Here is a 128,361-nt window from a genome sequence, read left to right as displayed (position 1 = left end):
GACCTTGCTCTGGGAACTGGAACTAGCACTTATTGATTTGAAAACCACCTACTACAGGTCTCTCCTTTGACCTAGGGAATGTTTACTAAAAGTTACACAAAGCAAACATATATGTTACTAGGACTCTTTTATCATGCAAAAACTGATTGTAGAAAGTTATCTGTTTCTTATAGATGTTCCAAGTTATCTGAATATAAGTATTTAAAGTGTTCCCTCATGGGTATTCCTCATGCACTTTCTGATTGTATTACTAGGGTGTCTCTCCTTTTTTTTTTTTTTTTTTTTGGCTAGTCCTGAGGCTTCAACTCAGGGCCTGAGCACTGTCCTTGGCTTCTTTTTGCTCAAGGCTAGCACTCTACCACTTGAGCCACAGCGCCACTTCTGGCCTTTTCTATATATGTGGTGCGGAGGAATCGAACTTAGGGCTTTGTGTATATAAGGCAAGCACTCTTGCCACTAGGCCATATTCCCAGCCCTCGCTCCTTCTTTTGGGTAGACTAAGGGCCTATTATCTTCACAAAGAACCAACTTACAAAATATTATTAAATAGTTGTGCCCAGCAGTTATAATTACATAGAACCAACTTTGGGGTTTTTGATTGATTCTTGGTAGTTTTGAGTGTCTATCTCATTAATTTCTTCCCTAATTTCCTAATTAATTTCTTCCCATTAATTTCTTCCCTTTGAAATTTACTATAAGATTATTTATTTCAGATCTTTATCTCCACCTCATCTGTCCCCCACCTGCACTGCCTCTGTATCTTTGCTGTTGCTAAATAAATTTGCTGTTGTCAGATAAATTCGAAAGTTTCTTTGCTGATTTTTTTTTTTTTTTTTGCCAGTCCTGGGCCTTGGACTCAGGGCCTGAGCACTGTCCCTGTCTTCTTTTTGCTCAAGGCTAGCACTCTGCCACTTGAGCCACAGCGCCACTTCTGGTCGTTTTCCATATATGTGGTGCTGGGGAATCGAACCCAGGGCTTCATGTATATGAGGCAAGCATTCTTGCCACTAGGCCATATCCCCAGCCCCTTTGCTGATTTTTGCTTGAATGACCTGGGAGTGAGGTTTAAAAATCTCCCATTATTATCATATTTGTTTGTATATATGTTGATACTTGTTATCTTTCCTAAACAGATTGTTCCACAGTTGTTGTCTTTATTACTACGAAGTGGCCTTTCCATTACAATGTATAATTTGATGCTAAGTCTGTTGACCTTGGGCAAGCAATCTCACTTCCCTAGTTGCTCCAGCTGCTATTTTCTAAGCCAGGAGTGATAATGATGATGACTAAGGTTTGGGAATTTTGTAAATTTTTCCCAGACCTGGGGCTTGAACTCGGGATATGGGCACTGTCCCTGAGCCACTTTGTGTTCAAGGTGAGCACTCTTCCACTTGAGCCACTGTTCCACTTCCAGATTTTTCTGTTTATGTGGTACTGAGGAATCCAACCCAGGACTTCATGGACTCCACCAATAAGCCACAACCCCGATCCAGAGTTTTTGTTTTGTTTTGTTTTAAGATTAGATTAGAATGAGGAAAGAAGCACTTAATTCATTCCCAGACAGACACGGAGATATCATTCAGTACTTTCTACAAAGGCTAGATTTATTTATTAATCTTAGATACTATTGACTTTAGTAGGTGACAGTTTCTGACCTTGTCATCCAATTGTGAAAGGCCATAACTTGCTGTAATCAAATGTTCATTTTGGTGTGGTGAAGGGCAGGGGTCTCTTTCATTTTCCAGAGACTCCCATGGTCCAGCCACCCATGCAGACTGGGCCCTTGACTGACCTTGAAGATCCCCTCTTTGCTCACTACCTTCAGCATGCATGGGGAATGTTAAGAAAATATTGCTTATAGTGTCCCTGAGGAAACTCATTTTGCATGTGCTGATGGCCTCAAATCATGTATTGATGAATCTCTGAAGAAAGGCCTCAGTGTGTGAGTATTTGTGCTGCCCCAGGCCCTAGTATATGGAGGGGAAGGAGTCCTCAACCTCATGGTGCCCCCTCTGACCCTGTGCCAAGAGAGCTGTGCTATACCAGCCCTGGCCAGTGAACAGACAGGAAAGGGAATGAAGACAGGCATCAAATTGATATGATTGCCATTTTAATTGGACCCCTTGGTTAACCCATGGTTAATTTGTGCAAATACTGATTCATTATTCTAGTCCTCTTCCTCACATGTGGCTCCTGTTCCCTAACTTTATAACCTGAATTATTCAGACTAGAATGAAAGGTATTCAGTTCTTACATTCCAATGATTTGAGTTGTGTGCTGAGGGAAGAATGAAGCAGGCATAATAACCCCTGCCTGGCAACTATGTTCAGGGTGGCTGGGGGAGGCTGTCCACTGAAATGTGGATTTCAGGCAAAATGGTGGAGCTATCTGGACTGATAACAGAAACCCCACAAGGTAATTGTTGAAACTGCATACTTGGCCTAGAGTTGATGTCACCCCAGCCTGACCTTTGCCTTTCCAATTAATTACCAGATTGTTCTGTGCGTGTAACCAGCTTGTATAAACCCAGAGTCTCTCCTTCCTGGGGATCCACACTGACTGTGGGGCTCACCTGGTTGAAGTCACTGGCAATAAACTCCTTCATCCTCCCTGAAAAGTGCTGTTGATCTTTGTCTGGTGAAGTTGCTGTAGCAGAAGGGTGGCGGTGTGAGGGTGGGAGCACTGCTTCTCATGCTTCTCAGAGAACAAAGCCAAGCATGGACCTAGGTGGTGAGCCCACGCTGCTATGCCCTGAGACAGGAAAGCGGGTGTCAGGTAGGGAGGGCCTAGGGCAACAAGGAAGACACAGTCCTGACCCTGGATTCACAGCCCAATGTGTGGCTCCTTCCAGTAATTTCTAACCTCCTCCAAAAGGCCCTCAGGCCCCTACCCGAATAGTCCAGACCATCTCATAGGCAGATGTTTGACTTCATGGGGGAGACAGTATTGCAGGCAATCTTTTCTGTGGAGAGACATAGATGAGATGCCAAACAAGTGATATGGTCCAGGCTGCCACTATCCCCTCCCAGAAGGCCTCAGCCTTCAAACACAGGAGAGGTAGGCCTTAAGGGGGGCAGAAGAGGAATGGAGATCTTCTTTTTTTTTTTTTTTCAAATTTTTATTATCAAACTAATGTACAGAGAGGTTACAGTTTCATATGTTGGGCATTGGATACATTTCTTGTACTGTTTGTTACCTTGTCCCTCATGCTCCCCTCCCTCCCCCCCTTTCCCTCCCCCCCCCCCAGGTGTTCAGTTCACTTACACCAAACAGTTTTGGAAGTATTGCTTTTGTAGTTATTTCTCCTTTTTTACCCTGTGTCTCTCAAATTTGGTATTCCCTTTGAATTTCCTACTTCCAATACCAGTAAACATGGTTTCCAATACACTCAGATAAGATTACAGAGATAGTGTAGGTACAACCATAGGAAGGTGATACAAGAACATCATCAATAATAGAAACTACACATACACATAGGACGTTGAAAGTAGTTACAACTGTGATATAACAATTGTTTCCATAACATGGAGTTCATTTCACTTAGCATCATCTTATGTGTTCCTAAGGGTATAGCTATTGGGCCTTGTGATGCTCTGCTATGGCTTGCCTTTACCGGACATTCAACAGACAAAGGCCTCATCTCTAAAATATATGCAGAACTAAAAAAATTACCTTCTTCCAAAACAAAACCGCAAAGAACCAATATCAAGTGGGCTAAAGACTTACAAAGAAACTTCTCTGATGAGGAAATGAGAATGGCCAATAGGAATATGAAAAAATGCTCTACATCACTGGCCATAAAGGAAATGCAAATCAAAACAACATTGAGATTCCATCTCACCCCAGCAAGAATGTCATATATCAAGAAAACTAATAATAACAATTGTTGGAGGGGATGTGGCCAAAAGGAAACCCTACTTCATTGTTGGTGGGAATGTAAACTGGTTCAGCCACTCTGGCAAGCAGTATGGAGATTCCTCAGAAGGCTCAATATAGAACTCCCCTTTGACGCAGCAGCCCCACTGTTGGGTATCTATCCAAAAGCCCACAAACAAAATCACAGTAATGCCACCAGCACAACAATGTTCATCGCAGCACAATTTGTCATAGCAAGAATCTGGAACCAACCCAGATGCCCCTCCATAGATGAATGGATCAGGAAAATGTGGTACATATACACAATGGAATTTTATGCCTCTATCAGAAAGAATGACATTGTTCCATTTGTAAGGAAATGGAAGGACTTGGAAAAAGTTATACTAAGTGAAGTGAGCCAGACCCAAAGAAACATGGACTCTATGGAGATCTTCTTAAGACAGTTCAACTACTCTCACCCACCACTGATTGCCCAGACCTGAGTGAACACTTGGCTGCTTGTGCCAGAGGAGCCACTAGGTGGCAGAAGAAGCCCAAACACTCAGAATCCACCGACTTCCACCCCCTGGAAAGCTTGGTTTGCCTGGAAGAGCTTCATCTCCCTTCCTCTCCACCTTCTCCAGCAAAGGCCTGGAGAGCACTGAAGAAGCCAGTGAGCACTGACCCCTGCTTCCCAGCTCCTTCTCTGTCTCTGACTCTCTGTCTCTGCCTGTCTGTTTCTATCTGACTCTCTGTCTCTGTCTGTCCCTGTGTCTCTGTGGCTGTCTCTCTGTTTCTCTGTCTCTGTCTCTCTCTCTGGCTCTCTCCTCATTTCTTCAGCTCCATTACTCCCTTCGTGCTGTTCCAGGTTGTAGATAGCAACAATGAAGGCTGTTGAATCTTATTTCTTCATATATTTATTAACTGTTTGTACTTCTGTGAGTCAATGTACTTCTATCTAGCCAATTAATTTACCTATTTTATATTTGCCCTGTTGTTTACATTTTTGAGCTCTTTTATATATTCTGAGTATTAAACCTTTGTCCAATGAATAGCTTGCAAACATTTTCTGTCATTCTGTAGAGAATCTCTTGATTCTGGACTCTTTTCCTTCAGATACAATCTCAATCTCATTTGTCAATTCTTACTCTTTATTCATGAGCAACTGGAGTCTTATTTAGAAAGCAGTGGTGTATACCTTTACAGAAGCCCTAATGTTGTTCAGAGGAGATTTGAAAAAAGTTCATATTGAAGAAAAAATGTTCATTACTGAGCAGTACTGCTGTTCCAGGCCCAGGAGTCCAAGTCCCCCTCCTGCCCCTCTAATGGTTCCTTTGTCCTGTGGGAGGGCCACATCTGCAGAGCAGCCCTCTGTGGACAGAGAGTGTCCTGTGCTATCCACAAGCTCACCAGATCAGCCCCCTGGAGGGCCCAGCTGCTGCTGCCCATTTAACCCAGGGCACCTGTGAGGGATGAGTAGAGGTCGCAAGTGTGCATTCGTGTTCCCTCAGCTCCCTCTTGCTCTAGACTGCCTCCTGCAAGGTGGCAGGAGGGTCCTCAGGCTGGGGCCTCCTTCCACCCACCCACCTTTCCAGTAGGTTCTGTCTAGGAGTAGGAGCCCACCCTGGGCCTTCAGAGAGGGAAGGTTTCTGTTTGGCGTGGTTCACATTGCATTGTGGGTCACATCGTGTTCATGACCTTGTAGCTCATGTTGAAAATTAGTTTTTGGCTTTTCTAAAACAAAGTTCAAATTTTACTACTTGATAACATAACAGAGATACAGTAGCAAATAGAACCAGTTGACCTGCCTTCAAGATGGTTGTAATTTTAGGATTCCTGGAACTGGCTCAAGGTGATAAAGTGCTTTTCTAGTGTACGCAGAGGCTTGAGTTCAATCCATAGTACTCTCCTCACCCAAATTGTTATAATTGTAGTGTAATGGAATAATAAGGCTTTGTTGGGTTTTGTTTTGTTTGACAAATGTTTGAGAAGACAGCTTTATAAATGTTCAGAAGTGACTGGATTGAAACATGGACCTACTGTGTGGAGTAACATTTAGGCATTTCCTTGTGGTAGGATAATCCTACCATACTGTCTTTCTGATTGAATCTTCTTACTCATTCACATATATTGCAACTCCATTAATATCTAAACAAAGGAAGAGTGGTAGGAGATATACTTGTTGCTCTTAGAAATTTTCAGCTTTATTTCCTGTTTGTCTTTATACTGTATATTCATATTGATACACATAACACACACACACACACACACACACACACACACACACACTCCTGTTGACCTTATCTATCTATCCTGACTCAGAGGAACTCAAAGTTCATTTTGCTATTCTGACGTTGCTGACAAAGTTTCCCTTAACATTGCTGAAATTAACAACTAGTAAAGTGTGAATGCTATGTTATTCTCGTTTCCTTAGTAACTTATATTGACAGTCTTTTCTATATTCTGTGTCCTTTCTTAGGTTTCTTTAATGACATTTATTTGGGGAGATAATATTGTTTCCTAGAACTTTATTTGAAACATGCCTAATATAACTTATTTTCCTCATTTGACCTACACGTGCTTTTGTACGATATTATTAAAATGTGACTAGCTAAAAATGTTAGTTTCTCATTCTTATACCATTCTTTTTCATTTTTGTGCCAGTCCTGAGGCTTGAAATCAGGGCTTGGACACTGTCCCTTGAGCTTTTTTTTTGCTCAAAGCTAGTACTCTACCACTCGAGCCACAGATCCACTTCCAGCTTTTTTGAGTACTTTATTGGACTCTCAATAATTGGGATGGATGCATGGTGCTACTTATCCAGTAATCAAAACATACCCAGCATTTTATATGCATGATTTCACTTGCTCATACAGAAGTCCAGTAATAATGTTCTCTTCCTGTTAACAAGGGGGAATAAGTAAAGGTCAACATTGCACAATCCATGGGTTGGAGAGTTTGGGCTCCCACTTGTGTTGGCTACACAGTGCTGGGCATCCCAGGAATGCTAGCAAGTAGGAGGCCATGGAAGCAAGAAATATGCCTGAGAAGTTCCCATTGTCCTTACCACCTGTCTCCCCTCTCCCCACTGAGATGTAGAGGGTGGTAGATGTGCAAGGGTTGATTCAGTGGTTCCAACCAAGAGCCTCAGCCTCAACCCTGATGAGAAACATAGTACCCAGTAGCCTTTCCTCAAACTCCACAATGCCTGCTGGATTCTACCCTCAACAGATGTGCTGAAAATAATGCCCAGGCCAATATGGTGGCCCCATTCAGGCCCCACAGTGATTCCAGCCCAGAGGACAATTCCCAACAGCCCTCTCCACAAACCCAACTCACTATAGTGTTGTAAGAGAATGGACTTACTCTGTCAGAGAATGGTTAATTTGGTTTTTCTGACAGTGGAGAGGTACCACTTGCCAGAAACAAGTTAAACCACAATTTCAAAAAAGTCTTACTATAACAAATGGCATTAGTTCACAGTTGGTGGGGGAGGGGTGATCTTCTGTTGCAAAGAGCTCTGAGTTAATACTAAATAATTTCTATTATAATCTGCCCACTTGACTCAACATTTTAATAAAGGAGCTGAGGTTCTTTCAAGGTAATAGGCAAGAAAAGGAAAACAAGTACTGGGTGGCAGTGGCTCACCCCTGTAATCCTAGCTACTCAGCAGGCTGAGATCTGAGGATCCTGGTTCAAAGCCAGCCCTGGCAGGAAAGTCCATGAGACTCTTTTCTCCAATTAGCTACCAGAAAACGGGAAGTGGCACTGTGGCACAAAATGGTAGAACACTAGCCTTGAGCAAGAGAGCCCAGGGATAGCGCCCATGCCCAGAGTTCAACAAAAAAAGAAAGACAAACAACCATAACAAAAAAAAATGTGTCTGAGTGGGAGCAGAAATGCATACAACTTTCATGTGGAATGATTTGAACATGTAAGGAACTATCTTACAATTTTCCTGCCATTAAAGACAGCTTGTTCTGTCACTAAGTAACAGAATGAAGTGGAATCCCGCTGGATTCTATGACCATGTGGCCTTGACATTAGGAGCACAGAGGGGAGGAGGCCTTGTTTTCTAACCTTTAGAGTAGCTCAGTCTTAAACAGTAGGCTTTATTCATCTCAAGATGCCACCAGTCACCATTCTTTTAGACAGGTGGGGTGAACAAACTATTTTCTACCCCAAAGCTGACTTTGCTCAACAGAGATTGACTCACCAAATCCCCACCAGGGGCTAAGTCTTGTGAAAGGTGTGAGATTGCTTTCCAGGTAGATAGCCAGTCTGTCACTGGAGCCACCTGCTATCAGCTTCCCCTCCTGCACCTAGAAACTCAATTGCAACTGTGGACTCTTTCTTGCTTTTCTCTGCTGTCACTGTACTCTTTCTCTCCTCAGAATACAGTCTCTCCTCTGTTACGTGATCCTTCTCATCTGTGGAGTAAGAACTACAGATGTCTCCAATCTTTCATCTTGTTCCAACCTACATAGAGGCATGCCTTTGAAGGAATTATTAGGTCTCCAGCCCCATCTCTCTCTCCCTTTGCTGGCTGCCTCAATAGAAACAAGCTTCCTCACCTCTACTCCCAATGCCCAAGGCGACAAAGCCTCACAAGCACAAAGTGAAACCTATGGAACCACTAGCTAATAGGAAGTTTCCTTTTTAGAAGCTAACTCAGGGCCTGGGACTGTGGTTTAGTGGTAGAGTGCTTGCCTAAGAGGTGCCTCATCTCAGATATTTGTTATAAGAACAGAAATACAACTTATACAATGAGTAATAAATTGTACAATGAGAAGGCTCAGGCCATGATTTCAAGCCCAACAACTGACAAAAGGAAGGAAGGAAGGAGGGAAGGAAGGAGGGAAGGAAGTGAGGAATGAAGGAAGGAAGGAAGGAAGGAAGGAAAGAAAGAAGGAAGGAAGGGAGGGAGGAAAGATGGGAAGGGAGGGAGGAAGGGAGGGAGGAAAGGAGGCAGGGAGTGAGGGAGAAAGAAAGAAGAGAGAAAGGAAGAAAGGAAGAAATAAAGAAAAGAAAGAAGGAGAAGGAAGGAAGGAATAAAGAGAGGCATATTTACAAATAAAGAGTCAAATGGTTAATTTAAAATTGTGGTAATTTTATTACAGAACTGGTAAACCTCCAGGAATGGTCCCCATAAGCATCAAGTTTCTAGCTTGGGTGTACTTGGCTTGTGATCTTATCACAAAAAAGAATTATTGGACATATCAAAGTAGAGATCATGAAATTTATTAGTAAGGTTCAGGCACATCTGAGAAGAGGCCCAATAAGTGCCCTAGCCTCAGAGGTATTTATCCTGATACAGTGAAAACATTAGCTGGAGGTTTGGTTCAAATTAGCCTACAGAAGTGTACTCCTTCCATTTTGCTGATTTTGCTGTTGCATTAGAATTTGGGTCTAGTGATAACAAATCTGATGAGCTTGTTCAATTTGCATCATTCTGATAGAGATGCCTATTTTCCCTGAGTATGTTCCTTTTAACCCAGACATCTATCCTCAAGATGGTTTTGTCCTTCTTTGTAAATACTTCTTTCCTCAAAGGATCACTTAACAAAAATATGTTTTAACTTTAGTTCCTACAGTGGTATAGAAATCATTTGGGCAGGAGGATAAAGTAAGAGGTTGATAGTCCATTTGTGTTGTTGTCAATTTATTGATTTTTACTATAGGTTGCAGGTTAGTAAAAGAGTGGGAAACTTAAACCAAAGAATAGAGTGCCTGAGTGTTTTTAATCTGCTATTCACTACAGAAATGTTTATCTCTGAATTCCTGGCTACTGTGTCTCATGCCTCATTTTCACTGTTCAAGGCTGCCTGCCTTTCACCATCCACACTCAAGCCCTAATGTACCTCGAGCCAATTTGACTATCCACTATGAGCTCAATGCATTTCATTTGAAACATCTCTCCTTTATTCACACATCTTATAGTTCTACTTGTAAGATTTCTTCCTGGACTCTTTATCTTTCTTATGATGTGCCATGTCCAGCGCTGCAGGGTGAGCAGGTGGCCAGCAGGGGCAGCACGGTATGAGAAGAGCAGGAAAGACAAAGGCAATCTCAGTAATCAAAGCAGTGCAACCAGGAGCACTCTGTCTCAGAGGACAAACGCCCTTAGCTCATCTCACAGGCAGGTTCTGTCATCTAGCACGATGTAGTAAGAAAGGCAATGCACATTGTGCATCACTAGTGATGTGTACATAAGTTTCTTCTCTAACACAAAGCAGACATTATTTTGGTTGAAATGTCACTCTAAACTCTTAAGCTAACATTCTTGTGTAAACTAGCTACTTTCTTATCTTGGTTTAGAAGGGTGGGGAATAAAGGCCAGGGGCATTGTTCTCCTGTGTAGGCCTCTGCACTCTGCCTAAGTGATGCTTCCCACTTAGGCATACCTGGTGTGGGGCCTTTGCACCTAGTCAAGAGTGTCTTCTACAGCCTTTCTTAGGGAGATTGATCAGTGGTCCTCGATAATGATGATGTTTCTCCTCCCTGTGCTCTTACTATGTTCTCTGCTATAAACTAAATAATAGTACTCACTCTCCCTCTAAAAAACATCCATGTGTTTCAACCTAGTATCAGTTGTAATGATATTTTGAGGTGAGCCTCTTGGGAAGGGATTAGGTCATGATAGTAGGACCTTCAGAAATGTGATTGGTGCCCTTATAAACAAGACCTCAGACATCTGCCTTCCCCTTTTAATCATATGAGGATATGGTGAGATGAAACTTCCTTGCCTTTGATAATGACTTCTGGCCTCCAGAACTATAAAAATTCATTTGTTCGTCTTAAGTAAAGCAGTCTATTATTCTTTCTTTCCCCAGCCAGTAGGTTTTAATGTCATCATTCAATCTCAAAGGAAATGCTCATTTAAAAATTCATGGCCTCTTCAATTTATTGTAGAAAAAGAAAGGGGAAATATGCCAGGAAGAATGTGTTGATTTCTAAACTGAGGCTGACATCAATAGAAAGGTCTTCACATCAACAAGGAGTCTAGCAATGTGCCACAGCTTTTCAATGCAGGCTGGATGGTGTCTGGGCTCACCCCTGTAATCCTAGCTACTCAGGAGTCTGCAGTCTGAGGACCATGATTGGAGGCCAGCAGAGCAGGAAAGTCCCAGGGACTCTTATCTCCAATTAACCACCCAAAAGCGTGAAGTGGAGCTGTGGCTCAAAGTTCAGGGACAGCACCCAGGCCCTGAGTTCAAGCCCTGGCTAGCACCCACATGGAAACACACACACACACACACACACACACACACACACACACACACACACACACACTTCCTGCTAGGAATCTGCTTTGTTCTCATAACTTACTAGTGCTCCCCTAGCTTGGCCCACTTACTACCCTTCCATCAAGGGGTCTTCCCCAAATTCTACAGGAGTCTCTAACTCCAAATTTTAATCTAAAATAAAATACCACTTCCCCAGACTCACCCCACCCTCAGGTGATAGAAGCCTAAAGTTCTAGAAGAAGGTAGGGCAGGAGACTTAAATACTAGCTTCCCTCACCTGCCAGATCTACACCAATAACTTTGAGATTCTTTGAACCCTCAGCTGCTGGCCACCTTGCCCCTACACTTGAGCTCTGGAGCTCCCTGTGACACTGACCCCTAACTATGACCCTACTCAAGCCCCGCCTCCGTGCTGCCACTAAGCCAAGCCTCCTGTCTCCTGACTCTCCTCAGGTCAGCAAGGCATCCCTCCTCAACCCTCCACTAAAGTTGCCTTGATCTGTTTAGTTCGTTTTCTGCTCTTTATTCTTATTCACTCTGGACTCAATTTCCTAATATCCCTAAACAAAATACTTGTGTCTGCGGCCATTCATCACCACCATGGGCCCCCATGATTAGGTGAGTGGGGTTACATCGGGGTACTCCACCCTCAGGCACCATGCAAAGAGGCAGCTTTATCTAACTAGAGACCTTTCTTTCCTTCTCCACATTCTCCTGGGACCCAGCATGGCTCTAGCCATGCAGGAGGGAAGAAACTGGGACTTGGCAGTACCCCAAGAGCCAGGAAAAGGGGGCAAGCTCATCAACAGTGCACCACGCAGAAGAGTTGCCAAAAAACACTGGGGCGGGGCTGCTGGTTGTGCCTTTGTCTGCACCAACTCAGTGTCTTGCCCAGACCTGTGCAGCCAAGTAGGTGCAGCAAGAACATCAGGGCATCAAAGCGCTGTAAGCACGGAGCCTGCTGCTGCCGCTGCCACCAGGCCACTCGCTGCCGCCACCATGGGGCACCCTGACTCCCAGAAAGACTTCCACTGGGTCTACACTGAGCAGCCTCACACCCGCAGGGGCAAAGACATCCTGGGTAAGGCTTTGTATATGCGACCTGGGGCGATTAGATCTTGGCTCCCCAAGATCTAAGATGAGAGGGACTAAAAAGCTATGTCTTCCTGATTTCCCCTTGGGCACCAACGGAAGCTGGAGGGGAGGCAGAGGGAGGGAGGCCTTGGGAGACAACCCAGACCTAGAGGCTGGCTCTCTGGTCCTCAGCAGGGGGGATTCTGCAGCATTCTGGGAGCACACTGGTGGCACTTGCATCTTAAGACCAGCATCTTAAGACCTGAGCATCTTAAGACCAGCCTGAGCCGAGGAACACATCTACCCATCTTAGTGGTAAGGAAGATGACTAAAATAAACAAGACTTGCCAAATGGGGAAGATATTCAGGTAGATTTCTAGCCTTCTGATTGCTAATTTAGGCCTTTTAAACCAGACTAACTAGGCCTAGCTTTGTAGAGTATTTGGAACATCCATGTAGTTGTGAGTTCATTCATTGTTCCCAGGCTGTTCTGAATGAAATGCTTGGCTTTGGGCGAGTGCTTTACAAACATCCAATTTCATCCTCCCTCCTCAGGACTGGGACCAGGTGGGCCTTTCAAATATGAGGTAGGGCTGTGCCAGTGGTTTCCACCTGTAATCCTAGCTACCTGGGATGGGGAAGGACATAGGATTGCAATCCCAGACAGGCAATACACAAAGGGAGACTCTATTGGAAAAATAAGAAAAGCAAAAAAGACTAGAGGTGGGGTCCTGAAGACCGAATGGAAAGTCCTGGGTTCAAATCCCAGAACCAAGACCAGAAAAAATGTAAGGAAGGAGTGAATGCTGAGAAGAGGGTGCTAATCTGTGAGTGATTGCTTCCAAAGAATATGATTTTAGTTTCTATGATTTCTTAAAAAGCAAGTAAGGGGCTGGGAATATGGTTTAGAAATACTTGCCTAGCATGCATGAAGCCCTGGGTTCAATTCCTCAGTACCACATAAACAGAAATAAAAGCCAAAGTAGTGCTGTACCTCAAGTAGTAGAGTGCTGACCTTTAGCCAAAAGAAGCCAGAGACAGTGCTCAGGCCCTGAGTTTAAGCCCCAGGACTGGTAATAAAAAATCAAGGAAACTATTGTGAAGTGGTGGCTCATGTCTATAATCCCAGGTACTCAGAAGGCTGAGATATGAAGATCATGGTTTGAGTCAAGCCTAGGTCAGAAAATCCTTGAGACTCTTATCTCCAATTAACCACCCAAAAGCTAGAAGACAGGGAGTGGGGGAGAAAAAAGGAGGGAAATAGAACAAAGGAAAGATTTTAGAAACCTAATCGTATTTCTAAACAAGACAAAAATCAAGAAGAAAGAGAAGCCAAAATCAAAAGAATAAAAGCACAGAGATCAGAGCAGATATAAATAAAATTGACACTAAAACAAAAGAATAAAGTTGAAAAGAGATGTATTACATATAATGCAAGAGCATTATAATGTATATGCAAGAGCATTATAGATATTTTTATGAAAAGACTAGGCATACAAAGTAGATAACCTAAAGAAAAAAATCTGAAACATTTCTGGTCACCTATGAGCTATCAAAATAAATTTCTTGGGGCTGAGGATATGGCCTAGTGGCAAGAGTGCTTGCCTCCTGTACACAAAGTCCTGGGTTCAATTCCCCAGCACCACGTATACAGAAAACAGCCAGAAGTGGCACTGTGGCTCAAATGGCAGAGTGCTAGCCTTGAGCAAAAGAAGCCAGGGACAGTGCTCAGGCCCTGAGTCCAAGGAAGGCCCAGGACTGGCAAAAAAAAAAAAAAGAAGAAGAAAATTACAAGACAAAAAAATAAATTCCTCAATTGTAGTCTCAATGTGTTTTATAACTTTATTATCAGAATATATTCCTTCCAGATACATAGTTGGTAAAGTGTTGAATAGAAAAAATACAAAGTATTGGTAGAGAAATTTCAAAGCCATGATTGAGGAAAACTAATATTGACAAACTATTCTTTCTCCATTCCTAATTTTTGTTTTTTCTTACAGCCAAGTATCCAGAGATAAAATCCTTGATGAAACCTGATTACAACTTGATACGGATTATAATAATGATGGTTCTCACCCAGTTTGTTTCATTTTATTTTGTAAAGGACTTGGACTGGAAATGGGTCATATTTTGGGCCTGTGTCTTTGGCAATTGCATAAATCACTCAACGATTCTGGCGATTCATGAACTGTGCCATAATTTTCCCTTTGGCCACCACAAGTCACGGTGGAGTTGCTGGTTCGGAATGTTTGCTAATCTCCCTATAGGGCTTCCACTTGCAATTGCCTTTAAAAGGTTTCACATGGATCATCACCAATACCTGGGAGTTGATGGCATGGATATAGCTCTTCCTTCTGATTTTGAGGGATGGTTCTTCTGTACCCCTTTCAGAAAGTTTATATGGGTCATTTTTCAGCATCTCATTTGGATTTTTCGATCTCAGCTTGTGAACCGCAAACCAGTTTCTTACCTAGAAATCATCAACATTATGTTTCAGATTTCTTTTGACATTATCGTTTACTACATGTTGGGAATCAAGTCTTTAGTCTACATGTTGGTGTCCCCCCTACTTTGTCTGGGTTTGAGCCCACTTTCTGGATATTTGATCACTAATCATCACATGTTCTTTAAAGGACAAGATACTTATTCCTATTATGGGCCTTTGAATTTACTCACCTTCAATGTGGGTTATCATAATGAACATCATGACTTCCCAAACATTCCTGGAAAAAATCTTCCATTGGTAAGTAAAAGATTTAAACTTCTGATGTTCATATAATCAAGATGTGTCTCTACTTGACGATATTATGTATTTGTTGGTTTGTTTGTTTTTATGTGTGGTTTGAACTCAGCGCCTGGGCACTGTCCTTATGCTTTTGTGCTCAAGGCTACCATGCCACTTGATCCACAGCTCCGGTTCTGGCTTTTTTTGTTAGTTTATTGTAGATAAGAGTCTCACAGACTTTGCAGCCTGGGCTGGCTTTGGACCATGATCTTCAGATCTCAGCTTCCTGAGTAGCTATGGTTACAGATGTGAGCCACTGGTGCTGATTTTAAAAAGCATCCATTATATTTGTTCAGCTAAGATGTACATCAACAGTTCTTAAAGGATGAACATATATATTCCATACCAACCAGCCTTATTATAATAAGGGGGTTGCTTTCTTCTCTTTACACTCCGTGGCTATACTAAGGGTTCAAATGTGTTGGGGGATGTGCATATTTAGTTATCTAGGAAAGTAATTTAGAAATTAAAAAAAACCCAAATCTGTCTATGAGGTAAGAGCCATTTCATGGAATGGCATCACTATTCATCTGGTGAGATGGGCTAAGATGTAAGCTTTCTTACTAGCAAATACAGATAACCTGTATAATTGATCTACAAATTAAATGAATGCCAATTACCGTTTCTATAATTTTCCCCAGGCCAGTTCTGATTCTTTTCCTTGACAACCACCCTTTTTTGCTGTTGTTGGTCCTGGGCACTGTCCCTGAGCACTTCAGCTCAAGGCAGTGCTCTACGACATTAGCCACAATGACACTTCTGGTTTTCTGATGGTCAATTGGAGACAAGAGTCTCCTGGACTTTCCTGCCAGGGCTGGCTTTGAACCATGATCCTCAGATCTCAGCCCCCTGAGTAGCTAAGATTACAGCATGAGCCCCCAGCTCCCAGGTGACAACCATAGTACATTGAGATAATGTACTATTACTGTAATGGTACTATGGTTTTGTGCCTGGTTTTTTTTTTTGGTTGTTTTTTTTTTGCCAGTCCTGGGCCTTGGACTCATGGCCTGAGCACTGTCCCTGGCTTCTTTATGCTCAAGGCTAGCACTCTGCCACTTGAGCTACAGTGCCACTTCTGGCCTTTTTCTATATATGTGGTGGTGAGGAATCAAACCCAGGGCTTCATGTATATGAGGCAAGCACCTTGCCACTAGGCCATATTCCCAGCCCTGGTACTATGGTTTCGAAGAAGAGTGTCCTTTGGAGATACAAGTTGAAATGCGTAGAATTGAAAAGTTAGGAGTAAGCTGTCACATAGTATCTGTTCCTACTCATGTTCAGCAAGGCGAACCAACTAAGTGAATGAACTTTAAAGGACAAGATACCTGTCCTTTAGGTGAATAAGTGGGTGTAAAGCAACTAAGGAACCATAGCCCAAGGCCAACTATCAGTAAGACCGGTGAAGGGCATATCATATTGATTTAACTATTCTTTTACCTTTTCAGTAGGCTGCACATTTTCTGAATGAAATCTATTACAATGAATCACTCACCACACACCTGTCCAAAGAAAACCTTGAACCTGCGGTACAATGCACTGGGAGCCTTCAGCTCCTCAATGCGCTTCAGTGTGCAGCATTCACTTTTGTTTGCCTCTTCTGTGATGGAGAAGTGAATTTTTATTATAGTATGAGGAATGTGGCTTAGAGAGAAGCCAGTAACTCTTTGAACAAAAGTTTTCTGAACTTGAGCCACATACTGCTACCTGGATTTCCCTAACCAATCTGATACTAAAAACAGTTTACCTTAGACATCACTTTACTTAAGGAGCACGCTACACCAGGGAACATTCAGTTCTCCATTTCCCATCATGGCTTCTTATTCCTTAGCCAAATTAACAAAGATTCTTGAAATTCCCTAGTCTTCACTTTCTCTGTTCATTCTAAGGTGTGTGTGGAAGAACATCTTGTCATTTTTCAATAACTACCTGTTATTTATTGCAGAAAGTAGTTACATTGTATGCGCCAATTTCATTATCAGTAGGTGTGGAATAATAAACAGGTTTTTGTTGTTTGGGACTTTCCACAGCCTCATTTGTACTAATCAAGTGCCCTACCACTAGACCATATCCCCAGTCCCTATAGAGTATTGTTTTTACAACTGCATTGAAACATGACTCATGTACAAAGCCACAACTTACAGTGCACAATTCAGTGCATTTTTGTATATTCAGAATGCTGTGTAGCTAAACAACTATGAAGTATTCTTATCGCAGAATGCTTTAAATTTAATAAGTTTGTTTCATATCTTCTTTTCCCTTATTCCTATTCATCATTGCTGTTCACAAAACACTTTTTTAGTGTGTGTGTGTGTGTGTGTGTGTATGTGTGTGTATTCTGGAGAATACAGAGAATACAGAATATGTGTTTTCCATTTGATCACAACATTGTAAAATCCATGGATGGACAACCATTCATGGTCAACATTTGGTCAACATTTGGGTTGAATTAGGCAGATAATAAAGAGTCCTTGAGATTTTGTAAATATTAAAGAATTCAATGATTTTTCCTTTTCTTTAAAACCTGTACAAATTATCACCTTTTCCATCCTTACCAAGACTATTAATGTATTTTTAGCCTTCAACAATGTCAAGTGCTTACTCTAGGATCTAAAACATGGTGTGTTACTTTATGTTTGTGGAAAGCTGATGTGTTTCTATCCTAGCTGCTAAAACTATAGCAGAGCTACTACTTTCAACATAGGCTCAATGGAGATAAGACTGAGATGTCTGTGCACGTGTGTGCGTGTGTGTGTGTGTGTGTGTGTGTGTGTGTGTGTGTGTGTTCTGGAGAACTGCTTTACTCATGAAAGATTTGTAGAACGATGGAAGATTGTGATCAAAAGTATGGGCTTTTGGGATGGCTTGGTGTTTTGTCCCTCTCTGTTGTCACCTTCGAGAGGCCTCAGTGACAGTCTTTACCTTGCTGTCTGTTCACTTCTAGGTGAGGAAGATCGCAGCTGAATACTATGACAGCCTTCCCCACTACCACTCCTGGCTGAAAGTCCTGTATGATTTTGTGATGGATGATACTCTAAGTCCCTACTCAAGGATTAAGAGGCCTCCAAAAGGCCATGAGTCTCTGGACTAAATGTCCTCCCAGACAAGAGATTCTCTTCAAAGCTTTAAAAATATAGTCTATAAAGTGAAGTGTTTTGCATTATTAAGCTTAAGACCACTGATGCTGTTTGGTGTAAGTGAACTGAACACCTGGGGGGGGGGAAGGGAAAGGGGGAGGCGGGAGGGGGTATGAGGGACAAGGTAACAAACAGTACAAGAAATGTATCCAATGCCTAATGTATGAAACTGTAACCTCTCTGTACATCAGTTTGATAATAAAAATTTGAAGAAAAAAAAAAGACCACTGATGCTTAGAAGTGGCTCTGTTTCAATTTCCAACTCTGATCTCAGTGGTGTGAAGAGGCAGGTCTGGCTTGAAATAGCAGCCTGAATTTCATGCTCACTTTCTTGCCCCTGTGTCATCCCCGAGGGGGTCCTCCCCATCTCTGTCATCTTGAAGCTCATCTGTTAAAGGAAAAGCCAACTTATTTCTACCTGATTATTTGCACTCCATAGTTTCACTGAATCCAGACAGCTAATAAACTGAGTTGTTAATCATGATATGTTTAGTATTCGTTGCAGTTTTGTATTTCACTGTTTGACACCATGTAATATGGTTACCTAGGTAGTGGGAAAAGATAGATTCAAAATTTCATTAAAAAAAAGAGTCGTTTTTGCAAAGCATTGGTCTGTATAGCATAAAAGTTTGAGATGGAGCTATCTCTCACTATGCCTGATGTCAACTCAATTGCAGAAACATCTCAGTAGATGATGAGAAGTATCCAGTGGACATCCTTGTGGGATTTATAGCTGTTCACCTGGCAGACCCTGCGTTAGGACTCTCAACAGTGAGCCTCTTACTTCTTCTTGGACCCTGTTTGCTTAACCTTTTTCAGAAGTTTCTCTTGAATAGGATAACAACCCTTGCTCAGGACACCACCTGGGAGCATGTCAAGGCCATCCGTTTACTGCAGGCAACCTGAGCTTTGCTTCTGCTACCCTGCCCTGCCCAGTGCAGACCCATACCCTGAAGACCTCATTCCAGTGACTTCTTGACACTCCCTCATCAGCAGGAAACATCCAGAAAAGACGTGACTTCTCTCAATTTCTATGCTCCTTCAGAGTCTCCAATGATGGGAATCTGCTTTGTTCTCATAACTCCATCTTGCTCCCATGGCCACTGGCTAACCTCCTGCAGGGATCCCTCCTAGTTCTCAGGAAAACTCACCCGACCTCATCTAAAAGGGCAGGACTATTCACCTCAGGATTCCCCTCCAACAAAACCCCAAACAGGACTGATTGCACAATCAGTTCCAAACAGGGCAGTTGAGACCATAAATTCCCAGCAGGAAAAGACAAAGAAATCCCAGAATCTCACCCTAGAATGTATAAAAACCTAACCCCCTTCCTCCCCACTTCTTGTCTATCTGACCCTGCTTGGTGTTGCAAGGAGTCCCTCTGCAGCCATGACTGGAGCATGCTCTGATCTGCTGGGATCTCTGCCTTTCTTCTCTCCTTTCAACTATGTGATCTTTCCTAACACTCAGGACTCAGTTTCCTAACATACCCCAACATAGAAACTGGGTTTTTATATGTCCAAGATCAAGATCCTGAAGCCCCAAATTAGTCCACCTACACACTATCACAGCCAAATAAAGAAGCACGGTGAAGATCAGAGAAAGGAGAGGTATTACACAACAGCCACAGGAAGGCAGCACTTAGGTGCATCCTCAGCTGTCTTCAGGGGTGCACACACTGGCTTCAGGTGAAATAGGGAGAGTTGGAAGCAGTTTGAGAAAGGCATGTAGAGTTAAAATAGTCCCTGGTCACAGCTGTGTGGCCTGGTTGATCCTTATCCCAGTCCTTGTCTCTGGAGGAATTTTGGAGCAGTTATCACTTTATTACTGAAACAGAACCAGAATAAGATGATTTCCTGAATTTTTGGCTACTTGCTTTAAGATGGACACTGCTTGTCTGAGCGCAGTTTGCCTTCCACACAGGATGCTGATGGATGAATCTTTTCTTTCTCCCTGGAAACAATTGCAGAGGACTGCAACAGAGAATAACTCAGAACAAAGGGTGCAGATTCAAAGTTGGAGAACGTTTAGTCAATTCACAGGGACCAGCAAAAGTCTCTTTAAAATTACCTCTATAACTCATCTCCTCTCAGACAGTTAATCTTACTAGTGAGTACTTAAGTACAGGTAAGAATTTATAATGACCTGGGACAATTCATTCTTTCTGCTATCCCACAAAGAAAAGCAAACTTACAAAGCACCAGACTAAGACATGCGCAGAACAGAAACACAGCAGTGTTGCGGTTAACCAGAACCTACTTCAAGGTAATGAATTTTTGTCTCAGCTTCTCTGGGGGAAAGAAAAAAGACAAAAAGTAATGGAGAAATTGGAAGAAGTGACTTAGAGGAATTACATGAACTTGAATTTAGAAGAGTTAAATTCTTTTCTTTTCCTTTCTCCTTTCCTTCCTTCCTTCCTTCCTTCCTTCCTTCCTTCCTTCCTTCCTTCCTTCCTTCCTTCCTTCCTTCCTTCCTTCCTTCCTTCCTTTCTCCTCCTCCTCCTCCTCCTCCTCCTCCTCCTCCTCCTCCTCCTCCTCCTCCTCCTCCTCCTCCTCCTCCTCCTCCTCCTCCTCCTCCTCCTCCTCCTCCTCCTCCTTCTTCTTCTTCTTCTTCTTTTTGTTGGTTAACTAGAGATAAGAGTCTTATGGACTTTCCTCCTGGGCTGGCTTTGAACTGCATCTGTCAGATCTCAGCCTCCTGCATACCTAGGTTATAGGCATGATCCACCAGTGCCTGGTAGAAATGTAAATTTTTGAATGTCTTTAGTCAATTTCCCCTTATACCTCAACATTTTTTTTATTTCTCAAGGCAGTGAGATGTAAAAAACTGCTTTTAAGGGTACACATAGGGATTCCCTATGACCCAGCAGCCCCACTTTTGGGCATCTACCCAAAGACTACAAGCAAGACCACACTAAAGCCACCAGCTCAACTACGTTCATCCCAGCACAATTTGTCATCACTAAAATATGGAACCAACCCAGGTGCCCCTCAGTAGATGAGTGGATAAGAAAATGTGGTACATATACACAATGGAATTCTATGCCTATATCAGAAAGAATGACATTGCCCCATTTGTAAGGAAATGGAAGGACTTGGAAAAAAATCATACTAAGAGAAGTGAGCCAGACCCAAAGAAACATGGACTCTATGGTTTCCCTCATCAGGAATAATTCATACACATCTAGGATTATCCTAGCAGAAGATCACAATAGCTCAATAGCTACGTACATATGAACACATAAGATGATGCTAAGTGAAATGAACTCCAAGTTATGGACACAAGTGGTTTATCATGGTTGTTATTTTCAACATACCATGTGAAATTATGCCCTTTTTCTTTTGCCTTTCTTTCCCATGGTTTAACCCCTTATGTCACTGTAACTGAATTTAGTACCCCGGATATTGTATATACGTGTATTGGAGCTAGGGAAGGGAAAGGGAATATAAAAATTGAGAGATAAAGGATAAAAAGCCAAGCCAAGGCAACAGCAATACTAACAAAAGTATATGGTGTAAACCAACTGTACAACTCATGGGGGGAGAGGGAAATGGGGAAGGGGAGGCGGGGAAAAATGAGGGAAAAGGTAACAAGTTGGATAAGAAATGTACTCACTGCCTTATGTATGAAACTGTAACCCCTCTGTACTTCACTGGGACAATAAAGAAATGAGAAAAAAAAAGAAACTGCTAAAAATTGACAATTACATATATACACACATACACATGGTATATTTAACACAGACACATATGTACACATCTCTATACTGCACATACACAAACATGTTGTGTACATAGAAACATTCAATATAATCAAACAAAGAATCTTAGGTAGCCAAATGAGGAAGGTATTTTTGTGAGTGTGAAGTATCTCTTTGTTGTTTGGTTTGGTTTGGTTTGAGACACAGACTTGCTATGCAAGCCAGGTTGATCTCAAACTTGTGATCCTTCTTGAGTGCTGGGATTACAGACATACTCCACTATGTCCAGCTCATGTTGAAATTATTCTTAAGGAGATGTGACAAGTTGTGTGCATATTTAGGTGAGCAAGTTGGATTTCAGTTTGCTGAAAAATCAAATACAAGAGCCAAAATTGTCATGACTTGTTCTTTTTAAGTCATTTTTTTATCTGTCATTAACTTTTTGCACATTTGCCTTGTCTCTTAGGTACTCATCCTCTTCTCTTGTTCTCTAAATGTGTTTGTGCAAATATGTTTTGCCCTAAATACTATTCTCTTCTATGTGGTGATATTTTACACAGTATCATCACTTCCAAGGGATTTAATATCATGCTTTGTTTTCACAGTTCTCAATGGGTTCCCTGCTGTCTTTGGAGCTCTATATGTAGGGGGCTTTGAATATAAAAGATCCAGCTCTAATCTAGAACATTCTCTGTGCCTTTGCATACTTTCCTGCCATTGCGCTTCCTAAGAATCTAGGACACATGGCTTGTGAAACTTCCTGAGGCACAATAGACTGGGGAAATTAGAACTGGGAATTCAGAAATAACATTGTTTTAATAGTTAACTTGATTAAAAGCACACAAGCACTACTTTCTTTTCTTTAAGCTCTATCTTCTCTTACTGAAACTATACATATGGGAGAAAATGAACCTTCTGCTGTGAGCTTGCTCTAGGAACAGGAGCTAGCACTTAATAGTTAGAAAATCACCTATTATAGACCTCTCCTTTTATCTAAGGAATGTTTATTAAAAGTTACAGAAAACAGACATCTGTGTTACTAGGACTCTATTAATATAACCAACCTAGACATTTATCTCTGGGCTCAACTGATAGTTGGAGACACTAACGAGAATGGTTCAGATGCTCCCGGTGCTGAGCACAGAAGATAGTGCTTACCTGTAGAAACATGCAAGCTAAACCTCCAATCTACTTTTTTAGCATAACTATACCTGAAGTAAAAGCAGGGATATTGTTCTTAATACCTACACTGTGCCTTTGGGAGGTGTCTTTCTCCTTCACTTTGCTGGAATCAATCATTATCTCTTACCTTCATGTCTTGGTTTGAAATTCTTTTCTGTGTCAAAGAATAAGAACTTCTGGTGGCCACAAGTTGAGGTTCATTCCCTCTAGGATGCCCTTAGGCACCCCATCTGTCTGCAGTGACACATCTATATATAGAAGTTTTTCTTAATTTTTTTCTTCCCCTTTATGGTTCATTCTACAATATTGAACTTTGGGAACATTGAAAAATTTTCTGATCTACCTCTATTATCTAACTTGTAGCACTTGCAGTGAGAACCTTTTTCTTTTCCAGTCCTGGGGCTTGAACTCAGAGCCTGAGCACTGTCCCTGTGCTTCTTTTGCTCAAGGCTAGCACTCTTACCAGTTGAGCCACAGCACCACGTCTGGCATTTTCTGTTTATGTTGTACTGAGGAATCAAACCCAGGGCTTCGTGCATGCTAGGCAAGCACTCTACTAAGCCACATTCATAGCCCAGACCTTCACTTTTTTTTTTTTTTAGGTTTATTACAGGCATTCTAATCATGGATGCATGTAATATTTTTTTTATTTTCCTTGAGTATTTGTCAATTAGTTAAATAACAGTCCCTAAACAAACATTCAGCATATTTTCCACATACATTAGAGAAGAAAATTGCCGCTTCACTTTTTGGCATAGTCTTGTAATTTCAATCTTTCATAAGTTTTAAGAAACACAAATCTGATTTAAAAAAATGCAGTAGCTAGAACCTGCACTTTTATCTTTTTTTTTTTTTTTTTTTTGCCAGTCCTGGGGCTTGGACTCAGGGCCTGAGCACTGTCCCTGGCTTCTTTTTGCTCAAGTCTAGCACTCTACCACTTGAGCCACAGCGCCACTTGTGGCTTTTTCTATGTATGTGGTGCTGAGGAATTGAATCCAGGGCTTCATGTATATGAGATGAGCACTTTACCACTAGGCCATATTCCCAGCCCTGCACTTTTATCTTTTAAACTCCTCATTGCTTCAAGAAGCCCTACCTTGAAGACTGGTGTGGAGAGTTTCTGTAGCAGCAGAGTATTGGTCAAAACTTTATTCAGCTATAAATAATTAGGACAATGATTTCAATGTACATAGTTGTGACCACACACTACAAATGTCAATTCTTTTCTTTCAAGTGTATCTGTTTTTATTTTGTTTTCTCTTCCCTCCCCTTTATGCCTTCCTTCCTTCCTTCCTCTTCCTTTTCCTCCTCTTCTTACTCCCCCTATCCCTCCTCCCTTCCAAGACAAAGTCATGAAGCCCAGGTGGCTTGAACTCTTGAACTCTAGATTTTTCAGCCTCCTCTTCTTAGTGATAGAAATAATGTATGTAGACACCATTCCCTACTGAGAGCTTAGATCCAATTTTGCCACTGAATATCTGGATATCTTGAACAAATCATGTAACTTCCCTGTTTGAACAAGTCATGTAACTTCCTTGTGTGTTTGTTTTGGAGAGGGATTAGGCATGCACTCTACCAGTGAGCTACATCCCCAGAACCTACATACTCTCTTTTATTCTTTACAATCTCTACCTTCCTTCCTTCCTTCCTTCCTTCCTTCCTTCCTTCCTTCCTTCCTTCCTTTCTTCCTTCCTTCCTCCAATGGAACTCTGTTCCACATGCATGCTGAATCAGCTCTCTTGTACTGAACTATACCCATAGACAACTATTACATAATTTCTTAAAACCCAAATTTCTCAGAATAAAAATAAAGTATAAGTTTTAGCATTTTCTTTCTTCACTTGAGGTTGCTGATCTGCCATTTGAGCCACATCTACACTTCTGACATTTTGCTGGTTAATACAGATAAGAATGTCTCCAGCTTGGTTTGCCCTGGCTGACTTCAAACTATGATCGCCTTTCTTACATTCATTGTATGCATTTATTCCTCCTCAGAGTCTACAAAGCCAGACTTACTTTCACCCCTAATTCAAGACTGAGATGTTCACACATAAGAGTGAATTATAACAGCTACTTAGAAACTGCTTTTGTTAAAGAGCACCGACTCCTTATTAAGGCCCACAAATAAACTAAAAGGACAAACTCTCTCTCTCTCTCTCTCTCTCTCTCTCTCTCTCTCTCTCTCTCTCTCTCTCTCTCTCTCTCTCTCTCTCTCTCCCCTGCAAACCCCTTGGGTTCTAGGAAGTCTAGGAGTGAACATGTTCATAATGAGGGACTGAAATTAGCCTGGAAGAAAGAACGAGCCATTTTCTCCACATGAAGCTAACTGATTATAATCGTGAGGCCACACTCTGGAGCAACAGCACTGATCTCATGCAACCTCTACAATATTCAAGGTCCACCTGAAATTATTTAAAGTGTTGCTGATCTGAATCTAACTAGTTCTTCAGTTTATATATCTTTTGTTAATCTTGAAACTCAACTATGTGTTCTGACTCATATGAGTGACTAGTGTTGGGAGATAAGGATTATGATATAAAGTCAAGTAAGGGAGACCTCACATGACAAAAGGAAGAGAGGGCAAGGACTGCAGAGCTGCAAGTGATGGTGCAGGCAGAAGTACAAAGTCTGGAATGAGCAACCAGAGGAAAACAAACACTAGAGCTAAGATAAGGGCTAAGAGATGAATTTTCCCATGCTTGGATTAAGGAAATCAGATAGTTATGATCACTTGTCTCTTGTTTTTGTTTGTTTGTTTGTTTTTATCATCTGCCTTTTGAAATATCTGGCACTGCAACAGTTGGTTTAGTTTGTTGTTTTTCTTGAGCACTTTGATAATATTAGGACTAACTATGTAGTCATGGAAGTTTATTAATGGTAGCTCAAATCAATGCATAAGATCATATCATTTACAGAGATAATTTGACTTCTTCCTGATTTGAATCTCTTATTTGATTCTCATGCTTACTGCTTTGGCATGCCAGTACTAAATAGAATAAGAATGGGGAGACTGGACACATTTGTCTATTCCTGACATTAGAGAAAATGATTCCCATTGTTCTTCCTTTTATATGATGCCAGCTTTGTCACCTACAGCCTGTTCTATTGATGTAAATTTCTTCTGTTCCCAGAGCTTCAATTTCTTCTATTCATATATTTATTCTTCATTCATTTATGTTTTCTATTCTTCTATCCCTCTATTTCTTCAGAGCTTTGGCCATCAAAGAACATTGAATTCTGTCAAAGGATTTTTCTTCATCATTTGAAATAATCATGTGAATTTTGTTCTTAATTCTGCTAACATTTCTGTTTTGTCCTTGATTTGGCTGATGTTTATTAACTTACATGTGTAGAAACCATTCTTGAAAATGTATCCCTGGAGTTAGGATCATGGTGTATTATCTTTTTAATATGTTGTTGAATTCACCTTGAAAGTATTTCATTGATAATTTTGCATCTGTATTCACCAAAGAGATTAGTCTATGATTCCCTTTTCTCTCTCTCTCTCTCTCTCTCTCTCTCTGTGTGTGTGTGTGTGTGTGTGTGTGTGTGCGTGTCCTTGTCCAGTTTCTGTATAAGTGCAATATTGTCTCTCTAGAATGAATTTGGTAGCATTTCTTTCCTTTCTATTTCATGGGAAAAGTTTTTAAGAGTATTGACGTAAATTCTACTTTTAAAGGTCTGATGACACCAATAAGAAATTTATCAGTTCTGGAGCTTCTTTTTATAGGGAGTCTCTTTATTACTACTTCAAACTCATTGCTTATTGTAGGCCTGTTAGGTGGTTTTTGTCCTCTTGCTTCCATTTATGTAGATACCAAATGCTTGTAGAAAGTTATCTATTTCGTCTAGATGTTTCAATTTATTCAAATATACATGTTCAAAGAGTTCCCTCATGCGTATTTGTTAGGATACCTATTTCCCCCCACATACACAGTTATGGGGCTTGAACTCGGGGCCTGGGCCCTGTCCTTGAGGTCTTTTTGCTCAAAGCTAGCTAGCACTCTTCCTTCTGCTTGAGCCACGGTGACACTTCCAGCTGTGTGTGTGTGTGTGTGTGTGTGTGTGTGTGTGTGTGTATGTGGTACCAAGGATTTGAACCCAGGGCTTCATGCATGCTAGGCAAGCACTCTACCAGTAGGCCAAACTCCTGGGCAGGACACCTACTTTTAATTATACTACTTTGGATCTTTTGTCTCCTTCTTTGGGTCAGATTAAGGGTCCCTTATTTTTTATTTATTTTTTATTTTTTGCCAGTCCTAGGGCTTGGACTCAGGGCCTAAGCACTGTCCCTGGCTTCTTTTTGCTCAGGGTTAGCACTCTGCCACTTGAGCCACAGTGCCACTTCTGGCCGTTTTCTGTATATGTGGTGCTGGGGAATTGAACCCAGGCCTTCATGTATACAAGGCAAGCACTCTTGCCACTAGGCCATATCCCCAGCCCTCAAGGGTCCCTTATCTTTACAAAGAACAAAGTTCAAAATATTATTATGTGGTTATACAGAGGTTAAAATTGCAGAGAACCAACTTTCTGGTTCATTGATTTAGTCTTTGTACTCTTTGGTCTCCATGTCATTAATTTCTTCCCTAAGCATTATGTTCTCTGAGATGGGAACCAACCTGACTGAGGCCTCTGGCAAAGAGAAGAGCAGAGAGCTGCCTGCCTGGGAGTGAATGGCCTGGGGGGAGGAGGGGCAGGATGCTTGGCTGAGAGCTCTGCAGTGGTGGACACTGATGTTTTTTGCAGGGACCTCAGACAAATAGGAATTGAGACAGCCTAGGCTTGATAAATGGAGTAGAGTTTTAAAATATGGCCCCTAGATCAATACAAGCAAGTACTTTGTAAGCTCTTCTTCAAGAAGCACTGCTCTTCTTCAACATTATATGTTTTGCCAAATTCCCTCTGAACTGGCAGATAACTCAGACAGCCAACACCTGGGATCCACCAAGGAGAATTGCTGAGGAATGAATGTGTAACTAGGACAGACTGGCCGTGTGAATTGACACAGGAGCCCTGGGGGTTTTCTGCGTGGGCACCAGAACAATCAGCATCTGGGAAGAAGAGTGGAGCCTGAGGTACTGGCAGCTTTTGTAGACAAGGGTGGAATTGCTTACTACACACACACCATAATACTTGAGATCCTTGTGGAAGGTTTAAATGGATGCATTGTGAAAAGGCCTGAGAAAGGCAAGTGCTGCTCTGTGTGGTTCTCACTGATTTCCAGTCCAAGGAAAGAGGCAGGATAGATGAGGTAAAATGAGGCATGGGAAGGCAACTCAGGCTAATGTCAACATATGTCTCAGTCATCAGGTACATTTTCAAAAGTATATTGCTGGGCATTGCTAGCTCATGCCTGTTATCCTAGCTACTCAGGAGGCTGAGATCTGAGGAGTGAAGTTCAAAGCCTGTCAAGAAAGGAAAGTCTGTGTCACTCTTTTTTTCTTGCAAATACTTTTTTTTTTTCAAATTTTTATTATCAAACTGATGTACAGAGAGGTTACAGTTTCATACGTTAGGCATTGGATACATTTCTTGTACTGTTTGTTCCCTTGTCCCTCATACCCCCCTCCCTCCTCCCCCTTTCCCTTTCCCCCCCTGAGGTGTTCAGTTCACTTACACCAAACAGTTTTGCAAGTATTGCTTTTGTAGTTGTTTGTCTTTTTTTACCCTGTGTCTCTCAATTTTGGTATTCCCTTTCAATTTCCTACTTCTAATACCAGTATACACGGTTTCCAATATACTCAGATAAGATTACAGAGATAGTGTAGGTACAACCACAGGAAGGTGATACAAGAATATCATCAATAATAGAAGCTACAGATACACATGGGACGTTGAAAGTAGTTACAACTGTAATATAACAATTGCTTCCATAACATGGAGTTCATTTCACTTAGCATCATCTTATGTGTTCCTAAGGGTATAGCTATTGGGCTCTTGTGATGCTCTGCTATGACTTGCCTAAACCTGTACTAATTATTCCCAATAAGGGAGACCATAGAGTCCATGTTTCTTTGGGTCTGGCTCACTTCACTTAGTATAATTTTTTCCAAGTCCTTCCATTTCCTTACAAATGGGACAATGTCATTCTTTCTGATAGAGGCATAAAATTCCATTATCTCCAGTTAACCACCAAAAACCCAGAAATGGACCTGTGGCTCACAGTGTTAGAGCACTAGCCTACTAACCTTGAGCAAAAAATCTCAGAGACAGTCCCCATGACCTGAGCTCAATTTCCATGTCTAACAGCAATTTAAAAAAAGTATATGACCTTGAGTATTTTGTGTCTTTTAGTTGTATTTTTATCATTCTTTTGAAGACTATGCATGATCTGAAAATATTTGGTATATTTCTAGTAACCTTTCTGGCTTTCTGAGGCAAGTTCTAGAGACACTTACAAGGGAGAAATAGAACTTATAGGGGAAAATTTTCCTTACCAAGTTGCCATTAAGTGATAGGCCTCTGTGACCTCACACTCCCACCAGCAACAACAAATTAAAAAGTGGAAAGAGTGGAATGTTGTTGATCATTTGTTAAGAAACTTGGATTCCTGAAAATAGAGAAGTTGCTTCCACAAACAAATCTTTACACACGTTAAAGACCAAACCAATGGCATTTTCTTCCAATCTCCCCAGAGCATTCCAGATATTACCAGTAGAAGGAAATGATATTTTATAAATGGAGAATGAAAGTGACAAGCCAGTAAACTCTGAAACAGAAAGAACACACACTAAAATGTCAAGGCTTCTTACTTTCTATAGAGTTATAAGGAATTGACATGCACAGAAGAGAGACACATGGACTGTCCCCTGACATGGAGCAAAACCTCAACTATAGGGGCTGGGGATATGGCCTAGTGGCTAGAGTGCTTGCCTCCTATACATGAAGCCCTGGGTTCGATTCCCCAGCACCACATATACAGAAAATGGCCAGAAGTGGCGCTGTGGCTCAAGTGGCAGAGTGTTAGCCTTGAGCAAAAAGAAGCCAGGGACAGCACTCAGACCCTGAGTCCAAGTCCCAGGACTGGCCAAAAAAAAAAAAAATTCAACTATCTGGACACTGCCACCACTGATGCTTGAACTCATGGCGTACTGTACTTTCTTACTTTTTGGCTCAAGGTTCAAGTGGAGCCATAGCTCAAGTTCTGGTGATTAATTGGGCAGAAGAATCACTTGAATCTGTCTTCCCAAGCTGGCTTTGAATGGGGATCTTCAGATCTTAAGTCTCCAAGTTAGCTCAGTTATAGGTGTGAGCCACCAGCATCTGGCTCAAAAACATTCTTTAAGAAAGCATCCATGGCTCTGGAGGGAGGAGGAAAAGTGAAGAGTCAGCATTTCTTCTTCAGAGGTGCAAGGTGGACAAATGTACTGAGGCACAAGGACAGGCTGTGTGGGGGCCCATTCCTTGTGACCAAGTCTGTAGAGGAGGCAGGTACAGTGAGGTTCTAGGTACAATAAGCTCCTAGTGACCAAGTCTGCACACCAGGCAGGTACAGTGAGGTCTTAGGTACACATAGTTCCCAAGTCTGAGAACAGAGACTCACAGAACTTAGTTGTCAAAGGCACACACAGTATACTTGGACAACTGATATTAATCTCAGCCCCAACCACACACAGTTCAATTTTCTTTGCCAGGCCTGGGACTAGAACTCAGAGCCTGAGCACTATCCTTGGCTTCTTTTTGCTCAAGGCTAGCACTCTACCACTTGACCACAGCGCCACATCTGGCTTTTGCTACATATGCGGTGCTGAGGAATCAAACTCTGGGCTTCATGTGTGGGAGGTGAGCACTTTCCCAGTAGGCCATATTCCCAGCCCCTCTTCAAAACGTGTAATTAGTAGGACACTGGACTAATCATAGAGGTGGAAAGTAAAGAAAAGCACAGGTGAATTCTTCAGCTTCAACTACAGAATACAGCGTGTTATCCACTAGGATAAAGAACCTGAGAGATGAGCTATTTCACTTTCAGCTGCATGGGCCTTATCCAAGTGGAGACTTCTAAGAGGAAGCCGAGGGAGCACAGGAGAGTCCTCTGGATGGATTATACCTTTGCCTGTCATCAGCACATACTGATATGAAAGCAGAGCCATGTTGCTTTACTGCAGTGATTTGGTGGAAGGCAATGTTACCACCATCCACTCCTACAGCAAGGAACATGTGGCAATGTCTAGAGACACTTGTTTGTCCTCAGGCAGGGGAGTGATGATGCTGTACCAGATGACAGAAATACGAGAACAAAAAAATGCCAAGGTAAAGAAACCCTGCTTTACTTGTACAATCTTGTTCTGTGTCAAGCAAGTTTGATGCAAGTAACGCGTCATGGCGCTCCCCATCCCACTTGCTTGGGTGTGTCTAGAGATGATGGTAAGCGGGGGCTGCAGGCTCAGATCTGTAATCTTAACTACTCAGCAGGCTGAGACCTGAGGATGAAGGTTCAAGCCAGATTGGACGGGAAGGTCAACGATTCGCTTCTCTTTAATTAACCCACCCAAACTGGAAATGGAGCTGTGGCTCAAATGGGAGAGTGTTAAGCTTGAGCAAAAAAAGTTCAGAGACTGTATCCAGGCCCTGTGTTGAAACCTCAGGACTGTCATACACACACACACACACACACACACACACACACACACACACACGAGTGGTTAACAGTAACTGAGCCCCCATTCCTGTCCCAAAGCTGTGAAATTGGGAAAGAGTTGTATTTAGCCAGGACTCAAATTGTCAAATTGTCAGAAGTGAGGGGTAGGAGAACTAGTCTCAGCAGAGTGAGGAGGAGGACATTCGAGAACTCATTCACACTATTTATTGGGACAAAGAGAAGATACGATGGAATATTCACAAGGATTAATGAGAGAGACAGAGAGAGAGGAGAGAGAGGAGAGAGAGAGAGAGGAGAGAGAGAGAGAGAGAGAGAGAGAGAGAGAGAGAGAGAGAGAGAGATCTAGGTATGAATGCCATGCCTAGAACTGCAGGTACTTGGAGGCGGAGGCAAGAAGATTCTCAGTTTGAGACCTGCCTGGGCTACCTGGCAAGATATAGCTGAGTAGTAGAGTCCTTGCCCAGCAGACATAGATCTTGCAAAAACAAATAAATAAGACAAAATACAGACAAGAAGGAGAAGAAAATGATGAAAACAATGAAGCATGGCAAGGGAAGGAAAAAAAAGATAGAAGAAAGAAGCAAATTCATCCCAGTGGGTTCAGGAGTAATAAAAATTTAAAGACATTACACAAATAGTCCAGAATGCTAAGGGGATCTAATATAAGAACAACTGGCAATTCCAGCTACTTGGGAAGTAGAGTTAGGAGAACTGTTGATCAAGGCCAGCTGAAAAGATACAGTTGGGACAGCAAAGCCCTCTCTTAATGAACAAGATGAACAGCTAAACTGGAGGTATAAATAGGAGGATTGTGGTCTAAGGCTGAGGTGTCTTGGTTTTGTTGGTCCTTTCTTGCCTCACCCTATACAACCTCAATCATAACACTTGTAAGCAGTCAGTATTTCATATTTTCAACAAGAAGAATTTTGCTCTAAGATGAAATAGCAACAGTACCAGCTGTTTGTGCAGATCAGTTGATAATAGTCTTTGCTGCCTATGACCTTGAAGAATTGAAATTTGATTCCAGTCCTGTGATTTCCAAGGGACAATCAGAATTCCTTAGTAAACTGTCTTTTTATTCCGTAATATTGTTCCAACATATAAATCCTCGTTTCACAGAAATAATTTTAAATCCTTAATTTCCCCAAAGCATTTTTTTGGCTAGATACAACTTTTGGAAGACAAACTAGGTAATTTGAGTTGTTATTTTAGTAAAACACAAGTTTGTGCTGATGTAGCATTGGTATGTCACCTGGGCCACATGACATGTTCACTTGAATCCAGTGGCAAAAGATAAGAAATTTTCCTTGGGAAACACATCAAAGCTGAGTTTGAACCTGTAACTTTATCTCTGAGGGGGAAGGGAGGAGGCTGTGAGTCAAATGAATTATATGCAAATTTTATGAACATGTTATTTGTTCACAACAGGAATTTGATTACAAGATAAATGAGAAATCTTGCTTAGTATTAGGAACAAATTGTTCCAGTCAGCAACGAAATATATGAAATCACACTTTGTTCTAAGGTATTTCTCCAGATTACTAAGTACTTAAACCTGCTCCCTGTTTACAGTTCCTTTCACATCTTTCCTTCCAGTTTGTTAGAAACTTTCAGTTGCAGAATGAGTGGATCCTAAGGAAATGTAAAGGAAGACTTACATTTTGTTTTGTTTGGAGCAAGCATCCACCTGCCTCCTTTCTCTCCCTCTGTAGCAGGTGGTCTCAATTCACTCCTCCCCCTCTCAGATCAGTTCTCCTCTTCAGTTATTGAAGACCTCAAGAACTTGCCTTAGAAAACTCTAGAAACTACCAGAACACACAACACCCATTCCAGTTAAGTAAACAATAATGTAAGCCCAATATTGTCATGGTGCTTCTAGAAAGTTCTGCAGGATATTTGTGAGAATACTTGAAAAAGTTATGAAAATGGTTGGATTTTGAAAACCTCCCAGAGGTACCCAGAGCACACTTTGGGAACTATTGCGGTGGGTGGGCTGGTCTTCTACCATGATGGGATTCTGCTTTGTTCTCTAACCGCCTCGGTGGACCCCTCCTGCTTGTCAGGAAAACTTTGCCTCTGACCACATATGGCAGTGCAGGATGTTGGTATCAGAGGATTTCCCTACCGTACATCCTCAGCCACAGGAAGGCAGCACTTAGGTGCATCCTCAGCTGTCTTCAGGGGTGCACACACTGGCTTCAGGTGAAATAGGGAGAGTTGGAGGCAGGTTGAGAAAGGCATGTGGAGTTAAAATAGTCCCTGGTCACAGCTGTGTGGCCTGGTTGATCCTTATCCCAGTCCTTGTCTCTGGAGGAATTCTGGAGCAGTTGTTATCGCTATATTACTGGAACAGAACCTGAATATGACTGGCTCCTGAATTGTTGGCTGGTGGCTTTAAGATGGACGCTGTTTGAGGCAAGTGTGTCTTCCACACAGATGCTGATGGGTGAATTTTTTCTTTCTCCCTGGAAACAAGGCTATTGCAGAGGGACTGCAACAGAGAATAGCTCAAAATGGAGCTGTGGCTTAAAGTGGTAGAGCAGTAGTCTTGAGCAGAAAAGCTTAGGGACAGTACCTAGACCCTGAGTTCAAGCCTCCTAATAGACAAAAAACAAAAGGAGAGAGAATTGCTCAGAACAAAGAAAGAGTGCAGATTCAAAGTTGGAGAACTTTTAATTCACAGGACCCATCACAGGACCAAGTCACTTTAAAGTTGCCTCTGACAACACATCTCCTCACAGATTGTTAATCTGTGAGGACTTAAGTACAGGTAAGAAATTATAATCACCTGGGGACAATTCATTCTTTCTGCTAAGCCACAAAGAAAAGCAGACTTTAAAGCACTGTTTTGTTCCCTCACCATGGGGCGAATAGTTTTGCTCTGACACACACTCCTACCTGATAAGCTTTCTCCCACTAAGAGACCTAAAGACAATAGGTCTCCTCAATTATAAACTCCAATCTCCAAACATGACCTGAAACTCATGGGAGCCAAAATAATATATTGCTTTCATCATCTCGAGTGTTTGTTCCAGTACCATAAAACTGGTTAGGAAACTCAGAGCAACACTAAGTGGTATAGAATCCTACAATATAGAAGGAGGCTTTACAGTAAAATGATGCCCTTGTGTAACTTTTGAGACTAGGAGCCAGTGAAAATTTAATAGACATACCTTCTTTTTTTTAAAATTTTTTTATTATTAATTGAACATAAAATTTTTTTACAAGGTGTTGTGCAAAGAGGGTGCAGTTACATAGTAGGGCAGTGTGTACATTTCTTGTGATATCTTACAACCTGTTTTCCCATCCCTTGTCTAGGTCAGGTAGACCCATATGCAATATACAATGTATCAAGCACATATACAGTGTTCACAGACTTGGTCTCTACTGTCTCTCCATCTCCCTTTGTTAACAGTCATATATCAGGGAGATCATGCCCCTTTGTTTTCTGTGTTCTAGGCTTGTCTCACTCAACATTATTTGTTCGAGTTCTGACCATTTCCCTGCGAATAACAATATTTCACCATTCCTAATCGCTATGTAGTATTCCATTGTGTATAAGTACCATATTTCTTGGATCCATTCATCTGTGGAGGGGCATCTGGGTTGTTTCCAAATTTTGGCTATTGTGAATTGTGCTGCGATAAACATGGAAGTACAAATGTCCTTTTGATATCTTGGGTTTTGCTGTTTAGGATAGATGCCTAGGAGTGGTATGGCTGGGTCATAGGGTAGGTCTATATTGAGCTTTTTGAGAAACCTCCATACTGTTCTCCAAAGTGGTTGTACTAATTTGCACTCCCACCAACAATGGAGAAGGGTTCCTCTTTCCCCACAGCCCCTCCAGCATTTGTTGTTTCCTGAGTTCAGAGTATAGGCCATTCTAACTGGGGTGAGGTGGTATCTCAGGGTTGTTTTTATTTGCATTTCCTTTACTAGCAGGGATGTTGAGCATTTCCTCATGTGTTTCTTTGCCATTTTTATATCTTCTCTTGTGAAGTCTCTCTTTAGCTCTTTTGCCCATTTCCTAATAGGTTTATTGGGCTTGGAGGGGCTTAGTTTTTTGAGTTCTCTGTAGATGACAGATATCAGGCCTTTGTCTGTTGCTGTGCTGGTAAATATCCTTTCCCATATCGTTGGCTGTCTTTCTATTTTGGTGGCTATGACCTTAGCTGTGCAGAAACTTTTTAATTTGTAGTAGTCCCATTTGTTGAGTCTTTCCCCTATTTGTTGTGCCCCTGGGACTCTATTCAGGAAGTTCCTTCCTGTGCCTATAAGTTCTAGTGTCTTTCCTACTCTGTCCTTCAGTAGTTTCAAGGATTCAGGTCTGATGTTGAGGTCCTTGATCCATTTTGAGTTGATCTTGGTGCATGGTGATAGGCTTGGGTCTACTTTGAGTTTTCTGCATATGGCTGCCCAGTTCTCCCAGCACCAGTAGTTGAAGAGGCTATGTTTATTCCATTGTATGTCTTTAGCTCCTTTGTCGAATATCAGTTGGCTGTAAGAGTGTGGTTTTATTTCTGGGTCTTCAATTCTAATCCACTGGAATAGACATACCTTCTAAGCACCTCCTTCTAGAATCTTGCAATACAATCTGAATTAAATACGCATCCAGATGTTTAGGCTCTCAAACATCTCAGGCCTATCTGAGCACAATTCAAGGTGTAACCCTCAGTAAAGGCTTTTATAAATCTCCTATGAAATTTACACACCTCGTATTTCTAAATTGCTTGCCCTGTACTTACTATATTGGGATTATTTTTGGCAAAGATACTTTCTACTTGGCTTAAGTTTCATGAAGCCACAGACATATGCCTTCATCATGAATTCTTAGGTCCTTATATAACCTGCCGTATACTCTGGGTGCTCAGGGTCTGTTGAATAAATGCAACAGTTCTTAAGGCATGGAACTGTTTCTCTTAAACCAGAGAAAATAAGTGCCATTGTAAAAATAAAGAGGTTTTCTGTATAAATTACAATAGAGCTGAATAGTGTTTACCTCCAACATAGATTAATTTTTTAATGTTCAGATTTTTAAGTCTGTGTGGTTAACACTTTCTGAGATCATTTTAAGGAAAAAGGAACAGAAGAAAAAAATTATGGGAATAAAAATTGATAAGGTTATCTGGTGGCATATAATGAACCAGTGGGCCATTTTCTTATCACATCAGGTATTCTGTTCCTTTCTTCCTTTGTTCCTTCTGTCTTTCCTTCCTTCATTGACCCACACTGCCACTTCCAGCTTTTTCTGTTTATGTGGTGCTGAGGAATCAAACCCAGGGCTTCATGCATGCTGGGCAAGAACTCTACCCCTAAGTCACATTCCCAGTCCCCACTCTTACCTCTTAATTCCTGTCTTTTCTTAAATAAAATGTCCAAGTCTGTCAGCATGATGTTTCTAATCATCTTTGTTGCACCTTCAACTTCCTGTACAGGGCGACAGACCAAGACTTAAAAACCTAGTTCTGCCGTGGAGAAGCCATGCTGTCTTTGGGCAAGTATTCTCACTTCTCTAGTGTTCCAGGTGCCGTTTTGTAAGCCAGGAGTGATAACGGTACTGACTACGGTTTGTTTGTTTTTTAAAATTATATCAGAATGAGGACAGAAAGCACTTAGTTCATTCCCAGACAGACACAGAGATATCATTCAGTACTTTCTACAAGGTCTGGATTTATTTATTCATCTCATGTTATTATTGACTTTAGTTCAGCAGGTGACAATTTCTGACCTCGTCACCCAATTGTGAAAGGCCATAACTTGCTGTAATCAAATGTTCATTTTGGTGTGGTGAAGGGCAGGGGTCTCTTTCATTTTCCAGAGACTCCCATGGTTCAACCACCCGTGCAGACTGGGCCCTTGACTGAAGATCCCCTCTTTGCTCACTACCTTCAGCATGCATGGGGAATGTTAAGAAAATATTGCTTATAGTGTCCCTGAGGAAACTCATTTTGCATGTGCTGATGGCCTCAAATCATGTATTGATGAGTCTCTGAAGAAAGGCCTCTGTGTGTGAGTATTTGTGCTGCCCCAGGCCCTAGTATATGGAGGGGAAGGAGTCCTCAACCTCATGGTGCCCCCTCTGACCCTGTGCCAAGAGAGCTGTGATATACCAGCCCTGGCCAGTGGACAGACAGGAAAGGGAATGAAGAGAAGCATCAAATTGGTATGAGTGCCATTTTTTAACCAGACGCCTCAGTTAACCTATGGTTAATTTGTGCACTCGGCTCATTATTCTACCCCTCCTCCTCACATGTGGCCTTTGTTTCTTACCTTTATAACCTGAATGATTGAGACCAGAACATGAGCTATCCAGCAATTCTTGCTATCCTGCATAGTAGTTCTTACATCCCAATGACTTGAGTTGTGTGCTAGAGGGAAGAATGAAGCAGACAAAGTAACCCCTGCCTGGTAACTATGTTCAGGGTGGCTGGGGGAGGCTGTCCACTGAAATGTGGATTTCAGGCAGAATGGTGGAGCTATCTGGACTGATAACAGAAACCCCACAAGGTAATTGTTGAAACTGCATACCTGGCCTAGAGTTGATGTCACCCCAACCTGCTCTTTGCCTTTCCAATTAGCGGATTGTTCTGTGCATGTAACCAGCTTGTATAAAACCCAGAGTCTCCCCTTCCTCGGGATCAAACTCATTGTGGGACTCGCCTGGTTGAAGTCACTGGCAATAAACTCCTTCATCCTCCCTGAAAAGTGCTGTTGATCTTTGTCTGGTGAAGTTGCTGTAGCAGAAGGGTGGCGGTGTGAGGGTGGGAGCACTGCTTCTCATGCTTCTCAGAGAACAAAGCCAAGCATGGAACCTAGGTGGTGAGCCCACGCTGCTATGCCCTGAGACAGGAAAGCGGGTGTCAGGTAGGGAGGGCCTAGGGCAACAAGGAAGACACAGTCCTGACCCTGGATTCACAGCCCAATGTGTGGCTCCTTCCAGTAATTTCTAACCTCCTCCAAAAGGCCCTCAGGCCCCTACCCGAATAGTCCAGACCATCTCATAGGCAGATGTTTGACTTCGTGGGGGAGACAGTATTGCAGGCAATCTTTTCTGTGGAGAGACATAGATGAGATGCCAGACAAGTGATATGGTCCAGTCTGACACTATCCCCTCCCAGAAGGCCTCAGCCTTCAAACACAGGAGAGGTAGGCATTAAGGGGGGCAGAAGAGGAATGGAGATCTTCTTAAGACAGTTCAACTAGTCTCACCCACCACTGACTGCCCAGACCTGAGTGAACACTTGGCTGTCTGTCCCAAGGTAGCCACTAGGTGGCAGAAGAAGCCCAAACGCTCAGAATCCACCGACTTCCACCCCCTGGAAAGCTTGGTTTGCCAGGGAGAGTTTCATCTCCCTTCCTCTCCACCTTCTCCAGCAAAGGCCTGGAGAGCACTGAAGAAGCCTGTGAGCACTGACCCCTGCTTCCCAGCTCCCTCTCTGTCTCTGTCTGTCTCTCTGTCTCTCTGTTTCTGTCTGTCTCAATCTCTCTCCCTCCCTCCCTCCCTCCCCCTCCCACCTCTCTCTCCCCTCATTTCTTCAGCTCCATTACTCTGTCATGCTGTTCCAGGTTGCAGGTAGCAGGTATCAGCAATGAAGGCTGTTGAATCTTATTTCTTCATGTATTTATTAACCGTTTGTACTTCTGTGAGAACTGTCTCATCCATTCATTTACCTGTTTGTATCTGTCCTTCTATTGTTTACTTTTTGAGCTCTTTATATAATCTAGATATTAATCCTTTATCTACTGAATAGCTTGGAACCATTTTCTATCATCTGTAGAGTATCTTTTGATTCTGGACTCTTTTCCCCCTGATACAATCTCATTTGTCAATTCTCACTCTCTTTTCATGAGCAACTGGAGTCTTATTTAGAAAGTAATAGCTTATACCTGTATAGAAACCCTGATATTCTTCAACAAAGACTTGTAAGAGTTCATATTCTAGAAAAACATTCATATTTTACTGCTGGGTAATATTGCAGAGATACAGTTTTGAACAAAACAGATTGACCTGCCTTCAAGATTGCTAGAATTTTAGGGTTCTTGGAACTGGCTCAAGGTGATAATTGTCTAGCAAGCACAGGGTCCTGAGTTCAGCTCATAGTATCACCCCCCAAAAAATTGTTATAATTATAGGATAATGGAAGACTAAGGCTATGCTGGGTTTTGTTTGACAAATGTTTGAGATGACAGCTTTATAAATTTTTATAATTCTCTTCAGAAGAATCACTACATAGTAATAACTTCAGGGCTAATGAATTCTCCCCTTTAACACAAAAATAAGTATAATGGAGCTGGGAGTGTAGCTCAATGGTAGACTATGTGCCTAGCATGCATAAGACATTTGTTTCAATCCCCAGTGCAAAAACAAAAGAGAAAAATAAGTTTATTGTGGCATATTTACATTAAAAGCTTTGGTATACTTGTGGGTATGGACAGTGGGGAAAATGAAGAAGTGACATCATCCATGAAACATTGTGTTTATAACCTGACTAATGGAATTCTAACCCTTTTGTATGACTCCTTAATAAAGACTATTAAAAAAACTTTTGTATTCAACATACTTAAACTTTTAGCACAGTCTAAGAGGCTAAGAACACGGACTTAGCATGCATAAGGCTACGTGCTTGATCATCAGTACCAAAAAATCCTAAAGCCCCAAACCTTCCAGAATGTCTCTCTTCCTGAATGCAGTGTACATTCAGATGAGATCTGGGAGCCCTGGAGATGTGTAACCAGAGAAAAGAGAGGAATGAGGAGAATATTCAATATGAGAAAAAAAGAGGCAAATCCTACATTCCCCTTTCCAATTGCCAGGCATTTCATAGGATCTTGAAACCCAGGACAAAAAACATTTCAAGGAGTTTCACACACAAAAAGGGAAACTCACAAAGTGGAATTACACATTGTTTCTTTAGCACAGTAGGGAGAAGGAGAAAAGGTAAAGAGGAGCACTTCCGGACACCCAGGAGGTGTGGGGTGGTGTGTGGTTCTTGTTTCGGCATTTATACCTACCCTTTACGCTGGAAGTTTCCACGGGAGCCCTTATCTAGACATATGATTACATTCCTGGTTTGCTATTACTCATACACAGAAAAAAATGGGGCTAGGATGAATCCTATTGTTGCTCAAAATATGGGGATAAGGGGCCAAGAATGGGACTGTTCTTCACCCAAGCATGGACTGGCCAAGCAGCTCCAACTTGCGCTCACATGTAGTCCTAACCATGCGTGGAGAAGGTAGAGTCCCTCTCTCCCATAGTCACACACACAAACTCACACATCCAGTGGCTCCTACCTTCCTTTACCGAAGTTCTATTTACCCTGGGGTCCTGTAGGTAAAGCAAAGGGGCATCCACCTGCTCATTCTGAGGACTAAGGGATCCAGAAGGGTTCCACAGAGAGGTTTCCTTTTTTACCCTTTGCCAAGATCACTTCAGTGGCTGATGTGCCCCATGGCTCAATCAGATGAGTCCTGAGTAGGGAGGTAAGAGAATCTGTGTACAGGAGTTGACTGCTCAAATCCATGTTCCAGGCTCCAGGCCGGCAAAGAGATGTCCTCATCGCTTCTCACCATGTCCTGTCCTCTCCACAGGCACTGGAGGTGAGGGAGAAGGGACAGCAAATGGAGACCTTTTTTCTACCTTATTGGACAAAAGACACAGAGGGCCGAAGAGCTCTAGTCCACACACATGTCCCCCTAATCTTGAGCTGGACTAACCTTGCCTTTTCCAATGTTCAATCTGGGCCATGTTTATAGAATCCAGGCTCTGTGTTTTTTTTTTTAATTTCTCATTGGTTTTACTCAGAATCTCTTTCAGTGCCCAGGAAGTGTCAACCAAGAGAATGAGATGTTGACCACTCTGTATTCTCAGTCTCTAGACTAGCTGCTGCGAAGTCAGGCTGATGATCTAGTGTTGTGTTGCAAGATTAGGGACTGTCCCAAAGATGCTGATCTGACTGTGAGGACTATACACTCCTGCTTCACAGTCTTAGGGGCTAGATTGCTAAAACTCAATGCTATTTATCAACACACCCTGAGCACCACAGGAGGACATAAGCACAGCCCCATACAGGAAAGGAATGGCATGAGCCACCATCTCTACCCCAGCCATTAGCATTGCTATAGCATCCCCCCAGGCCCCCTCTCCTGTGGAAGGCTGCAAAGCCAACGAGCCCTTTCTCTTCTCTATCCTGCAGAGGACTCTACTTTCAACAGCAGCACTGCCTCAGAGGTACAAAAGTGGGGACAGAGATGGAGTTCCACCGTGGTCATTTGATACCTTATTTTACTTCCTTGATAAAATTAAAAGAAATCAGTCTTATGTATCTTAATGACCATCTTAGGAAAACTTCTTGTAAGGGGGGCTGGGAATGTGGCCTAGGGGCAAGAGTGTTTGACTCATATACATGAAGCCCTGGGTTCAATTCCTCAGCACCACATATATAGAAAACGGCCAGAAGTGGTGCTGTGGCTCAAGTGGTAGAGTGCTAGCCTTGAGCAAAAAGAAGCCAGGGACAGTGCTCAGGCCCTGAGTCCAAGCCCCAGGACTGGCCAAAAAATAAATAAATAAAATAAAATAAAATAAAATGTCCACATCTGGTCAGCATTACAATTTCTAATCATCTTGGTGGATCTTGAAGTCCCCCTAGAAGGAGATAGAGCAAGATTGAAAGCCAAGGTGTGCCCTGGAGAAGCCATGTGGCTTTGGGCAAGTAGCCTCCCCTCTCTGGACTCCATCTTCCTCTCTGTAGCCCAGAAATGGTAAGAGCACCACTTACAGGGTGTTTGAAAGATTAGATTCTAACGTGAGTGGAACCTCAAGTGGGTACAGAACTCATCAGTAAAAGTTAATTAAGTACCGTAAACTAGGGCTGAATTCACTCATTGTATCTAGTTCAGCAGGTGACAAGATCTGACCTCATCACCCAATTATTGGAGGATGTAACTTGCTGCAACTCCATGTTCCTTTTGGGCAGAGCATTGCAGTGGAAGGGCAAGGCCCCCCTTTGGTCTCTGTCTCTGCCTCCTGGGCCCTTTTCCCTCCCCTGGGAGGGTCATGGGAAGACTGGATGCCATGGGTCTGAAAAAGGATGAGGGAGGAAGATTGCCCAGAAACCAGCCAAAGAGGATGAAAGGGAGGTAAGTGGGGCCTCGAAGAACAAAGCCAAGCACAAAGCTACTCTGGCCGGCGCAGCCGCAGGACTCGTGGGTGTCAGATCTGAGGTGAGCTACAGGCAACAGCATAGACACAGACGTCTCTGGATGCCTGATCCTGGTTTCAAAGCCCAACATGTGGCCTTGGGTCTCCTCCCACAGACCCCTCACGAGATGACAGCAACCACCTCACAGTCAGAGGTTTGACACTAATAAGGCACCAACAAGGCATGAAACTTCCTCATCTGTGGCAAAGGATAGATGAGAGACTAAAAAGAGAGGGACCAACCTCCCAGCCTCCCACTGGGCCTTCCCTAACTGCAGATCTCTGCCTGTCTATTGTCTTGTCCTAGAGACAAAGGACCTTCAATGTGGCAATGGAAAAGGACTAGACATGCTGTTAAAAAATAATAGTAGTAATAATTAACCTAGCCTCACTCACCAGAGCCCAGGCCAGACTGGACAGCTGAGTGTCAAACTCAAAAGAGCCACTAGGTGGCAGGAGAAGCCCAACGACTTCTTGGGCTCTCTTACTGTCTCCCCAGCGCCAGAGCTGGGCCTGCCTCAGAACTTCCTGTTATTTTCCTCTCTGTCCTGCGACCAATCCTCTGTAGCCCTCAACAAGGGGTTCCTGAAGTCTGTGTAATCTTCCTTCTGACTTTTAGGAGACAGAAAATTCTCAGTCCTTTTCTTCAACATACGGCTAATAAATGGGGTTCGTATGTGGAACTATTTATTAAGTGCTCAAGATACATACCTGGCATTTTGCATGCATTATTTCACTTGCTTACATAAGAGGCTAATAATAGTGCTCTATTCTGTAAAAGAGGAAATGGAGAAAGTGTCAATCACCTGTTCAAGATCATACAGCCAGCTAATCATGTAAGTGGGACTCCATTCACGTTTGGGGGACTGGTCTGGGCCCTCCCAAGAGAGTTAGCAAGCAGGCACCGGCATGAAGAAGAGGCTATAGGCCTAAGAAATTCCTCCACTGTCCTTACCACCCTCTCTCCTCCCCCATTGCTGAGATGCAAGAGGGTGTTAGGTGTGCGAAGTTTGGCTCAGTAATTTCAACTCAGAGCCCCCAGCACTTGTGAGAGACATAGTCCCGAACCTTGTTGCCTTTTCTCCAGACTTCACTATTCAGATTCTCCCTGCACCCTATTCTTCTTAGTGGTTTCTGAGAGTTCTTCATATGCTGTACGTAATTATGTGGGCCTAAGTGCATTCAGATCCTACTCAGCAATTTGTCTTCCTCTGGAAAAGGAGAAGCTTGTAGAAAGCATGTGATTCTTAGCAGCAAACATAGGCGCACACCATCATTCCTGATGGAAGACCTCAGTGCTTTCAGACCTAGTAGCTCACCGCCTTGTGAGAAATAGGAAGCTGCGGCTATGCCTGGTTTGTGGAAGGAGCAGGGTCCTTGGAACATCTAGCAGCCAATACAGGCATCCAGGAGGCCAGGGGCTAGGTGGGTCTGGAGCCACCCAAAAGTTTAGTGGTTTCTTTCCTCTGTGCCCTTTAGACAATAGGTTTATCTGGTTACAAGAGACGGTGAGGCTGACAACTGTGCCCTTACTATGAGAACTCCATGCTGCTTGAACTTGCCTGTGTTTCCATAGGAGATCTTCCTCATCTCTCTAGGACTAACTCCTGTGGCCAACTGGAACCTAGACTCTATTGCGGGGGGGGGGGGGGGGGAAGGTTGCCAAGTTTCACTGAGCTGTGATTGTTTCTTATTTTGAAGTCTTTAGATTATTGCAACCCCAAACATTAGGATCTATCTCGAGATGATAGCTAGCTAGCTGATAGATAAATAGATACTTCTTTGCTCCTCTCCTCTTGTCTTCTTCGCTCTTTTCTTTTATTTTTTTATTTTTTTATTTTTTTGGCCAGTCCTGGGCCTTGGACTCAGGGCCTGAGCACTGTCCCTGGCTTCTTCCCGCTCAAGGCTAGCACTCTGCCACCTGAGCCACAGCGCCCCTTCTGGCCATTTTCCATATATGGGGTGCTGGGGAATCGAACCGAGAGCTTCATGTATAGGAGGCAAGCACTCTTGCCACTAGGCCATATTCCCAGCCCGCTCTTTTCTATTTTTGTTTTTGGTCTTAGGCACTGAATGTAGGGTCTTGACATGGCTAGAAGGTAGTCTATCTCTGTGGTCAATCTGCAGTGAAAAATATATTTACATGATGATTTGTATCTTTTGCACTTTATCCTAGGAAATCTTCCACCCAACTTTCCTAAATCACGTCTCTTCTAAATTTAAAAATATCATAATTTTATTTCCAGAGGTCTCTAAAAGGAAGAAGTATGCAGCCTGGGTACTTGGTTGGTGAGTCCATCACAAAAAAAGAATGACCAGATACATCAAGATAGAGATCATAAGGTGATTATTAAGGCGAAGCAAAGGAAAAGACAGTACACACCAGGAAATGGTAAGAGGCACACTAAATGCCTAGCATCTAGGGCATTTTTCCTGAATAACTGAACTTGTAGGCTGGGGGGGTTGACACAAATTGGCCTGTGATGAGTATTCCCTAGTATACCCAGTCAAAATGCTGCTACATTGATTTGGGTCCAGTAAAAGCAAGTCTGATGAGTTTGCTCAGTTTGCATCGTTGTGACATAGATGTCCTATTTCCTTGAATATTCCCTTAAACAATGATGGGTTCTATCAAAGAAAGGTTACTTTAAGTGGAGTGGCCTTCTTCCAGATATACATCTTAGGGCTGGGAATGTGGCTTAGTGGTAGGGTGCTTGCCTAGCATGCATATCAAAAACTAAATTTAAAAAAATTTAAATATACATTGTAAACACTTCTTTCCTTAACTGAGCCATTTTACAAAAAAAAAAAAAAATCTTTTCAAGGTAAGTTCCCAGAGTGTAGCAGTCATCCGGGCAAGAGGACAGAGTCACAGGGAGAAAGTTACTATTTTTACAGGGTCACAAGGAGAAAGTTACTATTTCTTATTTTTACAAAAACCTAGTAACTTTTGTTTTCCACTAGTTATCCAGGAGCAGATCTCAATTTTTTAATCCATCCACACATTTATAATACTTTTCAATCACACTTTCTCTTACACACACACACACACACCACCACCACCACCACCACCACCACTCTCTCTATCTCTCCCAGGTTCCCCAAACAATTTCAATAGGCTTCACTGTTTTATTTCCTAGTTGTAAATAAAGTATTTGGGCCATTTTAGTCACCTTCTTCCTCCTCCTCACTAGACCAACCAGCTCCTGCTAAAACCCACTGTCCAACAGAATCTATTTCTCTTTGTTTCCCATATCCTTACTGATCAACAGCTTTCACTGAGCTACTTCCATATACACTTGCATTCAATTACAAGAATCAGTCACTCTCACCAAGTGCCAGTGGCTCATGCCTGTAATCCTAGCTACTCAGGAGATTCAGAACTGAGAATCGTGGTTTAGAGCTAAACTTATACAGAGAAATCCTATAGATGCTTCTCACCAATTAACCAGCAAACAAACTAGAGGTGGAAGTATGGCTCAAGTGGTAGAGCACCATCTGTGAATCAAAAAAGCCAAGCAAGAAGTCCTAAGTTCAAGCCTCAGTTCTACAAAAAGAAAACAACAACGACAACTCACCCTCTTTTCTCCCCTTCCCCTTTCCCTGTCTCCTAAATAGTCCTTTAGTTAGATTCATGTTCTATGTTTATCCATACATTTTAATTATGTGTAGATATAGAGATTTCTGTCCATGAATATGCACATCTTTTAAGGTTAGCCTCCATATATGACTGAAAACAAGACACAATAGTTTGGTTATTGAATTTGGTTTTTTTCCTTCAGTATACTGTCCTTTAGTTAAAACTATTTTCTTATAAATAATCCAATTTCATTTTTCTTTATGGCTGTGTAATATTCTATATGCAGGTATCTTTCTGGGACATAGATTTACTTTCCTTCAGATATATATGTAATAGTGGTATGGTGGAGACATATGTAGGTCTATTTTTTTGCAGAATGTCCATAGTGATTTCCAGAGTTGGCGGTACTAATTTACATTCCCACTGACAGGGCATAAGTGTTCCTTTCCCTGCATCTTTACCAGCATTTGTTTTGTCTTAGCAATTTGTGTTTTAGTATAACAGAGTTCAAGGAAGGAGAAAGAGAAAACAATTTCCCACAAGATTAATTTGTAAATATGCCTCACGTAATCTGGCTACTCTCTGAAGAATGACCGGAATCATTTGGGAGGAAGGACTGTAGAATCAGAAAATATCTTGGCATCCTATAGCTCCGTGATGCTGAGAACATGGCCGTGTCCAATGGGCCTTTTATTACTTATTCCCTTTGAGGGAAAAAAGAAAAATCAGGTTCTAGTGACAGAGCCATAATTCAGAAAAGGTCTTTTGAGCATTATTATCAAGGGTCACAGAATAGACAGCTTTCTTCTCTGAACAAGGAGCTGGGGAAATCCCCTCTTTCTCCTTCACCTAGCCAAGTTCCCTTAAAGCACACTATGAATCATTACCCACCAGGCCTCTCTCTCCTCCACCAGGTTAAAAATATCAGACTCTTGGTGGAGTTGATGACAGGCACACCTTGAATCTCACATGTCCAGATACTGGTTTACTAGACACTATCACTGCAGAATTATTGGGATGAGTCTATTTTGTGGTGAACAGAAAATAGAAGCCATGGCTGTTTGCCTCAAGAATTCCAGGATCAAAAGTATGTTAGCCATATTCAGGTTCCTAGTCTGAAAGATGGCATGGTTGTGTTGCATTTGCCCCCTGATTTCCAGAGCATGTCCTCAATCCAGGCTTGGCTCTGAATACCAGAGCAGTGTTCATTCAGTTGTAGCACACCTGGCACCTGTAATCTTAGCTACTCAGGTGGCTGAGACCTGAGCATCAAAGTTTGAAGCCAGCCCAGGCAGGAAAGTCTGTGAGACTCTTATCATCCATTAACCAGCAGTGGAGGTGTGGCTCAAGTGGTAGAGCACTACTAGCCTTAAGCAAGAAAAGGTCAGGGACAGTGCCCAGTTCCTGAGTTCAAGCCCCAGTGAGCATGTGCATGCCCCACAAACACACACACACACACACACACACACACACACACACACACACACACACACTATCCTACCACGAAAATGACAATCTCAAGTCTACTCATAATAATTTAAGTTCAGCCAATTCTAAAACCAAATACACTCTGCCGAGAAAAGATTACTAACATAGTCGCATTGCAGTTGAAGATCCTCAAGTCCTGAGACCACACAAGCAAAGTAACAGGAGCTCATCCCAAACATTGCCTGTTTCAAGGAATTTCCTTGCATGTCTCCCAACTCAAATTTCTCCCTAGCAGAGTTCCTGGGAGGATGAGAAGCCAACTAAGATAACACAGGTCTGCAAGTGAAAGATTTGCTCTTTTGGAACACAGCAGTTTGCTTTTTGTCATTGTAATGGAGAGTGAGCTCTCCCCGGGCTAGCCAGCTTCACTTGCCAGAACCAGAACCAGAACCAGATCCAAAGCCTCAGAGAGGCCCCAGGGCTGACTGTCAGGAAGCAAGTTGTGTACATTTGAAATCAGAGCATTTAGGGACTAAAGAAAGAAACCAAAGGAGCCCTCAGCGGCTCATGAGGTCCCACTTCCTTCCCCCTTCCCTCCTTATTCCCCATCTCTAGGTCTGCCATCCCTCACCACCCCATGGTTGAATCCTCAATTTGGATTTGTGGCATTAATACACTTGACAGACTCAATATATAAATGGACAATGGCTAGATGATGAATAAAAACAGAATTCTGGTCTGAAACCCACTGCCACCTGCTCAGGGAAACCAACCACTTAAACCACAAACCACCCAGGTCTGTTGTCAGACTTGTAGTGTGGGAGAATTAATTTCTCTGACCAAGTAGAAGACAGCCTAGGCACAGTTACTTCGATGCCTCATTAGCATATTAATAGGCCCTTGGGAACATATTCCCAGTAAGGAGTTTCTTTGTGTCTTCGGGCCAAAGGGTGCTGCTCCTTGTCAGGAGAATCTCCCCTACCCTCATACAAAGTCTGCCTGATGAGACTGGTTTGACCAGCTGCCTTTACTGGTAGATTCTCAATATGAGTAGGACAGCCTCTCTTTAGTAAGTAGCAGTCTCCTCCCAAGAATTTAGGGTAGTCTCTTCTAGATGAATGGAATCCTGGTCAAAGTCCTGAGCAAACAATAGCTAGGAAATAGCTCAGCCTTAGATATGTAAACTCTCTTTGAAGCAGCAAACTTTTGTAGTGGATAAACTTCTGTATTAGCTTCTTTCCTCCCAGTAATGGCATTCCTCAATTTTCATAATCATAATGGATCACATGCTGTACTAACCTTTACCCTTGAAATTTTAAGTTGATTTCTAACCATACTTAAACCCTGGCCCTCCTGAAATAAAGTATGCATTGGTTCACTCGCCTTGCATCCCCCGTGTCCTGACAATAGTTGCAGTTACCCGGGTCCAACATTGTAGGAAGTCAATTGATAGTTAATAGAAATTTCGGAAGCAAAGTGACTTCAGTAAACTGGCTCCACATGGCCGGAACTTCACATAAACTGACACAGTTTCCCCGATTATTGTCCCTATTGGCGATAAGATCATAGAAAGCCAAATCTGCATCTCTTAGAATACATATCAAACTCTGCCAGAAACCACGCAAGCATCCAGGTATGGAAGAACAAAGGAAAGGTTTATTGCCAGCAAAGGGGCCAGCAAGACCCCTTCTCACCGGGAGAAGGGAGAAGTGTGGTCTATTGTCTGGGGTGACATGTATAACCTAGGAGGTCTTGGAGGCGGGGACCTCGGTGTGGACGTGCAGACCAGGGGCTTCACCATGTCTGGCTAGGATTGATGGCTGCTGTCAAGGGGGTTCTGCAGCTTCCTTGACCCTGGAGGTCACTTGTAAGGGGATCTTGTTGTCTTACATGGTTGTAAATGTACTAAAGGAGTGCTGAAAAGGCCTTAGTGACTCCATCTTAAAAATCTAAGCTTGCTCTCCCCTAAATCAGGAAGTTACACAGAAAACCTGCACAACATTTTTTGAGAAAAACTGCTGAATGTCTCAAATAGAGGATGTATGTGTTAGATATAAACAGAGATTGAAGTTTAACTTTAAGAATGCAGTTTAGCCCTCTGCTAACAAAGTTTAACTATGGCCCTCTGCTAACAAACTATAGATAAGATTAGCCTATTTCCCTCTGCTTGCTTAGTGTGATATATTGTTAATCAAACATATGCCTGACTGTGTGGAAGTTTCCCCAGATCGCTTAAAAGTTGTTTCATGATATAAAAAAGACTGCTAGATTGTGACTCGGGACCTCTGGGTGTCATCAGCGGAGGTCCGAGCTCCTCGCAATAAACGCCTCTTTGCTGTTTACATAGGTCTTGGTCTCTGGTGGTCTTTTTGGGGGTCCTGAACACGAGCAAAACAGTGCCATCTCAAGGAAGAGGGGGTGGAGGCTAATTATTTACTGCCCTTACTAAGATGGGCCTAGTGTTGCTTAGGAAGGGAGCATGCTAAAAGTATGGGAGAGGGGGTTATCAGGCTTACACCATCCCTAACCAGTCACACAGGATGCCCTGCTTGTCATTTGCTCCTCTCTCCATCAGGGCTTTCCAGAAGCGTCCCCTTCTCTCACGCACAACCCCACGCATCCTGCCCCCACCCACATTCTGTCAAAACACTAGCGACAGGGGCTGATGTCCTTGCCATAGCAAGTCCTGAACAGATGCAGTTTTGTTTTGGTGTTGGTGTTTTGTTTTTTAATTTGTTTCGTCTTCTTCTATTTCCACACTTTCTCATCTTGAAGCTATAAGTCTCCTGAAGAATTCTGAGGAGAAAAATACCAGCGGTGACAGGTTTTTCAAAGAGGAAGTCTTTTGTTTTAAGACTTATTTTGAAGGCAGGTACCAGTGGCTCACGCCTGTAATCTTAGCTATTCTGGAGGCTGAGATCTGAGGATTGAGGTTAGAAGTCAGCCCAGGAAGGAGAGGTCATGAAACTCTTAACTTTAGCTACTAAAAAGCCAGGAGTGGAGCTGTGGCTCAAGTGGTAGAGCACCATCCTAGCCCCCAGTAAGAGTGCCTGTCCCCTCCCGTGAACCCCACCCTCGTTTATAAAGAACACCTCAGACCACATAGGGCCACGTGAGGGGCCCCTGGTCCGTGAGGGGACAAGCCTGGAGAGAGAGGCCCAGCAGAGAAAAACGCCAGCGAGGCCCAAAGCGGGGTCCCTGGACTCCAGTAAGAGGCAAAAGGGAGATGGAGTTGGTTGTGAGAGTCAGAGTCGGGGTCAGGATCTTCGAGCCTTCTTGTGTTTTCTACCCATGATGTCCCGGTTCCTGCCTTCTGGCTGCATCTTTTCTGATGTAGTGAAGTGCCAGACTTTGAAGTCAGGCCCCATGTTACCACGTGAACCCCATTTTACCACGTGAACCCCACTTTAGAATCGAAACCTGAGCCAATCAAATTTGTACCTGTGTCCTAATCTTGCTTGCTTGAACAGCTGATTGTTGTAACCTTGTTCTTTGCCTTTATAAGCCCTGTGTAATCACAGCTCGGGGCTCCCTCCTAACCTCCGCTGTGTCGGTGGGTAGGATGAGGCCGAGTTGCAGCTTGCTTAAATAAAGCCTTGCCTTGCTTTGGCATTTCGGAATGTCTGAGTCTCGGTGGCCTTCTTGGTGGTGGTCTCGCCACTTGGCATAACAGTAGGACACCTGAGGTTTCCAGATTTCGGTGTTCAGGCCTCTTCTCACTCTGGGTACCTTCCCGCCTCCTCCCCGCACCCTGACCCATCTTCCCGGGCTCTGCCTTGGCAGCCACCTTGCCAAGGCACTGCGCTGGGTCATTTATGAGGGGGCTCCAGGGTCCCAAGCCCCTCTGGGATTTGTGGCTCTGGAAGCCTCGCAGGAAGACACCCTCACCTCCTCCCCGGGAGGACAGGCAAAGCTTCCCAGAAGTCAGGGGGAAGGCCAGCTGGTTGTGGTCCCTTGGTGATCTAGGCTGGCAAGGCCTGAGTTTGATTCCTGATGGTCCATGGCAGGGTGTGTGTGTGTGTGTGTGTGTGTGTGTGTGTGTGTCTGTCTGTCTGTCTGTCTGTCTGTCTGTCTGTCTGCTGGCTGGGGCCATGTCTTGCTCTAGGTCTGTGGCTACCAACAGCTGCCAACCCATTTGTTTCCCATCCCGCAGCTAAAGTTGAAACTACTGCCCAGTGTTCATTGAACGAGAGTACATTCCAGGTCATTGGAACTGCTGGGAATATCTAATGTGAATTTTTAAAACTCGGATGTGCAAGCACTAAATAATTTACATGTGCAACACGGTATAAGACTGCACATCCTTACCCTACCTTTGCAGCCAAAGCTAGAAATGATCCATCTTTTAGAAATGACTGTAAGCTTTATTTGCAAACTCTTCATGGTCAGTTTCCCCTGAGATGATAATTCTACAAATACACAGCTGCCCAGAATTTCAGCCAACTTGCATTCAGGACTCTTTCTATCCTTTAGTTTTGGTGATTTCCCTTTTTCTTTCTTTTTTTTTTTTTTTTTTTTTTTTGGCCAGTCCTGGGGCTTGGATTCAGGGCCTGAGCACTGTCCCTGGCTTCTTTTTGCTCAAGGCTAGCACTCTGCCACTTGAGCCACAGCGCCACTTCTGGCCGTTTTCTGTATATGTGGTGTTGGGGAATTGAACCCAGGACCTCATGTATACGAGGCAAGCACTCTTGCCTCTAGGCCATATCCCCAGCCGATTTCCCTTTTTCTTTTCCAGGTAGAATTAGTCATATTAACAACTAATAACTAACTATAAATAATAACTAATGCATGCACTAAGCCTAGTCTTGTTCACTGGTTTTTGTGGAAGCCAAAGGCTATTTTGTTTTTGCTTCATTTTGGATTGTTTTGTTTTTTGGTGGGGGGAGTGGATTTTTTTTTTTTTTAAGACAGGCCTCACTATTTAGCCCAGGCTGACCTAGCCCTCGCCCGTTTCTTACTCAGAGGCTGTGATATTGGCAGAAGTAAATCAGCACCATTGATAAAGACAACAGTTTCTGGAGAACTAAGACTGGTTGGAACCAGGGGATAATTTTGAAAAATATCCCCTGGCTGTTTACATAATTTCATATTTATCTTATTTTGATTAGCACTTTGTTTTGACAAGGGCATTAAGGGAGGAACCTTCTTTTGAAGTGCCAGACTTGGTAGTCAGGCCCCACTTTACCACGTGAACCTGAGATAAGCAGGCCCTGTGAGCAGACCCAGGACAAGCTTATTAGGGCTGGTCAAGAACTCTAACTGCTGGTAATGCTTAACTCTAACCACCTCTAGAATGCCTGGAGCCCTGAGCCAATCAGATTTGTATTTGTGTCCTGGTCTTGGTTGCTTGAACACCTGATTGCTGTAACTTTGTTTTTTGGCCTTTATAAGCCCTGTGTAATCGCAGCTCAGGGCTTCCTCCTAACCTCCACTGTGTCGGTGGGTAGGACGAGACCCGAGTTGCAGCCTGCTTGAATAAAGCCTTGCCTTGCTTTTGCATTTCGGAACGTCTGAGTCTCGGTGGCCTTTTTTTTTTTTTTTTTGGCCGGTCCTGGGCCTTGGACTCAGGGCCTGAGCACTGTCCCTGGGCTTCTTCCAGCTCAAGGCTAGCACTCTGCCACTTGAGCCACAGCGCCACTTCTGGCCATTTTCTGTATACGTGGTGCTGGGGAATCGAACCTAGGGCTTCATGTATGGGAGGCAAGCACTCTTGCCACTAGACCATATCCCCAGCCCCCTCGGTGGCCTTCTTGGTGGTTGTTTCGTGACTTGGCACAACACTTTAATGTGGCATAAAATTCCTCTTTAAAGTCTTGTTTCCTTGAGGGAAATAATGAATTTCATAATATAGTAAATGGTAGTACAAATAATATTGCACATCTTATGTCACTCACAAGTATTGGGATACTTGTGAATAGAAAAGTGTTAAAACCAAGACATTGTGTAACATGTTGTAATTTTTATTCTAACAGATTTCCCAACAAATTTCCAACAATCACACAGAAGAGAAAACAACTGATGGTTTTTAACACAGTATTGTTGGTTGAAATTTGAAAGAAAAAAATAAGCGTCTGGCTGTTATGCCAAGTTGCGAAATGACCACCAAGAAGGCCATCGAGACTCAGGCATTCCGAAGTGCAAAAGCAAGGCAAGACTTTATTCAGGCGAGCTGCAACTCGGGCCTCGTCCTACCCACCGACACAGCAGAGGTTAGGAGGAAGCCCCGAGCTGCGATTACACAGGGCTTATAAAGGCAAAAACAAAGTTACAGCAATCAGGTGTTCAAACAAGACAAAAAACAAAGTTACAGCAATCAGGTGTTTAAGCAAGCAAGATTAGGACATGGGTACAAATCTGACTGGCTCAGGGCTCCAGGCATTCTGGGGGCAGTTAGAGTTAAGCATTCCCAGCGGTTAGAGTTCTTGACCGGCTGGGCCCTAATAAGCTTGTCCTGGGTTTTCTCACAGGGCCTGCTTATCTCAGGTTCACGTGGTAAAGTGGGGCCTGACTTCAAAGTCTGGCTCTTTACGGCTAGCTTAGTCAGTACAGCATGAGACTTTTTTTTTTCGCCATCTATTTTTTAAAAATTATTATTGTCAAACTGATACAAAGACAGTTACAGTTTCATACGTTAAGCACTGGATACATTTCTTGTACTGTTTGTTACCTCGTCCCTCATTCCCCCTCCCACCTCCCCATTTCCCTTTCCCCCCATGAGTTGTTCAGTAGATTTACACTAAACAGTTTTGCAAGTATTGCTTTTGTAGTCGTTTGTCTTTTTTACCCTGTGTCTCTCAATATTGGTATTCCCTTTCAGTTTCCTAGTTCTAATACCTGTATACATGGTTTCCAATGTACTCAGATAAGATAGATAGTGCAGGTACAACCACAGGAATGGGATACAAGAGGATCATCAATAATAGAAGCTACGGTTTCACATGGCATGTTGAAAGTAATTACAACAGTGATATAACAGTTGTTTCCCTAACACGGAGTTCATTTCACTTAGCATCATCTTTTGTGCTCATAGGGTCTAGCTATTGGGCTCCTGTGATCCGAGCATGAGACTCTTACAAGAAAAAATATCATTATAGAGAGAAAGCTCAAATGCCCCAAAAAGTCTTTTTTTCTTATTAGCATATGTGTGTGTGTACATGCACCTGTACTAGGGCTTAAACTCAGAGCCTGAGTACTGTCTCTTAGCTTTTTTTTTTTTTTTTAGCTTAGGGCTGGTGCTCTACTCCTTGAGACACAGCTCTACTTGGCTTTCTGATGGTTAATTGGAATAAGTGTCACAGACATTCCTATCTGGGCTGGCTTCAAACCATGATTCTCCCTTGGATTTGAGCCTCCTGAGTAAGCTATGCTAACAGGCATAAACCACTTGTGGAGGGCCAGCATATATTAATTTTGTACAAAGGGTGACTGTTGTCACATTTTCACACATGAATACTATGTATCCCAATCAACCTCACCCCCTCTGTGAGTCTCTTTACTCCCTTTGTTTAAACAACTTCAACAGTTTTCATTGTTCAATTTTCATACTCCTAACAAACTACTTTGATCATCCTCATTCATCCCCGTAATTAGTGCACTCCCCTCCTCTATTGACCCTCTAACAGCCTGTCTTATAGAAAAAAAAATCTTTAAAAGCAAATATTACAAAGAGACATTGTCACTGAAATATGTCATATTATCATTGAAATACGTTTTAACAGAAAATCTTATACTGCTGCTGTTCTTAAATAAGAATGTTGGGGGGAAAAAAAAACAATCACCTTTCTAGCACAATATATCTATGTTATTTTGAAATCATAACCTTCCTTTCCTAGGAGATTCCTAAGATGCCAAGAGATTTTTTTTTTTTTTTTTTTTTTTTTTTTTTTGGCCAGTCCTGGGTCTTGGACTCAGGGCCTGAGCACTGTCCCTGGCTTCTTCTTGCTCAAGGCTAGCACTCTGCCACTTGAGCCACAGCGCCACTTCTGGCCATTTTTTTCTGTATATGTGGTGCTGGGGAATTGAACCCAGGGCCTCATGTATACGAGGCAAGCACTCTTGCCGCTAGGCTATATCCCCAGCCCCGCCAAGAGATTTTATTTATTTATTTATTTATTTATTTATTTATTTATTTATTTATTTATTTATTTATTTATTTATTTTTAAGAAGGCTTAGGGGGGCTGGGGATATGGCCTAGTGGCAAGAGTGCCTGCCTCGGATACACGAGGCCCTAGGTTCGATTCCCCAGCACCACATATACAGAAAATGGCCAGAAGCGGCGCTGTGGCTCAAGTGGCAGAGTGCTAGCCTTGAGTGGGAAGAAGCCAGGGACAGTGCTCAGGCCCTGAGTCCAAGGCCCAGGACTGGCCAAAAAAAAAAAAAAAAAAAAGAAGGCTTAGGATCCCTTCCCCTGTTGTGGAGGGACACATAGTGTGTGGCACACATTGCCAGTCCTAAGCCTAGAAAGTGGGCTGGTGGACCACGCCGGGGTCCTGGTGGCTGCAGGTGTTCACGAAGGGGGCTCTCTGTGGCTGGGATTCAGACCTAGGGTGCTCTCCACCTCTGCAAGAGGCTCCCCTTCTCTTCAGTCTGGCTCTTCCCAAGGGGCCCAGCAGTTCCAGTCCTTTCTCATCCGCTCTGCAGGGAGGCATGGCCCAGGGCTCAGCCCAAGGTCAGCAAGCAAGCAAGGAGCCTCACCGATCTGCCAGCATCAAGTTCTAGGAACTAATAACCAAAATAGTGGCCTGTTAGCATTTCCCTAGCCTCAGGTCCTCAGCTCCTCCCACTAGCCCCCAGATCCGCCCATACCTAATGAGCCACTCCTACTCACAACCTATCTTCTTCCCTTTTAGCCCCAGAGAGAGAAGCTGCCACCTGGATAAGGTGCCGAGGTAGCTCCCTTGGGAACTATGGCCCCACTAATAAACCTCCTTATGAACCTTCTTCTCCTGGTGCTGATTATCTCCGCATGGTCCTCTGGGATGGCCGGGACATATCCTTTCATGGCCACTCACTAGAAACATCTGTGAATGAATTTTTGAAGGCAGGGCTACAAATTAAATGTATTTGTGTGCATTTGATCAAGCATGCAGGTATTACCCAAAGCCTTCCGTTTGCCCCAGCCCAAATCTCTCAATGCAGTACAGTACAATTTTTTCCTGCACAGTACAGTTTTTACAACGTAGAAGTATAAGAACATAGCAAGAGTAATAAAGGCACTGAAAAAGACACCACTGCATTGGCCGGGAATCGAACCCGGGTCTCCCGCGTGGGAGGCGAGAATTCTACCACTGAACCACCAATGCTGCCTGCTAGCAAAGTGTGGAAAGAAGAACTAGGTAACTGAAAACATACCCAGAGGGGAGGAAAAAAGGCTTTCATTGGATTTCGTTAGTTTGCACCAAAACCAGTCTTTTAGTACTTGGACTAGACAAAACTTTAAGTATCAAAATATCCTATTTGTCTGAGCCAAATGTTTAATTAAGAAAAACAACTTCTTCAGACTTAACAGTTCCTTGCCAAAAAAAAAAAAAAAAAAAAAAAGATGTATCAGAAAACCACCAGGTCTCTTCATTTCTGATTCTAAATCTTGAATTTTGAACCTCAAACTGCTGCCTTAGTGGTTCTGAGGAGGACACCTTAACCTGTGGGCTAGAGAAGAAAAATTCTAATCCAGGAAAGAAATAAGAGGCAGATGAAGAATTTACCGTCAAGGAAAGAGGAAACATATGGACAGGATCAAGACAGGGATAATAAACAAATTTTGGTTGATGGTGTTTGTTCACGTGTAGCTGGTAGTGTTTTCTGTTTTTTAAAAAAATTACAAATAATAATAACCAGAGCATAGATGGCCTGGAGTTGTGGCTCAAGCAGTAGAGTTCCTGCCTGGCAAGCACGAAGCCCTGAGTTGAACTTGCAGTTCTGAGACAGACAGAGCTCCAGATTTTACTTCCTGTTCTGAAGTAGCTCTTGGTGTACAATTGATCTATGTATGACTCCTTGTGATGCATGTATCGTATGTCCACAATGAACAGTGATGCTTCCAGGAACCCTCACATGACTGTTCGATGAATGACTTACTCATCATAGCTATTGAAAAGTTGGCTCCTTTGGTGGTTTGTTTTTTTGTTTTTTTAACGTAATGATTTCCTCCCAAAAGTAAATAAAAGAAGTATGCTAAAAGAAACTATATTTTGAGCCTGTTGCCAGTGGCTCATCTATCTCTTCAAGAGACTGACATCTGAAGAGTCCAGGTTGAGGCTGGTCAGGACAGAATGAGTTCACTAGTCTCCATCTTGAAAATAACCATCATGGAAGGCAGCTGGGGTTGTGGCTTCAATGGTAGAGAGCTAATCTAGTAAGGTAGAAGGCCTTGAGTTCAAATCGTGGTAGGAATAGGGGAAGAGCTGTACTTTGACATCTTGGTATTTTAGGCAGAGTCTCCTGCAACTCTGCCAACTAGTTTCTTTTTCTTTTTTTCTTTTTGGCTGGGGTGGGGGTGAGGCATGTGTGTGCCTGGTACTGGGGTTGGAACTCAGTTTCTTGCACTATCACTTGACCTTTTTGTTCAAGGCTGGAGATCCACTTCCAGCTTTTTGCTGGTTAGTTGGGGATAAGAGGAGCCATGAATAGTAAGACTTTTATGCTCTGGCTGGCTTCAAAACTAGATCCTCCGATCTCAGCCTCTTCTTGAGTAGCTAGGGTTACAGGTGTGAGCCATCAGAGCCTGGCTCTCCTTTTTTTGTTAAACTTGTTTCTTCCAACAAGGGACTGAGGATGGCTAAGGGACTTACTGTTTCTTGTTTATCTTCTTCTTCCTATCAGCAAATCATCCTAGCAATGAATTTTCACGCTAACAGTGACAGTTCCTCTTCTCTCCTCCTCTCCCCTCCCCTTCCTCCTTCCCTCCTCTCCTCTCCTCTGTTTAATATTCCGGAGGCAGCCTCAGAGACAACACCCTCCACCTCACCCCACCCCACCCCCGCCCCTCCCTCCCGGCCACCATCTTCACTGGGCTTCCTCTCTTGAGTTCCAGAGGCACCAACAATTTCCTCCTCAGAAGTCAAACGTCAGCTCTGTGGGATTCTTCACCTAAATAATCAAGTTCTCTCAACCTAGGCCTCATACCTGTGTTCCTCAACCCTAAACTGACCATTGCTTTCTACAGTTACTATGTAAGTTACCTCAGTGCCCTTGGCCTTTCTGACCTGTGATACCTGTTTAATTCCTTGTATCATTTTCTCTCTGGTATACTGATGGGAATCTACTTTGTTCTCATAACTCCATATTGCTCCCACCACCACTGACTAAACTCCCCCAGGGGCCCCTCCTGGTTCTCACCCTTGACCTTATCTGAAAGGGCGGGACTGTCAGTGTCAGAAGGATACCCCTACCACAAAACCCCAAACAGGACTGTTTGTACCATGAGTTCCAACAGGACAGTTGAGACCATAAATTCCCAACAGGAGAGGACAAAGAAATCCCAGTCCCACCCTAGACTATGAAAGCCTAACACACACACACACACACACACACACACACACACACACACACACACACACACACACACACACACCTTTGTCTCTCTGACCCTGATCTATGTTACATGGAGTCCCTCCGCAGTCATGACTGAACCCTATTCAGGTCTGCTGAGGTCTCTGCCGCCTTTCTCTCCTTCACTTTTGTTTTTCATTTGTTTGGGTTTTCTTTTGTTGTTGTTGTTGTTCCTGAATGACACAGTACTACACACCAATTTGCCTAGAATGATTGCCTCTAGTCAGACAATCTGTGAAACCACTTTTAATTGAAAATCATTGTGATTTAGAAGAGCCATGAAGAGCAAGCTATAGCAGGGTTCCTTCATCTATGACTCTCCAATCTGTGGGGCATATTTATCATTGCAATGTTTTATGAAGCCTTCCTGTGTTTAGCTTGTATATGGAGAAAGTCTTAAGAATTAAACATTCAAATCTGTGCTAGGCACTGAATCCTCCCCCTCCTGCTTTGGCAGACAATAAATCATAGGTAGAAATTGTACTCATTTCTTTCAGTTTTATTTGTTGATTATATTAATTTAGCTAATTGAATCTATGTTTTCTATTTCTATGTATTCTATTCTTATCTGTTTAATCTATACATTTTCTATCTATTCTGTCTACTTCTATCTAGTCTGTGTTTTCTACTCATCTATATGCTGTCTTTCTTCCTATCTTTGTTTCATTTCCCATTAAAATTTAAATAATTTAAAATTTAAATTAAAAAAGTTTAAATTTCAATTTAGTGGTAAGGTTTTCAAATACAAAGTTATTAAGTGAATGTTTGTATAAAAGACACATGATTCCAGAAACTTTTGAGAGGGATTAATAAGCCTTCTATTTCTGATTTTGAATATAACTGTCATCTGAATATACAAGTCTGAGAGGAGAGAAAATGCTAACCACTGTGGATCTGTTTATATATTAATTATCAAGCAAGAGTGCTTGCCTAGCATGCATGAAGCCCTAGGTTCAATTCCTCAGCACCACATATACAGAAAAAGCTGGAGGTGGCGCTGTGGCTCAAGTGGTAGAGTGCTAGCCTTGAGCAAAAAGAAGCCAGAGAGAGTGCTCAGGCCCTGAGTTCAAGCCCCAGGACTAGCAAAAAAAAAAAATAAAAAATCAAGAGGTCTCTTGAATAAGAGCTTGAAGAAATATGAAAATAATCTAAAGAATTGCGCAAGGAAATAGGAAATCATATGAGTAGATTACTCAACATTACCTCATCCTCACTCTCATCATCTCCCCCTTAAATTCCCCATTTCTCTTAAACAATCCACAGAGTTTTGTGTTGTTGTTTTTTTATGTTGAGGTTTTACATAACTGTTGGGAAATGGAGAGGAAGAGAATGGTTTCTCTTTCAGTTAGAATCCATCCGGTAGTGATCTTCTGAAACTTAATGGAAATAGTGCATTTGACTAGAGAACAAGCACTCAATCACTGAAACGTAAGCCCAGAATTCAGAAGACTACAACAGGAAGACTGTGAAGTTCTATACCAGCCTAGGAAAAAGGCCCTGACTCAAAATGGCATAAATAAACAAACTGAGCAGTAGACTGGGGGAAAATGAGGTTCTAATTTAGCAACGGCCTAAGGGTTAGCATTTGTTATTCTGCTGCTAATGAACAGGGATTAGATCAAGCCTTTGATATGGCTGTAGACACAGGCAACAGTTCGTTATAATCAGTTATTATTTTACATTAATTTCGTAGCATCTTCATGGAGTCAAAGTAGGAAAGACCGGAGGACTCTCAATCTGTAATGATTTGAGCAGAAAATCAGGGAATTTCAGTCTATAGAAATTACAGGGCTGGGGATATAGCCTAGTGGCAAGAGTGCCTGCTTCGGATACACGAGGCCCTAGGTTCGATTCCCCAGCACCACATATACAGAAAACGGCCAGAAGTGGCGCTGTGGCTCAAGTGGCAGAGTGCTAGCCTTGAGCGGGAAGAAGCCAGGGACAGTGCTCAGGCCCTGAGTCCAAGGCCCAGGACTGGCCAAAAAAAAAAAAAAAAAAAAAATTACAGATGTCAGGATAATCTGAAAAACCCAACCTTGCCTGATAGGCTGGGGTCAGGCCAGAAAAGAATGTCTAAACAAGGATAGGACACTAAATCTTTGGCATCACAACCTCACCGGTAACAGAAAGGAGACCCACCAATCAGAAAGCTATCCTCAAGAACTCCAAATGTCCCTATTCAACCCACGGCCAATCTCCTAACCAGGAAAGTGGGCAAGATGGTGGAAATGGGCTTGAGCATTGAAGTCTTGTCTTCCCTGTGGCATGTCTATTTCATGTCCTCTTTTTCTCTGCCATATTTTTTTTCTAATGAATATTCCTATCACCTTTACTTATTACCATTCTTTCCCTGAGTCCTTCGCTTGCCAGACACAAGGACCAAAGTTGCTTAGCTGTCCTAAGCTTTCTGGTAACATCTACCTTAATATCTTTTTTTTTTTTTTTTCAATCTTGGGGTTTGGACTCAGGCCCGGGGCACTGTCCCTGGCTTCTTTTTGCTCAAGGCTAGCACTCTACCACTTGAGCCACAGCACCACTTCCAACTTTTTCTGTGTATGTGATGCTGAGGAATTGAACCCAGGGCTTTGTGCATGCTTGGCAAGCATTCTACTGCTAAGCCACCTTCCCAAGCCCCTACCTTACATATCTTAAATAATACCTAAGAAGAGAAATATCACCTCCGCCTTTCGTGATCATGGTATCTCCCCTTTTGAGTACACAAAGCCTGTGTTCACCCTCTGAAGACTCAGAAGATACACAACATGTACTACTACTACTAAGTGCTACACTACCACAAAGATACAAATGGTTTGTTTTACTTTTTCCATACCCCTACTCCAAAGCATTAATTTTCCCCCAAGAAGACACAACTTTGATTCAACTTCATCCTCATTGGCTTCTACATAATACAGTTTGTTAACTGCCTGTGAAAAAGATTGTTGAAAGAAGCACGCTGGGGGTTGGTTAGCAATAATTTCGATCTGTTAAGGCTTTAATTTTTGTATCTCTGTGCACAAAACTAAATTTGGAGCTACTTTGTATCTTATTTACTGTGTGCATGTGTATGTGTGTGTTTGTCCCATTTTTTTGACCAAGAAGTTAATAAGTTGATTCCTTTTAGCTTTATCGCATGTGCAAAATTGAGGTAATAGTAACATATCCTTGACCACGTAAAATGTTGGACTTTTCCAGTTTTGTTTGGGTGGATGGTTGACTTTCAGTTCTGATACTTTGTCTTTCTAATGAGTTTTACTTTCACTTCCTTCTTAGAATCAACTTCCAAGCTACTACTGGAGGAAGAGAAACCATAGACTAGATAAAACCCTAAAATTAAAGTCACTGTGCAAAAATCTTCAAGGATTGGGACTTTCTTCTACCTTACCCCCAAGTACAATATTTTAATGAAAATGACCATTGTCAAGAAAGTCTTGCTGGGCTGGGAATGTGGCCTAGTGGCAAGAGCGCTTACCTCGTATACATGAAGCCCTGGGTTCAATTCCCCAGCACCACATATATGGAAAACGGCCAGAAGTGGCGCTGTGGCTCAAGTGGCAGAGTGCTAGCCTTGAGCAAAAAGAAGCCAGGGACAGTGCTCAGGTCCCGAGTCCAAGGCCCAGGACTGGCCAAAAAAAAAGAAAGTCTTGCTGAGCAGTCTTGCTGAGTATAAGCCCACACCTACCCTACATCTGGGTCTATAGGCTGAGAGCTTTTCAAAGTTTGGGAAAATCTGATGTGACTCCATTAAACAACAGTGGTCAGAGAGTGAAGGTTACTCTTTGCCTGGCTTGTGTGCTTGAGAGATTAGATAGATAGACAGATAGATTCTTGAGTACAAATCAAGTTGTTACATAGTAAGTTTTCCAAAAATCCACATATTGAAGGATCAAATCTTGGGGTTTTTATTAGAGCATTCGCAGTCTGCAGGCAGCCAGTTGTTACAGAGGCCTGCAGCCTACAAATACACTTAACACTAGCAGGAAATAGGCCAGAGAGGGAAGAAAGAACAAAAACCATACCAACAAACCAGTCTAGCTCCAATGGAGAGCTGACTTGGGACACCATGATGACAAGAGACAAGCCAGGAGACAGGACACAGGACATAGGACACAGGATGTGAACATGGATACATGTGGCTTGGCATGATGGCACCTGCACTGATCTGACCCTAAACAGGGTCAGGTCAGGGGGCAGGGTCACAGGAAGCTCCCAGACCCAGGCACTTGACTGACAGGTTCAGTAACCTATAAGCCAAGTGCCCACAGCTATCTCTAGGGATTCAGGAACACCCATCACCTGGGGATGGGACATGCCTTCTTCTAGGAATACAGGACACCCATCAAGATAGTACAACTCGCCACGTGGCGCTGGCCGGATCTGACCTCCACACTACAAAGTCCATGTCTAAAATATATATAATATAGCAATGAAATTAAAATTTGTAAGGGTTTTCTCCATAGAAAAAATCTATAAATCACAGTAAATTTAAAAATAAAAACATATTATCATCCAAACTTAAAGAGAAAAGGAACCCAATTGTAAGGCTCAACTGGAAAGGAAACCTGCCACATGGTTCAGGAAAAAGGAGTTTATTGGGAGGGGAGAGCAAACTGCCAGCCCACACAAGATGGAAGTACGGGGAGACAGGGGGGAAGGAAGAAGGGAAGAAGAGAGAAAGAGAGTAAGAGAAAAGGAAAGAGAGCATGGACTTGTGTTGAGCCGGATTATATAGGAAAGGCAGGAGGTTTGGCTAGGTGGATGGGATGTGAATTCAGAGAAGGGGCAGGTAACTGTCTCCAGATGTGCCAGTTACCTTAGTGACATAGGTACTGGGTACAGACTTAAACAGGTGCGGGGCATCTACATGGAGCCCTCCCAGGGGTGGACCTTACACCAATAAAATTTAACATTCATTTAGGAGACTGAGAAATGAGCATTTTCCTGAAAAAAGAAATCTACCTAAATCCTATACGAGAATAACTACATAAGGATTAGAAAGATAAAATAAGGGCTGGGAATATGGCCTAGTGGCAAGAGTGCTAGCCTCATATACATGAAGCCCTAGGTTCAATTCCTCAGCACCACATATATAGAAAAAGCCAGAAGTGGCACTATGCCTCAAGTGGTAGAGTGCTAACCTTGAGCAAAAAGAAGCCAGGGACAGTGCTCAGACCCTGAGTCCAAGGCCCAGGACTGGCAAAAAAACAAAACAAAACAAAAGATAAAATAAAGCTAAATATTTGTGGATAATATGAGTTGTTAGCACTCCCCCCCCCCTCAGGTACTCAGCTCCTCCCATTAGCCCCAGATCCACCCATACCTAAATTCCCTGACTTAGGCCACTCCCACTCACCATTCAGACCTACCTACTTCCCCTCTAGCCCCAGAGCTATATAAGCAAGCACCTGGATAAGGTGTGGACACCAGCTGCTGTATTTCTCCCTCTCCCATGGGAGATATGGCCCCAGTAATAAACCTCCTTATAAACCTTCACTTGTCAGTGACTTATCTCCACATAGCCCCCTGGGATGGCTGGGAATCTGTAAATAAATAATGTGATAAAGCATTACATTGTAGCAAAATACCAGAATATAAAAAATAACTTTTTTAAGTTAAATGCTTTTTTATTATGTCATTAATAATCATTTAAAAATGCAAATTATAAGTTGCCATGAATTAACAAAGAAGTGTTTATATATGTTTAATACACACACACATATATGTATACATATATGTAAGGTCCTCCTCTGGGAGGGCTCCATGCAGGGGCCCCCACCTGGCTAAGTCTCCACCCAGTTACCTGGGTAACCAGCCTACGGGGAGGCAGTCACCTCCCCCTTCCCAGAGGTCTCCTCCTAATCCACCTGGCCACTCCTCCCCACCTCAGCCCTAGATAAGGCATGGGGGGAGGTGACTCCCTCTCTCGCCCACTGCGCACCTTGAACTCAGTTCTCTCTTCTGCCTGAATACCGAGTGGCGTTATCGATCATGGGCTATATATTTTAATAACTCTTTATATATATATATATATATATATATATATATACACACACACACATATATAAGCACCTTATTGTGCTTCACAGAATAGTAATTTTTTGTTTGTTCATTCAAGGCTTTGTTTTGTTTTGTTACAAACTGAAGGTTTGTGCACCAAGCAAATCTATGCTTTTCTAGTACTTGATGTTTCTGTCACGTTTTGGTATTTCTTTGGGTATTTCAAACTTCATTACAGCTGTAACAGCGACCAGTGTTTTATGATCTTTGATCTTTGATGTTGGTTTGGGATCCATGAGTTGCACACATGTAAGATGCTGTGTGTAATCTGAGCTCCATTAGCTGGATTCTCTCACTTTAAATCAGAAGCTAGAAATGAGTAAGTTTAGTGAAGAAGGCTTGTTGGAGGCCTTGACAGGCTTAAAGCTAGGCCACCTGCATCAGTTAGCCACGCTGTAAATACAAAGGAAAAGTTCTTGAAGGAAATTTAAAGGGCTACTACTCCAGTAGACACACAAATGGTGAAAAGTGGAGGTGTGGCACAAGGGTAAAACACCAGCCTTACACGCAGGAAAAGCCAAGCGAAGCTTCAAGTCCCTGAGTTCAAGTCCTAGTACCATCACACACACACACACACACACACACACACACACACACACACACACACTGATGAGAAAGTGAAACAACCCTATTGTTGGTGTAGAGTATTTTAGTGGTCCGGAGAGAATATCAAATCAGCAATAATGTTTCTTTAAGCCCAAGATTAATCCAGAGCCAGGCCCTTCAGTTCTGTGAGGACTGTGAGAGTTGAGAATGCTGTAGAAGAAGTTTGCAGCCAGCAGAGGTTTTTGTTTTGTTTTGTTTTGTTTTGTTTTTTGCCAGTCCTGGGCCTTGGACTCAGGGCCTGAACACTGTCCCTGGCTTCTTTTTTGCTCAAGGCTAGCCCTCTGCCTCTCGAGCCACAGTGCCACTTCTGATCATTTTCTATACATGTGGTGCTGGGGAATCGAACCCAGGGCTTCACGTATACGAGGCAAGCACTCTTGCCACTAGGCCATATTCCCAGCAGCAGAGGTTGTTTTAACGTACATCACATGAAAGAGCGAGAGGAAGTAGCAAACTCAGATAGGAGTCTTTTAAGATTTGTCAGCCTGAGCTGGCTCTGATCTGTAATCCTCAGACCTTAGCCTCTTGAGTAGCTAGGATTACAGGCATGAACCACTTGTACTCTGCTTCTTCTCACTTTTAATAATAATATCTTCTGGTAACTTTTCATTTGTAAAACCATTTGTAGGAGCAATAATTTTTTTTTTTGCCAGTCCTGAGGCCTGAGCACTGTCCCTGTCTTCTTTTTGTTTAAGGCTAGCACTCTACCACTTGAGCCACAGCCCCCACTTCTGGATTTTTCTGTATATGTGGTGCTGAGAATCGAACCTAGGGCTTCATGTATGCGAGACAAGCATTCTACCACTAGGCTATATTCCCAGCCTGGAGCAGTAGTTTTTTTAACATACATTTTGAGGAATAATTTGAGGTTGGTGAAACTGTTCATGACTGCAGCTGATGACAGTTTTGGTTGTGCCACTGAAATAACATAATGGTCATCTGGTGACACAGATGAAGTATTGCTTATTTCTTGTTCTTTGGATACAAGATTGGCTTAATTATCCTTCAAAACTTGCCTTATTATAGTACCCTCTATAGTTGCTTTAAGAGCATTCTGAATATCATGTAAATAGCTACTTGGGGAGCTAGGAACCACCTTATATCACATCCTGGGAAGAATTGTTTTCCTGACATGGCCACCACTAAACTCCAACCCCAACTTTTTTGCCAGTCCTGGGGCTTGAACTCAGGGCCTGGGCACTGCCCCTTAGCTTCTTTTGCTCAAGGCTAGCACTCTACCACTTGAGCCATAGCACCACTTCTGGCCTTTTCTGTTTGTGTGGCACTGAGGAATCGACCCCAGGGCTTCATGCATGCTAGGCAAGCACTCTATCACTAAGCCATATTCCCAGCCCCCAAGCCCCCATTTTATATTGGGATTCCTAATGCAATCACTGAAAATTTGAACTTATAACCCACAGATGAAGCTTCAATTTAGTTTTCAGAAAGTTGTCTTTGAAGTGTTTAATTATATTTGCCATATCTATGATGGTGGTGGACTGCTTAGTGATGTCAGAAGAGATCATGGGGAGCACTGGAATGTCTTGAGACCTGTTCTTGGTCACCCATTCACTGGCATCAAGTTGCTTGTGTGTAAGTTATAGGAACCAGAAAGGGACAATCTGGACATTCATATGGCTTCTCTCCACTGTGAATTCTTACATGCTCTTTTGGATGGTGTTTGTATCTTGAAAGCTTTTCCTCAGTATACTTGAAGATTAGCTGGTCACCTGCCTTTGACCTCTTCATGTCTTCGGTGATGTCATGTGACATTCAAGTTGGGTTCTGTGTGGGCATGGAGTTCCATTTTCATCTTGACCACTGGCTTCTGGTGTATCCTGACTCTGGTCCTTGTCAGGTGACTCAGGCTAAATGACAGCACTGTCTTGTTAAAGGAACTCATGGTGTTGCTCACTTTCTGCATCTGAGGCACATCTGCCATCTTTTCCTGTGCTTCCTGTGTCACCTTCCTGAGCTTTAGGTCCCAGGAGCCTTTTTTCATTATCTTCCCAGCTGTTCTTCCCATTCACTTCTCTTTAGCTGCTTGCTTTCTGGTGTGCTATCTGGTCTGCAGGCAGGTCATCTTCTGACACATTGCCTCCAAAATCGGCTGCATCTGTGACACTTTCCTTCCACAGTATAGACTTTGTCTTCATCATAGGAATCTGAGTTGGTTTCTACAAGAGTATTTTCATTTGTAACCTTAATATGTTGTGGGTTCACCTGGGGTCATCCACCATGATTCTCTCCCAGTGTTTCCCCCTGCACCTAGCCATTTCTCTGCATAAACTCATTTCAGTGGTTTGTCTCCTCTTGGATTTCACTGAGCCCTTAAAGAATTGTTCTTTAGCATTTTATCCACTTTGACATCTTTTGAATCTTTACTATGGATTGTACGCTTTCCCAAGTGACATATTAATTGGTTGTTTTGATTGTTGTGTTTTTGTTTTCCATTCCTTGTGTTGATACTTGTGTGTCCACAGTGATTTCTTTGGTTGTGATTTGTAAGCTTGGGTACTACACAAATTGTTATTATAGTCAGAGTGGCCCAGTGTCTCTGGCAAGTGTTGGAAGAATGAGGACAACGGTATTTCCAGCCGTGGACCAACCCCCCACCCCCACCCCCGATCTGGAGTGGGGGATTTCCACAGGCACTGTTGATAGTAACTCTGTAGCTTGAACTAGATTTTGGTGCTGGTTTTACTAACAATGGAAGGTTGATCCTTCCTGAATCCCCCTACCCAGAGGAGCTGAGGATGGCTTGTGTTGGAAGGATCTCTTCATATGTAGCCTACAGGCTGATAGAGTCTACTGGATTCAGATGACCGAGCATTAGACAAGCCTTGAATTCATTATAAAAGTGGGATTTTCCCAGGCTTCCATGGCTCATGCCTATCATCCTAGCTACTCAGGAAGCTGAGATCTGAGGACCATGATTCAAAGCCAGCCTGGGCAGAAAAATCTATGAACCTCTCAACTCCAATTAATCTCCTAAAAGCTGGAAGTGGAGCTGTGGCTCAAGTAGTAGAGGGCTAGGCTAAGGCAGGGGAGGAGGGGAACAAAACTTGGAGCAACACCCAAGCCCTTATAAGGGTCAAGCCCCAGGACTGGCATACACATACCAAAAAAAGTGTAATTTTGCCATATTCCTGCCCGACAAAATAAAAATAGTAGGGCTAGGAGTGTGGCTTAGCGGTAGAGTGCTTGTCTAGCATGTGCAAAGCCCTGGGTTCAATTCCTCAGCACCACATACACAGAAAAAGCCAAAAGTGGTGCTGTGGTTCAAGTGGTAGAGTGCTAACCTTGAGCAAAAAGAAGCCAGGGACAGTGCTCAGGCCCTGAGTTCAAAAAAAAAAATATATATATATATATATGTATGAAGAATATAATCAGAGTAGAATGTCATGAAAACCTTATCCCTTCCCTTGGATTCTGGACATTCTTAATCCCCCAAACCAAAGGGGTGGGTACATAGGGATATGAGAACAGAGAATTAGGGATGTATTTCCCAGAAAAGGAACATGGTGAAAATATTCAGAAAGGGCAATTTCCTTCCTCTTTTCTAATCTTGGCTCTGACAGCCCCCAGCAGAACCTCTTCAATGTTTTTCCTGTTACAGATTTCACTGTTCCCATCAGTGTGAACAGAATGCGGCTCCTGACAGTTCTGCTCCTGTGTGGTAAGTCGGCTTCAGAGAGGGTGATGACAAGGGTATAGGTTCTGACTATGAGAATCAAGGTGTTTTTTTTTAATCTTTCTTTAATATGGTAGGCTAGAATTCTTGTATACAAAGTATCTGTGATCTGATGGCTTACTGGGGCTGATTTAACCAAAAAGATGGAAAAGGGTCCCTAAAGTAATAGTAAGCCTGGAAGCTTCATACCAAAATACAGGGTCAATATCAGGCGCTGGTGGCTCACACCTGTAACCCTAGCTTCTCAGGAGGCTGAGATCTGAGGTTTGAGATTCAAAATCAACCTGGGTAGAAAAGAGCATGAGATTCTTATCTCCAATTAACTACCAAAAAGCCAGAAATGGAATTGTGACTCAAGAGGTAGAATACTAGCCTTGAGAAGGAAAAAAAAAAAAAAAACCCTCAGGGATAGCAGTGGGCCTTATGTTCAAGCTGTGGTCCCAGCCCATAATTAATTAATTAATTAAAATAAAGCTTCAGCAATAATAACCATCAGGTCTGCTGGTATTTGCTTTTGAAGGGAAAAAAAAATGATATAGACTCTTGGGAGATCTAAGCCAGCTCTTAGTCTCCATGAATTCTGTCTCGCCAGTTTTCCTTTCCATCACTTCCCACTGGTGACTTATAGCTCTGTTCTCTGGTCTCTTGCAGTTCCAGTCTGTGGGCAAGCAGGTAAGTGACCTCTAACCCAACTTCTCCTCTTATGCCCCTCTACTTCCAAAAGAAGGGTCCCATTCACCTAAAGATGCAAGTGTAGGGAGAAGACAGACAGGAAAAATACTTATAGGTAAAAACCTCCCATATTTTAAGTGGAAATCTGTCAAAATGCTGATATTAGGGATTGGGGCTTGAGCTCAGGGCCATGAGCGCTCATTTGGCTCTTTTGCTCAAGGCAGGCGCTCTACTACTTGAGCCACACCTCCATTCATTTGTTGGTGCTGTTTCTCAGACTTTTTTGCCCAGGCTGGCTTTGAATATGATCCTCAAATCTCAGCCTCCTGAGTAGCTAGGCTTGCAGGTGTGAGCTACCAGCACCGGGCTATAAAACTTTGGTATTAAAACTTTCTTTGTAAAGTTTCTGAATGAACTCTGACTACTGAACCAAATGGCTTGGTATGCATAGAGGAGAGCAGACAAAAGCCAGAATCATAGAAACACAGAAGCCACTTAGTCCGATTTTCCATCATACCACAAACCAGTCCCCCTTACAGGAAATCTGGGTCCATTTGCTGTCAGAGCAGAGAGAGGCAGGCAGGATTTGAAAGGAAAGCATTAAAGCCACCATTTCCAATGCTTGAGGCCATAAAGTTCACAATTTACCCACAGACACAGTCTAGCATGGCGGCCACAGAAATGGACTCCAGTCCATGTGCTCTGGTTGAAAGTCCTGCCTTGTTACCCTAATCCCCAAGGCTCAGGTTATAATTTAAGGATATGGGTAGAACTCTCTGCAGCAGGGTCTGGACAGGCAGAAAGGCTGCCTTTTATAGGCTCCCATCAGCCTTGATCTCAAACGAGTCTAAATAGGCAATTTTTTCCTGTGCTACCACCCCTTCCAGTCCCACACAGCCCTTTCCTTTTACTCTAGTTGGGGTTTTTGTTGTTGTTGGATTTTTTTTTCTCTTTGCCTTTGTGTTTGCTTGTGTTGTTGTTTTATCCCAAGCAGATCCCACAAGGGCAGTGGTTACCTTGCAACCTCCATGGGTCAGCATGTTCCAAGAGGAAAGTGTCACCTTACAATGTGAGGGGCCCTGTGTGCCTGGGAACAGCTCCACCCAGTGGTTTCGCAATGGCACAGCCATTCAGACCTCAAATCCCAAATACAGCATCACAGGGGCCAGGGCCAGTGACAGTGGTGAATACAGGTGTCAGACACCTCTCTCAATACTAAGTGACCCGGTCCAGCTGGAAGTTCACAGAGGTAAGTAATGCATAGAGTAGAAAGGCTGAAGTCACAGAGTCTTCCGCCATGTGGATGGTAGGGGTGTGTGTGTGTGTGTGTGTGTGTGTGTGTGTGTGTGTTAGAAATGTCAACCAATTGAGCCATACCTCCATTTCTGGCTCATTGCTGATTAGTTAGAGATATGACTTATGGATATTTCTACCCAGGAGAGATTTGAACTATGATCCTCAGACCTCACCCTCCTGAGGAACTAGGATTATAAGTGTAAACCACCAACACCGGCTAAGATTTCCTTAAAATCCCATCATAGCTTATATCTTTTTCCTTTTCTTTCAGTAGTAGTAGTAGTAGCAGCAGCAGTAGTAGTAGTACTGGTCATGGTAATAGCAGTAGTATTGCCAGTCTTGGGACTCGAACTCTGGACCTGGGCTCTGTCCCTGAGCTTCATTTGCTCAAAGCTAGAGCCCTACCACTTGAGCTACAGCTCTACTTCTAGGTTTTTCTGAATAGTTTATTGGAGATAAGAGTCTCATGGACTTTCCTACATGGTCTGGCTTCAAACTGCAATCCTCAGATCTCAGCCTTCTGAGTAGCTAAGATTATAGGCATGACATATATAGGCACCTAGCTTCCTTTTTCCTTTTCTTTTTGTTGTTCTTGCTCATGAGAAAAACCTAAAAGCTTTTGAGTAATAGCTTATTGTGACTGATTTCTGCCGGATATGATGGTCACATGTTACCCAATCACTTGGTAGTTAGGTTAACATAGGATCACATTCTATAATTGTAACATATGTTTGGAAAATATCTAAATTTTCTCTAAGACAGAGAATGCCTCAAAATTAAGTTTATTAACTATGGTATTTAAATATTTTTTGTATTTTTGACAGTTTCTGATGGAGGTAACTTAAAATCTCCCACTATGTTTTGGATATATAACTCAAAGGTGCCTGTGTATGTGGACAGTGTCATCTGGGAGCACTTCTTGGTTGGGGACAGGAATAGAGACAAGAAGAGTCTTGATTGTATTTAGAGGCACTATGGCAGTACCAAGACCACAAAAAGTATGCTACACACAGCACTGGAACATCTGCCAATCTTAGATAAGTTCTTCTTTTTTTTTTTTTTTAACTGGTCCTGGGGCTTGAACTCAGGGCCTGGGCACTGTCCCTAAGCTTCTTTTGCTCAAGGCTAGCACTCTACCACTTGAGCCACAGCGCCACTTCTGGCTTTTTCTGTTTATGTGGTACTGAGGAATCGAACCCAGGGCTTCATGCATGCTAGGCAAGCACTCTACCGCTAAGCCACATTCCTAGCCCCTTAGATAAGTTCTGAAGGGTGAAATCCCCTACCATCTTCTTCTCATCCCTTCCTCCCAAACTTTCATCTTTATTTAGATAACCCTGCAGTCCCTGGGGAAGGAAAAAGTAAAGGTCCCATCTGGGGTTATGTCCATAAGTGTACATCGAAGGGCAGGCCCATTTGACTTGGACCTTCCTTCCATGCTCTGTGATATCACCAAACTCCTCATATGTGAATATTTCTATCAATTTGGCAGAATATACACATCTGCCATTCTGTGTCTCTAGCTTAGGGTTTGTGGTCCTATTAACAAATTATAGTGAATTATTTTCTATTGAAAAGTTAGCATCTTAAAGCTACATACATGTTAGGTCCCAGTTTCCAGGGGCCAGATGTTGCTATGCAGCTTAGCTGGCTGCTGTTTAGGCTCTTACAAAGCTGCAATTGGAGTGCTGACTGGGTTGTTGTCTTCCTTCTTGCCCTTCTTCCCAGGTTGCAGGATTATTAGTAGAGTGCCATTCCCTGTGGTGGTAGGACTGACCAGCCTGCATTCTTGCTGTCAGCTCCTAATGACCTCTGCCATGTAGCACTCATCAGCTCTTTCAATATGGAAGCTTACTGCTTCCTGTTCAGCTGGGAGAACTCATCTAGTCTGCTAAGGAAGAGTTTTCCTTAGCATGCTTTGTCATATCTGTGGGTTGGAAGCAAGTCATAGGTTCTACCCACACTGAAAGGGCTTATACAAGTGTGTGACTCGTTGTGGCCATCTTAGAATTCCGTCTTCTACACAGAACCAACTGTATTTGTCCCAACCAATTGATGAGATCTGGAAGGAAAAGATAACAAGGAGTCACAAACATAACTGCTGGCCAACATTCTTTTTTTCTTTCAACCAAAGCTAGATATCAGAGTTGCAGAAACAAGTCCTCAGATAAAGGAGCATTTTGAACATGGAATGTTGCCAGAAGAAAAGATGGAACCCCGAGGGACCAGCTTGCTTTCTTCCTATCTCCTCAAGGCTAAGTAAACATTTCTGGTCTGTCCTTTCCAGACTGGCTGCTGCTCCAGCCCACAGGCAGAGTCCTCACGGAAGGAGAACCTCTGACCTTGAGATGCCACGCCTGGAAGAACAAACTGGTGTACAAGATACTTTTCTACCAAAATGGCAAAACCTTTAAATTTTCTCGTCAAGATCCTGAACTCACAATTCTGAAAACCAATGTGAGCCACAGTGGCATCTATCACTGCTCGGGCTTGGGAAGACAGCGTTATACATCGGCCGGAACATCTATCACTGTGAACGGTATTGTACCTCAATAGTGAGAGAGCGCTCATCATTGTAAAGACCAGAAAAGCCATTCAAAGTATTCCAAATCCTCAAATGTTCAAGTGAAGAAACGGAGATCTAGAGAACCAAACTGCCTTCACTGAAGGCCACACAATGACTGTGGGCCAGGTTAGGACCAGAGGTCACTGCAATCACCAGATTCCAGTTCTTTGCTCTTCCCACTATACCAAATATCCTGCCCATAGCTCCAGAAGCTGTTGTCAAAAATCAGATTTAGGGGCTGGGAATGTGGCTTAGTGGTAGAATGCTTTCCTAGCATGAAGCTCTGAATTTGATTCCTCAGTACCACATACACAGAAAAAGCCAGGAGTGGGCTGTGGCTCAAGAGTTAGAACGCTAGCCCATTGAGCAAAAGAGGCTCAGGGACAGTGCTCAGGCCTAGAGTTCAAGCCCCAGGACTGGCAAAAAAAAAAAAAAAATCAGAGTCAGATGGGTGCTGGTAGCTCACACTTGTAATCCTAGCTACTCTGGAGGCTGAGATCTGAGGACTATGGTTTGAAACCAACCCAGGCAGACAAGTCAGTGAGACTCTTATCTCCAATAAACTACAAAAAAAAAAAAAAAGCCAGGAGTAGAGAGAGCTGTGGCTCAAGTGGTAGAGCACTAGCCTTGAGCAAAAGAAACTCAGGGACAGCATGTAGGTCCTGAGTTCAAACCTCAGGATTAGCACCAAGAAAAAAAGTCAGAGCGTTATCTCTAATAACAATATCCATTTCATCAATTTCATTTTATTGGCAAAGGTCAGAGACTCACTCAGTGTAATCAGGAGAGTTATTAGAAAATAATACAATCAGATTTCATGAAAGTTCCATTAAAAATAGAAAGTGGAAAAACACTAAGAATTGGTTTGGCCTGCTTTCCATTTCCACTTTCTCTCTCAGGGACACCATGGTCTCCCTGGTCTCACTTCTAAGCATTTACCGTCAGCGGCGTCGGTTGTTCCAGTGTGAACATGACTCTGGTCTGATGCTTTCATGTCTTTCCTCTTAGTATGCACAATCCCAGCTTTTTCTGTCAAAAGAGAAAAAGTGTTTTCCTCTGGGAAAGAAATTATTGTCCTGGATTTTGTTTTGTATCAGAGACACAAGTAATGAGTCACTGAACTGGCAAGTGTGTAAGTTAATGTGGATTCTGGGTAGATGCTATGGCTCTATCATAATTGGCAGGGCCCTTCAGGGAAGTGTGTACAGGGAAGGTCTTCCCTCAACAAGATGAGAGCAAGAAGGCAACCAGAGTTCTATTTGAAAACCCCAAGAGTATTGGAAGTGGAAACAAATATACCAAATGGAAGTATTCGCTTGGGGCAAATTTCCTAAATGGGGAGAGGGGATGGCTGTTGTGAAAAGACAGCTGGCACTGAAGTAGGCAACCCTAATATTTATCAACTCTCTCTTTAGAACTGTTTCCAGCTCCAGTCCTCACGGCATCCTTGTCATCACCCCTCCAAGAGGGGAGCCCAGTCAGCCTAAGCTGTGAAACGAAGTTGCTTGTACCAAGGCCTGGGCTGCAGCTTTATTTCTCCTTCTACCTGGGCAGCAAGAACTTGACAGACAGGAACACCTCCTCTGAGTACCAGATACTGAGTTTTAGAAGAGAAGATTCTGGGTTCTACTGGTGTGAGGCAGCCACAGAAGATGGGGCTGTCCTTAAGCGCAGCCCTGAGCTGAACCTTCAAGTGCTTGGTGAGTAAACATGAGGGGAAGCAACTGGCTCCCGAGAAAGTGTGTGTGTGTGTGGGGGGGGGGGGTGTCTCAGTGCTCCCATGGGGCTGGGCTGGGTTCCAAGGTTTCAGGGCCCAGCCAGGCAAAGGGAATCTCTTTAGGAAAAAGCCCTAGGTTCAGAAATGCATAATTCTTACCAGCTTTATCAAACTTCTCCTGCCATCATTCCTGCTTCTCCTGTTTCATCTCGTCCTTCTTTTTTCTTCTTATTCATCTTCTACGCTCACTCCTCTCAGTCTTCCCTTCCTGCTTCTCTTCTGTCCTCAACCCCCTCCCCCCCCCCCACAGTCTCATAGACAATATGCTGAGTTCCTCCCATTGACTGTCATGGGTCTGGAAATATAAAGTCATCAGGGTATAGCTTTTGACCCAATGGGCACAAATGGTGGATTTATGAGAGTGACTTTATAGATTTCCTGCCCAAGTGTTTATATCTAATTGTGAGCTCCCTTGGGGGTGGAGGGGAGAAACTCTTTGGGAAAACAAATTTGATCTTCAGAAGTCATACAAGCATTGGATAGAGTAGAGATAGCAGTATCTCTGACACTAAGGACTAAGTCCATGACACAACCCTAGCAGTTAATCTCGTCCAAGAAGAGTTCACTGCCCATCCCCACTGGCGCCACCGAGTTCCAATAGTTCGATTCTGTGCGTTGAACTCCCAGCAGCTCCTCCAGGAAGGGGCACCTTAGGCCTCCATCTCCCCTTGGAAACATCTGGTTTCTAAATAGTCTCTCTTCTCTTTTCTGTTTCAGGACTCCAGTCACTAATTCCTGCCTGGTTTCACATCCTTTTCTATCTGTCAGTGGGAATCATGTTTTTGGTGGACACTGTTCTCTGCGTGAAAACACAGAAAGAACTGCAAAGAAAGAAAGAGTGGAATTTAGATATCTCTCTGCCTTCTTATGACAGAAAGAAAATAAATTCTTACCTCCAAGAGGATAGACAATCAGAAGAGGAGGGGAAATGCTAAGAACAAGGAGAAAGGCCACAGCACAAGGAGCCCAGAGAACAGCAGTCCTAGCTCCAGGGGTAGCCACAGATCAGCCAGTCCTGACCCCTTGGCTCTCTGTGGGCGCTGTAGAACACAAACATTCAAAAGTGGACTGATACTAAAAATATGTGTAATATAACTATTTTTCCACAGTCATATAACTTTTATTACAGTATATCGCTACAATTCTGTTTTATTATTATTTTCGTCAATCCTTTACTATGCCTAATTTATTTGTTAAACATTGTCACACATTTATAGGTATAGAAAAAAAAACAGTATATATAGGGTTTGATACTGTTTCTGGCATTCACCAGGGAACCTTGAAATTTGTATAAGGGAGAATTACTGCATATAATTATTCCATTTTTATAGGTGGGAAAACTAATACCAAGGACAGTTAAATCACTTGCTTAACTGTGCACAGGTAGAAGTGGGGGAGCTAGGATTTTCACCTAGGCAGATTGGCTCGGCATTCACGTTTGATAACAAGGAAGAGTCAGTCTTAGTATGTTAAGGCTGCTATAACAGAGACACCGCAAACCGAATGGCTTATGAACAGTAAACATATACTCTCATAGATCCGGAAGCTGGGAATGCCAGCTCAGGGCAGCAGTAGACTTTGTGTCTAGTGCGATCATTTCCTCACAGGCAACACATTTTTATTTGTGTTCCCATGGCAAAAAGAGTTTCCTGGGCACCATTTTTTATTGCTGTTATAAAGGTGATGGACAAAGGGGTTACCGTTTCATAAGTCAGGTAGTGAGCATATTTCTTTTCGAACCATGTTGCCCCTTCCCTCACACTCTCACAGCGTTTCCCTCCCACCTGCCCCTGCCCACAAGTTGGATAGTTCATTTTCAACATATAGTCACCTATAACTTTCAAATGAAGCAAATACAGTGAGCTAAATTTGGAAATTTAGTAGTCAGACTTAAAAGTGGTCATGACTTGAAAGAAGACTCCTCTAAAGAAATCTTTACTATTTTGGAGGTGTGGCGATCATATTTGATTCTTTGAAAAATAAGATATTTCTGAGAACTAGGTTAAAGGTACACGTATGTGTGTCTAAGAACAGACCGAGAAAGAGACAGGGTGCGGGCTGGGAATATGGCCTAGTGGCAAGAGTGCTTGCTTCTTATACATGAAGCCCTGGGTTCGATTCCCCAGCACCACATATATAGAAAACAGCCAGAAGTGGCGCTGTGCCTCAAGTGGCAGAGTGCTAGCCCTGAGCCAAAAAAAACAAAAAACAAAAAACAAAAAAAAAACGCCAGAGACAGTGCTTAGGCCCTGAGTTCAAGGCCCAGGATTGGAGAGAGAGAGAGAGAGAGAGAGAGAGAGAGGGTAGGTGGAGGGAGACAGAAAGATAGACACATTTATGGAGTGGTTGAATTCCAGGAATACCACAAGGAATCATATAACTTAACAAGAAGGAAATGGAACTTATCAGCACTTCTGAGGGATGGTAAGAATAAGAGAGCTCACACCTCTCAGTGTTTGGGATAGTTGTGTAATGAATTTTATATGCTATTTAACAAAATACTTCCAATCATGTTACAGAAACACAGGAGTAGCTCCTGATTAGAAATGAGTGCGTCCTTTGTATCCTTTCATTTGGGGTGTTCTCATATCTTCCAAATACAGACACTAGAAGTCTGGACTGCCTGTCCATGCCAGTTCCCTGCCTATAGTAAAAGCAGAACCACCTTCATCTCCTTAATAAATAAAGCCAGCTCTCCCAGTATAGTACTGCAAGGAAAAACATCAGGAAGTTGTTTTGTTGGTGGTACATAAAGTTCAGCCTTACAGACTGAAAGCTCCAGGAAATGAGACTTACAGAAAGAGAGTCCTATAGGAAAGAGGCCCAATGACCATCTGTAGAAGAACTATCTGTAGAGGACCCTACCTGGAGAAACTGGGATCTGAAGCTGGAAGTGACCTGGACACTCAGAAAGCAGAGCTTTGCCTCATAGGGTGAATAGTATGCTGGGAAATGAAGGGCTCCTTGAGAACAGGTGTAGGTGGGGCAGTCCTGAAGGTACACAAAGCACAGAGAAACTACAGCAAGGCCAGGCACAGGGAAAGTACCTCAAATATTCTTCCCCATTCCCCTCTTCAGTGATTTCTCTTCAGATTTTTCCATGTGTATAGCTTTTCACAGTTCTTACCATATTTTAATGCCTAAGTAATTTGTTCAACTAAACCAATTTCCGCTCTATGACTATACCTGGAAGAGCTTGAAGCCTCCTTGTCCCCACTGAGGCCTACCTGCCAGGGCTTGTCTGGACAGGGCCTTGTCCCATGTCATCCTGTCTCTAGGTGGCTCCTAGTCCTCCAGTGTCCCTGCAGGGTTTGATGCCCTCTCCTGGCCCTCACTCCTATCTAAGGGCTTATTCCTCTTTATTTATATGTTTACTTCATCCAATGCTGGAAGTACACTTGTCAATTCTATTAGGGAAAGAAGCTGCAAGGGTCCGGAGTCTGTGTGTGTGTGTGTGTGTGTGTGTGTGTGTGTGTGTGTGTGTAGAGGTGGATATTGGGGATTGAACCCAGGGCCTCACACTTGTTAGGCAGGCACTACCACTGAGCCAGGCCCTAAGCCTGACTTTAGTTATTGTGGGAATTATTTTGGCTTTAGTTATTGTGGGAATAACTTCTCTTTGTTATTCCTGGGCCAGACTGAACTGAGATCTTCCTAGTTTTAGGCTTCCCAAATAACAGGATGGCAGGTATGAAAAGCTACTACATGGTGAGAGCCTATGAGAGTGAGAGTCCCTATCTCAGAGAAATCTCAAATGGGAAATCAGTGCTTGATCCCAGAAAGGACACACACGTCTTACTCATTGGTCAGTCAGTCCTAGTTACATGCTCCTGTCAATCAAAAGTCCAATGCCACCACAAGCACAATTCGAGAAGCACAATTCGAGTACTGTATGAGCCACATCATTGCCACCACCAAAGGTATTTAGGAGAGGTAGAAAGCAAGCATCGGCTGACTTCAAAGAGGGGTCACACTGCATGCCATTCGCAGCAAAGGGAAGCTAGTCCCTGTCACCTGGGCCTACTCAGTTTATTCTGTTACATTTTACACATCACTTCAGAAAGAGAGAGGAACCATTCTTGCTCTTCTGACAGCTAGCATTACATCTTTCAAGGAAAAGAAATACGTTGCAGGTAAGCCAGTGGTTTGTTTTTTTTAATACCTTACTGAATAAATTTAAAATGTGGTTTCATTCATTTTTTGCCAAAAAGAAATCCTGTCCTGAAAATCCATATTCATATTTGAACCTGTTGGCAAATCTGCTTGCTGCCTCAATTCTCTATCCTTCTCATACGTGTAGATTTTCTTATCCATACCCCGTTTAACCCAGACTGTTTTGAGCTGGACCCTGAATCCATGCTAGGAGCCGGCTCTAGAACAGGTTGACGGCTGATCCTAGCGGATTCCGTGGCAGGCACCTGGCGCCACCTTGTGGCGATCCATGCGCACTGCGGCCTTTGTCCTTCCCCCCCCCCCCCACCGCCCGCCCCGCGCGGGCCGCCAGCCCACGGGACTCTGCACGTCACCTCCAAAAATCTTGGGCGGCGGGGAGGCGGGGGGGGGGGGGTGACTCTTTGCTTTCAGAGCCGGCAGGACTGGAAAATGAGCTCTGGAGTGGAATGGCGGCAGCCGTAGCAGGTACAAGAGGGCAAAGGGTCGTGCGTGTCCGATACACCCCTGTACAAAAAGAGCATCCGACGCGTGGCACCACCGCCGAACCCCATCACGAAGTGGTCACTCCGGGGCCCGCAGGGCAAGCGCCCGCACAGGACGTCTGTGTGGCGGGAAGCCGGGATGCGCCTGCGCCCTGCCCTCTCACCGCTGCCTGGCGGTCAGGGCGCAGTCGCCCTGCGCAGCGACTCCAGGCGGCCACTGTGGAACTCGCAGCGCACGCCCCCGCGGAGGCCCCAGTAACCCACAGGCGGGGAGGGGGGGGGGGGGGGGGAGACCCAGCTGCTCTGCGGGGCTGGATAGACAGACCCAAAAGAAAGGCAGGCGGAGGAGGCACAGATGACCTTTTTGCGGGTTCCAGCACCATCAGAGCCAGGAAGGGGTTCTTAGGACGGTTGGATGGGCAAACTGGAGATCAGGGACCCCAGGCTCCTCAAGGGCTTCCTGCAAGTATAGCAGGATCGTGAAGCATTGGCCCCAAAGATCCAAGACTTCTCCTATCCTAAACGAGAAGTTTCCAGGACTAAGAAAAACCGGGCCTGGCAGGGGGCTAAGGCAGCTGGGTGGGAGGAAGGTGGTCACGGTTTGAGACGGGTCTAAGGGAGTCAGTCAGGGTTGTCTTTCTTCATTCCCAGACCTAAGCAGAGAAAACAACCAAGGACCCTTGGATTTATGGATGCTTCACCTGCGAGGATCTTCTTTGGTTCATCCTGTAATTCCCAGGCCATCAAGCCTAAGAACCACAATCTAGAGAGGACTGGTGTGGAACAGAACAGATAGGTTCATTAGCGGGTCATTTTTCAACTTCCAGACATCGTATAAAGAATCCCAAATTCATTTGGGAACTGCAATGACTTTTCCCTGCTAAGAGTCCAAACAGTATATTCATTGAGTAAAATAAAGTCCCACTGGCTTTAATCATGCTGCGTCTTGAGCTGCTCAAGTTTGGGACTAAGTCTTAAGAAATTCATTGCACATATTAGCTTAGGGCCTTTTGTGTAACTTAAATTCCTTCTCCAGTCATTGTTACATTGTTTCCATTCTCAAAAGCCTGCGACAAAAAGGCGCCCTCACCCCACAGGTCCATGAACATTTGGAGACCTAACGTGCAGGTACCAAATGCAAGTTTAATTCAAAACCCAAACACACCTCCAATCAGTCTGGATCAGGAAACTTCATAAGAGGCACCTGGAGATGTTTAACACTCAGGTGAATCCGACTATCAAGAATATTAACAGAAGGAAGGCAGGGTCCTGGCAGTGGATGAGATGGTCTGGTGGTGAATGACCCATAAGTGGGTACCCAGTCCATGGAGCGCTCAGCCTAAGGGCAGTAACAGGTTGGGCAGAGTTGAAAATGTGAATTACGTTTTGAAGGCTAGTTTCTCAACCTCTGCAAAACAAACAATAGTCTAGACCAAGTAATTCTTGTGGGGGGAGGGGGCTGTCCCGCGCATTGTAGGGTGCCAGCAGTGCCCCCTCCCACCTCATTCAACAAATGCATTCTATTTCCAAAAGCGATAGGAGGCCAGGAGGGGGGGAGGGGTGGGGGTGGACAGCGGGACGGTTTCTGAGTAAAGCCACAGGAATATAAACGACCATGGTGGGCTCAGAACTGCAGAGGCAAGCCAGACTATGGGTATGTACAGTCGTGACACCAAACACTACAACTAAGAGCAAAACCAGGCTGGGGTAAGTGGAGCTGTAGACGAGAGTCCAAGTGATGTGAGCGTGGGCCCTCCCAGCCCCCTAGCTCCCGCCCCAGTACCGCAGCTTTGCACCCCCATTTACATCAGAGACTCGGCAGGTGGCCCTGAAAATTAAGATATTTGTTGACAGCAGCGCCCGTTTGAGTAACCATCACAGCTACGTTTCATTATGAGACAACGCGAGACCAAGAGTTTACAGCTCTTTCTTTCGATAAGTGAAGTGGCTCTGAAAAGAGCCTTTGGGGTGATGTAGATGTGTCACGTCTCTGATGCGGCCTTACTTGGAGCTGGTGTACTTGGTGACGGCCTTGGTGCCCTCGGACACGGCGTGCTTGGCCAGCTCCCCGGGCAGCAGCAGGCGCACGGCCGTCTGGATCTCCCGCGACGTGATGGTCGAGCGCTTGTTGTAGTGCGCCAGGCGGGACGCCTCGCCCGCGATGCGCTCGAAGATGTCGTTCACGAACGAGTTCATGATGCCCATGGCCTTGGACGAGATGCCCGTGTCGGGGTGCACCTGCTTCAGCACCTTGTACACGTACACCGAGTAGCTCTCCTTGCGGCTGCGCTTGCGCTTCTTGCCGTCCTTCTTCTGCACCTTCGTCACGGCTTTCTTGGAGCCCTTCTTAGGAGCGGGAGCGGACTTCGCTGGATCCGGCATTTTTCCTCCTCAGAGAACGAAACACTCTCCAAATGAGGTAATCGCCAACGACGGCAGGAAGAGCTGATCACACGCTACTTATAGAGCCCGTATGCAAATTAAGGCTCCTAGAGTACCTTCAGTTTATTGGTTAGTTTACAACACTCGTCACCGGAGGGGTGGGGTCTATTTAAGTAGATCCCAGTGGTGCTTTCTTAGTAGCCATTAGCATTGAAGCCTTGCTGGCCAATCAGAACGTTCCGCTTCACAGTAACCAGAAACTCACTTTCTTCACCGTTTTTACTTTCAATTCTTAGATTTTTACACAGGCTAAGAAGGCAACTTCTCCCCCCCCTTATCTTTATATCATTCTACTCTGCCATTTTGTATATTTCCTTAGTTTCTTACCTACCACTGCCCACGCGTTAAGGGTCCCCAGGACCAAACTTCCCTCCCTTGTTATAATCTGGTTTGTGCCACCTGAGTAAAACAACCCCAGCTTCCTCCAATTCCTAAGCAAACCACAAATAGGGTTCGCAATTGGAGCTCGCCTCCCCCGGGGAAAAACCGGACATGATCGCACGAGCTAAGCTGCGCCTCCCCCTCCCCTCCCCTCCCCTCCCCCGACCTCACGGAACTGTGAAACTAAGCAGACGTGTCCGGATGTGGTGATATCCGACCATCGAACCTCACAATACAGGCTGTATGCAAGGTCTCCTTAGCTATCCAAATACCCAGGACCTTGTACGCAACGATTTAACACCGGTTTAGACTAGATGTTACAGCTGCCGTTAATGAAACTGTGGGTGGCTCTGAAAAGAGCCTTTACAGTGACTGCTTTGGGACAAGTGGCTTTACTTAGGCCCGTTCTCCGCGGATGCGGCGGGCCAGCTGGATGTCCTTGGGCATGATGGTGACGCGCTTGGCGTGGATGGCGCACAGGTTGGTGTCCTCGAACAGCCCCACCAGGTAGGCCTCGCTCGCCTCCTGCAGCGCCATCACCGCCGAGCTCTGGAAGCGCAGGTCCGTCTTGAAGTCCTGCGCGATCTCGCGCACCAGCCGCTGGAACGGCAGCTTGCGGATCAGCAGCTCCGTTGACTTCTGGTAGCGCCGGATCTCGCGCAGGGCCACGGTGCCCGGCCGGTAGCGATGCGGCTTCTTCACGCCGCCCGTGGCCGGCGCGCTCTTGCGGGCCGCCTTGGTGGCCAGCTGCTTGCGCGGGGCCTTGCCGCCGGTCGACTTGCGCGCCGTCTGCTTCGTGCGAGCCATGGCTTGACTAACTTACTCCCTTCGAGAGCGACTCCCGGGCAGTCGTACTTATAGACATAGCCTCATCTTGATTGGTCTAGAAAACAGGAACTTCTGGGTTTGCGATCTCATTGGATAGAACTCAATCCTACTTCAGGAGGCAGAAGATTCTTATTCCTTCTCTCTTCCTCCTTTTTCTATAATTTAATGATCACGATGTTTTGCTTTTTAAAGACTTTGGGAGGTAAGATCCTTTAAGTAGATGTAACTTTGATGCAAGCAATGCGTGGTATTTTGCAAGCTTTATATTTTACCAGGTTTCTTCTAAAAACACGTCCCAAGTACCACTGAAAATCCCCTTGGCCTTAGCCTCTAGCCAGATAGCACTTTACATGTTATATCCTTACTGAAGTATAACAAAATAACATGTAGTGAAACGAATGGAAAAGTAAACATATTTACCTGATTTCTGAACCTAAAGCCCCATTTTTATCTACAGTTTGATGATGATCTAGATTACTTAAAGCCTCTGCTTTCTTTTTCCTTTCTGGGATATGGGCTCATTCTCTCCCCTACACCAAAAGCCAACTCGATCCAACAGATGAAATGTTTCTAAGTCAAAGAAAGATACAACTAAATATACTAATTTTCCTTTGTGTTACTTTCTCCTTTACAATGAGGAATTGTTTCTAAACAATTCAAGTCTTTACCAACCAGATAAGTTGTTTTCCAAGCAAATAAATGAATGAGCGGCAAATAATTTTCTTCAAATTTAAATGTTTACTAATTCCTAAAAATTGACTTATCTTCTTCCAGGTGCCAGTAGCTCACACCTGTAATCCCAGCTACTCAAGAGGTGCAACCTGAGAATCAGGATTCAAAGCCAGCCTAGGCAAGAACACCAGACTTGTATCCTCAATTAGCCACCAAAAACATAGAAGTGAGGCTATGGTTCAAGTGGTAGAGTGCTAGCCTTGAGCAAAAAAGCTTAGCGACAGTACCTAAGTCGTGAGTTAAAGTCCCAGCATCAACAACAACAAAAAGAAGTCTCTCTAACTTCTCTATTGAGCTGTCCCATCACAAAGGGAAGATATCCCACAGGGTCTGCATGAAAGCCCACCCACGTGCCATAGTTTTTGCATCATTTTTTTGTGTGTGTGACATGCACTCAGGTATAATGTACACATGGTTCATTTACATCAGAAAAGCTTCTCAAGCTCTACAAATCCTCCCTTAGCTGAGGTTTCAATTTCTTTTGTTTGTTTTGTTTTGTTTTTGTTGCCATCCTGGGGCGTGGACTCAGGGCCTGAGCACTGTCCCTGGCTTGTTTTGCTCAAGGCTAGCACTCTACCTCTTAAGCTACAGCGCCACTTCCGGCGTTTTTCTATATATGTGGTGCTGAGGAATGGAACCCAAGGCTTCATGTCCACGAGGCAAGCACATTACCACTAGGCCATATTCCCAGCCCAGGTTTCAATTTCTGTATTCAACCATCCTTAGGAAATATTAAGTTGAAAATTCCAGAAATGTCATGAGATTCTAATTATGAGTAGTATGACATTGTGAGTAGTATGACAAATGATGAACTCTCATACTGTCCCACCCAAAAGATGAATCACCCCTTTTGTCCTGCATTTGCAGGCTGCCCACCCATTAGTCCCACATTCCTATGAAAGTTCTTATCTACCATTTTCTCACAAGCACGTTCACCATACAGAAGAACCACTTTCCTTCAGCTGTGATGGAGACAGAAGTTTCTTTTATCCAGTTGTAGGATGTGGATATTGAAAACTGACAACTAGGGTTTTATTAGCATGGGGGAATATGAGAAGCATAAATTATTTCATACAGGAAATAGCAAAAGAAATTTAAATCAATTGTTAGCCATGTAATGGTTTCCACGTACCTGTTTATTTTCTAATACAATGGTAAGGAAATAAGTTGAAATAGTTATTACAGGAAGATAGTTTTGTTTTTTGACTTCAAGTACCTCTCCCCCACAGAATTATAAGTAGGCCCATTGGAATTTGGGGCTGTTTGTCAGCAAGGTTTTATACCTGATTTGGTTTCATCTTGACTGATTAGCACTTGAGACCAAATTGAGAAACTTCAGGATTTTGAACTTCTTTTCTTCATCTGAGAATAAACACTCCACTAATATCTTGCCCATGAATAAAACCTAGCAAGAGTCTCCTTTCTATTAGTCTTGAATAGTTACTTTCTGTATTCCAAAACTTCAAATAGTTACAATGTAAAACATTCTTGTTCTCAAGAGATAGCTGCATATTGCAGAAATATTGAGTTATATAATTTTAAGGATTTTTTACATAACCCTCCTAAGTTCTTAGTTTGAACTGGCCCATCAAACAAAAGATACATCAAAATAGAAACTTGAAATGTTTTGTAATTGGGTTTTTTGTTGTTTGTGGGGCTTGAACTCAGGGCTATCCCTGAGCTCTTTTTGCTGAAGGCTAGTACTCTACTCTTTGAACCACAGCTCTACTTCTGGTTTTTGAGTGGGTAATTGAAAATAAGTCTCAGGAGGACTTTTCTGCCCAGGCTGGCTTCAAACCATGCTCTCAGCCTCCTGGGTAGCTAAGGTTACAAGAGTGAGCCACCAGCACCAAAGCTTAAGTGTTTGTTTTTGAATGCACATCTGTGGGCTCTCCCAAGGAAAGTGGTCCAAAGAGGTTGCTAGAATTTGGGGCCATGTACCTAACTTAGTAGGGGGAAAGAGAGCAGAAAGAAAGGACAACCACTGAAAAGCAAAGTATTTTAAAAAACAAACAGCTGTTGGGCTGGGAATGTAGCTTAGCAGTAGAGTGCTTACCTAGCACGCATGAAGCTCTGAGTTCAATTCCTCAGCACCACATACGCAAAAAAAGCCAAAAGTGGCGCTGTGCGCTGTGGCTCAAGTGGTAGAGTGCTAGCCTTGAGCAAAAGGAAGCCAGGGACAGTGCTCAGGCCCTGAGTTCAAGCCCCAGGACTGGCAAGCGGTTATATAGTAACTTATCCGAGAAGCCACATTTTGAAGGATGGAATCTTGAAGGCTGTATTAGAGCATTAGCAGTCTGCAGGCAGCCAGTTGTTACTGAAAAGCCAGAGCAACTCCATCTTGTAGAAAACCAACCCTACCCTCACCCCTCGCTTTCCAGTAAAGAAACATGAGATGCCCTGGGACAGAGTGACCGGATGGCTGAAATTGATTAAGGGTTGGTCAGAGAAGAAAAACAAGTTCTGGAGTTTCTCCAGAACTCCCCCCACCCAGGTGTGGTTCCCAGTATCTAATTAAAACCCTGCAGCTGTGCACTATCCCTCTTGCTACACCCCTATGGCTTAAACCAATCAATTTTAAACGCGCCGGTCCCTTGATCTGAACAATGACCCTTTCTAGATTCCTTCCCGCCACCAAATGCACCAAACATGCTTTAGAATTATTTTATAATTTTCCCGCGGTGTGTGTTGATTTGTTAAAAGATGCTAATGATGTATATTAAGTCCCTGCCTTCCCCAAAGAATGTATATAAAACAGCTGGAAGCCCTAGGCTCAAGGCCTCTTAGGGTCACCAGAGTGCTGAGCGCGCAGAGGACTGAGCTAGCTCGCAGTAAAGGCCCTTTTTGCTACTTGCATTGGTCTTGGTCTCTGGTGGTATCTTGGGGGGTCCCGAACTAGAGCATTTCAGTTACAAAGACCTGCAGCCCACAAATACACTTAATACTATCAGGAAACAGGCCAGAGAGGGAAGATAGAACAAAAACCATACCAACAAACCAATTCAGCTCCAATGGAGAACTGACTTGGGACACCTTGGTGACCAGAGACGAGCCAGGACACAGGACGTAAAGACGGAGACATGGCATGATGGCACTGTAATGGCACCCGAGGGAGGGGCAATCCCCCATCCCTCCAAAAGTCTACCACTCAGAGTCTCAAGTAAAATGATGAATTTATTGGGGAAGTTCTGGATGGACCGGTCCCAGGTTTCAGAAAAACACATAACACAGAACAGGACAGTGGCACAGAGACTTCTGGAGGATTTCCAAGTATCGACAAACCAATTCAGCTCCAAAGAAGAGCTGAATTGGGACGCCATGGGGATGACAGACACAAGACTCCAAAGCTGGCCTGCCTGTAAATAGGGTCAGGTCAGGGGGCAGGGTCACAGGAAGCTCCCAGTTCCAAGCACTTGACAGACAGGTTCAGTAACCTATAGGCTATGTGCCACCCCTGTCTCTTGGGGTTCAGGAACTCCCATTACCCGGGGATGGGGCTTCATTTACTGTAGGAATCCAGGCACGCCCACCAAGAATTGGTGTGCAGATTTAGGGGGCGTGGGGCACTATTGTTTACAAGGAGAGGGAATCCTCCAGGGCCTTTGAGCGGAGGGGGCTGGGGAAATAGTGGAGATGGAGTCAGCTCCTGACCTCTTTCCCTGGTCAGATCTGACATCCCTATAACAGCACCTGAGCTGATTTGACCCTAAATAGGGTCAGGTCAGGGGGCAGGGACACAGGAAGCTCCCAGTCCCAGGCACTTGACTGATAGGTTCAGTAACCTATAGGCCAAGTGCCTGCCCCTGTCTCCAGGGATTTGGGAACACTCATAACCTGGGGATGGGACTTCCCTTCCTGTAGGAATCCAGGCATAACCGTGAAGACAAGATGCCAGATAGTACAACTCACTGTGTGGCCAATTATGGTGCTGGCCAGATCTGACATCCATACTACATAGCCTTAGAATAGATGGGGTATATGATAGCTCTCTGACAGAGTATGTTTAGATATGGTGCCGACTTCTCATTTCTGAAAAGCGAAAATTAGAGCTGTCTCCATGGAGATACAACTAAAGTAAATGTTGAGTTCTTTTGTGGGGAGGTCTGCTTTTAGACAGATAAGGCATTTGGGGAACTCAAAACAACTCTTGTGTACAAAGTGACATATTTTAGGGTAGCATATCCTGGTCTCCTTCAAAAGAGAACTGCATAGATAAAGTCTTTGATTCTATAGTTCTGTCCCCTCTGATGGCAATTTCATCATTCTTTGCTTCTGAGGGTATTTTGTTTTGTTTTGTTTTAGTCAAGTTGCAATTTTTGTCATGCTTTCTCACTAGTGTTTAAAAGTAGCCAAATGTGGGGACTGCTTATTCTATAATTGTTGAGCTTATACTAGACACTAAACTTCATAATCATTTTACAAAACAAAAATCATTGTCAGTAAAAATCAGTCAGGAAAGGAGGATTAGAGAAGATACAAAAAGATGTAACAAGACATTCTGCAAGAATTACTGAAGTACCAGAAAAGAACAAGTTTGCATCCCTGCCCAAGAGTAGGCAAAGGAGAGGAGATCTATTTTGCATTTCTTGGTACTGGCTTGGGGGGGGGGGGGGCGTTGCACCCGAGGCAACGTTCCCTGAACTGGCAGGAAAGGGAGCCACAATTCACACCTTGGAGATTTTTAAGATTAAACATTTGATTTTTGGAAAGTTTGATCCTTGAGTTTAAAGTAAACCCAGAGCCACCAGATGGATCTACGAGTCTGGAGCTTAGAAGTGTAGATAAAGACCTGGGATTCCTAAAGTAGAGCTTAATAAAACGTGAAACCTGGAACTCGGGATTTTTCTCAAAATAAGCATCTCTGTGTGTCTCTCTCTCTCTGACTCTGTCTCTCTCATGTAACAACAACAACAAAAAGAAAAAAAACAGTTTTCATAGATTCTAATATAGAGGGCCCTAGTGAAGTAATGAACGTAATAACAGGACTTCAATCCGTTTCACATTTGAAACAGATGTCCTCTTGCAAACCCCAACTAGGAAAGTTTTTCTAGCTTTATGGGGACCAGGGGGCCCAACGGAGACAGACTGAGCACTACACGCTGGCGGAAAACAAGAACCAATTCCGGAGGAACTCTAGAAATGGACTTGCAAACAAACCCTGTCTCCTGTATTTATTCACTGAGCAGATCCTTGAATGTTGGGAATCACTAGCCTCCATCAGGAAGCAATGCCGAGACCAGTTGTCCCAGGATGACTTCAGGCTCAGCTGAAATAATCATACCTTGAACCATCAAAATAGGGACTAGGCTCAGAAGTCACAATGACCTTTCCCCTGGCCTCCCCCGTCCACACGTACCCAGCGGCCGCAGCCCCCGGGTCTGGCAGCCTCATGATCGGAACTGCTTTTCTGCAGTTTTGTGTAATAACCATGGTTGGGAATCCTCTGGTTTGCATTCCACTCCCGGGCTGGCCCTTTCTCTTCAATTCTAAACCCCACCTTCTCTTCCTCGGGTTTTCTCCCCAGAGATGTTTTTCCTTTTAACCTCAGCTTGGCTCCGCTGTGAAGCCTGCAGAAGAGAAAAAGCAGACTGTGGAATCTGGAAACAAATGCTGGGATCTGAATTCTCCCAGGGACTAGAGTCCCCCGACTAGAAAATAAAAATACAGGTAGGAGTCAGAGGGACCGGTAGAGGTCAGCAGAGGAGCAAGACGACGTCGCAACATCCGGGAACCCGGAGGGCGTGGACGGCTGACCGCTTCCCGCGCGCGCGCCTCGGTTTTCAATCTGGTCCGATCCTCTTGTATATATATCTGCTGAACGCGGCCCTTCTTCAGTCGCTGCTTCCGAGCTTACCGTCAACATGTCTGGAAGAGGAAAGGGCGGGAAAGGCCTAGGCAAAGGCGGTGCCAAGCGTCACCGTAAGGTCCTGAGAGATAACATCCAGGGCATCACCAAGCCTGCCATCCGGCGCCTGGCTCGCCGCGGTGGGGTCAAGCGGATTTCGGGTCTCATTTACGAGGAGACTCGGGGCGTGCTGAAGGTGTTCCTGGAGAACGTCATCCGGGACGCGGTCACCTACACGGAGCACGCTAAGCGCAAGACAGTCACTGCCATGGACGTGGTCTATGCGCTCAAGCGCCAGGGCCGCACCCTGTACGGCTTCGGAGGCTAAGCCACCGCCTCTGCTTCGTCCCATTCTTCCCAAAGGCCCTTTTTAGGGCCAACCACATGGTCCTCTGAAGAGCTGCTCACTACCTGTCCTCTAAAGCAGTGCGCTGGCGTTGGGCTACTCCAGTTTTCCGTGGGGGAGTTCTGCTTTCATTTGGATTGTTGTTGTAATGATAGCACTAGTTCCAGCTCAGTACTTAACAGTTTGCAGCCACTGTGGATTGAGGCGTTTCTGCATTCTGCCAGGTATATATGGTTCACCCTTGCAATCCTAGATGAAATGTGAGCATCAAGGTTCAGAGCTGAAAAGGGCATTAAGGCATTCCCAGGACTGAAAAGTTTTATTCTGACAGCGTGTTGCTGTAGTGGACTCAGCAAAATAAGATTCCAGTTGGCAGTCAGCTTCTGATTCTGCCAGCTTGTCAGTTTGCCTTTTTCATTTCATGCTTTATTTTCTACCATGTACACGGTGGTCCTGATCCTTAAGTAGCTCTGTTCACTGGAAAATGTGCTGGCACATTTCTCCTAGAGAAGCTGATAGGCCTCACTGGTTAACCATTTAATAATAAAGGATAAGTTTGATCACAAACCCCTCAAATTTTTAAATGTTTACTCTGGCTAGTCTAGTACTCATAAAAAAAAAATCAGATTTGAGGCAAGCACCTATTTTGGGTGGATTTCATTTGGTGGCCTTGCAAGGGTGCAGGTGCAGGCATTTTCATGTGACCTATAAAGTGAAACTGATAGATTCAACCTGAACTAGTTCAGGTACCTGATTTGTTATCTTACAATGTGAGACCTGTAACGACTAACTGCCAACCACCCATTAAATGCAACTTAGTTTTCACAAGACAGAAGCAAATCATTCCATATCAACATTGCAAAGAACACATCAAGCCCTTCTCTACTTCATTTCTCCTTCATTTCTACCCTGGTTTGGATTGAACATTGCCAAATCTACACTTCTCATTCTTAAGCTTAAGTTCAGTTTTGCACTGGTACAATTGCATGGAAAACTTTTTTGTAATATTTTTACATCCTATGAGTGAGAAAAACGTTAAAAAGAAAAGACTAAAATAGAAGATGGGATTCGAAATTATCAAAGAACATTCTAATTTTTCCAAACATCAGTGGCTTATCAAGGCCTTGTAATATCAGAAAGAGGTTTTTGTACCCTATCTACCTAAGGACAGGCTTCATTTCTGGCAGGTTATTCAGTAGTTCTGAAACAATAGATTTATACTCTGGGGCCAGGAAACCATGGCCTAGGTCAAATGTAATTCAGTAAAACTCCCCCACCCTTAGGACAATAACTGCACCTTAGCCAGGTCTTGAGAAACCTAATACTCCAAATCCCTTGTGTTTCAATAAAAGCATGCCCTGGTTTTAAAAATAAAAATTCACAGCCAGATGTTGGTGGCTCACACATATAATCCTACCTACTGAGAAGGCTGAGATCTGAGGATTGTGGTTTTAAGCCAGCCCAGGCAGGAAAGTTATTCATTAATCACCAAAAAAGCCAGAAGTGGAGCTGTGGTTCAAGTAGTAAAGTGATAACCTTGAGCAAAAATGCTCGAAGACAGCACTCAGGCCAAGTTCAAGCCCCAAGACTGGCACACATAAAATAATTCTTCTTTTTTTTAAACACCCTTGAGATAATCCACTTTCAGTCTATTTTTTAAGTATATCTTTCCTATCCTCATAAACTTTCCTATTATTCTCACCACATTCTCATCTTACCTAAACTCTCTCACCAAATGGAAGGTCCAAGTTTGATTAGCTGCATTGAGTTTCCAGGAACAATTTGACATCAAAATTTGGCAGTGTGTACTTGAAATAACTGTCAGCTCGCAAAAGATTAACTTGTTTGTTGGTCTTCACGTTTAGCTGTTCTCAACACCAACATTTAAGGTGAACTAGGTTTCAAACATGGCCCTTGGTGGGGCTGGGAATATGGCCTAGTGGCAAGAGTGCTTGCCTTGCATACATGAAGCCCTGGGTTCAATTCCCCAGCACCACATATACAGAAAAGGCCAGAAGTGGCACTGTGGCTCAAGTGGCAGAGAGAAGCCAGGAACAGTGCTCAATACATTCGACATTGCCAGAAACCACGCAGACACAGACATCCAGGTACAAAAGAACAAAGGAAAGGTTTATTGCCAGCAAAGGGAGTGGCAAGACCCCCTTCTCACCAGGGAGGAATGAGAAGAAATGTCATCTATTGTCTGAGTGACATATATGACTTAGGAGGTCCAGGGTGGATGTGTGGACCAGGGGCTTCATCATGGCAGGCTAGGATTTATGGCTGCTGCCCAAATGGTAAACAAGGGATCCTGCAGCTGCCCAGTGCTGAAGGTCACTCGAAGGGGATCTTGTTGCCTTATATGGTTATGATTGCTCTTATTTACTGCCCTTGCTAAATGGTCCTTGTGTTGCTTAGGCCTTGCCTAAGCAACATGCTAGGCTTATGAGAGAGGAAGCTATTGGGCTTACAACTAGCAAGGCAAAGGATGTAACACTTGCTCTCTAGGAGCTTATATCAAACCTAGGAACACACACACACACACACACACACACACACACACACACACACACCGTACAGATGGCCCTATAGTGCAAGATAGCACATTTTAGCATGATGAGAAATGCAGGTGATAATTACTGTAAGAACTTCCTAATGCTGTAGAAATCATTGCATACTGGAAAATTGGGGAAAGAGAAAAGGAAAAAAAAAAAGAGCAAAATTCCTAGAATCCCACTGAATCGTATAGACGGTAAGGAAGGAGGGAATAAGAACAACCTTTGTGAAGATGTCTAACTAAGAAATGAGAGGCTTCTTATGCTCAGGATGTCTCGTTTTCCTGAAATATCACCTGCAACTTACAGCATTTCTAATTCACATACCACTGTGATACTTTTTAACTTTAAAAGCTGGGGTGCCGGGTCGCTCATACCTGTAATCCTAGCTACTTAGAAGGCTGAGATCTGAGGATCACAGTTTGAAGCTAGCCCAGGCAGGCAAGTCCTTATTTCAATAAACTACTCAGAAAAAGCCAGAAATGGCTCTGTGGCTCAAGTACTGGAACATTGGTCTTGAGCACAGAGGCTCAGGGACAATGCCTAGGCCCTGAGTTCAAGCCCCAGGGCTGGAAGAAAGAAAGAAAGATAAAAAGCTGTAGGTAGACAAATATATGACCTCACTGAGGTTCTATGAAGCAATACAGAACATAAAGATGAAAAGATATGGGCTGGGAGGATGGCCTAGTGGCAAGAGTGCTTGCTTCATATTCATGAAGCCATGGGTTCATTCCCTACCACCCACATATATAGAAAAATGGCCAGAAGTGGCACTGTGGCTCAAGTGGCAGAGTGCTAACCTTGAGCAAAAAGAAGCAAGGACAGTGCTCAGGCCCTGAGACCAAGGCCCAGGTCTGGAAAAAAAAAAAAGATGAAGAGAACTCAATGAAGAAAATGAGGGAAGGAAACATGTCTGTTGTCTAAGTCAATGGTCTTTAAAGTGGTTTCCAGCCTCACACACAGATTACCTAGGAACTTGTTAGAGATACAAAAATCGAGGGCCTGGACCTGCCCCAGACCTATTGAATAAGAAGCCCTAAGAGTAAGACCTAGCAAGTTGTACTTTAAAATCTCAAGCCCTCCAAGCAGTTCTGATACACATTAAAGGCCGATAACCACTGATCTAAGTAATGATTTTTCTCCAGATGAAACAAAAGTGTTAAAAAACAAAAAGTATGATGCTTTGGTTTACCAAAATGCTAAATTCTCCTTTCTTTGATGGATGAGCAAGCAAGTGGATTATTCCAATAAAGTTTATGCAGTAAATATATGTGCATGTATATATTCGAGATTTGCAAATCAAATATGGTGTGAATCTTCACAAATAAAGGTAGCATGTATGTAATGCAATTAAAGAGTGTTAGTGGGCTGGGGATATGGCCTAGTGGCAAGAGTGCCTGCCTCATATACATGAGGCCCTGGGTTCGATTCCCCAGCACCACATATACAGGAAAAGGCCAGAAGTGGCGCTGTGGCTCAAGTGGCAGAGTGCTAGCCTTGAGCAAGAAGCAGCCAGGGACAGTGCTCAGGCCCTGAGTCCAAGCCCCAGGACTGGCCAAAAAAAAAAAAGTGTTAGTACTGCAAAGAACCTAAGAAATCATGGCATTCAATTTTCTCCAAAATTTAGTCTGGTTCTGGATAAAATTATTCCTTAACTTCTTATGAATCATCAGATTCACAAGCATTAACAGGACTTCCTGTCCTATTATGGACCATCCGATTCATCAGCATTTTTACACAATCATTCCCCAGGGTTTTATTTTTATTTTATTTATTTATTTTTTTTTTGCCAGTCCTGGGGCTTGGACTCAGGGCTTGAGCACTGTCCCTGGCTTCTTTTTGCTCAAGGCTAGCACTCTACCACTTGAGCCACAGTGCCACTTCTAGCTTTTTCTATATATGTGGTGCTGATACTGGCTTCAAACTTAGATCTGAGTAACTACAATTACATATGTGGGCCCCCAGCCCCCAGCTTTGTCTTCCTTTCTATATTATCCATCTTCATACACATTTCTGATATTACCCACCAGCTTAAAGTACCAATCCTAGTTACTCTTATTTTTGTCCTTATGTCCCAATCTTAACCACCTCTAGTATGTCAGGCAATGCTTGGGTACTAAAGACAAAGCCTTACCCTGAGTAATGCTGACTGTAGAGAATGGCAAGAAGTGTGGGGTAGATAGGAAGGGGTACACGCAAGAACCCAAAGTAGAAAAGGAAAGAAACTCATAAGAATGAATCTTTAGGGGCTGGGGATATAGTGGCCCTAGGTTCGATTCCCCAGCACCACATATACAGAAAACGGCCAGAAGGGGCGCTGTGGCTCAAGTGGCAGAGTGCTAGCCTTGAGCAGGAAGAAGCCAGGGACAGTGCTCAGGCCCTGAGTCCAAGGCCCAGGACTGGCAAAAAAAAAAAAAAAAAGAATGAATCTTTAGGGGGAGGGAGGAGGGGGGAGGGGGGAGGAGGGGGGAGGGGGGAAGGGGAAATGAGGGAGGAGGTAACAAACAGTACAAGAAATGTATCCAATGCCTAAGGTATGAAGCTGTAACCTCTCTGTACATCAGTTTGACAATAAAAATTTTTAAAAATAAATTTAAAAAAATGAATCTTTAAGAATGAATATGAGGGCTGAATGAATATGGCCTAGTGGTAAAGTGCTCACCTCGTATACATGAAGCCCTGGGTTCAATTCCTCAGCACCACATATATAGAAGTGGCACTGTGGCTCAAGTGGTAGAGCGCTAGCCTTGAGCAAAATGAAGCCAGGGAGAGCTCAGGCCCTGAGTTCAACCCACTGGCAAAAAACAAAACAAAAAGAATGAATAGGAGTTCTCAATTACAAGAGGAAGACATGTTGAACAGAAAAACAATAGCATGTCAAGATAATACCTACTTGAGAATTACAGATTTGTGGGGCAAGAAAACAATTGTTCAGATACAAGAGCTTCTGGAACCTAGAGAAACTAGGAAACACTAGGAACTGATGTGTACCAAAATATTTTGTTGAAATTTTTGTAAATTAACTAGTAATAGAGCAATTAGAACTGACTGCCTGTTCTGGACTGGATACTTTAGGTATTTTCCAGGAATTATTTTACCTTTCCCAACAACACTAACATATTATTGTCCCCATTTTACAAATGGGAAGAGTTCTGTAGAAATCTCCTTCCTGATGTTACATGCAAGTTATATGGACAAGGCCAGGGCTGGCATCCAGGTTTTGCTTTGAGATTCCCACAAGAGACTTCTTGGCATTTAGCAGTGCCAGTGCCTACTCCTAAGGAGTACTCTGGCAGAAATTCAAAGGGCAGAGGACTGATCTGGCATGCCCAGGCTTGTCTACATTCCTGGGCCTGACATGCAGGGTGCAAAAGCTGTGAAGCCAAGCGGGACCCCAACTCTGACTTTTCACTGACAGACAGTAGCTGATAATGTAAGCTTAAGAAATGGGGGGCCTGGGTACTGACACCCAGAGGATGCTCTAAAACTTGATGCAAAAACACATGACCATGCATCCCAGGAAAGACTACAGGGTTTTCAACGCACCAGTACCTCAAGAGCAATGTTACCAAGATAAATTCCACGCAGATCTCACTGAAACAAATACTCACCTGTACTATGAAAAAGACAGAGGTCACTTAAGACACCAGACACTCCAAGCTTACCCCTGGAAGAACACTCAATGCTTACAACTGGAAGAGCCAGCAAAACGCAGTTTACATCCGAGGCCAAGGAGGACAAGATACCGAGGTGAGGAACCCAAAAGCCGGGCTCAGCAAGCGTCCAGCTAAGAGCTTAACATCTAAGCCTCAGTGTGGATATCTGTGCAATAAGAGTTGGAACCAGTTGTGGAAATAGGGAAACCGTGTGAAGCCTTGGCACAACGAACGCTGGAAACTGGAATACATCTAACAGAGCCCAGTGAGCAATTAAGAGCAGGAACGAGGTGCTGGAACCGGATAAACCCCAATCCCCCATTCATGGATAAGCGATGTGGGGACCCAAGAAAAAAAGCAAGTAACAAGTCTACAGCTCTTCTAAGTGGCCTGTGGGTGGCTCTGAAAAGAGCCTTTGGATGCGATGGAAAGCGTGTCGAGGACCGCGACGACTTAAGCGCGCTCCCCGCGGATGCGGCGGGCCAGCTGGATGTCCTTGGGCATGATGGTGACGCGCTTGGCGTGGATGGCGCACAGGTTGGTGTCCTCGAACAGCCCCACCAGGTAGGCCTCGCTCGCCTCCTGCAGCGCCATCACCGCCGAGCTCTGGAAGCGCAGGTCCGTCTTGAAGTCCTGCGCGATCTCGCGCACCAGCCGCTGGAACGGCAGCTTGCGGATCAGCAGCTCCGTTGACTTCTGGTAGCGCCGGATCTCGCGCAGGGCCACGGTGCCCGGCCGGTAGCGGTGCGGCTTCTTCACGCCGCCCGTGGCCGGCGCGCTCTTGCGAGCCGCCTTGGTGGCCAGCTGCTTGCGCGGGGCCTTGCCGCCGGTCGACTTGCGCGCCGTCTGCTTCGTACGGGCCATGGCGACAGCGTCTGCACTGCACACAACAAGAGCGCGAACACAGAAACGGACGCCCGACAGCACCCGCCACGGACTTTATAGGCGACGCCTTGCTCCGATTGGGCGCAAGGGATTTGAAAGGCCCGCGCTGAACGCCCATTGGCTGAGGCCTCACCCGTCTCCGCGCTCCCGGTTGGTTCCGGCAGAACAAGGCCCGCCCCCCGCGGCACTTCCGGCTCGCCACTCGCCCAGTACTTTTCCCCACCTTGTTTTTCACCGCTGATCCCGTGGTCTCTGGGAATCTTTGACCACTGCCTCTGTCTGGGGTGGTCTTCGACCCGCCCTTCACTCCTCTGACCCACCACGGGCCACGCCTCTGCCTGCCGACGCTCGTGTACCCCAGCCCAAGGATGTGGGGGGCGGGGAGACGCCTCAGGGTGCGGGTGTTGTTTAGAGGCGCGGTGCTTGAAGGACTAACGCGGCCGGGCGGATCGATCCGACCCCAGCTCCCGCCGACCCGCGAGAAGGGTGGCTACAGTAGCCCCGGTACTACATCCAGGCGTGGGTCAGGGCTGGGAAAGCCAGGGACCGGAGGGAGACTAGGGGCAGCGCAGCGGCACGGTACTTTGTCAACTTGTTCGGGAAGTGGGGGGGCAGTTGGGAGAGGGAAGCGAACGGACGCTCCACACCCGCCTCCCTTCCCTCAGCGGGGACCACAGCGAGACGCGACACAGGTTACCTAGTGTGACAACTCTTCATTTGAAACAGTGGGTGGCTCTGAAAAGAGCCTTTTGATCTCGTGGCCGCAAAGGAGCCTGGCGAGGGGCGCGCTGGCGGGAAACGCCTCACTTGCCCTTCGCCTTGTGGTGACTCTCCGTCTTCTTGGGGAGCAGCACCGCCTGGATGTTGGGCAGCACGCCGCCCTGGGCGATGGTCACCTTGCCCAGCAGCTTGTTGAGCTCCTCGTCGTTGCGGATGGCCAGCTGCAAGTGGCGGGGGATGATGCGCGTCTTCTTGTTGTCGCGGGCCGCGTTGCCCGCCAGCTCCAGGATCTCGGCCGTCAGGTACTCCAGCACGGCCGCCATGTACACCGGCGCGCCGGCCCCCACCCGCTCCGCGTAGTTGCCCTTGCGCAGCAGGCGGTGCACACGCCCCACCGGGAACTGCAGGCCGGCGCGGGAAGACCGCGACTTGGCCTTGGCGCGCGCTTTACCTCCTTGCTTGCCCCGACCAGACATCACAGCAACTCCGGTTACCACTGAGCTGTCTGTTCTGTAACTGGAGAATTTGTCCCGAGCTAGGCCGCCCTACCCTTTTATAGGAAGAACGCGGATTGTCTTTGGAGCGCTCTGACTGGCTAAGGCACCACCTTGCCGTGGAGACCAATAGGATGCCTCAGTCTGGATCTGCTCATTTACATAGTCTCGTGTATCTGGCCGAGGCGCCTAGAAAACCTCGCGACTCACCAAGTCCTGACGCAGGAACCTTAATTTGCATTTGGCCTTCTTCTGGCAGTCCCTGCCTATCTGGTCCGTTTGGCTGTTGGCACTTCTGTGCTCCAGAGCAGACCAAGTCGGTTAGGTCTCCGAATAAATGCATTGAAAAGGCTGAGTAGTACAAGGTCAGCGAAGATTAAAAAGTTTATACATCTCTCTAGGAGGAGACTTCTCTGACTTTCCAGTACGGGAGGGGTCCTTTATCCAAAAAGTTCCCAGCTATTTTCGTAGATTCATATCCCACTGTTATTATATAGACAGTAGTATATAAAAGACCTTTGGGTCTTTTGTATTACATGTTCAGCCATCACCCTGGTGGTACTGTCTACAAAGTGGTGACCAAAATTGGCATGCATGAGGTCTTCTCTACTTCCCTTTACCTTATCCACAATTTCCCTCCTGTTAGTTTAAGGCATTCTACTCTGTTCTAATACTTCTTCATGAGTGTGCACCATACTGCAACATTACTTCAAGCTATCAATGCTTGTATAAGGACTGTTGGCTTTGCAAATGGGTGATTTGCGGCTTTTCCTCTACCTCCTAAAGTATTGTCAGGTATCTCCTGACTGTGCTTCAGTGATCGGCCTTCAACCTTGTGACTGATTCCTACCCAGGGCAGTTTTCACAGTAGGTTACATAAACTGCTGTGTTTTACTCAGGGACCGATTTTTCAGGAAATGTAATTATCCAGCCCTTAAATACAGAAAGCCTTACCTTTCGGTAGGTCCCACTTCATCCCTCCTTTACTACAAAATCTTTGCACCAAATCAGTGTTAGCCTTGGTGCTGTAGACTAAATCACTCCTTTCTTTCAGGTGGGATAAGGCTACAAATCATACCTCCAGCTCTCCAGTTGATGAGATCCTAAAGCAAGCAATTGGGCTCTGCCTCCAGTCTGCCAATAACTCACATGTACCCTCTGTATGCCTGTTTAAATACTCCAGCTTCTGGCATATATGTAACAAGTATGTAAATGCCAGATACCTTTCTCAGATATGCAGGCTGTTTCTTTCCCTCTCCCATCTAGCCTATTCTTATTTCCTGTCACCAATTTTGAACTTTGAAAGAAAGAGAAAGCTTTCGATTTTGTACACCAGTCAGCATGCCTTAACCCCCTTTGCAGGACTCTGCCTATCTTCCACTCATCCTACTACCAAGAAAAATGTTAAAGTTCCCTTCCTAGCTTGTGTCTATATTATTTTACATAATGTTCATTTGGCGATCTGGAATGTTATATTTTCTTTGAGAATGATGAGTCTTCCTTTGCATGCTCCTATTGAGTAGGTACCTACATCTTAATATTGATCAGGCCAATTATCCAAATCCTTTCCTCTGCAATTTAGCCCCTCTGCCTACAATTTGCCTAGGTAAACAAAAAGGGGACCCCATCACCTCTCCAATATTCTTGCTTCCCTCATAGCCCTGGGCATTGGAATTATGGGTGTTGTGCACTCTTCTGTGACTACTACTCAATATCTATCTAAAGAAATGACTTCACAGATGGTAGGAATAATTGAGGACACTTGAAGGATACAGTTACAATGAGATTCTCTAACAGGGGTTGTCTTCAAGAATAAAAGAGCTCTAGATTTCCCACCTGCCACACAGGAAGGCACAGGCACCATGCCAAAAGAAAAATGCCACTTTTATGTTAATCAGTCTGAAATAATGCAAACCAATTTATATGACCTAACAAACCACTGAACAGACCACTAAGACATCAGTACGGATGGATTGGTTTCCTTGGAAATTGAATACGTGGTCCTGGTTTATTTAGCTAACTCCCTTTGGAGGACCCTTTGATTCCATTCTCATTTCCAGGCCCTGAAACATGGTTTTCTTAAAACCATGACAATTTTTGGTTTTGTTTTTTTGTTTATCTTTTTCATGACAATTTTTTAAGCCTACATTTTCCTAAAAGAACAACCTAGCTCTTCAAATTATCCAACTCCAGTCTGTTCCCTACAATGCTCCCCTAACTGCTGAAAATAAATTGAGGAATGTAGGGTATAACTAAGAAATGATATCCAAGACTCAGAACTCACCTAGCAAGTCATGTTTTATTTCTGCAGAAGGGGTGCAAATTTGCCAAAAATCTGGTTAGCCAGCACACTGGTTGGGCAGTCTGTCCGGGTTTTATCCCTAACTCATCATTCTCCATTGTGATTGAGAAAATATGGCACTAGAACTTAGGGTCACAATATTACTCTATCAACTTGTTTGAAATAGGGCCCAGAGTTTTTCCAATCATCTCCAACACCAAAGAGCAAAAAAAAAAAAAAACAAAAATGAAAAAGAAAAAAATAAGACCCTTTTAAATAACAGGATGTGGCTCAATGGAAATAACTGATTTCAACAGGGTTTCACAAGGTTGATCAAATGAGCACATAGTTCAGATTACATAATTCAGGAGATGGTTCTGCCACTAAAATGGCATTGCTTATGTCAATCATTTGACAGAAAAGATTTTAACCCCTACATAATCTCTTGGGAACAACGGCTCTATGACTCCAACAGGAAAAGACTATTATATAAAATATTCTTCAACTCTCCTAGAACAGAGGGTGCTCCAAGTTAATGGCCCAAACAATGGATCCCCTCAATCTGAGGGGAGAAATAATAGGCCTCTGCTGAAAATAGCCTAGCCTATACCTCATTTTTTAAAGGACTCCATTTTGTTTGGAAGCGGGCTGCTTTACTGGAACTGCCTATCTGAACCCAAAAGGAACCTTGCCTGCATCTTGTTTTTTTTTTTACAATATCTTCTTAAGATTGTACACTCACAAAAACATTGAGAATCTACAACAGCAACCTTTAGGTACTCTAGTTGAACTACACTCTACCAAACTTTCATTTCTGGCTTTGTGGTAATTAATTGGATATAAGAGTTTCAAGGACCTTCTTATCCAGGCTGGCTTTGAACCTTGATCCTCAGATCTCAACCTCCGAACTGGTAACACACCATTGCCTGGCTTCTAATGCTTTAACTCAGCTCTTTTTTGCTCATGGCTGGTGCTCTACCACTTGAGCCTAATGTAGATAGAATCTCCAAGTCTTTTCTTCCCAGACTGATTTTGAACCTTAGTCCTCTAGGTCTCAGCCTTCTGAATAAGCTGAGATTATAGAAATAAACCACCAGCACCTGACTTGGCTTTGAACTCTTGAACTTGATTTACCAGTCTCTTTAAGTACTGGGGATATCAAAGTTTGCAGCCGACCTAGGCAGGAAAGTCTGTGAGACTTTATTTCAAATTAAGCACCAAAAACACCAGCAAGGGAGCTGTGGCTCAAATGATAGAGTGCTAAAAAGGTCAGGGACAGTGCCCAGACCAGCCCTGAGCTCAAGCCCCAGGACATGCACGAGGATCCATATGTATTTCATGCTGGCATTCAGGAAGTAAAACAATATCAGAATAATGCGGAGGCTGTTAAGGTTATTAGGCCTTTTTTACTCAAATGTTGATACCTATACAATTCCCTATATTTATAGTGTATATTTTAGTTTCTTTTTGGTTTTTTGTTTTTTTGGCCAGTCCTGGGCCTTGGACTCAAGGCCTGAGCACTGTCCCTGGCTTCTTCTTGCTCAAGGCTAGCACTCTGCCACTTGTGCCACAGCGCCACTTCTGGCCATTTTCTGTATATGTGGTGCTGGGGAATTGAACCCATGGCCTCATGTATACGAGGCAAGCACTCTTGCCACTAGGCCATATCCCCAGCCCTATAGTGTATATTTTATGACCATCTTGGATATGGACAGAAAAAGGACAAATTTCAAGAACCCAGGCCTGATTATTACAAGCTGCCCTCCAGAGAAGACAAGCAGCTACTTTTAAATGAGGGGTAGGAGGTAGTAGGCCATTTGAGTTTACTGCTAGAACATGTGCTAAATACATATGAGGTACTGGGTTCCATCCCTAATATCCAAACCCCCAAATTAAAAAAAATAACAGAAACACAGTACTTGTTTTCTTTCATGGAACCATTCCTTTTCTTTCTCTGACATAAAAACAACAGAAGGGGCAGAGGTGAATCATTGCCAGGCTACAATTCTTCTTATTTTAACAATGTTACAAGAGTCCAGGGCTCAAACTCCTGGGTTTTATAGGTAGGTTCTGCCACTAACCCCAATACAGTCAAAGAGACAACAAAAGTGCCTTTTTTTTTTTTTTTCCTGGTACTGGGACTTCAACTTCAAGTTCTCCCTTCAGCTTTTTTCCTATTTCTTTTTTAAAAAAATTATTTATTTTTATGCATTCATTCATTTACCAGCCCCAGGGCTTGGACTCAATGCCAGAGCACTGTCCCTGGCTTCCTTTTGCTCAAGGCTAGCACTCTACCTCTTCAGTGACGGTGCTACTTTTGGCTTTTTCTGTTTATGTGGTGCTGAGGAAATCAACCCAGGGCTTCATGTATGCAAGGCAAGCACGCTACCACTTCCCAGCCCTTCCCTTTAGCTTTTTTAGTCAAGGCTGGCACTCTACCGCTTGAACCACACCATTTTCCAGCTTTTTGCCCCGTGACTGGAGAGTCTTGGGATTTTTCTGCCCAGGTTGACTTCAAAGTGTGATGTCAGATCTCAGCTTTCTGAGCAGCTGGGGTTACAGGTGTGAGCAATGTGTGCCCAGCTCCAGAAAAGAGATTTAAGTGCTACAGCAGAGGCACACCTCTGGAAGAGGTAAGGGAATATCAGAAACCATTTTCCCCACACATTTGCTTTAGATTTTAACGGTGGAGGAAGAATTGGCTAAGGAGAGGTATGCGTAATTAAGTACACTTAGTCAGGAAGGGGTTCTTGTGGTCATCAGTGGCCACAAGTGGTCAGGTGGGTGGGGGGCAGTGGGGGGGGAAGGTTACAATTAGCATCATTGCTGCTTGGCTAGTGGTCCTGCAGATGTCCTGATGTGCCTTTCCTATGCATGTTTCCTTTTCCCTGTAAAGATCTCACTGGATCAGTCTTGACCTAGCTAGCTGCAAGGTGAACAGCTCAGAACAAAGACAGATACAAAATGCAGACAGATGCCAAACCTTCCTCTAGCTTTTAGTTCACTTAAGGGGCCCAAGAAGTACTCAGTACTTTTTGAAGCAAAAGCAACCTTGAGTAACTGTTACAAGGTCCCACCTGATCAATTCTGAGATAATGTTATATATGTGTAAATTATCTGAGAAGCCACATATTGAAAGATCAAATCTGGAAGGCTGTATTAGAGCATTAGCAGTCTGCAGGCAGCTGGTTGTTACAAAGGCCTGCAGCCCACAAATACACTTAGCACTATCAGGAAACAAGCCAGAGAGGGAGGAAAGAACAAAAACCATACCAACAAACCAATTCAGCTCCAATGGAGAGCTGACTTGGGACTCCATGGTGACGAGAGACAGGACATAGGACGCGAATGTGGAGACAGGTGGCATGGCATAATGGCACCTGAGCTGACCTGACCTGGTCAGATCAGGGGACCAGGTCAGGTCAGGGGGCTGGGTCACAGGAAGCTCCCAGTTCCAAGCACTTGACTGACAGGTTCAGTAACCTATAGGCATGTGTGGCTACCCCTATCTCTTGGGATTCAGGAACACCCATCACCTGGGGATGGGACTTCCCTTCCTCTACGAATCCAGGCACACCCATCAAGACAAGATGCTAGATAGTACAACTAGCCATATGGCCAATGATGGTGCTGGCCAGATCTGGCCTCCATATTACAATAATGAGCAAACTGGATTGCCTTTGACTATAGGTGTCTATGACTTGGACTTAATAATTATGCATATGTGTACCTCCCATTATTTCTTCACTCAAACCCAAAGCATGTGTCTACAGGGGGAGATGGGCTGAAGTGCTTACTTGCTTATTCCTGCAGCGTACTCATGCTGTATTAATAAGCCAGCTTTCTCTAGGGAAGGGGTTGGATCTGACACATGGAATCCCTAGGATTTAAGTTTACAGTTTAAGATTACAATCACAACTTTCACTTTTTCACCAAAATTCAGATATAAATCAGAACTCTGGATTTCCCTATTCAACTTATACTTCCATTATTCCCTACAACAGCATAATTGTCTAGTCAGCTTCTGAAGCCAAAAACCTAGAGGTTTCTTACTTAAAAATTTTCTTAAGGCTGAGCATGTGGCTTAGCGGTAGAGTGCTCGCCTAGCATGCATGAAGCCCTGGGTTCCATCCCTCAATACCACATAAACAGAAAAAGCCAGAAATGGCACGGTGGCTCAGTGTGCTAGCCTTAAGCAGAAAGAAGCTCCGGGACAATGCCTACGAATCTATTCCACAGCAAAAGCTGTAATTCTACCACCAAGATATGATCATCTTATTTCGTGTCTTCCTATATTACAATCACTATGCTCCAACTCCACATGCATAATCTACCACTGGGTAGATTTTGCTGCATGTCAAAATCCTCCAGAGCTTGTTAACATTAACTTCTGAGATGAGAAAGCATTCACACACACAAAAGCAAAAACAAACATCACCTCATATAATGCTGGAGACAAGAACACAAACATACCAAGTCTCATCTACTAGATCTACTTTCCTTGCTTCTACTCTGGCCAGGAAAAGACCAATACTGCATAAAGTAAGCAGTGGTCCTTTTTTAAAGCTCACAACAATTAATTGCCCTTGGAACATTCCAAGGCCCGCCCCCTGCTCTCAAGCATTCCAAACTCTAGATTAATAAATATTTTGTTGCCATAGTGCACAATCCTTAAATCTAACAGTTTAAGGGAAAGTTCACAGCAACTCTTTTTTTTTTTTTTTTTTTTTTTTTTTTTTGCCAGTCCTGGGGCTTGGACTCAGGGCCTGAGCACTGTCCCTGGCTTCTTTTTGCTCAAGGCTAGCACTCTGCCACTTGAGCCACAGCGCCACTTCTGGCCATTTTTTTCTGTATATGTGGTGCTGGGGAATCGAACCCAGGGCCTCATGTATATCAGGCAGGCACTCTTGCCACTAGGCCATATCCCCAGCCCCTCACAGCAACTCTTATCATACATCAAAGTTTTGCAACATTTCAAACAGGAGGAAAGTTGAATTGAACCAAGTGCTCATTGAAACAGAACGCCATACCCCCCAAATCCCATGTTTTAACACAGAACACCAAACTGTTGCTTACCTTGCATTTAAAGCTTGTAAGACAGCGATCCACTAATACTTGGGGCCAATTTAAAACAAACAAACACAAACTACTTTAGAAGAAAACTAAAGGGAGTATCAAGAACATAGCTAGATGAACACTCGATGAATGCTCTCTTGCCACATTCACACTAAGGCAAACAGAGTGCAAAAGAAACATTACAGTGCCAACCCCTGTGAGGAACAAAGTTGCAAAGCTTGCGCTATTTTCCTGAAAACAGAACCAAATAAAGCTGGGAGGCTGCAACTCCTCACACTGAGGAAGTGGGTGGCTCTGAAAAGAGCCTTTAGAGAAGAAGCGGCTGGCGAGAGCCCGGCCCCGGCGCGCTCATTTGGAGCTGGTGTACTTGGTGACGGCCTTGGTGCCCTCGGACACGGCGTGCTTGGCCAGCTCCCCGGGCAGCAGCAGGCGCACGGCCGTCTGGATCTCCCGCGACGTGATGGTCGAGCGCTTGTTGTAGTGCGCCAGGCGGGACGCCTCGCCCGCGATGCGCTCGAAGATGTCGTTCACGAACGAGTTCATGATGCCCATGGCCTTGGACGAGATGCCCGTGTCGGGGTGCACCTGCTTCAGCACCTTGTACACGTAGATGGAGTAGCTCTCCTTGCGGCTGCGCTTGCGCTTCTTGCCGTCCTTCTTTTGCGCCTTGGTGACAGCTTTTTTGGACCCCTTCTTGGGCGCCGGAGCGGACTTGGCCGGCTCAGGCATGGCGAAAGGCACCAACAGCAAAAGAAGAACCAAAGGAAGAGAGCACGACCGGACAGCGGGTGCGCGCTGCCGAGAGCAGCACACTTAAAAAGGATGTATGCAAATTAAGGATCTGGCTGCGCGGCTTGGTGAGTCGCGAGGTTTTCTAGGCGCCTCGGCCAGATACACGAGACTATGTAAATGAGCAGATCCAGACTGAGGCATCCTATTGGTCTCCACGGCAAGGTGGTGCCTAGCCAGTCAGAGCGCTCCAAAGACAATCCGCGTTCTTCCTATAAAAGGGTAGGGCGGCCTAGCTCGGGACAAATTCTCCAGTTACAGAACAGACAGAGCTCAGTGGTAACCGGAGTTGCTGTGATGTCTGGTCGGGGAAAGCAAGGAGGCAAAGCGCGCGCCAAGGCTAAGTCGCGGTCTTCCCGCGCCGGCCTGCAGTTCCCGGTGGGGCGTGTGCACCGCCTGCTGCGCAAGGGCAACTACGCGGAGCGGGTGGGGGCCGGCGCGCCGGTGTACATGGCGGCCGTGCTGGAGTACCTGACGGCCGAGATCCTGGAGCTGGCGGGCAACGCGGCCCGCGACAACAAGAAGACGCGCATCATCCCCCGCCACCTGCAGCTGGCCATCCGCAACGACGAGGAGCTCAACAAGCTGCTGGGCAAGGTGACCATCGCCCAGGGCGGCGTGCTGCCCAACATCCAGGCGGTGCTGCTCCCCAAGAAGACGGAGAGTCACCACAAGGCGAAGGGCAAGTGAGGCGTTTCCCGCCAGCGCGCCCCTCGCCAGGCTCCTTTGCGGCCACGAGATCAAAAGGCTCTTTTCAGAGCCACCCACTGTTTCAAATGAAGAGTTGTCACACTAGGTAACCTGTGTTGCGTCTCGCTGTGGTCCCCGCTGAGGGAAGGGAGGCGGGTGTGGAGCGTCCGTTCGCTTCCCTCTCCCAACTACCCCCCCAGTTCCCGACCAAGTTGACAAAGTACCGTGCCGCTGCGCTGCCCCTCGTCTCCCTCCGGTCCCTGGCTTTCCCGGCCCAGACCCACGCCTGGACGTAGTACCGGGGCTACTGTAGCCACCCTTCTCGCGGGTCGGCGGGAGCTGGGGTCGGATCGATCCGCCCGGCCGCGTTAGTCCTTCAAGCACCGCGCCTCTAAACACCCGCACCCTGAGGCGTCTCCCCGCCCCCCACATCCTTGGGCTGGGGTACACAAGCGTCGGCTGCCAGAGGCGTGGCCCCTGGTGGGTCAGAGGAGTGAAGGGCGGGCTGAAGACCACCCCAGACACAGGCAGTGGTCAAAGATTCCCAGAGACCACGGGGACAGCGGTGAAAAACAAGCTGGGGAAAAGTACTGGGCGAGTGGTGAGCCGGAAACGCCGCGGGGGGCGGGCCTTGTTCTTCCGGAACCAACCGGGAGCGCGGAGACGGGTGAGGTCGCAGCCAATGGGCGTTCAGCGCGGGCCTTTCAAATCCCTTGCGCCCAATCGGAGCAAGGCGTCGCCTATAAAGTCCGTGGCGGGTGCTGTCGGGCGTCCGTTTCTGTGTTCGCGCTCTTGTTGTGTGCAGTGCAGACGCTGTCGCCATGGCCCGTACGAAGCAGACGGCTCGTAAGTCGACCGGCGGCAAAGCCCCGCGCAAGCAGCTGGCCACCAAGGCGGCCCGCAAGAGCGCGCCGGCCACGGGCGGCGTGAAGAAGCCGCACCGCTACCGGCCGGGCACCGTGGCCCTGCGCGAGATCCGGCGCTACCAGAAGTCAACGGAGCTGCTGATCCGCAAGCTGCCGTTCCAGCGGCTGGTGCGCGAGATCGCTCAGGACTTCAAGACGGACCTGCGCTTCCAGAGCTCGGCGGTGATGGCGCTGCAGGAGGCGAGCGAGGCCTACCTGGTGGGGCTGTTCGAGGACACCAACCTGTGCGCCATCCACGCCAAGCGCGTCACCATCATGCCCAAGGACATCCAGCTGGCCCGCCGCATCCGCGGGGAGCGCGCTTAAGTCGTCGCGGTCCTCGACAGGCTTTCCATCGCATCCAAAGGCTCTTTTCAGAGCCACCCACAGGCCACTTAGAAGAGCTGTAGACTTGTCACTTAGTTTTCCACCCCACACTAGCGGATATGTGAGGTTGTGAGGCCTCTTCCTGGAGGTAGTTGGGTTGTGGAATGCCCTCTCCTTGCATCCTGTTAGTGAAAACTGCTAACTGGGATTTTGCAGTAAGTAAAAAAGCCTACACAGTTGGGTGGTCTACACAACCGTGCATGCGTACAGGTATTGCCATTTGCACGGTGGTGGTTGATACAAACGGCGTTTTCGGTAAAGAGCCGGGTCCCATCTCGGTTGGGCAACCTGGGAATTGTATGCCAGGAGCTGGAGGCTATGGGCCGGAGGCGAGGGAGTGGCTTTCGGTGGTTAGCCACTGTAATGCCGGATCTGCACCCCTGTGGGCGCGCTCAGCTTGGGGCTGGATAGGGAAATTATCTTCTGATCCTGCTTTTCTGAGTTGACTTCAGAATTCTGGTGTCAATGTAATTACCAAGCGCCTCACCTCCTCCCTTTTGTCGATCCTATAGTTGTATCTGAGTTTGGTAACAGCATTTATTACTGTGGGTTGGTTTCTTTTCTTTTGTTTTTCGGTCATGGGGGTTGATTTCTGCGCCAGGCGCTGTTCCTGAACTCTTCAGCTCAAGGATAGCGCCCTACTCTACCACTTGAGCCACAGTTCCACTTCCAGTTTTCTGGTGGTTAATTGGAGGTGAGTCTCACAGAACTTCATGCCCCAGCTGCCTCTGAACCGAGATCCTCAGACCTTAGTCTCCTGAGTAGCTAGGATTATGGGCTTTAGCTACCAGCGCTCCACCCTGTGGCTTTTTTTTTTTTAGTGAGTTCATTCTAGCAGGAGCTAGAATGTGAGGCTGCTCCCAACCAGGTCCCTTTCCATTTCTCCACTGCATTATAACAGCCAGGAGCAACTTTCCAGGATACCAGCACTATCCTCAACCAAATACACATCTTTAAAGTGCCCAGCTTCTAGTATTTTATTTTGTTTTTGTTTTCATTTTTGTTGTGTTTTTTTTTTTGTTTTTTTTGTCAGTCCTGGTGCTTGAACTCAGGGCCTGAGCACTGTCCCTGGCTTCTTTTTGCTCAAGGCTAGCACTCTGCCACTTGAGCCACAGCGCCACTTATGGCTTTTTTCTGTATATGTGGTACTGAAGAATCGAACCCAGGGCTTCATGTATAGGAGAAAAGCATTCTTCCACTAGGCCATATTCCCAGCCCTCTAGTATTTTATTATAGCAACAGAAAATGGGCAAAATGAATCGAAGGACTGAAGTGCTCATTCGCCAAAACTCAAAAGTTCTAAGGAAGAGAACTGTGAACTCGAACTTTGGGTGATCCAAGCCTGGTCCCTCTTGGAAATCCCTAAATTAGTATCTTCTGGTTTCCTGATCAAGGTGAGCCCTTGGCATATAAAGCCTTTGAATTAGTTTGGTTATGCTGGAACATTTCCACTCTATGTGGCTGCCTGTATTGGTAGTCTCCTATGCCCTACAAATAATGTAAATATCCACAGGGCCCTTGGCAGATAAAAGATTCCCCATGCCAGCAGAGAAGGGCTTTGTCTGCTTCTTGCTCCCTTTTGCAAAGCTGCCACACAAACAAGCCTCTGGACTTCGACCAAAAAAAGAATGGTCAGGAGGCCTGCCTGCTTCTGGAAACATCTGTTATGGAACTGGCATTAATTAAATTGGGGGGGGGATTGTATATGTGTCTTGGAACTTGAACTCAGGGCCACGGGCTCATGCTTGGCTTTTTGGATCAAAGCTGGTACTCTACCACTTGAATCATACCACTACTTCCAGCTTTTCGCTGGTTAACAGAGATAAGAATCTCAAGGACTTTTCTACCTGGGTTAACTTTAAACCAAAATCCTCAGATATCAGACTCCTGCGTAGCTAGAATCACAGGTATAAGCAACAGCATCCAGCAATTTGGGGCCTTTTGATAGAAATGACCCTCCAGTAAGGAAGGAAGATTTGAGTGATATTTCCAAGAGCTAAAACCTGGTATCCGTTTCTAGGAGTTGATGAGTCAAGGAACCGACTCTCCTTGGGGCGTCCAGAAGGAACCAGGCCTGCCACACATTTTAGTCCCCTGTGATGACCTCCAGAAGCACAGGAGCATACGTTTGTGTTGTCTTCAATCGCTGTGTCAATTGATTAAAGTAGTGGTAGGAATCAACACACCTTTTTTTTTTTTACATAAGACTATTTATTCGGGCAGAGTATAAAGTTTAATTGAAAGGCAAGAGGGAGGCATAGAGAGAGAGAGAGAGAGAGAAAAAGGAGGAGGATCAGGAATAGAAGACTTGAGCTCTATGGTGATCCTTTACCAGCTGCAGAGCAACATCCTCATGGGCCTGGAGTCCTTACTCAGCCTAGAGTTTCCGAAAGCATCGCCTGTCTTTACAAGGGGTACTGAGCTGTCCTAGACAATGGGGAGCCTTTTCCAGCCATGGACCTGTAGCACAGCCCAAGACCATCCCACGCAGAAAAAACACAGGTTGGCTTCACTTCACTGTGAGCTGCCGGCAGCAGTAGCAGCGTCTGCCTGCTCTCTAGGAAAGTCATTCCTGGGCAGCTACAAGGATGCTGGATTCATTGCCCAGGGCTATCCAACCGATTTCCACAAACATCAACTTGCTTTCTCAGACATGGAGCTCAGATGTCTGAAATCAAGTTAAAATGCTCCATCCAAGGACTAGGGGATCATCCTTGCTTGTCCCTTTCAGTGCCTGGTGAGTCCGAGGGCTCCTTGCCTTGTGATGGCACAACTCCAGTCTGCCTCCATCTCTACACTGATTTTTCCCTAAGTCTCTGTGAACCAAGTTCCTTCTCCCTTCTTATAAGGACACTAGTTATTGAATGTAAAGGCCACCCTAAATCCAGGATGATTTTGTTTGAAAAGTCCTTAAACAGGCTCATGCCTGTACTCTTACCTACTTTGGAGGCTGAGATCTGAGGATCACAATTCAAAGACGGTCCAGGCAGGAATGCTTGTGAGACTCTTTTTCTCCCTAACCACCAAAAAAGCAGAAAGTGGTAGCATGCTTTCCTCAAGGGCAACACTCAGGCCCTGAGTTCAAGCCCCAGGACTTGCACACACGGAGTCATTAATTCTATCTACAAAACTATTTCCAAATGTAAAAGGAGAAAATGTCAAGAGACACAGAGTAGCAAAGACTCTAAGCAGGCAGGTGGCAAAATATAAGTCAGCCTGCAGTGGAGGGGCAAAAGGAATGAGGTAGACATCCAAGGCCTCAGAAGCCAGGTAACCAACTAGCCTTGAGAACAAAGATAAGGGTACTAAGAATGAGAGGGGGGAACCAGCCACAGCAAACAGGCAGGAGGGAAACGAACAACTGACAGTTGCACCCAGAGGCTTGTTTGAATCTGGATGATAGGGCAGAGCTGAGCTGTTGAAGCAAAAAGCAGTCAAAGATGACTCTGGACCTTCCTGCCTGAGTGTCTGGGAGGAGGGCGTCACCTCCATCAGACAGGAGGCTCTGGGAGGAGGAGCTGCTGAAGTGATCACTTCAGGACACTCCAAGACACTGCTGGAGGTATAGCTGAACACCTAACTGGCTTCTCTCACCTGCGCAGAAGTAGAGGCAGCCCTGGGAGGAGTTGACGAAGACATAATCCCAAAGACAGAGATAGCCCTCCGGGAACAATAGGCAGAGCATTTTATGTCAAAACCAGAGAGGGGGGAAAATGTAATAAAGATATTGGACTCAATAATCTTTGTGTACTTTCTGGCAATAATATTCTGCCGTTCTATTAAATACATAAAGGCAAATGTATAACCAGATCTTCAGGTTACTTTGCTAGGCAGGTACTGTACCAGCTATTGGGATTTTTTTTTGCCAGTCCTGGGCATTGAACTCAGGGCCTGAGCACTGTCCCTGGCTTCTTTTTGCTCAAAGCTAGCACTCTGCCACTTGAGCCACAGCGCCACTTCTGGCCATTTTCTACATATGTGGTACTGCGGAATCGAACCTACGGTTTCATGTAGAGGAGGCAAGCACTCTTGCCACTAGGCCATATTCCCAGCCGCTATTGGGGTTTTCTGAGACAGGGTCTCACCATGTAACCCAGGCTGACCTCCAACTCAGGGTTCTCCTGCCTCACTCCTAAGTGCTGAGATTAAAGATAGGTGCCACCATATCTGGCATAAGCTGCAAATTGTAGACGAATATTTCAGTAAAAGCAGTGTTGGAGTGCACTAGATAATGTTATTCCAACAGTATAAATACCAGCATCTTCTTTTGTAAAAGAGTTTTAATTTGGGGACTGGTTCTGAAACAATATGTCATGCTGGAAGGAAAATGTCAAGTTATTTGAACTGTCTGATCTTCTATTTCCTCCACTGTTAAATAAAAACCATAATATTGACCTGGTAGGATTTGATATTGTGTTTGTAATACAGACATATTGCATGGTCTGGGAATATGCCCTAGTGGTAAAGTGCTCGCCTCGTATACATGAAGCCCTGGGTTCGTTTCCTCAGCACCACATATATAGAAAAAAGCCGGGAGTGACGCTGTGGCTCAAGTGGTAGAGTGCTAGCCTTGAGCAAAAAGAAGGGACAGTGCTCAGGCCCTGAGTCCACGCCCCAGGACTGGCAACAAAAACAAAACAGACATATTGCAGGCATTCGTTTCCTAGATCTTTCCTCTTTTTTTTTTTTTAAGGTAATCTAAATCACAGAAATGTATCTGCCTTCAGCCCATAATCCCTTCATGTTTCTGTTATAGGCAGAATTTTAAAATGGACCCTGGTATCCTTTACTTAATCCCTTCCCTTTGAGTAGAACTAGACCCTAGAACTGGCTGTTAATCAAGAAAATGGGACAAAGCCCGGCTCCAGTGGCTCACGCATATAATCCTAGCTACTCAGAAGGCTGAGATCCAAGAGACTGTCATCTCCAATAAAACACTCAGAAAAGGCTAGTCGTGGAGCTGTGGCTCGAGTGGTAGAGCAGGTCTAGCCTTGAGCAGAAATTCATGGCAAGTGCCCAAGAACTGGCAAGGAAAAAAAAGGAAAGAAAAGAAAATGGGACAAAGGTGAAAGTATTTTGTCACTACAATTTAGAACCATAATCTGGGTGCTAGTGGCTCAGGACCCTAGTCTAACTTCTGTAACAAGTATTGAGATTTGAAAAGCAAAAAGGAAATTGGGCTGAGAATGTGGCTTAGCCATTGAGTGGTTGCCTAGCATGCACAAAGCCCTGGGCTCAATTCCTCAACACCACATAAACAGAAAAGGCTGGAAGTGGCCCAATGGCTCAAGAGGTAGAGTGCTAGCCTTGAGCAAAAAGAAGCCAGGGATAGGGCCTGAGTCCGAGCCCGGTACTGGCAAAAATAAATAAATAAGGAAATCGGTGAACACTTAAAAATAACCCAACTGTCTGTCAACAGGTAAATGAGTTACCAATTGCATTGCAGCTATACAATACAATGCTAGATGGAAAGTATTAAGTGGCCTTATGTTTATTTATTTATTTTTTCCCGCCCTGGGGCTTGGACTCAGGACCTAAGCACTGTCCTTGGCTTCTTTTGCTCAAGGCTAGCATTCTGACACTTGAGCCACAGTGCCATTCTGGCCATTTTCTGTATATGTGGTGCTGGGGAATCGAACCCAGGGCTTCATGTATACAAGGCAAGCACTCTTTGCCACTAGGCCATATCCCCAGCCCTAGATAGAAAGTATTCATATATACTAGGCTGAGGGGTGTGGTTCATTGGTAGAGTGTTTGCTGAGCTGATACAAGGCCCTGCTTCAATGCCATACAAAAACTGTGTTTATTTGTGTGTGCAATATGTATATAATGATATGTACAACAATATGAATGAATCGCAAAGTAATTATGCTCAGTTAAATAATTACAAAGAATACATAGTCCAGCATTCTTTAGTATGTTCTTAGTATTCTATCAAGTTCTTTAGTATTTATAATATATATAGTTATAAAGTTCTACTTATATAAAATTTTAGGAAATGCAAACTACAATTACAAAAAAGAAATCAGACATTGCCTGAAAACTTAGTGAAGGGGGTTCCGAAGGAAGAATTATTGGAGAGGCACTAAGAAATACTGGAGTTCCTTGTTTTTATTGTAGTGTATATGCATGTGTGTGTGCCTTATTGTATACCAATTATACATAAGTAAATTGGTTTGGTTTTTAATTACATGGAGAAATGGGAAAGAAGAGATAGCATTTAAGCTGGACCCTGAAAAAGATGGCCTTGGGCTAAAGGAAAGCTTTGGCTGTGCCAAGAGGGCAAATTCCGCCCAGTCTCAAGGCAAAGATTATGGACTTAGGGGGGTGGAAAGTTAACCATTTGACTAGAGCAGAAAACCTGTAAAATGGAGTTCTTATTCTCTGGATCATGTAGGAATAAAGGCAGGAACAGAAAGAAAAAAAAAAAAACAAGGAGAAAAAGGTTATTGCAAAGTAAAAGAAGAAAGGCCACCCAGAATAGAACTGCAGCACAGCTCTTGAGGGTAGGGGGTTGTCTCCTTTTATCTCCTCTAGTTGATTCCATCCTGAGGACCCTCAATGTCAGTTTGATTTAGAGGAAGGGGCTCAAGGAGACAGGAATGGTTTGGGTGATTTTCCAGGAACTGGACCCTGGGCAGGAAAGGGTGAGTATCCCGAAGTGCTGCTAGGCAAGTAGTCTTGAGTCTCCCAGCTGGCTTCTAAGTGGGGGAGTGGGGGGAGCCCTTGAGGATGCTGATTGAGCCCTGGGGGATGGGTTGCAGCACAGCTGCTGTATCACAGGCACTGAGTGCAGCTTTTTCCATCAAAAAAGGAGACTGTGGAAGGGCTTTGAGTAATTCTAGCTACTCAGGAGGCTGAGATCTGAGGATCAAAGTTTGAAGCCATCCATCCTAGGCAGGAAAAATCTGAGATTCATCTCCAATTAGACACAAAAAGCTGGAAGCCCAGGTGTGGCTCAAGTGGTAGAGAGCTAGTCTTGAGTGAAAGAGCCCTGAACAGCACCCAGACCTGTAATTTAGGCCACACACACACACACACACACACACACACACACACACACACACACACCCCTACCTAATTGTCCTCATATGAGATACAAAAAGGACAATTACTTTGTTACATGTTGGCTTCAGGGCCAGTGGACCAACCAACCACATAGTTTCTTTCAAAATCATCTCTAAGAGAGAGAGAGAGAATTAGCTCCCTAGTCCAGCCTATTTTGCAGACTGAAAAACAAATGAGGTGATGATTGTAATTTAAAAGCTTGTGACTGTAATTTAAAAGCTTGTCTGGGTAGAGAATAGAAAGCCAAGATGAGGGGAAGGTATAAAAGTTCTTTCCAATGGCCAACATTCTGAGTTTAATTAAAATACAAGAAGGGGGGGGGGGAGATATCCTAAATTCTAAACTAGAAAAGCATAAAGGAAGGACCTACTATGAACCATGTCTTCCTTAGGGGGGGGAAAAAATCAATACAGCTCCCCCCCCAACCTCCTGCAAAGAGGTGATTGCGGGCAGATTTTGGGAAGTAGCCCCAGAACAATTTCCATTTTTGTGTGTCTTAGCCCCTATATATTTGAACAGCACTCCTCAACCCGTGGAAGCAATTATGGAAGAAGTGGGCAGAAAAATTAATTCGGTAAATGTTAATTTTGTATCATTTGTCCACTCATTGGCACTGAAGATAGAGCAAAACAATCCAACAAAGCCTTGAAAAGGCTTGACCAGAAAAACCATGAGGAAGGAGAGAGCAAATAAACCACTTTTCAGACAGCTGCTAGAAAGACAACAGAAAACAAGCCGCGAATTCACCTAGTGGAAGGCTTGGAGAGGTCTCTCGGCCTTTTGACCAGTGCTTTGCAATCCTCTGGCGCCACAGCGTTCCAGAACATGAAGTTCAAAAGTCATCACAAAGAAATGAGAATGTCAACGTCCCCAAGAGCAGTAACCAGCCCACCACCGACGCGCAGGCCCATCAGAACAGGGCTGGCACCCAGCTGAGCGAGCTCGGCCCTAAGAATCCAGCACCGCAGGCCAGCCCAGCTGGACAATCGCAGGAGCCCAGTGGGCACTAACCGACAGCCAAGCTTTAGTTGCACTGGGCTGCCCCGCAGTCTCACTGGATTCTATTTGTCCCAGGCTCCCCTTCAACCGTGGCCAAAGAACCCAGCGATCTCGTTTGACGGTGATAAAATCTACCCCAACAAAGCCTCCTGGACACGTCTTGAGATGGCGAAGGGGAAGGAGAGAGAGGAGGAGACACCGCATCCAAGAGTCTGACAAGAAAGCTAAGCAGCACAAAAAAATAAACACTCCCCCTGGATTAAAAGGCAGATGCAGTCACGCGCCTGGGGATTTAAAATTTCTTCGAATGTGAAAAGCTCATTAAGCCATCATCAGGCAGGACCTTAAGACGATACCAACTTCTCAACACGCACGTACGGAGATGCAATACAAATGAATAAAGCTCTTTTCTGGTGATTAGGTGGGTGGCTCTGAAAAGAGCCTTTAGAGAAGAAGCGGCTGGCGAGCGCCGGGCCCCGGCGCGCTCATTTGGAGCTGGTGTACTTGGTGACGGCCTTGGTGCCCTCGGACACGGCGTGCTTGGCCAGCTCCCCGGGCAGCAGCAGGCGCACGGCCGTCTGGATCTCCCGCGACGTGATGGTCGAGCGCTTGTTGTAGTGCGCCAGGCGGGACGCCTCGCCCGCGATGCGCTCGAAGATGTCGTTCACGAACGAGTTCATGATGCCCATGGCCTTGGACGAGATGCCCGTGTCGGGGTGCACCTGCTTCAGCACCTTGTACACGTAGATGGAGTAGCTCTCCTTGCGGCTGCGCTTGCGCTTCTTGCCGTCCTTCTTTTGCGCCTTGGTGACAGCTTTTTTGGACCCCTTCTTGGGCGCCGGAGCGGACTTGGCCGGCTCAGGCATAGTTTGGAAGCAAACAAAACCACTAACACCGGTTAGCAGAGAAAAGGGGTAAGGAGAAGGGCGGGCTTGATCCTTTTATAACTACCTTATGTAAATCAGGCTTCAAAAAGTGCTTCCTTTCTATTGGTCGCTGTAGAAACGTTGCTCCCCCGCCCCACAGGCTTACGTAACAAGAACGAGTCGACTTTATTGGCCGTTTCTGGAATCCTATCGGGACCAATGAAAAGCCGGTTCCTAACCCCACCCCTGGGAAAGCTTATAAAGGCTTGGCTTCCTCTAAATCCTATTTTGTTGCAAATTGTGAGCTGTCGTTTTTTCAGTTGTTGATCTCAGGCCATGTCTGGTAGGGGCAAGCAAGGCGGCAAGGCGCGCGCCAAGGCCAAGTCGCGGTCTTCCCGCGCCGGCCTGCAGTTCCCGGTGGGGCGTGTGCACCGCCTGCTGCGCAAGGGCAACTACGCGGAGCGGGTGGGGGCCGGTGCGCCGGTGTACATGGCGGCCGTGCTGGAGTACCTGACGGCCGAGATCCTGGAGCTGGCGGGCAACGCGGCCCGCGACAACAAGAAGACGCGCATCATCCCCCGCCACCTGCAGTTGGCCATCCGCAACGACGAGGAGCTCAACAAGCTGCTGGGCAAGGTGACCATCGCCCAGGGCGGCGTGCTGCCCAACATCCAGGCCGTTCTGTTACCAAAGAAAACTGAAAGCCATAAGGCCAAAAGCAAATGATCCTGATGACAGGATAAACCAAAGACCACCAAAGGCTCTTTTTAGAGCCACCCAACTCTTCAAATAAAGAGCTAATATGCTATCTTGTGGTCAGCCCTTCACTCGATACTTTGGTGGCTCTTAAAAGAGCCTTTTGAGTAAATGGAGGTAATGCCAAGCCTGATTACTTGTTCTTGCCCGGCTTGTGGCTCTCCGTTTTCTTAGGCAACAGGACCGCCTGGATATTGGGCAACACTCCGCCCTGAGCAATGGTGACACCTCCGAGTAACTTGTTGAGTTCTTCGTCGTTTCTTACTGCTAGCTGCAGGTGGCGGGGGATGATGCGCGTCTTCTTGTTGTCGCGGGCCGCGTTGCCTGCCAGCTCCAGGATCTCGGCCGTCAGGTACTCCAGCACGGCCGCCATGTACACCGGCGCGCCGGCCCCCACCCGCTCCGCGTAGTTGCCCTTGCGCAGCAGGCGGTGCACACGCCCCACCGGGAACTGCAGGCCGGCGCGGGAAGACCGCGACTTGGCCTTGGCGCGCGCCTTGCCGCCTTGCTTCCCGCGCCCTGACATTACAGCAAAAAAAAAAAAAAAGAAAAGAAAAAATGCTGTGACAGCTTTTTCCAAGGAGAACGATGTGCAAAGGGGGGACCAATTTGATGTAATTTATAAGAGCTACTAGGAGGGGTGAAGGGAAGCAGTCTAATTGGCTAGAAGGGGAGGAGGGTAAGCCAATAGAAAAGCAGAAAGCTGACCCCTGGTTTGCAGTACCAGGAAATGACACGTCTTAAAGGTTCTCACCAATCGCTGAAAGCCACCTTAAAGCCCCTCATTTGCATGGAGGATGCTTAAAGAGAAACGGGGGTCTTTTAAAACAACACTTTAACCGAGTGTCAGTTTGCAGTCCCTCAGAAGGGTACTTTTTCCCCAGCTTAAAGCTGGATAATTCAATGAAGGTCCATAAAGAAGGCCTCAAGTAGCTGGATGATCATCGAAGGCATGGGTTCTGCAGTTGGTTATTTCCTTGAGCACTAAATTACTCTGCAGATCTCACCTTTTCTGTCAAATCACAGCCAGATCGCACACGCATACACACGCATACACACACACACACACACACACACACACACACACACACAGGCGGAGAGATTATCTACCCTAAATTGAATAGCTGGCTCCGCCGCTCCCCCACCTTCTGGTGCTCTTGGGAATGGTTGGATCTACAGCTAGAAGTGACTTTCCATCGTCTTCAACCTCCAGGAGGCGCCTGCTACCGCCTTATGAGCTCCCTTGACTTTTAAAATGTCCCCCTCCGTTTTTCTCGCCTGTGTTTAACACGGCTATTAATATGCCCACCCCTAAATCCGTGAAGCCAGCTGAACTCTGGCCCTCCATCCTCACCTCTTCACTCCTCCCTAGGGATCTTACAAAATCCAATTTGTTAACTGCTAGTTGGATGCTTCCAGCATGTCTACCTACAAGCTTCTTAAGCATCCCAATGCAAACAACCCTCCACCCTCTTCTCTATTTTCAATCCATGATTAGCACCAGCAAATTTCCAGATAGCAAAGCCAGAAGCTACTAAACTAGTTACTCAACATACTTTGTCAGCTTCTCATCCCTTCCTCAGATTTTAGCACCAGCCCTAAAGGTGGGGGGATTTTGCCTTCAGGTTCTAGTGGCTTGTAGGACCCCTTTTCTCTGCTAACCGGTGTTAGTGGTTTTGTTTGCTTCCAAACTATGCCTGAGCCGGCCAAGTCCGCTCTTTTCTGGTGATTAGGTGGGTGGCTCTGAAAAGAGCCTTTAGAGAAGAAGCGGCTGGCGAGCGCCGGGCCCCGGCGCGCTCATTTGGAGCTGGTGTACTTGGTGACGGCCTTGGTGCCCTCGGTGCAGCATTTGAGTCTCAGATTTGTCTGCCCTGGCTTGCTTTGAACCTTGATCTTCAGATCTCAGCTTCCTGAGTAGCTAGGATTACAGGTACGAGCCTGGGGCACCAGGGCTCCAAAGAGATTTAAGGGAGAGGGTGTGCACATGATCTGCAAGTGGAAGTGTGGTTCAAATGACAAAGGGCCAGCTTTGAGAGGAATAAGAGGGAGGAGCTTAAGCACAAGTCCTTGAATTCAAGTTCTACACACACGTACACATACACACACACGTACACCCCTCTGGAAATTTCTTATGTTTCTGCCTCCTCAAAGTCTCAACCATAGGTGTTCCACATTCCCCACACTATTTTTAGCCTTGCCTTAGCTACCTTGTAGGGACAGAAAGTCGAATGCTTCTAGCGAAAAGAATAGGATTAAAGTATATTCTTTGAGTTGTTTTAGTTAATTTTAGCTATTTATAGAAATTAGTTCTGTCCTCTAGTCTCCCTGTACTCTATTTCAGTACCCTGTGATATGAAAAGGGATAAAAAGAAAAGAGATTATATTGAATTTACAATTTGATAAGTCTTATCTATGGTGGGGCCTACCTACTGAAGAGATATAACTGTCTGCCTCACAGATAAATTAAGTCTTATCTATGGTGGGGCCTACCTACTGAAGAGATATAACTGTCTGCCTCACAGATAAATGGAGAATACTAGGGATTGAAGCACTAGATAAAGATATCACAGCCACCAGTTACCAGAGTCTCACAACTGTAATCCTAGCTACTCTGGAGGCTGAGATGGGAGGATCTAAGATCTAGAGGTTGTGGCACAGTTCCAAGTCAGCCAGGGCAAGGAAAGTCCATGAAACTCTTACCTCCAGAAAACCTGAAGTGACACTGTGGCTAAAAGAGCAAAAAGGCAGCCAGACCTTTAGTTCAAGCCCCACGACCAACAACAACAACAACAACAAAAAAAAAAAACAGCCATTTATTAACCCAAACCCAAATAATATGTTCTTCACTGCTTCATTCATATTCTTTCACTAACTGGATGTTGGGTTTAATGAAGTCACTTAAGTTCCCCCAGCCTTCCTTGCTTCCCACTTAAATGAAGAGAGTGTTAAAGTTAATATCTTGGATTCCATGCAAAGCCATGTCTACATAGACCAATATCCATCAGCTTCAGTTACTGTCTGTTGCTCCCCAGAGCTTCCTTTCAAGGATTTTTACCAGAGCTATTAGAAGTATGCACCATCACAAACAGGCTGCATCTTATTTCCTTTGATACCTGTGTGATTGTTCACTAGAGGCAACTGAGTTCCTTCCCAGGCAGTTTAATTAAACAAGCATTTATTTTGCACTCTAGCTCCTTTCCACCATTCCAACTATAGTCTTCTCCCTTCTCCTCCACCTCTCCCATTACTACTAAGCCCCATACTGCACTGCGAGTCATTCATGAGGAGAGAGGCCTTTCCTCCACTTCCTGAAGCTTAGGGATGCTAGGCTCCATCCTTCTTTTGACCAGACAAATTTCTCTCATCTCCCAGTTTCAGTTCAAATACAACTCCCTTCGTGAAGCCTTCCTCACTTCCACACAAAAAGCCTCTGTGTGCCCTCATTGTGGCGCTATCTGTTACTCTTGTGGGGTTTTTCTGTTTGATTGGTCGGTTCGGTTTGGTTTAGTTTGGTTTTGTGCTGTTACGGGGGCTTGAACTCAGGGCCTGGACACCGTCCCTTAGCTTTATGACTCAAGACTGTAGCTCTACCACTTGAGCCACACTTCCACTTCCCCTACTCTGTTTTAATATTAGCCTTACCTTCTTTCTGCAACCACTCAGGGGAGAGACCCCATGTCTTCATGTTTGAATATACTGAATCCTTCTACCAAGCTTTTAATACAACACTTCATCCTAGATTAGCTCCTGGACCAGAATGTTTTAATTATATTTTATTGTGGTTCCTACTTGTAGCTTTTATACTTTTTGAGCTAGGTGAATATACCTGGTCATGTGAGTGTGACAACTCCTAATCAATGTTTCTGGATGGATAAAATGGATGAGGCCTACCAGGAACCCAGATTACTTTCTGGACCTCCTTTTAACCAAATATGCCTTTAATTCTTTCTGTATCCACACATTCATAAACAAGTACTATTTTAGTGGTGGTGGTGGTGGTGGTGGTCAGGGGCTTGGGCCTGGGCACTGTCCCTGAACGCTTCAGCTCAAGGCTAGCTAGCGCTCTACCACTTGAGCCACAGCGCCATTTCCGGTTTTCTGGTGGTTAATTGAAGAGTCTCACAGACTTTCCTGTCTGGCTGGCTTTCAACCTGGATGCTCAGATCTCTCACTCAGATCTCAGACTTGAGTATCAAGGATTACAGGCGCCATCAGCGCCCCTGGAGTACTATTTTTAACATTTGAATGAAGAAAGCAGATTTAGACAGCCCCTCTAATCTAATCTTACAACTAATCTAATACTACTCATAACTAATCTATTTTTAACATTTGAATGGAGAAAGCAGATTTAGACAGCCCCTCTGATCTTATATTCTAACACTAATCTTATAACTAATCTTATGACTTAACTTTTAAAAGTTGATGAGATAAGGGCTTGTCAGGAACTCTGAAACTGAGCTGTAACTTCTAGAAAGGGTTAAGAGGTTGGAACGCCACCTCAGATTGAGACAAAAGAAGATGAACATTTGCTTTACAGTTACCATTTCTCTCTGCCCCCTAATAAGCAATAAGGGAGTCAACTATCATTATGTACACAAGCTCTGCCTCATGTCAATGACTGTAACAACAAAATCATTGAAACCTTGTTTTTTGCACCTATGGTAAATAAGCTTGCTTATGGGAACTGGGATTCTTGTGTGAGTCCCCTCGACCCTGCTTGCTCCCCTCTTTTTGTATCTATCCTCATTTCTTCGGCTCCCGTATTCCATCAAACTATTCCAGGTTGCAAAGAGCAACAAGAGTTTATCCACTTTTTCAGTTTATTTCCTGGCTTTAACTTCTGAATCTTGCCCTTTCTATATTAAAAGTAATACAATTTCCCGATATCATTATCTATGCATCGTGCCTCATGTAACATACATATTAGAAACGTGAAAGTTAGTAGTTAGTAGGTGTTGCTTCTACTAGTCAAATTTTTGGTGGGTTTAAATTTTGTTTTTGTTTGTTTTTGGTTTGTTTTACAGGAGAATAACAGGTTTGAGCACTTGCTTATAACGCATTCTACTATTTAACTTGTGCCCCCAGCCTGTTTTTTATTATTGGGTAGGTTCTTCCATTCTTTACTGACCTTGGACTTTAATCCTCCTTCTTACACATCTCAACTGGCTAGTATCACAGCCCAGCTCTACAAAGCCCAGCTTAAGTGTTGTGGTGGGAACTTGGTAAATCTGCCCCCAGGCTGTGATCCAGGATTAATCTAATCTATGCTAGAGTAAGATGGGCTTTGTAGGTGTGTGAACCACCACACCCAGCCCACTTAAATTTTAGAAAATGATAACTTGGGGGAAATATTTAGTAGATATATATGTTGTGCCAAGTCGCAAGACCACCACCAAGAAGACCACCGAGACTCAGACATTCCCAAATGCAATAGCAAGGCAAGACTTTATTTAAGCGAGCTACAACTCGGGCCTCGTCGTACCCACCAACACAGCAGAGGTTAGGAGGAAGCCCCGAGCTGTGATTACACAGGGCTTATAAAGGCAAAGAACAAGGTTACAACAATCAGGTGTTCAAGCAAGCAATATTAGGACACAGGTACAAATCTGATTGGCTCAGGGTTCGATTCTAAAATGGGGTTCACGTGGTAAAATGGGGCTCACGTGGTAAAATGGGGTTCACGTGGTAAAGGGGGGCCTGACTTCAAAGTCTGGCACTTCATATAAACATGTAAAATATTAAGAGCACCAAATAAATTTTAAAATTGTGTTATCTTGGGGAAAATCTCATCTTGGTTACATCTTTGCTTAAAACTTTCATTAGCTTCCCACTGGTCCTAATAAAGACAAAATCACAGAACAAAACCACAGCCTAACACAGTCTGGCCCCTAGTTCTCCTGGCTACTACCCACTGACTCTCTACATCACAGTCTCCTAGACTCCAACCATACATAACTATACCCCGACATTCCAGAAAAAACTAAGGGTAGGTGCACAGGTAGTCACGAGCAGGAACCAAAACAATGCTACCAGAGTCCATTCACCTTCACTGAGGTGAAATTATTAAAACCCAGATGGGCCAGGTGCCTGTGGCTCACACTGTGTAATCCTAGCTACTCAGGAGGCTGAGAACTGAGGATCGAGGTTCAAAGCCAGCCTGGCCAGGAAAGGCCGAGAAACTTATCTCCAATTGTTGTGCCAAGTCATGAGACCACCACCAAGAAGACCACCAAGACTCAGACATTCCGAAATGCAATAGCAAGGCAAGACTTTATTCAGGCGGGCCGCGGCCCGGGCCTTGTCCAACCCACCGACACAGTGGAGGTTAGGAGGCAGCCCAGAGCTACGATTACACAGGGCTTATAAAGGCAAAAGACAAAGTTACAGCAATCAGGTGTTTAAGCAAGCAAGATTACGGGCACAAATCTGATTGGCTCAGGGCTCGAGGCATTCTAGGGGCAGTTAGAGTTAAGCATTTCCAGCGGTTAGAGTTCTCGACCGGCTGGGCCCTAATAAGCTTGTCCTGGGTTTGCTCACAGGGCCTGCTTATCTCAGGTTCACGTGGTATAGTGGGGTTTGCATGGTAAAGGGGGGCCTGACTTCAAAGTCTGGCACTTCATTTCCCCCCTTCTGATAGGTAACTCGAGAACCAATCGTGGTTCTCCTTGCTTAGTCTGATTCTGACTGACAATCGGTAGGGATAGATTGGTATTGTGCCTGCAATACCATAAAAACTCATAACAAATGCAACAGATAAAAACAGTTTTACACTGAAGCCCCAATTCTGACCCTATTTATATTATAGCCAATTTGATTACATACCAACTTTACAATTTGTTACATACTCACTTTAGGGATTGTCTTTCTCACTTTTAACATGCCAAAACCTTTTAATATAAAGGAAACATTTTTGTTTTCTCTCTAAACTCTATCCTTATATAGTTTTATAATCTGTGTCTTATAAAATTTGACATATCCCCACTCACACCATCTTTTACTTCCTTACACCATCAGTGAATTACTGGAACATTCTGTGACAATTTACTTTTTAAATCCCTTTCTTATCCAGAGGAAACCCTTTCTCTATCCCTTTCTCCAAGGCTTTCTATACTAACCTTCCTCTTTACATTTCCTGGGGCTTCTTTGCTGCTAGAGTTTTAAACTGTCTACATTTCCCGGTTTATCTCAGTTACATCAAGGCAATTTACTGTGACTCCACGCACAGGCTGCTCCTAAGAAGCCAGACCAGAGTCAACTATCATAAGCCAACTATTCTATATCTATATTTTATATCTATATTCTATATCTATATTCTATATCATGAGTCAACTATTCTAGAGTATATTTCTCCAGTTTCCAGTTCCTCCAAGTGCCTAAGGTTGGCCAGTGGCATCTGCAAGATCCACCCCCAGGAGGGCTCCATGAAGATGCCCCCAACAGTTTAAATCTCTGTCCAGTTACCTTGGTACCCGGCACACCTGATGGCAGTTACCTCCCTCTCTTCTCTGAGGTCACACCCTAATCCATCTGGACATATTTTAATACTCTTGGACATACCTTCACCCCAGGCATTGCCTGGAAGTGACTCTCCAGCCTGTCATACATGCTTTGAATTTAGCAGCAGGCCAGTCTGCTTGAAAATTTCTTACAATAAGTTTTAGCAGATCCAAAACACTTTCCAGCAGAAATCAGCTGCGAGTGATGAGTCTCATCTGAAGATGTAGATTCTTCCAGATGACTGTTGACTCTCTCCTTGATCCTCACTCAAATGCAATGGGCAGGGGCCGTGGTATCAGGCAGCAGTGGCTCCCAGTGGTTCCAGTAGAATGTCACACCTTCTGGGTTACCTGCAACTTTCTCCATAGACTGGTTAGAGAAGCTTAACCTAAGTTAACCTAAAGCCTAACTTTAGTCAAATTTCCTAGTATTTTCCTGATTCCTTCTTAAGCACACTAGCTTTTGCAGGCTGGCACATTACTGAAAGTCAAGACAGCTTTAGGCAATCAATGGCCCTTGGGTCATTTTGCCAGGGAAAAATCAGATATTTCCAATAAGGCTAGGATTTTTTTTTTCTTTAACCAACGTAGGCGGCTTGGCCTATAACCATTTCTCACAGGTGCAGTCTAACCTGTTACCTCTGTTTTCCATGCCTCTAGTTTATCCTGCCTCATCTTCCCAAAAACAACTCTGGTCCCTTGGTCCTAAAAGGGGAGGCTGATGGGCAAAGATCATCCATCTTCTATAACTTCTTCAGGCTGACTCAGGGGCGTTGACCTTACCTAGCCAGGAACCTATAACCTTAGTCTACTTTACCAAGGGGCTGCAGGATCAGATGTCCATTAGGAGCTTTACTCCAAACTGGAAATTACATTCAACATTTTAACTTTCAACTATACAGACTTCTTTTGGGGCTACCTCAGTGTAGCCTTTTAACATTCTAGTTTGTAAAAGCTTTTTCCTGACTGGCTGGGGAACTGATCTCTGATGACTTAACAGATCTCAGTAAGAACACAATCTCAGGTCTCTTTCCTGAACAGATGTATCAGCTTAAAATTCTCACTGCCAGTCAGGGCTTTGAGTAGATGTGGAGGGTTGGGATTTTAAACTCTCCTCTCATTTGACAAACTTACCCTGACTACCCGCTATCACAGATGACTGGCAAGTTCCTGCCCAGTAGACAGACATGGGCATTAGAAAGGCATGCTTACGAACAATTCTTCTAGGACTTCCTGGCTTTGATTAACTTTTGAAAGGCCAAACAGGAGTGACTCTAGGATTTGACACCATCTCTGCCATCCAAGCAGTGGCTTACTGCCTCTGGATGCTCCATCACTTTTGTCCCAGGAGGAGTGACTTTTCACTGGACTTGGACTTGGGCCTGAGCGCTGTCCCTCAGCTCTCCAACTCAAGACTAGCACCCTACCACTTTTGAGCTCCACACAACTCCGTTCCCAGCACTCTGCTGGCTGATTAGAGACAAGTCTCTCACAGGGACCTTTCTCTGC

General features: G+C 44.5%; 12 protein-coding genes and 1 non-coding gene across 13 annotated transcripts; 6 read left to right on the top strand and 7 right to left on the bottom strand.

Annotated features, from left to right (window-relative positions):
* Positions 1–12,101: 12,101 nt before the first annotated feature.
* LOC125359624 (sphingolipid delta(4)-desaturase DES1-like) lies at positions 12,102–18,138 on the top strand. Its single transcript, XM_048357427.1, has 3 exons — positions 12,102–12,183; positions 14,177–14,919; positions 17,903–18,138. The coding sequence occupies exons 1-3, from the start codon at positions 12,102–12,104 to the stop codon at positions 18,047–18,049; spliced, it is 972 nt and encodes a 323-aa protein (XP_048213384.1). The 3' UTR covers positions 18,050–18,138.
* A 38,878-nt stretch (positions 18,139–57,016) lies between these two features.
* Positions 57,017–57,087, bottom strand: Trnag-ccc. Its single transcript has one exon. It is a non-coding gene; the product is annotated as a tRNA-Gly (tRNA).
* Positions 57,088–69,633: 12,546 nt separating this feature from the next.
* On the top strand, positions 69,634–77,145 carry Fcgr1a (Fc gamma receptor Ia). The gene is made up of 6 exons (XM_048356864.1): positions 69,634–69,674; positions 70,341–70,361; positions 71,356–71,610; positions 73,945–74,196; positions 75,639–75,923; positions 76,718–77,145. The coding sequence occupies exons 1-6, from the start codon at positions 69,644–69,646 to the stop codon at positions 76,933–76,935; spliced, it is 1,062 nt and encodes a 353-aa protein (XP_048212821.1). The 5' UTR covers positions 69,634–69,643; the 3' UTR covers positions 76,936–77,145.
* A 5,451-nt stretch (positions 77,146–82,596) lies between these two features.
* On the bottom strand, positions 82,597–83,087 carry LOC125360077 (histone H2B type 2-F). Its single transcript, XM_048358064.1, has one exon. The coding sequence runs from the start codon at positions 83,035–83,037 to the stop codon at positions 82,657–82,659; it is 381 nt and encodes a 126-aa protein (XP_048214021.1). The 5' UTR covers positions 83,038–83,087; the 3' UTR covers positions 82,597–82,656.
* Positions 83,088–83,821: 734 nt separating this feature from the next.
* On the bottom strand, positions 83,822–98,447 carry LOC125360208 (histone H3-like centromeric protein CSE4). The gene is given in 6 exon segments (XM_048358238.1): positions 83,822–84,332; positions 90,536–90,605; positions 90,893–90,903; positions 90,992–91,114; positions 97,396–97,400; positions 97,904–98,447. Coding segments are annotated over 6 exon segments (1,068 nt in total). The 5' UTR covers positions 98,305–98,447; the 3' UTR covers positions 83,822–83,874.
* On the top strand, positions 90,896–91,231 carry LOC125360080 (histone H4). Its single transcript, XM_048358067.1, has one exon. It carries the CDS (start codon positions 90,900–90,902, stop codon positions 91,209–91,211), a length of 312 nt encoding a protein of 103 aa, XP_048214024.1. The 5' UTR covers positions 90,896–90,899; the 3' UTR covers positions 91,212–91,231.
* A 576-nt stretch (positions 98,448–99,023) lies between the features above and the next one.
* On the bottom strand, positions 99,024–99,662 carry LOC125360074 (histone H2A type 2-A). Its single transcript, XM_048358061.1, has one exon. The coding sequence runs from the start codon at positions 99,519–99,521 to the stop codon at positions 99,129–99,131; it is 393 nt and encodes a 130-aa protein (XP_048214018.1). The 5' UTR covers positions 99,522–99,662; the 3' UTR covers positions 99,024–99,128.
* A 7,563-nt stretch (positions 99,663–107,225) lies between these two features.
* LOC125360079 (histone H2B type 2-E) lies at positions 107,226–107,625 on the bottom strand. The gene has a single exon (XM_048358066.1). It carries the CDS (start codon positions 107,623–107,625, stop codon positions 107,245–107,247), a length of 381 nt encoding a protein of 126 aa, XP_048214023.1. The 3' UTR covers positions 107,226–107,244.
* Positions 107,626–107,967: 342 nt separating this feature from the next.
* On the top strand, positions 107,968–108,480 carry LOC125360072 (histone H2A type 2-A). The gene has a single exon (XM_048358058.1). It carries the CDS (start codon positions 107,983–107,985, stop codon positions 108,373–108,375), a length of 393 nt encoding a protein of 130 aa, XP_048214015.1. The 5' UTR covers positions 107,968–107,982; the 3' UTR covers positions 108,376–108,480.
* A 597-nt stretch (positions 108,481–109,077) lies between these two features.
* On the top strand, positions 109,078–109,665 carry LOC125360073 (histone H3). The gene has a single exon (XM_048358059.1). It carries the CDS (start codon positions 109,197–109,199, stop codon positions 109,605–109,607), a length of 411 nt encoding a protein of 136 aa, XP_048214016.1. The 5' UTR covers positions 109,078–109,196; the 3' UTR covers positions 109,608–109,665.
* An 8,422-nt stretch (positions 109,666–118,087) lies between these two features.
* Positions 118,088–118,643, bottom strand: LOC125360078 (histone H2B type 2-E). The gene has a single exon (XM_048358065.1). It carries the CDS (start codon positions 118,598–118,600, stop codon positions 118,220–118,222), a length of 381 nt encoding a protein of 126 aa, XP_048214022.1. The 5' UTR covers positions 118,601–118,643; the 3' UTR covers positions 118,088–118,219.
* Positions 118,644–118,777: 134 nt separating this feature from the next.
* LOC125360076 (histone H2A type 2-C) lies at positions 118,778–119,591 on the top strand. The gene has a single exon (XM_048358063.1). The coding sequence runs from the start codon at positions 118,937–118,939 to the stop codon at positions 119,324–119,326; it is 390 nt and encodes a 129-aa protein (XP_048214020.1). The 5' UTR covers positions 118,778–118,936; the 3' UTR covers positions 119,327–119,591.
* LOC125360075 (histone H2A type 2-B) lies at positions 119,490–119,970 on the bottom strand. Its single transcript, XM_048358062.1, has one exon. The coding sequence runs from the start codon at positions 119,880–119,882 to the stop codon at positions 119,490–119,492; it is 393 nt and encodes a 130-aa protein (XP_048214019.1). The 5' UTR covers positions 119,883–119,970.
* Between the last annotated feature and the right edge of the window lie 8,391 nt (positions 119,971–128,361).

The sequence above is a fragment of the Perognathus longimembris genome, chromosome 11 (assembly GCF_023159225.1).
Source record: "Perognathus longimembris pacificus isolate PPM17 chromosome 11, ASM2315922v1, whole genome shotgun sequence".
In the NCBI taxonomy this organism is placed as follows: Eukaryota; Metazoa; Chordata; class Mammalia; order Rodentia; family Heteromyidae; genus Perognathus; species Perognathus longimembris.
This window is presented reverse-complemented; position numbering and strand designations above follow the sequence as displayed.

Coding starts and splice junctions, on each gene's coding strand:
- LOC125359624 (XM_048357427.1), top strand. CDS start 12,102: ATGGGGCACCCTGACTCCCAGAAAGACTTCCACTGGGTCTACACTGAG. Junction 12,184..14,176: donor CAGGGGCAAAGACATCCTGG/GTAAGGCTTTGT, acceptor TTTTTCTTACAG/CCAAGTATCCAGAGATAAAA. Junction 14,920..17,902: donor CTGGAAAAAATCTTCCATTG/GTAAGTAAAAGA, acceptor GTTCACTTCTAG/GTGAGGAAGATCGCAGCTGA.
- Fcgr1a (XM_048356864.1), top strand. CDS start 69,644: ATGCGGCTCCTGACAGTTCTGCTCCTGTGTG. Junction 71,611..73,944: donor CCAGCTGGAAGTTCACAGAG/GTAAGTAATGCA, acceptor TGTCCTTTCCAG/ACTGGCTGCTGCTCCAGCCC. Junction 74,197..75,638: donor AACATCTATCACTGTGAACG/GTATTGTACCTC, acceptor CTCTCTCTTTAG/AACTGTTTCCAGCTCCAGTC.
- LOC125360077 (XM_048358064.1), bottom strand. CDS start 83,037: ATGCCGGATCCAGCGAAGTCCGCTCCCGCTCCTAAGAAGGGCTCCAAG.
- LOC125360080 (XM_048358067.1), top strand. CDS start 90,900: ATGTCTGGAAGAGGAAAGGGCGGGAAAGGCCTAGGCAAAGGCGGTGCC.
- LOC125360074 (XM_048358061.1), bottom strand. CDS start 99,521: ATGTCTGGTCGGGGCAAGCAAGGAGGTAAAGCGCGCGCCAAGGCCAAG.
- LOC125360079 (XM_048358066.1), bottom strand. CDS start 107,625: ATGCCTGAGCCGGCCAAGTCCGCTCCGGCGCCCAAGAAGGGGTCCAAA.
- LOC125360072 (XM_048358058.1), top strand. CDS start 107,983: ATGTCTGGTCGGGGAAAGCAAGGAGGCAAAGCGCGCGCCAAGGCTAAG.
- LOC125360073 (XM_048358059.1), top strand. CDS start 109,197: ATGGCCCGTACGAAGCAGACGGCTCGTAAGTCGACCGGCGGCAAAGCC.
- LOC125360078 (XM_048358065.1), bottom strand. CDS start 118,600: ATGCCTGAGCCGGCCAAGTCCGCTCCGGCGCCCAAGAAGGGGTCCAAA.
- LOC125360076 (XM_048358063.1), top strand. CDS start 118,937: ATGTCTGGTAGGGGCAAGCAAGGCGGCAAGGCGCGCGCCAAGGCCAAG.
- LOC125360075 (XM_048358062.1), bottom strand. CDS start 119,882: ATGTCAGGGCGCGGGAAGCAAGGCGGCAAGGCGCGCGCCAAGGCCAAG.